Consider the following 121,896-nt stretch of genomic DNA (forward strand, 5'->3'; position numbering starts at 1 on the left):
TATTTTGCATTTCTTTTTGGTACTAAGTCTTTGCAATCTCATGTACATTACTGTGACAGCACATTTTAATTTATACTAGCCATATTACAAGTGCCCAATAGTCCTATGTGGCTAGTGGCTACCATATTGAATGGCACCTGGTTAGAGTTCTGAGGGCACAAGTAGCTGTAGGACTATTAGGCAATGGGGGTGTGCTAATCTGAAGAAGACAGCCATATTTCTGAGGGCTGTGGTACAGAAATTAAGAGTATAGAGATTCAGGTCCATTGCTCCTGGGGTAGCATTCTTGTTCCGGCACTTTTTAGCTCTATGGCCTTAAACAAATCACTTATTCACATATGAGCATTCATTTATTCATGCATAAAATGGAGATGTAAACATTATATTATATTCCAGAATGCACTTTCGTATATACCAGGTCACACTTCACTTTATTGCTCAAATTACAATAACATAGACCCAGAGTCCAATTTTTTAATATGTCCCTCTCTACTACATATCATCTCCTTCAATATATAGACCACCTTTTTTTAACCTACTGGTTCTTTACTACAGTGTCACCCTAAGGAAGACAAGGATTTTCCCACAATGCCCCACCGTAATACTAGAGTGCAACTTTTTAAGATATGGCCAAAGTGTTTATACAACAGAGAAGAGCTGCCACAGAAAGAATAATTTGAACTCCTGCTAAATATGTGTTCCTGGAAGAATCCCAAGTATATCTTATAGTGTTAGATTCCCTCCCTGCTACAGCTATTTGCCAAATTCTGAAAGTCCAGCTTATCTTCCCACATTTGGTGTCCCCTCTTCATTTTCCACCCACAGAAAGAAGAGAAAACTTCTTGCCTAAGTTTAAGACTTTCTTTTGAGTTCTCACTTCCTATCATAGAACTCACCCATCTCTTCTCAGGATGAATGATACTGGGGAAAATCCTTTTCCTTAGAGAAATCCCACATGCACTGTAATGAATATGGTATTTCTAATATCTGTTCTTCCCTTTGATTATAGTAATAGAACCTTCCTAATCAGCTTGACCCAAGGCCAGCCATAGTAAAGGCTACAGTTCCCAGACAAATTGGCCATTCTTCAATGCAGAGAAGCCAGAACTAGTCACCCTTGCAATTTGTTAATATTCTTGGTGAAAACATCTTGTTTTCTATTTTAAAGGCAAAGAAGGGCCTTTTTTAAGCTTTGGGAGCCCCATGGTGACCGCAAGTTCTCCCTTGGGATTCACAGCACATCCTAGTACACTCCCCAGACTCTGCCACTCCATGAGATTAGGAGTCACCCTGCCTCATCTAGTGCTGCCCCCAAACCCTACCATTCAAGGGCTGTGTGACTCTGCATTTTTTAACTTCTTAGAGACACTATTCAAACCCAGACTGATTAGATTAGAAGCCCATGAACACTCCACTAACTAGCACTGCTTCTATACTAGCACTGCACAGTGAACCATCAGTCAAGCAATCAATCCATCAATATACTGCTACCCTACCCCCAAACTATGTATGAAGCTGAATCTTTCCTACTTTTGCCAGTAGCAGGTTAATTCTACACAAAATGATAAATTATTCTCAAAATTGTGATAATAGTATTGGTAAAATTAGAAAACTGGATAAAGGCATAGTCAGAGAAGATGTAGGAATAGGGGAATCCTCAAATACTACTGCCTTTAGAAGTATGGCCAGGCCCTCTTTTTAGAGCACAATCTGCTACTACTTATTCAAATTCATTACACATTTATCTTATGACCTAAGAATTCTAGTCCTCAAGATACCCCAAAGATAGTCTTACCCAGGTCCTAAGAGGACATGTACTAAGTTGTTAGCTACAGCATTATTGCTATTGGCTGGCACTCTAAGGCAATCTGGGGAGCCACTGTGGAGTAATGGATCCATAAGATTATATGGATGCACAATTTAGAATACTACACATAAGTTAAGAGCAACGGATTCAACATACACAAAGCTATTATAGCTCTGAGTAAAAACAAAAAAGAAGAAAGACATTACTGTTTGTGTAAAATAAAAATGTATGTAGAAAGTACATATTTAAAAGAACATTTCAAAAAAGATATTTATTAAATTCATTAGATCAAAAGGGAGGGAAAATAGAATAGGGTATACAGTTTAAGAGAAATGAATGGGTAAACAAGAGATGGATCTTGCACTGACCAATAATGACTTTGTGTCATGAATGAAGGAAAGTAACTAATTCAATAGCTGAAATTTAAAAAAAAAATTGTGGAAGGGAGAGGGATGGATACCAAGGGACAGAGTAGCTGGCCCTGTGGCCCAGACCAGTTGGAAAGCTTTTGCCCTCTCTTGGCCCCAGTAAAATCTTGACAACACAGGCCAGAGAACACTCTCAATATGCCTCAAAAATTCAAAAAGGCCCAGCTAGCCAGCACATACGTGTACAGGAAGAACAGATTGTCTTTCTCTTTGGACCCTGGATCATGAGTCTGTAGCAACTATGCTAAAGCGGAAGACTCCATCATTTTCATGGAGTTTCTGCTGCATCCTTTGGTTTACATCGAGCTGGCAACTAGAGTACCAGCTACTTTCTCTTCACCAGGTCTGAGCCTCACTTTGCAGACCTGTGTGATCTTCTGTGAGCTAATAAGATTATCAAGCTTCCTGTGGATCCAAATTATGGAAAAAATTTAAGACAAGATAATGAGAGTGTATTGCAGTCTCTACTAGGTGGAAACAAACAGCTTAAAAACTACATGACTGGGAATCACTGATACTGTTGGCTGCTGCTCCCTCTCTCAAGTGAGTCTAGGAAAAGAAACCTTTTCTTAGCTTTTGAGTTTTTGAGCACAATCCCAGAAACTAACACATAATCATTACATAGTACCACTTGATGCTAATGGCTCTAGAAATTTTTTGCATCTATATCATATATCCAGGGGTTATCAATGATGCAGTCTACCTCTCAGGGAACCTAAGAACTGAAAATTGATGCTGGTGAACAAGATCAATGAACAGAAGCTCAAGTCAAAGGCAACCCAATAACTTAGTAAGTGCTCTATAACAATACCAAAGGGCATGAAAGAAAGGATAGCAACCTGGAGGAAGAACTATAGAGAAGCACTGTTAATAATGAGAACATTTAAGAGTGGTAGAGCGTTTTCTAGTGCCAGGTACATTACTGAGGGCTTTGAATGTATGATCTTATTCAGTTCTCACAACAACCCTATACATATGATACACGTAACACAACTGAGGTTTTAGTTAAACCGCTGAAGGTCACAGATCAGTTGTAGACCCAGGATTTGAATCACGTCTTTCTAATATCAGAGCCCTTATGTTTAGTTGCCAGGCTACCTTGACTCCCAGGGGCAACAGCTTTGGAGCATGTGCCCAGTCACAGTTCTATAATAAGGCATCTACATGGGTAACCTCACATCATACTTTTGGCAATGGCTTGGAAGAAGCTAAGGAAATCGTAATTATTACATATGCTGGTGACCCAATGCAAGGAGGGGAGGAGTGAATATGCTTTTATCCTAAAGGACTTCACAATCCTAAAGGACTTGACAGCTCCTGCGATTGCCAAATTTAAGTAACCTGGTTAGTTCACCCTTGGATTATTGCCATTACTTCTAGCCACCACATCGTAAAAGGAATTCAGGAGAGATGGAGTTAGGGTATAGAATAGGAGTCATGATAATGAAAGTGCTATAAATCTCCATAAGGAAACACACACACTCTTGATGTAAGTCATAAATTCAGTGATGATACCTCTCGGTGCTTTATTTAAGAAATGTGAAAGAAACAACAGTTCTACAATCAGTTTCCTCCCTTTACCAGGGCTGTTTCTGGAAGGAAAAGAAAAACAAAGTTCATTACATTGGAGTCCCCTTATAAACATGCTCATGGCAGACTTCCTAGCAAACTCATTAAACTATATTAAGTAGTACAGTCTTTATCTAGCAGCATGCACCTGCTTCATCTAGAATTGTTTCTGGTAAACAAAACTTGGAATCTATGGATTTATAGGCATGGCTCCTTGAAAAAAATGTCATGTATTTTCCATGCTATGTAATTTTCAGAGAATAAATTGGAGAAGTGCAGAAACAGTCCCATTTTTGTAAGTAATGTGCTCACACACAACTCTCAGACATCATTTAGAGATCTCTAATATTAAATCCAATCCGTAACTCATTCTAGTTTAGCAAGAAAGGCCCTGGGAAGCGGTGTGGACACTCCAGACTTGTGCATGTTTTACCTGTGCTTCATAATTGCTTGTATCCTTGAAATGATTACTGAAGTGTAATATGGGAAAGATCTCTGATTCCTGTGAATCTGATTTGAATCTAATCAATCTTGTGTTAATCTCAGGAAAGAAAGCAAATATTTCTGTGTGAATATGTTCATTGCAAAACTTTTCAAAAAAGATGTTTTTCCTACATGGAAATAGCTTAACTGACTTTTCCTCATTGTGATGTTACATATGGTCATTTTACAACATTCAGATGAAACATAAAATTATGAAAAATAAAAATTACAAATAAATTATCTTCCCAAAGATAAAGACTCTTAAAAATTTTGGTATATATCCTTCCAGATTATATATCAGACTAGATCATACTATATATATTTTCTCAAAATTTTCCTTTTACACTGATATATCACTGACAACTTTTTACGTTACAAATCCTCAATTATCACCATTGTTTAAAATTGCACAGAATTCTAATGTTTGTTATGTGCCATAAATGAGCAGATTTCCTATTGATGGACATTCTCTATCTTGGACAAAGTCTCTAAGATTTTCACATACTCATTATGAGTAATGCTCAGAAAGAAATACAGTACTTTCACCTTTGTGAACTTATCCATTTATTCCATGTGTGCTAATTCTGAGTCAAAGGGCAAGCATAGTTTTAGTTTTGTTTTGATTTATTTTGTTTAAGACATTGAATATTTACTGACAAACTGCTCTCCGAAATATATTGTATCAGTTTAAAATCACAGGACCAGTACACAGCAGCCCCTGTTTAGACAGTCTAACCAAACCTGTTTGCCCTGATGTAAGAGATTTCTGCTTTCTCACCGGCCCATTGCCCAACTTCTGATTTCATCTGAAGTCTAATTAAGGTTTCAGCTCCAGGCAGGTGACACGCAGCTCTGTCCCATCTGCCCCACTGCACTCTCCCCAGGCCTGTCCCCACCCTTCAGGCGTGAAGTTCTTGCCTCTGGCTTTTGCTGCTATCTTGTTCCTGGCTTCAGTAATCTTAAGTAATCTGGAATTCTCCATATTGAGAAGAGACTGAGAGAGGGGAGGGGAGACAGAAACATAGGCACTAGTTTTAAAAGGAAAGAAAAAAATTTTAATGCACATGTATAGGAGGGGGAGGAAAGCAAAGAGAAGAGGTTTAAAAAGCTACATTTCTCTGAATCTAGCCATATCCTGGTTTTGAAGATTCGACTTTGGAATTATTTAAATATTTTACCTAATCTAAGTAGGTAAAATGTGTATCAAATTGATGGCATAACCACAAATAAAAGAACTGTTTGAAGTAATGGGAAATAATTACTCCCATTTTGTTTGCCAAAGGAAAAAATTGGGAAAATAAAATACACAGCCATCAACAGGATTTAACCAAACCACTGCATATTCATATATATAAAGCCATGTAAAATTAGAAAAGAATAATGGATTTCTACAGTTTTAGATGTGAAAAGAGCTCTTGGACATTAAATTTTAAAAGGAAGCTAAAGAACAATATGTACAGAATGATACAATTATTTATTTTTTATGATTTGTTAACATCATATAGTAAATTTGGCTTTTTCCTTTCAGTGTACAGTTCTATGAATTTTAACATCTTTAGATTCATGTAACCACCACCACAAACAGAACATTAAATAGCTTCATCACCCTAAAAAGATACCCTTTTGTTTTCCAACTCTCATCCCACCATAATTCTTGGCAACAAATGATGTATTTTTCATCACTATAGTTTTGCCTTTTCTAAAAACTTCACATAAATGGAATGTTTGAGACTGGCTTCTCTCATTCAACATGTCTTTGAGATTCATTCAAGTTTCCATGGGTATCAAGAACACATTCCTTTTTACTGTTGAATAGTATTGTAGTCTAGGGATATAGTACAAGTGATTTACTCTTTCACTCACTGAAGGAATTTTGGCTTGTTTTCAGTTTTTTGGCTAACACAAATAAAGTTGCTATAAACCTTTGTTTACAGATTTTTGTGTGATCCTAAGTTTTTATTTCACTCGGGTAAATACACAGGTGTAAGGTTGGGGAACTTCATGTAAAATGGAGTCGGGAGGTCAGAAGGGGGAGATCTCACACTCTACCCCTCAGCGTATACTGTATTACCAACAGGAAGAGACGGTACCTTTGCATCTCCAACATGAAGAAGGTTAATACTTTACTACCCAGCAGGAGGAAGAAAGGACTTCTCCTTACCCAGCAATAACCCAGCCAATGAAAGACTATCACAACTCAGCCAATGAGAAGTCACTACATTTCAAGCTTCCAGTTTCCTCCCACAAACTCTTTGTGGGAGGCCCTCTCAGCCTCCCCTTCTCCTCTATAACAAAGCGTTTCCTCTCCTTGGTCTTCTGGACCTGTCTGTGGTTTGTCATAGTTTTACATGTCCTGAATTACAATTATTTGCTGTTACCGAGCAAACCCATTTTGCTGGTAAAATAATTGACTGTTTTATTGTCTTAGGTCAACCCAAGCAATGCATGAAATTTCCATTTGCTCCACATCTTTGCCAGCAATTGGTGTGGTAAGGAATCTTTATTTTAGTAATTCTCATCAGTGTGCAGTGATACAATTGCTTTTAAAATTCACAGAATTTTAAAAGTATATTATGTGCTATTTGTGTGATTAAAACAAAGCACAAATGCATTAAAGGAATATAAAAATAAGCAGGCAATTCAAGAAGCTATAAAAAGAACATCAAAATGAACTTTTTAAATTTAGGAGGCATATACATAATAAGAATAGTTTGCAACACCCTCAAATTCCTCCCTAAAGCAAACAGCAAGCAGGAAAGTGTAAGTGCAAATCAAACACAAATTTAAAATAAGATCTTTAATTCTCCCTGTTGGAAATAAGGCAAGAGACTTATCCCCTCCTCCTTTTTCTTAGAGTATTTTCTTTAGAAAACTTCTAAACTCTTACTCTCTCTCTTTAAAATGAATGTAAATCTTTCTATAATTTAAGTAGTCATCTTGATAGCTTTACAACCCAGGAATGTCTTTCTCAAAGACCTGGGAGCTGCCCCCTTGAGATGTAATTATCAAGAAGATGGCGCCTCTCACTCCCCTTTTCTGTAGGAAGGTAGGAGCCCAACTTCAGCAGGTTCTTTGGGCTCCTCACTCCAAATTGCAAAAGTGCCTCCTGGAACAAGGATATGAGAATTTTGTTTTTCCTTTGGATGAAGAGAATTAGCAAACACAGATGGCCACTCTAATTACCAGGTGAATCTAGGGTAAACTATGTGTGACAAATGATGCTTTCAGGTCCTCTAACTTCAGGGCTAGTTGCTGTTTATCTTGAGAACATGTACATAATGACTGCATCTGCCTGACTGCATAAATATGTATGATTTCTATCTTTGCCATCTTAGCAGACTGTCTGCCACACATTACATTCTGGCTTAATGCTTAGTGACAAAACTGTTTTCTTTCTCTTCTACCTTTGTGGAGAGGTTTTCTGGGATGAGAGGAGGTTTCATTTTTAATTATATTGTCCCCAACAACAGCAAACGCACACACACACACACAAACACACACACACACACACACACACACACACACACAGATAATATCACCAACATAACTAGGTGTGACAGAATTACTCTGATCCAGACCAGGAAAAAAAAAAACAGGAAAAAAAAAAGAGTAGAAAGAAATAAAAAGGGACTACAAGTACAATAAAAACACTAACACGTGCCTCAACAAGGAGACCATCTTGCCTTGAATGTCAGATAAAATCAGCTGTTTTCAAAGTGTGGTCACCAAAAAGGGTACCCTCTGTGCATTGTTGGTGGGAATGTAAATGGGTGCTGCCACTATGGGAAAACAGTATGGAGGTTCCTCAAAAAATTAAAAACAGAACTACCATATGATCCAGCAATTCCACTTCCAGGTATTCATTTGAAGAAAAAAAAATACTAACTCAAAAAGGTATCTGTAACACTATGTCCACTGCAGCATTATTTACAATAGCCAAGATATGGAAACAACCTAAGTACTCGCTGACAAATGAAAGGATAAAAAAATGTGGTGTGTATATATAAGATGGAATATTATTCATCCATTAAAAAAGAATGAAATCTTACCATTTGCAACAACATGGATGGAACTTCAGGGCTGAGTGAAATACGTCAGATAGAGAAAGACAAATACCACATTAGCTCACTTATATAAGGAATCTAACAAACAAAAAAACAAGCTCATAGATACAGAGAGAACAGACTGGTGGTTGTCAGAGGTGGGGTGGGGGTGCTGGGTGAAACGGGTAAAGGGAGTCAAAAGTTACAGAATTCTAGTTATAAAATAAATAAGCCAGAGGGGTGTAATGTACCACTTGGCAACTATAGTTAATAATACTGTAGTGCATATTTGAAAGTTGCTAAGAGAGTAAATCTTAAAAGTTCTCACCACAAGGAAAAAAAAATCCTTTAACTCTGTAGGCAATGGTTGTTAACTAGAGTATTGTGGTGATCATTTCAAAATGCAACCAAATCATGATGTTGTACTCCTGAAACTAATATAATGTTGTATTCAATTATACCTCAATTAAAAAAATTTAATGTAGCCTCTGTTGACCTGAAACAAAGAGACTATCAGATATTTCTTCCACAAAGAGGGATTTATTCAAGATCAGCAGAGAATTGCAAATCAGGGTCTGTAACTATGGTGAGTCACATGCAAGTCCCCCCACAACAAGGGAAGGAGACCACTTTTACAGAAGGAGAAAGGAAGTTGGGAGGGCTCTAGTAAACAAAGACTCCATGGCTTGTCATTGGCTGAGTCCTTGTCAGGAAAGAAGAGGAGTCTTTCTTCTTCCTGTCTGGCTCTGCTATCATCACAGGGTGTGAGAGCTCCCCTTTCTGGTCTCCCAACTCTGTTCAGTTGAGGTTTCTGTTTATTAACTTTTTACACCTCTGAACCATCAGCATCAACAGCACCTGGGAATGTTTTAGAAATGCAACTTCTCAGGCTTGGCCAAGACCCACTGAATCAGCAACCCTGGGGTTAGGGGCTCAGCAGTCTGTATTTTAACAGACCTTCTGGATGACTCCAATGCATGCCAGAGTTTGAGAACCACTGGGCTAGGCAAACAGATCTGAGAACCACCAGTAAAACCTGGAGGATCCTTACAGGTGACAGCATGTGGAAGTAGGTGGATAGGGAATTACTGCACTGAACTGATCACTCAAGAGTGTCTGAAATACGAAATAAAAAACTCCTTATAAAGACAGTACAGCAGAATGGCTGGTGGAAATCTTTAAAACAACCATTTAAAATCTCTGGGGGCAAATTTTTTAAACCAGTCTCTGGAAATTTACCTAAGGTATACAGCAAATCACAAAGCATTTACTCAAGAAAACCTACTAAATCTCACTGTGATAGAGTCTATGGCATTGGAGCCGGCACTTACTCTCAACACACACACACACACACACACACACACACACACACACACACACACACAGCAGGTCCAAGTACTCCTGGCAGGGACAGCTCAGAGGACAGTGACCCCCTTCCGCACCCCACCAAGCCACAGTCACAGGGTCATACAGTCATAGGGTCTCATCCCAGGTTTTACTCCAGCTCTGTTCAAGGCAAGCCCAGTCAAGAAGACTAAGCCTCCCCTCCCCAACCTAACTCCCATCCCTAGGATGGAGGTTCTACCCCAGGAGTGCCAGGTTGAACACTTGAACTGCGATCATCCTCCATCCCCAGCTCCCAATCATAGGCAGAGATTCCAAGAGGGGCAAGCCAAGAAGACAAACGCTGCCATTCTCCCAACCCAAGCTCTGGGTAGGGCAGTGGTGTCACTCCAGGAGAAGCTGATTCACTCCAGGTTCCACCTAAGGGGAGGGAAAAGACAGGAGTATGGGCAGCTCTGCATCTCTGCTTAGGGGGCTGTCTTTATTTGGAAGAGAGTATGGGAATTCATGCCGTAAGGTGTTATTGGGAACAATAAAGATCCTAGTGGCAAACAATAAAAAAGAAGGGTAATTGCTCTGGAAAACTAGTAGCAACAAAGAAACAGCAGGGCAGCCAGTAGTTTCAATGAGAGGCAGAGCTTGGAAGGGCCCTACCAGAATCGCCTTCACTGAGGGAGCCTGGAACGCTGTGCACATGCATTGGCTGAACCCACTCAAGAGCAACCAGAGCAACCACCTGAGAGCCACTAGTGCTTGGATGAACATGGAATAAACTTAATATATAATTGGAATATATTGTGGAATAAATTAAAGAATCCTCAGCTAAAATCAGAGTCAGGACAGGTTCACAGGAGGAGCTTTCACATTCTGCCATGTTATCATCAATTACTCAAAACAGAGACACATGCCTGCATCTCCAACAGGAAGGTGCTGCCTCCTTCGCTATCCAGCAGGCCCAATGGACAGCCTAGTTAATCAGAGACAGTAGCAACCCAACCAATGAGAAACCTCCATACTTTGGACTCCCAGATCCTTCCAATGGACTCTTGTTACTACAGTCCCTCCCAACTCCTCCCTTTTCCCTATAAAAGCAAGTTCCCCTTCCTTGTTCTCTGTGTTTGTTTATGGGCTACCATAGTTGGCATATCCTGAACTGCAATTCCTTTGGCTATTCCTGAATAAACTTGCTTTTGCTGGTGAAATAACTGGCTATTATATTATTAAAGTTGAATATATGTAGTTGATATTGTTGAATATATATATATATATAAAGTTGATATATATATCACATCTTCCTTATACACTCATCTTGTTAAAAAATAAGACAACAGACTTAAAATGGAGTCACTTGTGCTAAGCCACATACCACTAAACCAAGACTTGATTTAATTACAGTTTCAACTTCTCCAGAAATGAAACCTTAAACCAGGCAATCAGGAATCACCTGGTCACCTAGCAAGGTAATCTGCCTGATATCTTCCTGCCATCCCATAAAGGAAAGTGATCTTGCCGCAATCAATTCACTTATTGCTCGTATAACTTCCTTGTTCCCACTAGATTCTGCCTATAAAAGTGTTTCATTTTGCACAGCTCTTCAGAGTTCCTTTCTGTCTGCTAGATGGGATGCTGCCAGATTCAAGAAGAACTGAATAAAGCCAATAAGATCTTTAAAATTTACTCAGCTGAATTTTGTTTTTTAACAATCTATTGATGAACACTTAGGTGGTTTCCATATTTTGGCTATTGTAAGTAACTGCAATGAACACAGGAGTGCAGATATCTCTTTGAGATAATGATTTCACTTCCTTTGAATATATATCCAGAAGTGGTACTGTTGGAACATAAGGTGGTTTTATTTTTAATTTTTTCTGGAACTTCCATACTGTTTTCCATAGTAACTGCACCAATTCACATTCCTACCAACAGAAAGACACATTTTTTAATAACACGAAATAAAAGTCATGGAGGATAGCAATAGGAAATTTGAACATATCCATTATCTAGAGCTGCGTAACAAACCATCTCAAAACTTTGTGGCTTAAAATAACAATGACCTATTATTTTTCACATTCTGTGTATTCTTTAGTGAATTTCACCTGTACTTACTCATACAGCTACATTCAATTGTCCTGGGCTAACAGGTCCAAGATGGCTTCATCCATAGGTCTGAAGCATTGGATTTGGCTGATGGACAGTCTGCTTCCAATAGGCCTCTCATCCACCAGTAGGAAAGGCCACTTTATTTGCATGGAAACTGAGTTCCAAGAGGGCAAAGTACAGTGCACAAATGCTTCTCAAGCCTCTTTCTGAATCAGTTTCTCATTGGCCAGAGCAAATCAAGTAGCATAGCATAGTCAATGTTGGAGGGACAACACAAGGATGGGAACACTGGGAGACATGATTCAGCGGGGACTGTTAATGTAACTGTCTCTGTCTTCTAGGCTGTAATAATTCATATCCTTCTTACATGCAAAAAAAATGTACTCTCAAACTTGTATCACATTAGGACATCAAGCTTAGGTATGAAGACTAAGATCTCAACATCTAAGCTTTAGAGGTCCAAATATAGGTAAAAGTGCAGAAGACCTATGAACTAAAAAGATGAGTTATCTGAGCACTCTACACATACACCCAACTCAAAGTACAATGGAGACACAAGGATGGGATAGCTACAATTGACATTCCTGGTCAAAAGGAAGAGAGTGGTAGGATGAGATATATATAAGCAGTGACTGGTCCAAAGCAATTTTTAAAATTAATCAGGCACATACTGACAGTTCCCTACACTCTGAGAACAGGGAATGTTCTTGACTATTAAGTAGTTCTGTGCCCTAGGAATGATTCCCTAATCCATTTTTCACTTCTGCTCTTGGCTCTACCTTTTAGGCACTTGACTCCATACTGTGAGACACATATAAATATATGTCTCACATATATTTGAGATATATATATGTACATATACATATATATTTGTATGTATGTATATAAAAGAAGTGGACTGTTTGAACTAAGTAACTTGCTTATCCTGCTTCCTGCTTATATTTAGTTGGACTCCTAGAGGAATCCTTTAATTTTTAACTCTCAATTCTCTTTTACTCCTAGATGGTGGTATTTTTGCTTATAAGATTATGTTTAAATTTTGATGGATTTCTCATGAATCTAACTGGCATTGACATTATGACCCCTGTCTGTAAGACAGACCTCTCTTCTTTCTGAATAAAAAATTTTAGGTGTTGTATCTTATGTATAGCATAGGATTTGACTTGCTTTTATTATTCAAATGGAAAATTTTTTAAATCACAGATTTATGAGCTAAGTGAATGACTGTTGTTGTTTTAAGCCACTAGGCTAGTTTGTTATGCAGCAACAGATAACTGGAACAATAAGTAGCACTTAAAGTTTTTTTTCCTAAACCAGGTGCCCAGACCAAGCCAAAAAAAGTGGTTCCTAGTGTGCTAAATGGCATGCCAATGTCAACTATTCTACCTATTAATGTATGCAGGCAATTTATTATTCTAACTCAGTTAGTCAGCTGGTGTTGACTAAAACACAATATGATGTTTTGGTCAATGTACAGATGCCCCCTTGGCTGGCCAACAGAGTCAGAAGAATGGTACCCAGGCCAAGAAGCCCAGGCTGGGCTACTGTTTATCTAAGGACCAGGTGACTTCATTGGTGATTTTTTCTAGCGTGATTGACAGATTGCATACCACTGTTTTCGGCTTAACTGTCCACTCCCCATGAATAAGACCACATCTCATAACCAAGCAGCATCTATGAGGACTTCCCAGGACAGACCCCCTCCCACCATGCCCTCTGCTTTAGTTCCTCTAAAGTATCTACAATAACAGTATCTGATGCACATATCTTTATGACAGCTGCCAATGCCCTCAGCTAATAGTATCTTTATTGTTCTCTGCTTAGAGACACAGACACAGACACAGTAACTCTTGTGAGTTCTTTTAAATTCTAAAATTGTATTTCATGAAACAGCCTCAAAAACATCTAACTTCTCATGTTCACATGGGAGTGAAGAAATCTAAGGAAATGGAGGTACTGATTATGAGCTATAAAGACTGAGCACATTCAAAAGCAGACTGGGTAATTGTGCAGCCATTGTATGAAGACTGTATAGGCAAGAGTCATCAACGGTTGCTACATCTAGGGTGAAATTTTGATGATAAGCAGAGATTTGCATGGTCTTAACATGTGTTGCACAGACTGCTTACATGACAGTACATATAAAGTGGTGGGAAACTGGGCTTGTACCCTGACCAAGTCTTCAAAATTAGCATCACCTAGGAGGGACAGATGGAGATGGTGCACCTCCAGGTGTGATATCCTGAAAAGGACATGGTATCTCTGATGTCGAATTCTGACTAAGAATGCATAACCTCAATCCAATCACAAGGAAACATCAGACAAAAACAAATGAGGAATATTCTCCTAAAATGAAAATAAGAAGGACTGTATTACTCAAAAATTACAAAGTTATAAAAGACAAAGAAAACCATAGAAGTATCCAAATTAGAGGCTAAAGAGGTAAGACAAACTGAAATAAGTCTTACTGAGTGCCATAAACTGAGTATTTGTGTTCCCGCAAAATCCTGCAAATATACCCCCAATGTGACTGTATTTGGAGATGGGAGCCTCTAAGGAAGTAAGGTTAAATGAAGTTATAAGGATGGGGTCCTGATCTGATAGGATTAGTGTCCTCATGAGAAGAGACACCAGAGAGCTCGCTTGCTCTGTTTCTTTGCCAAGTACCAAGGAAAGGCCATACAAGGACATAGTGAGAAGACAGCTGTTTGAAGCTGGAAAGAGAGCTCTCCCCACAAAGCAGCCATAATGATACCTTAAACTCACACTTTCAGCCTCCAGAACTGTGAGAAAATTAATTTATGTGTTTTAAAAAAGAGAGAGAGCGCTTCCAAGTTGGTGAATACACAAAGATTCAGGGAGGGTTGTGTACTCAGAGAAATACAGAACTCTGCACCTCCTCCCACATACCTTGTCCCGTGCATCTCTTCCATCTGGCTGTTTCTGTTGGTGGTACTGGGACACACATTAGACTGGTGTCAGAATGGGGATTTGCAACAGTGACTGTAAAAAAAAAAAAAAAAAAAAAAAAAAACACAACATAAAAGCAGTGAGTCAAGTTATTCAGTGTCTTACTAAGGACTATAGCCTGGGAGACAGCCTCTCAGATAGCTCTGAGAAATTGCTCCAAAGAGGTAAGGATCAGTATACATGTAAAAGGTCAGTATACAGGTAAGAGTCAGTATATATATGATTCTGGCAAAGGAGGTACATGCAACCAAGCACACAGCTCAGTAAAAGGTTGCTGTTAGTCACAAAGGACAGATATTTTAGTTAATGGTTTTAATGCTTTTTCAAGTACGGGAAGACACAGGAATCCAGGTTTATAAGGTTTTCTCCTGAAAAGATGTGACTATCTGAAGACCTGTTCTACCCCTTTTCCCGGAGGATAGAGTGTTTCATTTCTGATCTGTACCCTGAACTCCTCTCAGAGTGTGTTGAAGATTAGCAACCACAGTGGCTAATGACTTAATTCTTGTAGGGTCAGATGACAAGTGACATTTTTTAGCTAGCAGCAAGAATAGCCTTAGCTCATGGAAACATGTGGTTTGAGAAGAACTGCACATGTCTCAGTCTTCTACTTCCAACCAGTCTGGGGGCTAGTGCTTATGTTTAGTGTATAGTCACCATCCTCTACCTGGGAGGGGAGACAGGGGTCTTAGATCCTGAAGAATAACTCAAAGACATGTGTCAAATTGTTCTGTATATCCCCTGAGAAGGACCTAGGACTCTTTTTATCACTCAACTATTGTCATTACCTTTCTTGCTTAACTACTTTTCCCTTGTTTCTGCATTCCCTCACCTCCCGAATTAGTAACTGCCTGTGCCTGCTCTATGGAACTCAGCAAAGGCCTAGGAGATGAAGGTCTTTTTTTTAACAAACCAAAAATGAGGGACAGAGGGCCCTGGGAGGGCCCCTCAGGGTCCTGCTTGGTTTCAATGAGAGTATTCATATTGAAACTCAAGCAAAATTGATTTTCCTACAGAAATATCTTCTCTTTATCCAATCATGAAAGTACATACAATCTTTCCCCCAAAACTCAGACATTACATAAAGACATATAAACAGACATTTCTTTACAAAGATTAAATCATATGAGATGTATACTTTATAGCTTATATTTTTACATTTTATGATCATTTTTACTGACTGCATAGTGTTCTAGTATATTCTACAGTCTATTGCACCCATGTTTCACCATCAGGTTGCTTTTGGTTTTCTGCTATGGCAAACAATGTTGAAATAAACCCCTCTGTATACTTGTTTAATTATTTCCATTAGACAAAAGTCCAAGGAATGGGGTTTCTGAGTCAAAAAGGCAGACTTTTTAAGACTTCTGATGCCAAATTGCTCTCCAAAAGCAAAATTCCCAGCAACAGTGCAAGAGAGCAGTAGTTTCCCACACCCTCACCAACACTGGCTAGAAGGCACAGTTTCAAAGACAGTGCTGTGGAGTGATGTTCTCTTCATTCTGCCTCTCTCCCTCCTGACAGCCTAGAATCCAAGGGCTCAGCAAATCAATCCAGGCTACAATCTAGTAGACATTCTGATCTAATCTGACCGTTCTGGATGTCAGAGAACTCTCCCTCTGGTTCACTGCCCAGGATCCTGGCATCATGTAGATCCTATAAAAGCTGTAGCTCCAAGCATATTACACAGAGGACCCTGACTCCATTAAATCACCACCTGCTCCCCAAGCTATCCCTTCAGCCATGAAGCTCCTGCTCCTGGTCTTTTCAGCCCTCGGATTCCTGGTGATTCCAGGTAAACTGGTTGGAGGAGGAGAGAGAAGGGACTGAGCACCACGAACCCTTGCAGACCTAGTGGCTCTGGTGACGGACAAGCCAGGTGGGAAGTAGGCAGGGCTCACCCCAATGAGTTTCAACCTAAAGTAAGGCCCTCCCAACATCCACCACTGGCCTCAGTACCCCCACACCTAGCCTCTACAACCCTGTACAAAAACCAGCCCAAAAAACTTTTTTCCTGTTCTAAAACAAGAGTCAGCCCCAGCCTGGTCCAAAATAGCCTCCTTTCACTTCAAGTGAGATCCCTAAGTCTAAGTTCCATAGATGTTGAGAAGCGGTCTCGCTTCACCATCTTCCTCCTCTGGGATCAGGTCCAGGTCTGTGCTCAGAGGAGAGGCTGAGCCCTGGGGGAAGACACTTAGGGACCCTGTCCTCATGCCCACCAGAGGGCTGGCGGAGAGGACGAGGAGATCTCTTAGAGGGCAAGTTCACATAGGATGGCAATAAGGTGCTCAGCTCAAACTCTGGGGTGAGGAGAGAACAAAGAGCCAGACAGAGAGAGAGAAATCAGATAACCAGGCAGGGAGTGTGAAGAAAGCCAGAGGAGGTGTCTGTTCAGATGCCTGTGCTGTGGGCCTGTGGCCGACACTGAGCACTGAGACAAAGCCCTCCCGGGGGAGGGAGGGGTATAGCGTGTGCTTAGTACGCACGAGGTCCTGGGTTCAATCCTAATCAGCACCTCCATTAAATCAGTACCTCCATTAAAATAAATAAATAAAGCTAATTACCTCCCCCACAAAATTTAAAAAAAAAAAAGCCTGCAGATTTGACCAGAAGATGGTCCTTGGTAACAACAGTGCACAATGCAAAAATACCTTGTGAGTAGCAAATGTTACTTTCCCTTTACTGCTTTTAGAGAATGATTTGACTTTTTTTTGCCCTAGGTTGACTGATATTTACAATTTTATGTTCCCTGAGAACAAATAAAGCAGAAACACCCTTAAAAGGAGTGGATACGGTCGGGGGAGATAGCTCAGTGGTAGAGTGTGTGCTTGGCATGCATGAGATCCTGGGTTCAATCCCCAGTGCCTATATTAAAGGGGGAGAAATGAAATACAGTTAAAAAAATTTTTTTTTAAAAAGAAGAGGATACGGGCTGAGTAAGAACAGCCCCAATTCCCCTTTCAATTGTTCAAGTTCCTCCTTGTCAATGAAGACCTGGCTCCCCACCCCCTATTTTCACTCATACTGTCTGTGCTACCAACTGTAGCAAAACTACAGGCCTGAACTAGCTGCAAAGATGCAGATGCCAGCAAAGACAAAGAGCTGTCGGAGTTGCCAGGGACCATCAAGCAAGAGAGAGTCTGTCTCCTCTTCAGAGTCCTTCTCAAGCCTCATTTGCATGATATCTCAAGCATACATCTGAGAATAAAAAGCCCCCAACCCTCGGCAGTCCTTCTGTTGTTTCTAACCTGGAATTCTCCATCTTTTCCTCTCCCTTGCAGCCAGTGGGGGTGGGACAATTTGTGGGCGTAAGGTCCCAGGACACTGCAGGCTCCACTGCGGCTCCCAGGAAAGAGCGATGTTCATGTGTGACAGGTACAAACAGTGCTGTGTCAAAGGCCACTTAATACCAGAGCCCATTGTGCCACCACCTGTCCATAAAGCTAAGAATCAATGCACAGAAAACTCAAGAAGCCAAAGCAAGCAGCAAGAAATCGCTACAATATAATCGCTCCGTGGATTCAAAGTACTATCACTTTCCTATAAATCGCTGGGGCTTCCTTCCTCTGGGGCTTCAGTTTATGACCAGCCTGAAAGCTCCTGTTTTCTCTATTACTCTGTCATCCACTCAATAAATAGTCTGGAGTTTGTATCTATCTTACAAGAACAACTGCCATGTGGACTCGTGGTTCTTCAACTTGGATCTTCCAAGAGCCAATGCCAAGACAGAATTAGACACAAAGAGTTACTGAGGGGAAACACTGGTGATGGAGGGAGGTGAGAGGGGGCAGGAGGAGGCAGGGAGAGCCTTCAGACCACAGTGCTGTAAAAGGAGAGATAGACAGACAGACAATTGGATAAGAGAAGCCTGAGGCTACAGATCTAAGAAAGTCTCAGCCAGGCCCAAGGAAAGACCCAAAACAAGAACTGCTCCTCAGAGGAGTCCCACCCAGGGCAGGGTCGGCCAGGCAGGCTCTCGGGTCCCACTGGGTTCAGTTATTGGCTGGGAGCAGCCTCCAAGGAACATGACATTGGGGTGAACACTACTGTAGATCTGGGAGTATGGCAGCTGGAGGCGCTCCGCCAACTACATCCTCAAAGCAGTTCTCCTGAAGGGAGAGCTGAGTGGTGTGCCCAGGGCTGCCACAGAGCATAAGGAGAGGGAGAAAGGGGCTGACCGGGTGGGTTTGGTCTGCCAGGGAGACCGACTGATGAGGTATTCATCTACTCATTTGGGTAATAAGATGGGTAATACTCTCTGAAAGCAAGGCTGCGATGAGACTGGTGACTCAGATGTGCCCACCCGTAGTATAAAACTGGCATAACCCTGTTGGGAAGCTGAGTGGAAACAAGAACAAAGAAAGAGAACTTCTATTTGTTCAATCCGTTAACACCACTTCTGGGAATCTAGCCACTGTTAAGTTATTCAAAAGAAGCAAAAAGCTTAGAGCACAAAGGTGTTCAATGCAAAGTTATTTCAAATGGCAAGAATTTATGGGTAGGAAAAAAATGTGATGGTGGGCTTTGCTTAAAATAATCCAGAAAAAAATGTTTGTGCAGGGCCAGTAAGGATGGGGGTAGTAGGTGAAACAATGTTGGCAAAATATTGTCTTATTCAACTCTGAGTGCTAGGTAATTGGGGGCTCATTATCCTATTCTATCTTTTTGTGCATACTTGATACTTTTCATAATAAAAGCAATAAAAACAAAAAAATGGCAAGAAAACAGGAAAATTCTAAATGATGAAATATTATACACTAATAACACGTATACATATGGACAAATGGAAATGTTTATAGAATAATAGTATATACTAATAATAGTATTCAAAATAGTGTTTATACTCTTGCCACTTGTCATTTGTTGCCATTATATCAAAATTGTCTCTTCAAGTCATACAATGAAAATAACTTTTTTATTTGGTTGGAAAGCAGGATCCTGCATAAATTTCCTCTTAAGAGTTTGATGTCTGTTAATTCCATCTGAGAAGAACAAGCCAGGATCCTCAGGCCAAAACAATTCAAAGCCATCCTGGAAATTAGCTAACCCTACCAAAAAACTGTAAATACCAATTCCCTATCTCCTCTCTTAGACCAAAATTAATTTCAGATGGTTTAAAAATGATAGTGTAAAAAAATAAAAGTATTAAAAGATCATAGGCAAATATTTATTTTGGGAGTGAGGAAGCGCTAAGTATGACAACAAAGGTGAAATTCATGTAAAAATAAACTGATTACATAGCAGAAAATATTAACCTGGATTTCAAAAAATGTCATTTTGAAATATATCTATATTGTTGCATGTATTAATAGTTCATTTCTTTTTATTTATGTACACTATTTCATTGTGTGACTATACCACAGCTTATTCATCCACTGATTTGTCAGTGAACACTTGGGTTGTTTCCAGCTTGGGGCTATGACGAATAAACCTGTGAACATCCATATACAAGTCTTTGCATAGATCTATGCTTTTTTTTTCTCTTAGGTAAATGCCTAGGAGTGGAATGGCTGGGTCCCATGGTAGGTGAATGTTTAACTTTTTCAGAAAATACCAAACTGTTTCCCAAGATGGTTATGTGGTTTTACATTCCCACCAGCAGCATATGAAAGTTTCAGTTATTCCTCATCCTCACCAACATCTGGTATGGTCAGTCTTTTTAAATTTAATCATTCTAACAGGTGTGTAGTGGTATATCAGGGTGGGTTTAGTTTGTATTTCTTTTAATAACTAATTACCTCAAAAAAGTGTATTCTGTATGATTCTATGTATACAAAATTCTAGAAAATTCAAAGAAAAGCTCTAAGGACAGAGAGCAGATCAGGGGTTGCCTGGGGATATGAGGGATGGGTGGGAAGGACTGGAGGGAAGGATCACAAAGGCGCATGGGGACACGTGGAGGGGTGACGAGTATTTCACTATCTTGGTTGTGGTGATGGCTTAGCGATGTCTACATGAGTCAAAACTTACCAAACAGTACACTTCCTATGTGTGCAGTTTATTGTATGTCAATTGTAACTCAAAAAAAAACTATAAAAATAAAATAAATCTCAAAATGAAAGAGAAAAATTAAAGTATCATAAATAGTTAAAAGATAAATGAGGGTGGGGGGTGGGAAGGGATAGCCTGGGATTTCAAAATTGTAGAATAGATAAACAAGATTACACTGTATAGCACAGGGAAATATACACAAAATGTTATGATAACTCACAGAGAAAAAAATGTGACAATGAGTGTGTATATGTCCATGAATGACTGAAAAATTGTGCTGAACCCTGGAATTTGACACATTGTAAAATGATTATAAATCAATAAAAAATGTTAAAAAAAAATAAAAATTAAAAAAAAAAAAAGATAAATGACAGGGCGGCAGGAATAGCTCAGCGGTAAAGCACGTGCTTACCATGCATGAGGTCCTGGGTTCAATCCCTGGGTCCCCCATTTAAAAAATAAGTAAACAATTAAATAAATAATAAACAAACCAAATTACCTCCCCCTCCAAAAAAAGATAAATGACAAACTGAAACATATATGATGAAGTGTTGATACCCTTAAAATAGAACAAGTTAACATAAAGTCACACGGAAAACATGAAATCCCTTAAAGAAAATGGGTAAGTAACATGAACAAGCAACTTAACGGCTAGAATAGCCCAAAAATATGGGAGGAAAAAAAAATCCATCTTACTTGTAACCAAATAGATGCAAATTCAAAGTACAATGAGATCTCATTTTTTTATCAGTTGGTCAGAGATTCAAAAGATTTGCAAACCCAAGTCTAACAAAGTATAAACAGAAACAAGTCTTATCATCAGACATTCCTATTTAGGGCTAAATGGTCACATTCTGGAGGACATTTAGCTATTCAAAACCTTACAAACATTCATGTTCTTTGGCTCAGAGATTCTAATTTCAGGAATATATTCTGAGGAAATAACCAGAATTCATATTTTAAAATAATAATGTATGTACAAGCATAAACCTAGCAGCATAGTTTAAAATAATGAAAAGCTGGAAGCTGCCTAAATAGCCAGGAATGAGGGACTTGTTAAATTAAGTAGCTCTATATTCATAATGTGGAATGCTATGCATCCCCTAAAAAGGATAAACTTAGAGTTTTCTTCAGTCGTAGAGAAGGAATCCAAACGTGTTGTTAATTCAAAGAGTAATTTAAAAATCATATATATAAGTTGATCCCCATTTATAACAAAAATACACACACAAAAACAGGCACTTAAATGCTGGGGTCTTATCAATAGCTACACTTTTTGCTCCACACTCTACTCAAAGATGAAGTAGAATACCTCCCAAAATAGATTTCACTCCACAATGCAGTCATGAGGAATAAATGTTTTACTGAAGACTGCACAGGGAGCTGTGGGAGGCATTCTGCACCACCACTATTCAGCAGATCTTCATAACAATTCCATTTAAACTTTCTGGGGTTTTTTTCAATTTCCTTTTCAGCCACTGATGCCTCAGCCCAAGGGCCCAGGGTCTCAAAGTCACTCTACTCCTCCACTCAGTCCCCCTCAACCCACCTCTGATTCTCCCCCTCTTTTTGCCATTTCAAGGATGCAGCCTTGAGAGAGCAATGGGTTGTGGAGACCACCTAGACTGTGAACCCCATAAGGGCCTCGCTCCAAATTCTTCAGATTTTGGTGGGTGTGGAAATCTATTCATCTTGCAGCCACCCAAGATAAGCCTTCTATGTAAATTCCCTTGCTTATTAAACCTGTCACCTACCAATTTGGAGTGGCTGCTTCATTCTTAGGTCTCTCCCTGCCTTCCGTGTTGGGAGCCAGGTTCAGATTTCACCCAGGAAATCCCCAAATTTGCAAACAAGCACATATGAATTTTAAGGGGACACAAAAGTCTAAAACATTCAGTTTTAGAATTTCAATACTTAATTTTACAATTGGCAAAAAGAAAAATACCTATTGCTGAATAGTTGTAAATGTAATTGTTTTAAGAAAGTGATCACAGATATGCTTCAATTCGTTTACAATGGTGTATTGATTACTTAATGTAAAAAGTTTTTAAAGTACAAACACGGCATATTTTATTCTGGTTTTTTTAAAATAGCTTTTTACGCTAAAGCAAAACTGCCTATAAACATTTTAATTCCCTTTGCCTTTCCATAAAGCATTAGACTTTTCGTTACCTAAAATGACATTCAAGGATATGTAAATGTTAATGGAAACATGGGTTTTGCGGTTGGCAAAATTCTAACATTGCCCCCACCCTCAAGATTCCTGTCCCCTGATTATTCAATCAAACACTTACCTAAGTACTGTTATGGAGGGATTGTGCAGGCATAATTAAAGTCCCAAGTAAGTTGGCCTTAATATACAGATTAGCCACGTCAGTTTGATTTAATCAGGTGAATCCTTAAAAGGACTTTTCTCTGACTGGTAGCAGGAGTCAGAGAGATTTGAAGCATGACAAATATTACACATCCCTGCCTGCCTGAATGGTGGATGACAAGGAAGGTGGGGACCTGAAAGCAGTCCCCAGGTAGCAGCCAGAAAGGAAACAAGGAGAAAGGAACTTCAACAACTCTTTCTGAGAGCCCCGAGGCAAGAGGCCAGCCCAGCCTATACTCTGATGTCAGACTTGTGATACCCTAAGCACAGAACTCATTCAAGCCCACTTGGACTTCTGACCCACAGAACTGTAAGTTAATAAATATGCACGGTGCTTTGAGTTGCCAAGTCTATGGTGATTTGTTCTATAGCAACAGCAAACAAAAACAGATTTCCAATTAATATTATTTGCATTGAGATGTTATATTTTCTGCTATTTTTAAATGCCTTTTGAGGCTTTAATGCAATACAATAAGTACCTGCGTATATCTAAAGATGTTTTTAAATTGGAATTTAATTCCAAAGTCATCAAATTATAAAAAGTTAAAAGAAAAAGATACGCTGTCATCCCATGTCTCTGGGTAAGCTTTATCAGTACATATAGTCTAAATATAAACACATTTTCTAAAATACAAAGTGAAATTGTGCATTGTAGGTATTATCTTAATAATACACTTACTTCAGATTCAATTGTTTTTAATTAAGATTGTTTTTAAGTTTTAAATAATGTTACAACTTAAACATATTCTTTGATATGACAATAATAAATAATATTAAGATCAGATGTTAATAGGATGTTAAACTAAGATTTAAAATAGTAATAGGAGTTGTAAGTGAGAGGAAGAATGAGAAAAATCAGAAAAGAGGAAAATAACTAACTGAAAAGCTTTAATATTTGGACTTTTTAAAATTGTAAACAGTGGTCTCAGTAGTCATTTTTTTCAAGGAAAAAGATGACAAGCCTTTTGCATGGGGTAACTACAGCCACCTGCAGCCTCAGACCATATGAAATACCAACTCCATATCTGTTTCTCCAGTTACCGCTTTGGTCCAGGGAAACCGAATGTGGGATTACAGCCCCTAGAGCAAAAAGAACACACTGACTCTTTCCCTGCTAAAGAAATGACCATTACCTTTTTCCACAGGAAGTGACAAAACAAGGCTAGCTGTTCATCAAAACTATTTTCTTTCCTTCCTGGGTACACCCCTAGACTACACCTCACAAAGGACTTTGCAGTTAAGAGGGTCATGTGACTGAGTTCTGGCCAGGAGAATGTAAGTGGAAGGGAGTTATCCCACTACTTGGTGACCTAGAAAGTCCTCCTATGTAAAATCTGACTTTCTTTAACGGAATATCCTTCAGAAGGATGGTGATACCCAGGGTGACCTCGGTAACCACTTGCTAAAGATGGCAGTGGCTCCATCCTTGCGGGTCCAAGTGGAAGAATAACTGCATAGAGGAACAAACCACCCTTCACCTTGCGAATGAGGATATATGTGGGGAGTAAGTTATTAGGTTAAGATGCTGGATTTCCAAATTTGTTTGTTATATGATCTGATGTTACTACAACCAATACCAAAAAATAAGACAAGAAATAGAGACAAAATACTTACAGTACTAATCTCTCTTCTGTCAAAGAAGAAAGCCTTCACACAGGGAACTATATTCAGTATCTTATAGTAACTTACAATGAAAAAGAATATGAAAACGAATGTATGTATATGTATGACTGAAACATTATATTGTACACTAGAAATTAACACATTATAAATGACTATACTTCAATTTAAAAAAAAAAAGGTTCATCTAGGAAAAAAGAAAAGAAGAAAGCCTTCAAATAAATTACTAAGATCCTGACATTAGAAAAAAAGTTACCCTGATAATCACCAGTTTAATCTTCCTAGGTTATTATCTAGGTAGATTCTGTGGGTCTAAACTTGAAGGCAAAAGAGTACTGGCCACGGAAGTTTTTTTTAAATTTTTGATCACTACAAAAAGAAGGGATTTTTATTTAATGATGTACTTACTTGCAAAAATTACGAAGACTTAAGTCAGAACTCCTTACTCTTTTTTTTCCATGCCATTTGTCATCTTTTTTTTCTTTTTCTTTTTTTTTTTTTAGGGAGACATTTCTATTTATAGTCAAGGACCAAGAAACAAAGTCTGCAAATGCTCCCTACAAGAGCTGAGGAGACAGGAGAGGGGCGGGAGGAGACACATAATACACAGCGTTCTTCTGAGGCGCCCCAGCTCTTCATTCTAACACTTGAACCACGGAGAGACAGCCATCCCTTTTCACCCAGGCTGCGGAAGGATGGAAGCTTCGCCCAGTAGCTCAGCTCCTAAAGGGCAGGCAGAGTAAGAGCCCCGGGGTCTGCGGGGAGCCCCCAGGCCCCGCTGAAGGAGGTCCACGCTGCTGCCGGTGGCCGGTCCCGGCTCCCGGGGTCCTGGCTTCTCTTGATTCTCAGCGGCAAGTTGTCAGTCGAATACATTGGTCAATGTGGACCTGTCGGCGTATTACTCCAAGGTCTCCTCTGGCTTTATTCACTAGGGCTTGTGTTTCTCTGAAGGCATCTCTCATCCTCCTGATGGCGTAAGGTCGCTTCAGCGTCTCCACAAGCTTGGGTCCACGCCAGCGCGGAAACTGCTCCTCCTCCGTCTATAGCTGTAGGCGCTGAAGTCTTGCTCTCCCTCAGCATCAACCCGGACACGTCCCGCAGCTGTGTGCGGCCACAGGCTGCCATCTTGGAAAGAAAAGTACCCCCGGGGCGCCTCTTCGCCCAGGTTTCGTGAAACTTCGGCCGCTGGGGGAAGCGCCCACGAGACGTCCACGCGGGGCTCCGCCCAGGTCGCCGCCCGCGCCCCGCCCAGGCCCTCCTGCCACGCGCGGCGGCGCAGTTCGCCGGCTGTCACCTTCTTTTTTCAAAGATCACTTTATTGAGGTACAACTGACATACAGAAAGCTGTAGCTGTTTAGTGTGTATACAACTTGATGAATTAAGTGTACACCTGTGAAACCATCACCACAATCAAGGCCGCAGGTTTCTCCATCGCATTACCTTCCAATATGGCACAGAATTTACTTCCTTGTGATGTTTGTCATTGATTCTCTACCTCCCCTTACTGAATAATCAAGCTTCACAAGGGCAGGAATCTTTGTCTGTTTTCTTTACAGATACAGCTTAAGAGCCTAGAACAAGGCCTTGCAAATAGTAAATGTTTGCTGAGTGAATGAATACCTTCTTCCACCTGTAGCATCTATATACAAAAGCCTTAACGTTTCTAAATATTGGATCTTCTCTCACTTGCCTCATAAAACTGAGGGATACATCCTCAGAATGACAGTACCTGCTATCTGAGATAATAGGAATAATTAAACAGTCAGAGATACACATTATAGGGGACATTCTGAAGATGATACCAACCAAAATTCTCCAGCAAAATAGCTTACATCCATCCAAATACACCAGGGAAAAGTTAGGATCCATATCTAGGGCCAGTAGATAATCAGGAAGACAAGGAAAAATTACATAAAGTATATTATTAATAATGGTAATAAACTATCCAATAATGCTGCTCGCAATAAACCAGTCCAACCAAGCTGGTCTCCTGGATGCTCCTGGAAGGTACCCAGACACGCTCCTGCACTTGCAGTTCCTGTGACTGAGGTGACCTTTCCAAGGATCCACGTGGCTCCTCATCTCTCTTCCTTTAGGTCATTGATCAAATGTCACATGGTGAGGCCTTCCCTGACTGCCCTATTTACAATCGAATACCCTCACCCTAGGAATTCCCTATTTCCTTTTCCTGTCATATTTTTCTCCATAACCCTCTAACATGTTAAAGATTTTACATATTTGTTTTGTCTATTTTTCATTCCCCCTCCACACTAGAATGTAAACCTCATAAAGGTTGACTTTTTACAATCTATTTTTATATATAGTGGCTAACATTTGCAAATCTCAAACTCCCAAATTTATCACTTCCCACCCCCTTTAAGATTGTTTACTATGTCTGCGAGTCTGTTTCTGTTTTATAGATGAGTTCATAGTGTCCTTTTTCCCTTTTTTTTTTTTTTTTTTAGATTCCACGTATGAGTGATACATGGTATTTTTCTATCTCTTTCTGGCTTACTTCACTTAGAATGACAATCTCTAGGTCCATTCATGCTGCTGCAAATGGCATTATTTTATTCTTTTTTATGCCTGAGTAGTAGCCCATTGTATAAATATGCCACAATTTCTTTATCCAGTCATCTGTCAATGGTCATCTAGGTTGCTTCCATATCTTGGCTATTGTATATAGTGCTGCTATGAACATTGGGTTGCATGTAAGGGTGGATCGTTTTATCTCTTCTATTAACTGCTGAAATCTCAGGGCCTAGAAAAATAACTGGCACATAGTAGTGCTCAAAGAGTATTTGTTGAATGAACAGATAAATGATCAAATAAAAAAAATTTAAATTATGTAGCTAAAAATTACAAGTCTTTTTTTTCTTTTGTCTTTTTGTTCTGGACAGGGAGGAGGTAATTAGGCTTATTTATTTATTTTTTAATGGAGGGACTGGGGATTGAATCCAAGACCTTGTGCATCCTAAGCACACACTGTTACCACTGAGCTATACCCTCTCCCCCTACAATTCTCTATTTTTTTTTAATTGAAGTATAGTCAGTTTACAATGTTGTGTTAATTTCTGAGATACAGCTAGAGCTTTTGTTTATGTGGGTTATGTCTATCAATAATGACCACATTTGAAGTTAAACTAAAATTTTTAACATTTCTGTATTGATTGATTTTTAAATAGCTATTATAAACTCATCACATGCTAACATAAATATAGCATGAAAAAATAAGCATATTTTGAAATATTTGAAGGAGAAAATGACTTCTTTTCATTTCTACAAATTTCTTTCTGAGATTTAATAGAAGACACCAGTATTTTCATATTTGTTTCTGTATTCATTCTGCTGCCTATGTCAATCTGGTTGAAATACATGTAGTTGGAAAAGGGAAGAGTATTTTAATAGCTTTTTAAGATATTTGTGGCTAGTCTTCTTTGCTATTACATCCAAACCCAAACAGCTGGTAGTTTCTTAAAGGTTAGTTGCCACATGGAGCCTGAAATCATATCAAAGAAATTTCTTGTACTCTGTTGCATTAAATGTGTTGGTCTGTTTTGTTCTTTAAATGGATCTGTTACCCATGCAAGATTTGGTCACTTCATGCATTGGTCATTTGGAAAAGACTGGTTCAATGAGTTATGCAGCTCTTCCACATTTGACATGTTTCATTATACAATATCATGATATATTGGTTAAGATCAGCACTTACAGAGAAGTCGTTAAGACCTGAGAAACTTCAGGCTCATAATGGTGGATATAGTTTGAATTTTGTCAAAGCCAACAAACACTATCAGTCATTGTCCCTGAAGTGACTGGCTCACTTGAATCATCTGTTTAAAAAAAAAAAAATCTAGCAAATACCGAAGTCCAGATAGCCAGAGTTTGTCTGCAAGTCCTTCATCCGCGTGGAAACGATGTTTCATGGACAGAGTGTCTAGGCCAGCTCACCAATAGCACAAGTGAGACAACCATTATATTTCAAAATTGCTTTTGATGTACCTCCCATGTCATCATACAGAATACTAAAAAGATGTGTACTCGAGGGATGAATTGAGAAAAATTATCAGTTTCATCAAAGACATTCTTAAGTAAAACTAGTTTCGGGGGTTTGTTCGGGTGTTTTGCTTGCTCATTTGTTTTTATTGGGAAGGAAGGTGATGAGAATACAAATGAGTACCACCACCTTGATTCATGCGATGGTGCCAGCAGTTTTTTGTTTGTTTGGTTGTTTTGTTTTTTCCTTTTTTGGAGGGGAGGTAATTAGGTCTATTTATTTAATTACTTTTTAAATGGAGGTACTGGGATTGAACCCAGGACCTTGTGCATGCTAAGCATGCGCTCTACCACTTGAGCTATACCCTCCCCTGCAGTTTTAAATTCACTATTGCTTCTGCACCACGAGTACAAATGTCAACACTGCAAAAAAGGCAAATCATGCCTTTGTGTCATTATGAAAATAGTTTGGTCCCTCTGAGGACCACCTTAAGGGGTTTGGCGGGTCCTCAGGAGTCTACTGCCCACACTTTGAGGACAGCTAGGAAAGCATATGCTGCAGTAACAACAACCTTGAAATCTCAATGGTATTAAAGAAAAAGGTTTCTTTCTTGCTCAGGTTATAATGTCCAACACATGTCAACAGGGTGCTCTGCTCCTCACTGTCCTGAGGACCCAGGATGTAGTTAGTTGTTGTAAACTTCTTAGTGTCAGAATCTTTTGTTCTTGTAGCTGTCCACATAGGTCAGATCACGATGTTCCTGCAAACTTCCAATAAGACAAGTGTTATTCTCTGTTCTGCAACTTTTTAGGAACAGAATGGAAACTCTATATGAGTGAAAACTCTGTATGAATGGGAAAGTATCATACTCTTAAAGGTCAGAGTCTTCAGAATGGGCTAGCCTATATATTTCAGGCTATAGGCAACATCCTTTTACAAAAAGTGCAGAACCAGGATGACTAAGCACAGAAAACAGAGCACAGGATTAGAGCTAAAGGAACAGATCTAACATGGAGTCAGGTTTGCTCTTCCCTATTACAATAAGAAAATGTTGGAGGAAATAATTCTGGTATTAAATAATGGCTTTGAAGAGGCTAACCACTTGTGAGGTTTTTTCACTCATGGGTATATTTTCCTTTCAGGTCAAAAGGAGTTTGAAGGTCTCCTAAGACACTTACAGTTCTTTCCTTCTGCCTCCTGGGCAGGCGTCTTTGATCACTGCCCCCTACAGAACCTTGTTTAATTTGAAGATGTCATGGGTTCCGAAAACAACACTGTGAAGGAGGAGAGGATGCTTGGGAGGCCCCTCATGTATCTTATAGCTGGAAAGAACTGTTTCCCCACCTGGCATTCAAACTCCTCCAGGTTCTATCATTGATGCCATTTTTCCTTAGACAAGGGTCCCTCTAAGAAGCATCCAACTGTGACCTCTGAACAAAGCATCTCCCTCTTGATATTTTTAGCAAAAGCTTTGGGCCTGATTTTTGCATCTAAAACTCTTTGGGCATGCCAGTAAATAATTTTTAAAATTTAGCATGAACGTGAAAAGCTGAGTTCACTAGAGCAATGCAAACCAAAAGCGAATGCTCCAGCAGTCATCCAAGCTCTTCTTCCATAGGATCATTTATCAGTCAAACAAGATGATGAAAGAAGTGAAAGATGGCCTTGCTCGATGGTCCAGCCCTTAATCATCATCCAGGGTGTTCAGAGGCTATGAAACACAACACAGAAATGCATTCATTTTCATAGGATCAGATGGGAGACGTGCAGGCTGGTGGCATAAATCTGATGAAGAATGCATTGAGCTGCTTCTGCAAATCAAAACATGAGGGGATTTCAAGAAAATGAGATTCAACTTCTTGGATTCCAGTCAGTACAAGACACATAATTCACAGGGCCTGCACAAAAGAAAAAATGTGGGGCCTTTTTTCTAAAATTATGAAGAATTTCAAGACAGCTATAGCAGACTATTAAACCAAGCAGAGAGTTCTTTTGAGCATGGGGACCTGTGTGACAGCACAGGTCACACACCTATGAAGCCAGCCCTGGCTCCCATGGAGAACAAGGTAATTATTTTTACTGATGTGACAAAACATCAGAATAATCTGAACTTGACGCTGCTGGACAGGTGAGAACTGTTCATTTCTTCACAGGAGTGCCGACATTGCCACTGAGCTAGGCATGTCAATTAAGCAAATGGAAACATTTAGGGACTCCATTTATCTCCCATGGCTGAGCCGCCCTGACCTTGCTGGAATGGGAACCTAGCCCCGTAATAGAGTAGGCATGCAGCATTGGTGGGATTACTCACAGAATGTCGTAGCCGTGAAGCTGCACTTCCAGAATTCACTCATGTGTTCTGACGAGTAAGAATGCTTCTTTCAGTTTATGCATCTTTTTTTGCTAAGAATGCAAACCTTAGAAAGTGTTGTGTGACAGATGACTGCATAAAGATGTGATATATATATATATATATATTGTTCAGCCATAAAAAAAAAAAGAATGAAATAATGCCATTTGCAGCAACATGGATTAAATTAGGAGTTGGGGATTAACAGACACTTTACTATATATAAGAGATAAAAAACAAGGACCTACTGTATACACAGGGAACTATATTCAATTTCTTATAATACCATACAATGGAAAAGAAAATATATATGTGTATGTATAGGTATAACTGAATCACTTTGCTGTACACCTGAAACTAACATTGTAAATCAACTACACTTCAAAAAAAATTTTTTTAGAAAAAAAACCAAAACACAGTGATGTGATGGAAAGAACTACCTTAGAAAAATGGTCGTCAGGCAAGACCGACCCTGGGAACAGCATTCAGAGCACTGCACCAGCCAGTGCAAAGGCTGAGCAGGAAACGAGCTTGTTTGACAGGAAGAAGAAAGGCTCGGGATGGGAAACAGGGACGGGAGAACAAATGGTGAGAGATGAGGCTGGAGGCCCGCTCCCGTCAGCAGGGAGCAGACAATAGCAATGGGCGCATAACAAAAGCCTCCCACTCGCCACACTAACGACCAAAATCTCCAACTGAGAAGGCTACAATAAAACGCGCCATGGGCGATTTAGAAGCTGGTATCCCTTCCCTTGGGGCCCGTCCTTCAGGCCGTTGACAGGTTCATTTTATTGGCCCTTTACCGCCATCTGTTGGAGATATTCGGTATCCCACGCCGTGGTCAACACCCCGCCTTAATGCAGGCATATACCGGACACTCCGGGTGGGACGCCGCAGTTCAAGGCCTTACCAAAGCCCTCCGAATTCCTACTGGTGACCTAAACCAGATTCAGATCAAGGCTCACAATGCACTTTACAAGGTACACAGAGAGATGGGCCTTAGAACAGGACACTTCCATTTATCCGACGGGCTGGCCTCACTGAATGCCAGAACAGGCTTTTCTTACAGCCCCTACTAAAATTTAAAAAATAGTGCCTGGTCGTCGAATAGCGCCTGGGTCATGCCTGCCCACAATCCCTCCCATGCTCAGTTCTCCCCCTTCCGGGCACCTGCACCTTAGCAAAACGCTCTGGAGACACTCCTGTTGCCTGTTCTTGCCATCAAAGGTAACACCTAGGCCTGATTTCCCCTCCTCCGGACCCCCCTACACCTATTCCCTCTCACTCCTGCCGCCTTCCAGTACTCCAATCAAGATGGTGGACAGAAGACAGATAATAGGGTGGGATTCTTTCGTTATCGAATGCTTCTCCTTCCCTCCACCGCCCCAAGTGTGCTGATTTGGATTCCTGATGATCCTAACCCGCTACTCCATTCCCCACCCCACCCGGACCCCAAGTTCATAAACTGCAAGAGCCTTCTGTTGGGGGCTCCCCCAGCGCTGAGACCATCCCAGGTGCTGATCCACCTGCCCGATGGTGCTGTTCCAGGGGGAAAATCCAAGGGGTAGATGTCAGCGCTTCTTCAGTTTAGCCTCTTGCTTCTACTATCCAAGCTTGACTGTTACTGCAATTTGGACTTCTCTTAACTGGCTCCTCTGACACCTGGTGGCTCCGCCCTCTCTCCAGCCCAGCTGAGCTCCTGACGGGACAGTGGTTAAGAGTGAACTTACAAATTTTACTTACAAACCAGAAACAGGCACACGGACATAGAAAACAAACTGTGGTTACCAGGGGGAAACAGGTAGAGAGAGATAGATTAAGAATTTGGCGTTAATATGTACACATTACTATATATAAAATAGATAAACAACAAGGACCTACTGTATAGCACGGGGTGGGGGAAAGGCACACATAGTAAAAGGGTTAATGGGATTTATCTGATTTTTTTTAATTATATTTGGTTAAAGTAATAGTATCATTATATATATTTATATATCATTAAACAGTATCACTAATAGTATTAATAGTATCATGATATATATATATATATATATATATATATATATATATATAGATAGATATATATATATATATATATATATATATATATATATGCTAGTCCAGTCACAGTGAATGTTAAGACTTTGGCTGAAAATTCTGGGGCAGAGACACATTCTTTCCAGCAGGACATGAACAAGGAATCCAAACAGCACAGGAGATGCTGGCAGTCACACTGGGACCACAAGGAGCAAGAAAAAACACTTTGGAGAACAAAGTAGAGAAACAGAAACTAGGTCCTTGGTGTCATCACTTGATTCTGGACGAAGCCTTACCCCGCCTACAATATTTATTTACCTGAGCCCTTTATTGTGTAGGCCAATTTCAGTTGGGTGTTTTGTTACCTGTCACCAGTCTCCTAACACACAGAGTGGATCTGAGAGGGACCAAAAGCTCTGGGTGGCAGCCGGGGTCCCCAGGGAAGCCCACTCGGAGACAGACTGTAGGGTGCAGGACATTTACTAATGATTGCCCCTGGGGTCGACGGAGGAAGGAGGAGAAGCAAGCAGGCAGGGCCGGGCAGGCCCAGGGGCAGCTTCAGCCAACCCCACAGGGACTTCTGCAGCCAGAGTGGCCTCTGGGGTTTGCACGCCAAGCAGTCCTTGGAGGAGGGAAGGGGCCTGGCTTTGGAGAAGGTGGCTCTCCGCAGCTCAGGCACACCCAGAAGGGACTGACCACGGGAGGACACCTGCCAATGGCCCTCCGACCCTGTAACTGAAGCCACGAGCCCCTGTGTGAAGGGGGCCCAGGCGGCACACCTCTAAGTCCCCCACAGAAGAGTACGTGGCAGGGGATGGGGTCAGCTAGGCCCTGAGGATGAGTTTGTGCTCACGTCCACACACAGTGTGGGTAAAGGCCATGAAGCTGTGGAAAGACAGGCAGACAGCTGGACTGGAAGAGAGATGGCCAGCAGCAATGAAGGCCCAGCAAGTTCCCAGGGGGATCAAACCCAAGGAATCTCCCCACCATCCCAGCACCAGCCTCAATGGGTCTGGGCACCAATCAGAAGGGAAAGCTGGGCCCCACTGCACCAGGGATGGGGGCGGCTGGGGACTCAGGAGACTCAGGCAGGGGGGTCACTCCAGCGTTTCCCGAGAAGCGTGGAGCCCCAGATGCCATCAGCACAGTTGCCCACCCCTGATCTTAAGACAAAGTCCATTCCTACCTCTGCTTCTCAAGGCCTCGCTGGGAACCCCCCAAGCACTGGCAGAGAACAAATGCAAATCAAGGTTTATTGGTAAATAGGACTTGACTAGGAATTCCTACCTCGCCCAAGTAGCAGCACCAACCAGAAAGGAGGGAGGGAGGGAGGGAAGGAGGAACTGCAGATCAGGAGCTGAATGGGGGCGTGGTCTTGGAAGGAGAGAACTCAAGACTCCAGGTTGGGGAAGAAACCGGGGGAAAGGGTGGCCCAAGGCCCCAGCATCTAGAAGGGCAGCGGCTCTTCCACAGGGATGTTGAGGATAACGTCCATGTCCGGGGTGCACCTGGTGGCAAAGAGCAAAGAGGGGTGTGAGAGGCCAAGCAGGGGAGCCCTGCTTTTTAGAACATTGGTGCTGGGAGGGAGGGGTACAGCTCAGGGGTGGAGCGCATGCTTGGCGTGCACCAGGTCCTGGGTTCAATCCCCAGTGCCTCTGTTAAGGGAAAAAAAAAAGTAGAACATATACTCAACTGGGGAGCCCCATTCCAAAGCAGAACCTGTGACCATGCAGCGCCAACACACACACACACCAAAATGAAAAAGGAATTGGTTCAGCAGGACCCGTGTTCCCCGACAGAGGTCTGAGGTCAAGAGGGAGCAGGAAGTCAGCTCTGAAATACGAGGGGCCCCTCAGGACAAGCACTTTCTGGAGTCAGAATCACAGCTCCTCCTCTCTGAGCCTCCCTCCTCCCACTGGCACCTATGTAACAAGCATTCACTATGTGACAGACCCCAAGCCAGCCTCTGTGTCCTCATCTGTCAAATGGGGGAGTAATTTCAACCTCTGTCCTCAATAAAAGGATTAAAGGAGATGGTGCTGGCAGGTAACATGGACTCAGTAAATGACAGGTGTTAGTCTGTCCATCAAAGTAGCAAGAGCAATGGGTCCCCATCTGCGCTATTTTCCCATCTCAGTGATCAGCATGAACATTTATGAGGCTCCAGGACATCCTCTCTCTCCTCTCTCTCTCTCTCAATCTTTTCATTTGGGGGAGAAATCATTTTTTTACTTTATTACTTTGGGGGGGTAATTAGGTTTATTTATATTTATTTATTTTAACAGAAGTACTGGGGATTGAACCCAGGACCTCATGCATGCTAAGCACGCACTCCACTCCTGAGCTAGATCCTCCCCCATCCCTTTCAGTCTTATTCCAAAGTGTTCAGAGCTCAGACAGGGACCCTGGCTGCCTACTTACCACACCCCTGAGACACCAGCCTCAAAATGCTATTCCTTCAGTTCCCCACTGAGCCCCCTTTGCCTAGTGAACTCCTACACATCTTCAGACCTCAATTCAGAAATGTCCCATTCTCAGGGACACCTTCTTTGATGGCACCTCACCATCCAGATATGCTCTCCCAGGGCCATATCCATCCCTCTCCCTCAGTGGCTCTGGGCTCAGCTGCGACGTGATATGTCTGTGGCTCGTTATCAGTTAATGTCTGGTCCCCTCCTTGGCTCCACAGTGGCAGAGCCAAGGGTCATTTGCACTCACAGTGCCTGACTCTGTAGGCACATCATAAATTACACAGTACTTTTTAAGGAAAAGAAGAGGAGAATGAAGAGGAGGAGGCAGCGGAGGAGGAAGGAAAGGAAGAAGAAGAGACAGACACAGAAGCTAAGAAGAAGAAAAATAATCTGCAAATGGCAGGCCATCTGGAGAGGCGCGGCCTGGGGGGACCCCCAGCTCAGACCCGGAGAGCAGAGAACTGGTTCTGGAAGGAAGGAAGTTCTTCTTTGGGGCCCTGGATTCTGCCCCACAAAGAAAACATCTTTTTCACCTTGCAATGTGTCTTCCAGACTGTTCTTCCCTGGAGCCAACCACCCCACTCAACTCCATCTTCCTAAACAACCCAGGAGCTTAGGGGTGCACCCACTTGGTTGAAACATGGAATCTAGGAACTGGAAGGGTTCAGAGAGATTCCCTAACTCAGCCTTCTGGGCACAGATGGGACACCCGCAGCCCAGAGATGGAAAAGGGCACATCCGCCACACGGTCAGTGGCAGGGCTGAGGCACAATCCCAGGTCTCCTGCCTCCCTGCACAGGGTGCTGCCTTCCCTGAGAACAACGAGCTTCTTCAAGCCCAGAGCCTGGCTGGTTTAAGAGGCAGCTGCAAAAGGATCACGTACTTGGCTCTCCGAAGCAGAACGTCCGCAAATACGATCTCTCGGGGTTCCCAAATCTGAGCCTGGAGCTGTTCCATCTCGGCCCGTAAGATGGGTATTTCCTTCTCAAACTGGTCCATAAACTGAGGAGAGCAGGGGAGGGTGAGAAGTCCCCAGCCAAAGGGAGAAAAGTGCAAATTAGATGAGCAATAAAGACGTCGAAGGAAATGTCCTGGGCTTTGGCACTGGGACTCCTGGACTCCAGGGACGGGCCCCTCTGTGCAAGACAAGGCCGGCTCATGATTACTGACTATGTTCGATGGTGCTGGAAAGGGTGAGGGGACCGTGGAGCACAGAGACAGGTTGTAAAGGGGTGGCAGTGCTTCCTAATGAGAATGAATGCGGCTGGTGGAGATGACAGAGGCCATTCACCCAGAAGACAGATGAAGGTGCAAGACAATGAAAATGATGGCGAGAGGGTGGTGATGGCGGAGTTTGCTAGCACTGGTCATGAGTGATGGTCAATGAAAAGAATTCAGAGGTGAAAACAGGGGATGCGGTGACAGTAGTGATGGTCGTGTGAGTGATGCTTGGTGATGTTGCTGATGGGTCATGACCAGTGGTGGTGGTGAATGAGCCAAGGCCTAGGCCAGCACTAATCCCCCTCTCAGATGAATGACAAGGGACATTAATGGCACTGCCAAGATGGAAGGCTAACACCAGAGTTAGAGACCTCGTGGGTGCCAGATCAGAACCAGCCTGATCCAGGGGTCCTGGGGACCCCCCACCCTCCTGCTCTCTCCCAGAGGGGACCACCACCTTCATGCTCACTCACTTCTCTGAACTTGCCCATGCACTTCAGTATGGCCTGGCTGTTCCAAGTCTTGTACAGGAGAGCCTCCTGGTTAGCATGCTGGATTTTCTGTGGAGGAAGGAGAGGTCTGGCCCCCAGTCTCTACCATGCACTGGGTGCCAAGGTGAGGGTGTGGGGGGCCTGAAGGCAGAGGCCAAGGAAAAAAGCAGGGCTGGGAGCAGGACCGACCACAGTAGCTGGCTACCCACCACCACCAGAGACCTCAGCAGTTTTTTCTTCTTCTTCTGAATCTGGTTGGACATGGACGCCAAGACCATCCTGCACACCTCTCTCAGGTCCTCCAGCTCATCCTGGGGGTCAGCAAGGGAGTGTTGGGCACCAGCCCTGTCTCCCACATGATCGGGCGAGGCCAGGCCAGGGGCCGACCTACCTGCTGGCTCTCCTTCATCTGCTGCAGCTGGTGCCCAAGGTCGGCAACCTGGACCGACTTGATGGGATACTCACGGTCCTTGTAAGTGCTCACGAAGCTCAGCTCCTCGTGGGTCTTCTCGATCTTGGCATTCAGCTGCTCCACCTGCTGCTCCAGGTCTGCAAGGTCAGGAGGGACAGAAGGCAGGTGCGTCCCTCAAGGACCACTCGAGGGAGACCCGAGAGGCAGAGCTCTCCTTGACCAACAGACTGGGGTCTGGGCTGAAGTGAGCTCACGCAAGGCTAGGAGGTGGTGAACAGTTAAGCTCTTTACCTTCGCAGAAGAGGCAACACTGGGTTGGAAAGAAAGTATCCCAGTGCAGGATCCCTAGACCAGCCCCAGCTCTGCCACTGACTCACCACATGACCCTCCCTCTCTGGGCCTCCGTCTCCTCATACAAATGCTCCCAAGTCAACAAGCCCAGGGAGATGGCGCGACACTGGCTCCTGAGACATGACCAGGGCAGGATTAAGACAAGTCTATCCTGCCGTCCTCCATGGAAGGGATCCCCAGTGTCTGAGGCAGCCTGACACACTGCCCCTCCCCTCAGGAGGCTTCTGGTCTGCTTGGGAGAAAGAGACCACAGGTTCAGCAGGTCTGAGGCCAGTGACCTGTCCCAGCCACTGACTCCCAGAGGGACCTTGGCAAGAAAGAGGTGGACTGGGGTTGGATTCTGGGTCCTAGCTGTCTAACCTTCCATGGACTACTTCACTTCCCTTAGCCTCAGTTTCTTCATCTGTAAAATGGGAGAAGGGTCCAAGTCTCACAGGTAGTTGTAATGATGGAGAGCAGGCCCATAGAGACAAGGCACAGAGGGCCTGCGAGTGCTAAGTGCTGGATAAGTAAGCCGGTAGCCCTGCACCTTCACAATTCCACCTGCCTCAGAAGGGAGGTGACGGGCCTGATGGTTCCCGAAAGGGAGGTGCCTCCAGAATGCCCAGCCACTGACCCCCCAACAGGACTAGGGGAGCATCAAGGTGCTGGCCCCAGGGATTCTTACTGTGTATTTTGGATTCCTCCTTCTCCTCCCACTCCTGAAGCTCACACTTCATCTGCTGCAGCTTCTTCTGGTTGGAGCACTCCAAGATGTTGATGATGGTCTGTGGGCGGGGGGTGGGGGGGTGGTCAGCTCACCCTGAGCCTCTGCTGGCATTGCCAGAGCATGGGCTGTCCGGGGACTCAGCACTTCCTCAGGGGAGTTCCCAAACCCAACCCCACTCCCAGGCCCAGGAACCTGACTAGAGGTCAGAAAGCCTTCATCTGCTGCCCCCCCTGCACCCCAAACTCTCCCGCTTCCTGCCACCCGCCTCAGCAGACGGCCCCACCATACACTCAAGCACCAGGCATTGGTCCCTCCTCCCTCTTCTCACCCAAAACGTGCCAAGTAGAACAGGTTTACTCCCCAAACAGCCCGCGCAGCCATGCCCCTCTCTCCACCCCCAGCGCCACTGTCTCATTCAAGTTCTCTTCACCTTCTGTCTGAAACAGCACAACGGCTTCTCCTAACTCGTCCTCCTCTGACCTCTTCCCCACATGGCAGTCAGAGTGCTCTTTCTTGAAAAAACAAACAGCCGGCCACATCCTTCCCCTATTTAAAGCCCTCCAAGGGCCCCCCTCTGCCCTGTAAATGAGGTCCAAATTACTTACCCTGGCTGACAAGGAGCCCCCCGACCCAGCCCGGGCTGACCTCCCCTCTCTCTCTGACCCCTTCCTCACACCTGACTGTCCAGCCACACGGAGCGCCATGTGGCTCCTTGAGCCAGCCATGTGCCTCTCCCCTCAGGCCTCGTGGACCCCCAGCCTCTGCCTGGGACCAGCGCTGCTCTCCACCAGTCAACACTGACTTCTGCAAGTTTCAACTCAATCATCACTTCCTGATCCTCCATGTCTGTGTTACAAGGCCTCTCCTACCTCCCCAGGTCCCCATCCCCATCACAGTCCACACAAAAGGCTTTCTAACTGCCTGTCACCCCACTTGAATGAAAGCTTGATGTGGACCAGGTGTCTCACTGGGTCCTGTTTCCCAAGGGCCCACAAGAATCAATCCAGATGAGCAAGACATAAAACAATGGAGGAATATCAGACAATAACTTTGTCGAGGTTTGGAGAACATGTTTGGTCTCTGTTATAGATAGAATTGTGTCCCTCCCCAAATTCATGTGTTAAAGGGCCAATCCCTTCCCCCACAGTCCTGTATTTGGAGAGAGGACCTTTAGAGAGGTAATTAGGTCAAAAGGGTGGGGCTCTACTCCGGAAACTAGTGTCCTTCTAAGAAGAGGATGAGGCACCCAGGGCTCTTGCTCTCTCTCGCCCTCTCCCCCCCAACACACACACACATACAGAGGAAAGGCCAGATGGGGACAGAGCAATAAGGAAGCCATCTGCACCCCAAGGAAGGACACCAGACACCAACCCCGCCAGCACCTCAACCTTGGACTTCCAGCCTCCAGAACTGTGAAAAAATAAGCTTCTATCATTTAAGCCACCCGGTCTGTGGCATTTTGTTGCGGCAGCCCAAGCAAACCAATGAAGACCCCAAGATGTCGGAATTTCTCTTCGTCTCAGAGGCTCCAGGTAAATTCAACTCCTCTCCCCGCCAGGCAGACTGCAGTCAGAGGGTAACTGCTTCTCCATTAAACCATTTTCTCTGACTCTTCTCCAGCCAGAATCCCTGATCCCCTGTGAACTTTCAGCCCTCCCATGGAAGTCTCACCAACCTCTCCCAGAGAAGGCTGTGGATACTGGGCTCTCTGCAAATCACTCTTACCCACAGGCCACGAGCGCCACCACTGGGTGAGGGTGATAATCCTAGCATTGTGGAAGGAGCACAGATCCGGGTGTCAGACTGCCTTGGTTCTGATAACAATCATGCCCACCCCACACGGCTGTTGTAAGGGTTGTGTGAATACACACATAGTATTACTCCGTGTTAGTATCTGCTAACGGTGCTGGTGGTAGCAGCTAATTTCTCTTACACCCCTACTGTGTGCCAAGTACAATGCCTCTTTGGAGTGGGTGCTACTGTGCCCCACTTTACAGAGCTCAGAGGTTAACTCAAAGTCTTCCAGCTAATAAGTGTTGGTTGGGATGAGCTCCCCACCCCCCCGCATCCCAGTCTGATTCCAAAGCCCAGGTAGGTTGGGGCGGGGGTTGGGGGCAAGGTGTTAAGATTTATGTTCCAGATGGAGGAAGCAGGAAGCAGCTTATGCTACAGGCCGGGAGAGGCGGGGAGAAGGCAGGAGAGGGCGCCCGAGCGCTCAGGAGGGCGGCGGCGCAGAGGGCAGAGGCGGGGCTGCCGGGCCACGATGGAGGGTCTCACCGAGAAGACGTCCTGCTGCTGCAGCATCACCCGCACTTTCATGGCCGAGCTCTCCTCCATGTCCTGGATGGCCTTCATCAGCTCCACAGTGAGCTTGGAGAGGAAGTCTTCGTGGTTGCAGAGCTCCTGGTGTGAGATTCGCCGGTTCCTGAGCATCGTCTGCGGGCAGAAGGACAGAGAAGGGAGGCTGTGCTGCGCGGGGCCGGCGGGAGCCTCCCGGAGCCTAGGGACCAGTTCCCTCCCGACGGACATCCGCCGCCTTGTGGCCTCAACTAGTAAATGCCACCCAAGTTGGGCGGCGGTTCCCCATTGTCTGCAGGTCAGAGCACCTTTAACTATTTCATCCATTCTGAAACGCCAATTTCCCCATAATTTTACATCTCTACAATGGGGATATGTCTTACAGTTGGTGGTGTGTCACAATGTAATCGATAAATATTTCATTAGCGGGTAATTAAGATAAAGGTGTGCCTTATTGTCTATGGCTTCTTATAATCAATGAAATATAGCAGTGGTAACAGTTATAGAAAATGCCCAAGTGGGAAAAGAAGGTGGCCCAGGAGATGAGCCATGTCTGGAGAAGAAGCAGGAGAGGCAGAATGGATGATAATCACTACCATTTCTCATCAGGCAGCTGAGCTGAGGGAGGACTTGCATTTCATACAACACCGCTGGGGATAAGCATCTAAGGGATTAAGTGACTTGCCCAAGGTCACCCCCAGCAGGTACACATAACCTACAATAACAGTAACAATGGTTGAGAGTGTGGCCTCACTCAGCCCATGGCACACAGTATCAGTTCACCCTCCAACAACCCTTTGCTTACAAACTCTATTGTACTAACAAGGGGAAGTTCAGCTAGGTTAGATGACTGCCCTAAAGTCACACAGCCAGAAAGCAGTGGCACTGAAATTCAAAAGGCAGACTGCTGACTCCCACTGCCTGTCTTTCTGCTACACTAAGACAAGGAATTGAGTGGGCCTAAGGCTATAAGGCGTGGCCGGACCTCACCATGATCAAGACTTGGACTTTAGGCCTCTACACACCTTGCTTCAAATCCCAGCTCTGCCACTTACCAGCTAGCTAAGGGAACCTGGGCAAGTTAGTTCACCTCCCAGAACCCCATTATCCTCATTCTGTAGGTTAGGAAACCAAAACCCACTTCAGAGAGCTGCCATAAAAAATAAATGAGGTTAGGTTCACGATTAAGCCGCTTAGTGGCAGTGCCTCGCACACCCGGCACACATGCAGTCACCTGTCATCATTCTTCTTTATTCCTTCCGTTCTTCCTCACTTGTCTGTCCTTTGCTAGAAACTACCCCTTTCTAGCCCTCAGCTCCCATATTCCTCACACAATAAAGAGAGTAAGAGGATGAACGCACAGAGGACTTATGAGCTGGAAACTGTGCTAAGCACTTAGCGCGCGCTCCCTCATTTGGAGCTACCATTAGCCCCACTTTAGAGAGGCAGAACTTGAGGGTCAGAGAGATTTGGGACCTTTCCAAGGTCACACATAGCACGGCTGTTGTCCTGGAAGTCTGGGCTCCTGGCCACTCCACTATCTTGCCTTCACATCTCCAGACCAAAACATCTCCAAATATGGCCCACTGGGAACAGAAGCATCTTGTGAAAAACACCAGTCTCCAAGCCTTGGGCCCAATGAGCCCTACTCCCAGGTGATTCTGATAAAGTGTAGACCTCGGCTGGAGAAATGGCTCTTCCCTGACTCCTAGAATCTAGTGTAGAAGCCTGCTTTGTGTCCCCCCCAACCCTTACCCCAATTTGTAATTACAGAATTACAGTTTGAAATTATCTCCCCCTTTCCCAATTTCTTTTTCTCCTAGGACTTATCACCACCCAACATAACCTATTTTCTTATTACCTTGTTTCTTATCTGTCCCCGAACTCGAATTTCACAGCCAGGAGGGCTCTGAAATTCTCTGGGCTTTGGCTGTTTGGTCACAGCTGCATCTCCAGCACACAGGACAATGCCTGGAGCTCCGTAAGTATGGGCTGTATAAACTGCTGGGTAACTATTCTTTGGAGTTTTTAAAATTCATTGGTTATGTGTCTTCCCACTAAAGTATAAGCTCCATCACAGCACAGATTCTGAATGCCGTGTTCATGGCCGTGTCCCCAGCATCGAGCACAGTGCCTTGGACGTCATGGGTACGCTCTCAGGAGTTGTTGATCGACTAAATAACTGACCTGAGGCTAAGGGGCAGAGTCAGGATTCTACTCCATCTCCAAGAGGACAAACCAGCTGGGTAGTTTCTACTTCCTTGCTCTGTCTCCCCCTCATTCCCGCAGTCCAGTCTGGCCTGAGCAGCAACCAAGACTCCTGTGAAAACCTAAGTCAGATCACAGCCCTGCTCTACTCAGAACCCTCCAGGGTCTTCCTGCCTTACTCAGTATAAAAACACAAAGCCACATCATGGACTACAGGGCTGTATACAAGCTAACCCTTTCCCGCCACAACCCACTATCTTTCCTCCTCATCACCAGCTCCACCACACTGACTTTGCCAACCTCAGGGCCTTTGCATTTCCAGTTCCTCTACCTATACCACTCCTCCCTCAGATGTCCCCACCTTAGTGGCCTCCTTTGATCACTCTCCTAAAAGTCATAGTTACTCCCTCCTCTGTGCCTCCCTAGTTCCCTAACCTTAACCCTTCTACTTCTTCATAGCTCTTATCCTCACTACACATATTATATTTTTATTCGCCTTGTTTATTGTCTGTCCCCCCCAACAGAATGTGAGCTCCCCAAGGTCACAGGTCACATTGCAGGTGAATCCTCACACTCAGAACAGGGCCTGGCACATAGTAGGTGCTCAATAAATATTTGTTGACTCAGCAAATGAATGATTACAAGAGACAGTGTTAGGAACTGGTAAGGAGCACAGGTTTTAGAGTCAATTGTCCCAGTTCACACTGTGTATCAAACAAAAACACATCAACCTGGCTAAAGTCAGGATAAAAATAACATTGGAAATTTGAGTTACTCCTTTAAGAAGGCTGAGCTGCCTCTAAACCATTTTTGAAAAATTGAAGCTTAACGGGAAAAAAGGTTTCAAAGCAAATACATTTTTTCCTAGTTCTTTATATAGTAATCATTGTTCATTGAGCTATTAAAAACTTGCTTGGGGGGAGGGTATAGCTCAGTGGTAGAGTTTGTACCTAGCAACAAGGTCCTGGGTTCAATCCCCAGTACCTCCATTAAAAATAAATAAGTACATAAATAAAAGACAAATTACCTCCCCCCAAAAAAAAATAAAAAAAAACTTTCTTGCAGAAGAATTCTTCTATAGAATATATGTATATATATATATGTATGACAAACATGCTGTACACCAGGAATTGACACAATAGTGTAAGCTGACTATACTACAATAAATTTTTTAAAAAGTATTCTTCTATAGTATTTTGTAGTATTTATTGTTTTTATTATTTTACTTTCTGCTATGGACATTAAAGACCCCTCTTCTTTTCAAATACTTCCAAACAATGTTCAGAAGCCATTAAAAACAATGAATGGTGAGAAAAATCAATTATCAAAAGTTCTGTCAGTCACTGTCACAAATTGAACAGGAAGCTCCTAAGCCTTGCTTCAAGGTGCACTGTATTCCATAAAAGGTTAATTTCCTGGAAATTTTTTAAATGAACAAGCCACCAGGACTGTGCTCCTCATACAGTACGATCAGAAGTGATTCTGATCGTTTTCCTGAGTCTTAAACACAACAGCCAACACTTCGGTTAACTGGCTGTGACTCCTGGTACTGCATTTTCTAGCTGTGTGATCTGGTGCAAGTCATTTAGCTCCCTGCACCTTGGTTTCCCCATCTGTAAAATAGGGATGATGCATGCCCATGGAGTTGCTGTGAGGAAAAAAAGAGTCAAGTCAGGGGGAGGAGTATAGCTCAGTGGCAGAGTTCAATCCCCAGTACCTCCATTTAAAAATAATAATAATTTTAAAAAAAAGAGTCAAGTCGGGCACCCATGAGCAACTCAGTGCATGTTTGTTATCACATTTCCCCCCCCTCCCAGCTGCCTGCTGCCAGGCCCTGTTGCCTGTGGGAGGATGTTCCCCATACTCTAATTAGCTGGATTTTGGTCTGTGTCTTCCCAGGGTCCAACTTCCCTCTGCACGGTCCTAGTGGAGTCCTCAGCTGGCTTGTCATCCACAAGGTGGGCTTGGACTGCAAGCCTAGGGCATGGGAAAGGGCAGAGAGAGAGTGAGGGTAGAGCAGGTCTGGGATTAGGTCCCAGGAAATGCACCAGCCATGACAGATAGCCCGGCCCCAGCCCCATCCACTCCCAGCCTTATAATGCATGACAGTCAGACAGAGGATGAAACTCACATCCATCCATAAGCTCCCCAGCCCCACTGTGGGCCTGGTTAAGGGATGGAGAAGCCACGGGACTTTCATGTACCACAGTGTCTGTGGGTATGAACAGAGGGGAGGAGAGGGGTACAACAGACACCCCCAGTCTCTCCCACCAAGCTGGCCGGTGGCAAGGTCAGAAGGTGCAGGGGTTAAGAGCAATAACTAATGAGCCAGAAAGCCTGGGTTTGAATCTGGGTTCTGCAGTCTCCTAGCTATGCGGCCTTGGGCAGATCACATGACCTTCTGTCCCTCAGCTTCTCCGTCTGTATAGGAATAATCATCATGCCTACTTCAGAGGGTGGTCGTGAAGATTAAATAAGAAGTTACTACACTTTAAGTGTTTGGAATAGTGCCTAACACATATCCAGTGCTAAATATAAATTACTATTGTCACTGTTACTACTAATGACCTGAGAACTGGGATCAGGACCACAGCATCAGATAAAGGCCCAGGAGCCATGCAACATGCCAACTCGCTGTCCCTGAAATATGTGTAAAAGCTGTGGTCCTGCCAGATACGAAGTATACAAAGATAATTCAGATCAGAATAAGGCATTTGGAGGGCACATTCTTAGAATCCCTGCTTCTCTCGGCATGCCCGGCACCAGCATGAGATAAATCCCCCAAAGCATCACAAGGGCTGCCACTGCCTTCTCAGCCCCCACCAAAATCCCTGTTGGAGGTGCAAGCCAGTTCATTTCTGAAAAATATTATTTCCTTTATAGATCAATTCCCTTAACCCTGGAAAATTTTTGTATTATGAATTGAAGTGATGAAGTAAATTTAAATAATTTTGTATTAAAATTATGAATTGTCTGTACATATCTGGCATTGAATGGTATTGCTTGAGAGATGGAGTGACTAATAGACTAATTTGTGGGAGAAGGGTATAGCTCAGTGGCAGGGTGCGTACCCAGCATGCACAAGGTCCTGGGTTCAATCCCCAGTACTTCCATTAAAAATGAATAAATAAATAAACCTTATTACCCCCCCAAAAAATAGATTAATTTTACAATTCTAATTTAAAATGTGTCAGTGAGATTTTGATTTAGATTTGTTTGAAGCTGGAAGGTTTAAACACCCTTATTAAATGTGTATAAATTACCAAAACTTTTAAGAGAACAAAAGAGTACCCATATTTAGATGTTTATTTATTAGATGTACAAAGAATTACTTAAATGCCAGGTTTTGTTAATTAGAACAAGTGAAATATGTGAAAATGAAAATGAATATATTAAATTTTTAAACATGGCTTAAACAATTTAGGGGAATTTAATTAACCACGTTCCAAAACCCTCTTTACAAGTGTTTATAAAATTATAAGATTTGTAAATGGAACTTAAATACTTAGGAAGATTTGTAGCTTTAATAATGAGTATTTCTTTTCATTAGTGGTGGTAGCCCTGGTTTATCTTTTTTTTTTAATTAAACTTTTTATTTTGAGATAAGTTCAGGTTACATGCAGTTTCAAGAAATAATACAGAAAAATCCTATGTTCCCTTAATTCAGTTTCTCCCATTGGTGGCATCTTGGAAAACGAAGTACAATACCACAACCAGGACACTGACGTTAAGATGGGCAAGATAGAGGACATCTCCACAACCACAAGGATCGCTTCTGTTGTCTTTTATTGTCACTCCCTCCCCCTACCATCCTCCCCCAACCTCTGTCCCTAATCCCTGATAATCACTAATTCTCCATTCTACAATTCCATCATTTCCAGAATGGTATGCAAATGGAATCATACAGTATGTAACTTCTGAGATTGACTTTTTTCACTCAGCATCTCTGGAGATTCATCCAAGTCATTGAATATATCGAAAGTTATTTCCTTTTTATCGCTGAAAGGAATTGCACAGGATGGAATGGATGTACCATTGTCTGTTTAACTCACTCACCTGTTAAAGGACATATGGCTTGTTTCCAGTTTGGGGGTATGATGAACAAGGCTGCTATGAAACATTCATGCACTGGTTCTGAAGTGACCGTAAGTTTTCACTTCTCTGGAATAAATGCCCAAGAGTGCAACTGTTGGATTGTTATAGGAAATGTGTGTTTAGTTTCATTAGAAATGGTCATATTCTTTTCCAGCGGGGCTACACCATTTCACATTCCCCTAAGCAGTGTACGCAGGACCCAGTTTCTCCTCTTCACCAACATTTGGTGTTATTACTATTTTCCATTTTAGCCATTCTGATGGGTGTGCAGTGACACTCATTGTGGTTTAACTTGCATCACCCTAATGGATAAGGATGTTGAACACCTTCTCACGTGCTTATTTAGCACCTGTACGTCTTCTTCAGTCAAGTGTCTCTTTGTGTCTTTTGCCCATTTTCTAAGTGAATTGTTTTTCTGTTGAGTTTTGAGGGTTCCCAGTATGTTCTACAAAGCAGTCCTTTATCAGATATGGTTTGCAAATATTTTCTCCATGTCTGTAGCTTGCCCTTTCATACTTTTAACAGTCTTTCGCAGAACGAAAGTCTTAAATTTTGATGAAGTCCAAGTTATCCATTTATTTCATTTTTCTTTTACAGATCCAGCTGCTGGTGTGAACTCTTCATCTGGCCACCAGTCCCAAAGATTTTTCTCACCTATGTTTTTTCTGTAAGTTTTACTGTTTTACATTTGATTTTGATTTCAGTTTAAATCCACATTTTGAGTCAATTTTTGTGTAAATTGTGTGACTTAAACTGACATTCTTTTTTTCACCTATGGATGTCCACTTGCTCCAGTACCACTTGTGGAAGAGGCTTTCTTTCCTCAACTCAATTGTTTCTGCACCTGTGTCAAAATCACCTGGGTAAGTTTGTGTGGCTCTATTTCTGGTTTCTCTGTTCTGTTCCATTGATCTATATGCCAATCCCTCTGCCAATACTATGCTGTCTTGATTACTATAACTATATGGTACACATTAGTATCAGGTAAGATGATTCTTCCCATGTTATTCTTCTTTTTAAGTTGTCATCTATTTTAGGGCCTTGCTTTTCTATATGAATTTTAGAATAAACCTGTCCATGTCTACAAAAAGCCTTGCGGGGATTTTGATAGGAGTTGCATTAAAAACATGGATCAATTTGAGAACTGACACCTTTACTATGTTGAGTCTTTCAATCCATGAACATATAGTACAGTTTCTCCATGGATTTAGGTCTTCTTTGATTTCTTATATCAGCATTATATAAATTTCAGTGTACAGATCCTGTACATGTTTTTTAAAGTTAATGCCTAAATATTTCATTTTCTTTGAAGTGACTGTAAATGTGTTTTTAATTTTGGTTTCCACATATTTATTGTTAGCATATAGAAATGTGATTGATTTTTGTGTGTTGTGCTTGTATCCATTAACCTTGATAAACTCACTTATTACTTCTACTTTCTTTTAGATTTAGTAGATTCCTTAAGCTTTTCTACAGAGACAGTCATGTCATCTGTGAGAAAGATTACCTCCTCCCCACAAGATCCACAAAAGTACTTTGACATAAATGAGAAATAAGCTTCTGTATTAATACTTGAAATCTGGGATTGTTTGCTGTAGTAGTTGGCCTACCCTGATATAAATGTTGCCACCAAGGGCCAAGAGCATCCACTCTATCCTGTCCCCAACTCCCACTCCAGCGCCCAAGTGCCTCTGCCCACCTGGCTGGACGGTTGGCAAAGTCTTCATTTTGCTTTTCTTAGTGTCAACCGTTTGTAGGATTGGAGGCAGAGTAGATGGCTTGGATTTCTGCTTGGACCGCTGCCGTGGAACATAATCCTACCAGACATAACACAATCAGTCACACAGCCTGGTGGGTTCAGATCCCAGCTTCACCCCTTATAGATATCTGCAACCTTGACTAGGTGGTTTTATCTCTCTGAGCCTCAATTTTCTCATCTGTAAACTGGACCTAATTATAAAACCTACCTCCATAGGTTAGTATGAAAATTCCAAGAGACGACATTTGTGAAGTATGTGGTAAGTGCTCCATAAATGTTAGCTATCACTTTTTTATCAGCCAGCCAGAATTTACAAAGCACATCCAGGCTAGGAGGTACAAAGAACTGTGAGAAACAGGAGGCATGGAAAAGACCCAATAGGAAAGCAGAATAGCAATCAGAGATAAATAAGAGAGCAACAGAATATACCCTTACATCCTGATAAGGTGGTGAGAAAAGTGAGGTCAGAGGCACACTCCGGGTCCCACAGCAAATGTGTGACAGAGCCTGGCCTGGAATTCAGGTCTCTGGATTCTATCGCCCGGGACAGTCACGCCGTGGGGGTTGAGGGCAGGCGGACTGCAAGCCCATGGTCAGCGAGCCCCCCACACCTGCCCTAGCCCTCCTGGACTTACCAGAACCTGGAACTGGTGGGCTGTGGAGTAAATCCCAGCGTGGCTCTGTCTGGAAAGAGTTGGAAAGAACTCCCATCATTCCCAGCCCATGGGGCTGCAAGCGGCAAACGTTTGCAGCGGAAACAGGCGATGGGTCTCAAATCCGAAAGCGCAGTTACTATGGACACAAGCCCACCCGGAGCGGAAGAACGCGAGGAAAAAGCAGTCTAGAGAGAAATGGGCAGGGAGAGGGCGGGGCCAAGACCGCGGGAGGCCACCTGGCGAGGACCAGCCGGGGCAAGGTTGGGGACACGCATGCGCACGCCAACAGCCCGCGCTACTCCTTTCACCTACTTTGGGAAGACGCGCGCCATTGAGGAAAATGGAAGAAGAGTCCTCAATCCTTGGGGCCTTGATCTTTGGGGATGCCTATTTATTCGGCTTCACCAACTTTCTTGTCTCAACGTGGGTCGCGCGGCAACCAGGGCCACTCAAACATTGCAGGGAGACCTGACGCTCCCTCTCCCGTCTCCGTCTCCAAGGAAACGGACGCAGACTACTGAGCGCCTTGAGGGACTAACATCGCATGACAAAATGTAGCCGTCTCCGCGTTCTTTTCAACGCGGTTTCAAATTCCCTTCAGCTGGCCCCGCCTGTCATGCTGAAGAATTATGCCATATTTCTCCTGTCATCAAACCACCATCATTTCCTTCTCCATCGTTACTCTTGCCTGATAACGTTGCTTCCTATTTCACTAGGAAAATCGTGGAGCTCAGTAAACTCACAAGTTCACATCACTTCATTTACCCACCTACACACCTCCCTCCTGTAACTATGTATAAACTACCTACTGACACCGAATCCTACAGTTGTGGACTGAATCCTGTCCTCTCGCATATTCTCTAAAATATCCCCCCAACAATTCTCCCCACTTCTCCATCATCCTCTCCTCTGTATTATCCTCAACGCTTTAGCAACATATTTTAATTTGTTCTGTTTTTTTAAAGTGACCAGTTCCCATCCAGCTACCCTCTCATTTCTATTTCACTTCACAGCAAAACTTCTAGAAAGGTTTGTTTCCCATTCCTTTCCACCTCTCCAACCAGGATTTCACTCTCCACCTCTCCACCTAAACTGCCCTTGTCAGGGCTGCCAGTGGCCTCCACTTTGCTAGACCCCGTGGTCACCTCTCAACGTTCATCTTTCTTGGTCCGCCTGCAGCGTTTGACATAACAAATCACTCCCTTCTTGACACACTTTCTAAACGTGGTGTCCAGGAAACCACTCTCTTGGATTGCTTTCTACCTCCTTCGCTTTTCCTTTACTGGTTCCTCCTGGTCTCCCTTTATTCCTGGGTTGCCCTAGGACTGAGACCCAGCCCTCTCTGTGTCTCTATCCATACTTTATCAGTCCACTCATGCTCCCTTGCAGTCTTGTGACTTCAGATGCCACCTCTACCCAGGTGCCTCCCAGAGTCACATCTCCAGCCTTTCCACTGAATTCCAGCCACATACAACCAGCTGCCTACTCAACATCTCCACCTGGGCACCTAATAGGCAACTCTGACACTCGACCTTTCCCCAGAAACATTTTCTCCTAACTCATAATGGCAACTCTCTTCCTGGAGTGACCATTAACTCATCTTTTGACTCATCTCACATCCCACCTCCAAATCTGTCAGCAATACCTTCAAAGTATGTCTGGAATCAGACGACTTATCACTACCACCACCAGTACAAACATACACCCCACTTTCCTTTCACCCCTGGACTATAGTCCCTGCTGCCATCCTTGCCCCACTCCAGTTCTCTCTCCACACCCCACATTTGCCAGATAGAGCATAGATTTAAAAGTGCATTCCAGGGGGGAGGGTGTAGCTCAAGTGGTAGAGCGCTTATGCACAAGGTCCTAGGTTCAGTCCCCAGAATCTCCTCCAAAAATAAGTAGGTAAAGAAATAAACTTAATTGCCTCCCCTATCCCCCACAAAAAAAAGTGGTAATGTCTAGGTCTCCAAAACCTGCTTCTCCTTTCAAAGTCCATATCAAATCATACCTCCTCCACAGGCTCCTAACTAGCCTTTTAATGCTAGGGTCATAAGTGGGGAGACTCATTATTATAACATGGCAATGCTGTATAAATGCAATGCAAGTCTAATTAAAATCCCCAAAAGTGGTTTCCTGGAACTCAGCAGGCTGGTTCTAAAATTTATACGGAGGATCCAAATATAGCTGAGACAATCTTGAAGAAGAAGGAGAAGGAAGAATGTTTCCCATTAAAAAAAAGAAACCAGAGTTCAGACTTCTCTTTAAAAACAGGAAGATCTGGCCACAGTGGGAGCAGTAATCAGCTGGAGTTGACTAGTAACTGCCCCTTGAGATAAGTTCCCCCAGCACATTTCCTTATTTAAGGCACTTCCCTGACCCTTGTAGATATTTGATTGTGTGCTGGTTAGCTGAGGTGGAGAGTTAGGGTAAGAGGAATAAAAGAGATTATTTAAAACGCACAGGTTGTTTTGTTATGTAAATATCCTCCTCAATGAAAGAGTGGAATGTGTGAATCTGACCTTGTTTCTGGTTAACGATCTGAGTACTATCGATCTATCGTGGGCATGTGTGGTAGAGAAGTGATGGAGGAAAGCCCCTGAGGGGTTATGAAGTGAGGGAACTGGAAGGTTCAAGCAGCACAAGAATTGGAGATGCTGAGACCAAAACTGGAATTGGGGTAAAGGGAAACATCTTAAGAAGTCACAGGGACTCCCAAACTAAGTAGAACTGCAAAAGAAATAGGAAGGAATCCAACACAGGCAGAAAGGAAGAATAACCTTTTCTAGAAATCCATTGTGGACCAAGATCTTTGACACATGTTATCTCCTTGAATACCCACATTAGTCCTCTGCAAGTAGATTTTAATATCCCTTTGTTATGGATGAGCAAATTGAGCTATGAAAACTGAGGTCATTGCCTCCCCCACCACCTGTTATCAAGCTGAGATCTGAAGCAGTCAGATTAAAACTAGGGTCTCCCTGACTCCACAATCCATCTTTTCTTTCACTAAAGCTCACTGGAGCACCCTGAAATCCACGCAGGAATGGTAAAGAAAGCAGGATGACAAAAGGTGATGTTAACCCCATCCCCTCAATCACCCAAGTTTTATCTGTCTTGCTGAAGCACCAGTTCAGACAGATGAGGGAGGAGCAGAGAGTCCAGTGCTAACTTTAGTTCGGGAACCTGTGTCTTTATGAGGTTTCCTGTAAAGTCTGATCAAAACAGTCCTTGATCCACAATATCAGAAGCAAAGACGGAGAATAAATACAAGCCACCTACGCATAGGGCTGCCTATTAACTCCGCCACTTGGCCAAGTGATTTAAACCCTATCTCCAAGCCCCTGCTTCCCGTGAAATGGGTATAATTACAGCATTGTTTTGGAAGATTCCACGTTATAAAGCTTGCAACATGCTTAGAACCGTACTGGGCACATAGCGCTCAACAGAATTGTCATCATGAATATGATGGAGGTCTTGTTTAAAAATAACGCCATATGACTCACTTGGAAACTTGGAAACGTATCAAAAACTAAGGACTGATGGATAGAAGTGTAGTATGATAAAGTACAGTAAAATGTTAATGATAGAAAATTAAAAGTTAAAAAGTTAAAGGTAAAATATTCACTGCAAAATTCTTTCAACTTCCTGTATGTTTGAACATGCCCATAATCCAACGTTGTTAAAATAATGCATTGTGATCTGCTTTGGAAGGAGGGAAAGCCAGGTTTGTCTTTCTTTTTTTTAATTGAAAAACTACAAAAATGAAAACAAAATGGGCGAAATCTTCCTCAGTTCTGTCCCGCCTTCGGGCTGTGGGCCGTTAGTAAAGCTGCTTGAATGAAATCATCGAAGACCGCTTGCGAAATACCAAATCCTCGAGAGCGAGGCCCAAGGCTGCCAAACCCTCGCAAGGGACAGGGACCCGCTCCAAGCTCCCCGTCCAGCTTCGGTGCGTAGGTGTGGCTGGAGCGAGCAGTGGCGGAAACGCAGCCGGGCCGTTGTCAGGGGGCTCCCGGCCGGCGCTGGCCTCAAGTAAATACCTTCGGCGGGGCGGGGGAGAGAAGCATCGAATTTCAAAAAAAAAAAAAAAAAAAAAAAAAAGCCCAAACCCCCACAGCTCCGGGCGGGCGGGCGCGCGCGATGGGCGCCCTTTGGCTGCGGGAGCGAGTGGAGGATGCTGGGAAGGAGGTAAAATGGCCACCGGCGGCGGCGCGGAGGAGGAGAGGAAGAGGGGGCGGCCGCAGCTCCTGCCCCCCGCGCGCCCAGCAGATCGGGCCGAGGAGGCCGAGGGCGGCCGCGAGAAGATGGGCTGGGCCCAGGTGGTGAAGAACCTGGCCGAGAAAAAGGGCGAGTTCCGCGAGTCCCGGCCGCCGCGGCGGGAGGAAGAAAGCGGCAGCGGCGCAGGCAGCGGCGCGGGCAGCGGGCTCGGCGCCTCCGCGGGCCTGGCGCCGCCGGGCCTCGGTGACTTCCCCCCGGCCGGCCGCGGGGACACGAAGGGCCGCCGGAGAGACCCGCCCGGCGAGGCGGCGGACGTCCGTAAGAAGAAGGGCTCAGCCGAGACGGGTAGGAGGAAGAAGGCGGAGGGGGCGGCCATGGCGGCCCCCGCCAGGCCCGGCGCGGCCGAGGACGCGACCGAGCGGCTCCCCCAGGACGAGCAGGCGGCGGCAACGGGCCCCGCGGTGGGCCCGGGCAAGGGCCGCTTTCTCGTGCGCATCTGTTTCCAGGGAGACGAGGGCGCCTGCCCGACCCGGGACTTCGTGGTGGGCGCGCTCATCCTGCGCTCCATAGGCATGGACCCGAGCGACATCTACGCGGTCATCCAGATCCCTGGCAGCCGCGAGTTCGACGTGAGCTTCCGCTCGGCGGAGAAGCTGGCCCTGTTCCTACGCGTCTACGAGGAGAAGCGCGAACAGGAGGACTGCTGGGAGAACTTTGTGGTGCTGGGGCGGAGCAAGTCCAGCTTGAAGACGCTCTTCATCCTCTTCCGGAACGAGACGGTGGACGTGGAGGACATCGTGACCTGGCTCAAGCGCCACTGCGATGTCCTGGCCGTGCCGGTGAAAGTGACCGACAGGTTTGGGATCTGGACCGGGGAGTACAAGTGCGAGATCGAGCTGCGCCAGGGGGAGGGCGGGGTCAGGCACCTGCCCGGGGCCTTCTTCCTGGGGGCCGAGAGGGGCTACAGCTGGTACAAGGGGCAGCCCAAGACGTGCTTTAAATGTGGTTCCCGGACCCACATGAGCGGCAGCTGCACACAGGACAGGTGCTTCAGGTGCGGGGAAGAGGGGCACCTCAGCCCTTACTGCCGGAAGGGCATCGTGTGCAACCTCTGTGGCAAACGAGGACACGCCTTTGCCCAGTGTCCCAAAGCAGTTCACAATTCCGTGGCAGCTCAGCTAACCGGCGTGGCCGGGCACTGAACACCCGCTTGCCTGCCACGGTGAACACAGAGCCAGCTTACCCCTTCTTAAGTGCCAAAACTTTTTTAAAACATTTTTTAATCGTTTTTGAAGGAGATTTTCCTAAACCTACAAGAGACATCTCGCTCTGCCTTCCTAAACCGAGTTTACTCCACGTCAGCCTTTCCTGAATTTGGTGACTCTGTCATCAGTAACACTACCGAGAACTGTCGTGTGCAGATATGTCACCCCTTCCTTTTTTATATTTTGTTTTTATATTTGTATTGGGGGATTTTTTTTCTGGTACCTTTTACTCCCCACGCCTTGTCGTCTTCCCATATTTTCACCTTGTGGGCTGCCATGTTCGCCCTTACGCCCCAGCGCTAGTGCGCTGCATTAGGGCCCAGCACATGGTAGGCACGCCACCATTGTTTGTTGAATTGAGAACATTGTTGACTGTGGCTTCTGTCAGGGTGTCTATCTTTTGCAACTCGTCCCTTCCCCTTTTAATTTGCTGCTTCTAATCTATGTGGTCTGAGAATTTGTGAAACCAGTGTTGTTAGAAGTGTATGTAATCTGAGTCAATAAGCTCTGAATGGTGGCCAAGGGCCTCTCTTACGGCATTAAAATGCTTGGATTTTGTGACAGCGCTTTTTGTGGCTCAGAAGCCATTCTTCACAGAATCATGGAATCTAGAATTTTCCTGCTGAAAAAGATGGAAAAATTGATTTTGACCAATCTCTGGTTTTCCAACCGATGAAACAGATCCAGAGAGGTTAAATGAATATGTCAAAATCACACCGCTGTCTGGTGCCAGAGCTAGCCTAGAGTAGAGTTCCCTGCCCCCAAGCCTGGTGCTCATTTCACTACCTCTCACACTTCACAACATTTTCCTCAACACTTGAGGGTCCAGAAAGTCTGTTCTCCAGAATAATGAGCCCAGAAGAATGCTAAGAAATCAACTGGGGGAGAAAGCAGAAGATTTAGCTGGGGCTTTTGAATTCTTAGGAGATACGGAAGGGACAAAGGAACATAATCCAGGATGTGCTCCTTGCTCCTTGGGGTACCATATCTGGATTAAGGTGGGCCAGGTCCTCTGTGGCCTAACCCTTCCCCACTCATTGGCATCAATGAGAAATAGAGGTGCTTCTGAGTAAGGAAACCTACCAAAGGTTTACATTTGCACCTTAGCCTCAGTAGCTATAAACCCCAGAGAAGCAGCTCACTGGAGCTCATCTGCAACCTCCTGACTCTAAAGAGAAAGGCAGTTTTAACCGGAATTATTGTAAGTGAGCTGTTAACTCTAAAATGTACTTGTGAACTAGGCAAGCAAAAGGGCATTGGGCCAACTAAGTGTTACAAGTTAAAGTAGAAAAGACAGTATGCTGCTTTTTCTTTTAGTTTTTTGTCTTTCCTCTGCTTTATGTTTTGCTATTTCCTTGTGGCTTAGAACGTAAAATCGATTGTTAAAAGTTTTGTTCTGAATAAATATTTATCTTTTGTATTACTAACACTGCTGCACTATTTCTTTTCCCATTGTTAGATGCATAGGTACACAGACTCTGGTTTCAACCCAGGCTTCCTACACACCATTTGTTTACCCTGCAAATACGTACCCAGCCCCTGCAGGCAACACTTAACACCTACTATGTTGTCCCAGGCCCTAGGAAGTTGTTATCTAGCCCTGTGCATCACAGTCACTTAGCACACTGCTAAGCCCTAACTCAGCTCCCAGGAATCAGAATCACCGGAGTGAGTGAAAATATTTCTAGTAAGCACCCCCAAGCAATTCTGATGGGCAGCCAGGTTTGAGACCACAGTTCTGCATGGTACTAACATGAGTGAGAGGAACTGTGCCCTGGAGATTACAAACCAGTGAGAAAGACCCCAGGTAAGATGTCACTTCAGCATCTTAAAATTATTGTGTTCTGGAATTGGATACACAGTATTCATAGGCTTAAAAAAAATGCCATCTCTTCCTGCTATAAGGGAGGAAGAAAGAAAGAGTCCAGGAAACTTCCAATAGAGCTGAGTCCCTCCTCCAAGCTAGCGCTAGAAACCGCAGACACAACCGTCTGACAGATTTTCTAGCTCTGAGATGATAGGATGATCTGATCGTAAGAATTAGTGTCCTCAGTGTATTGATTCTCTGACCCAGTGATTTGAGGATGTTTCCAGAGTTGACCTGGTGTGGTTGAGGTCTGGTTGGCTCTTGGAAATCCTGCCTTTCAGAGCCAGCTCAGCCCTTCTTCCTGTTTCCCAAGGCAAACACGCTCTTTCCTTCCCAATTCCCCCTCCTGTCCTCTCTCTCCCCCTCATCTTTCCCGTCTCTGCCACAGGTTACCCTCCCTCACAGGGCTGGAGGCTGGGAGAAAGCCTGCATTCATCATCGTCCCTGCCCCCTTCCTCTGAGCAGGCACTGTGCCAGTGAGCCTCCTTGGAAGGAATCTTCCCTCTCTCTGCCCCTCCCCCCAACCAACTGGAGAGTGCAGAGGAAGAAATGGTTTCCCTACCCATCCTCCCCCCCCCCCCCCCCAGGATCTGCTCCAGGGCCTCCTGCCTGCTCTGGGGATTGAGCCACTGGCTGGAGCGGAACAAACCTCCCCCAGCTTCCTCTCCTGATCTCACAGCCCCCAAATTACAGTCTCCCACTGTTCATGGGCCCCTAGTGGGGGAAGTGTCAAGATTCCCCAGACTGAGTTTGGCTGATTTAGCTGACATTCATTCATTCAGCTTTCAACAATCCTGAAGGCTATGAGAGCCAGGCCCCATGCAAGATTCTCTGCATTCACCCATGAATAAGATGGTGTGCTCTTGCAGAGTGAGATACAGATAAGTAATAAGCAGTTTTTCAAATAATATTAAGTATGTTTAAATGTTCTGGAAGAAGACTATAGAATTGTCTCAAGCATAGGTCTCCTAGAAGAGATGATGATGTCTTGACTGAAACCTGCAAGATGAAGACGAGTCAAGAGAAGAGGGAAGACATATCCAAGCAACAGATAGCAGCCTGTGCAAAGACCTGGAGGCTAAAGCACAGGGCATGTTCAGGCTGGCTAGAGAGTCACAGGAAGATATGTTTGGGAAAAGTCCAAGAGAAGGTGACACAGGGCTTATCAGTGTTACAAGAGGCTTGATTTTGTCCTAACACCCTCCTCTCTAGCCGCCTCCATTCCATTCATTCATTTAACACACTGTGTTTTAAATGCACCATCTCTTTTAAGGCAATGGAATACAGCAAAATAGTCAAGTCCCCTGTGTCTCAAAGTCTAGAGTCACACAAATACATAGTTATAATCTATGATAATGCATTGAAAGAAACAGATGGAGTGATACGTTTAACAAGGAAAACTGATCTGGTCTTGGGGGATCGGGGATAACTTCCCAGACAAAATGTTTGAACTGAGATCAAGAGTATATAAAGAGTTAATTGAGAGACGAGGTGGGGGTTTAGTGGTGGCCATGGTATTAGCCTACATTTGCCTACGGGGTAACAAATATAACAACCCTATAGTGGGAGGAGGCATGGCCAATTCTAGAAAACAAAAGTAGTCCAGTGCTCAGAAACAGAAACCATTCTAGGTATTGAAGAAAGTGATGGTCTCTAGGCTGGAATGACTCCCAGAACACCACAGAACTGACCTACCAGTGGAGATACCACCGCTTTCATAGTCAGAAAGGAGCCAGGAGGCCATCACTGGAAAGGCTGAGTTTGAGGACATACTGCGGAAACTGCCACCAAGGACAGGATGCCACTGCCAGTGTTACTGCTAGAACAGTGAAATGCCAATTCCTTGAAGTCAGAGACCATATTCTAGTGTCTCCACAATCTTACCTACAAGCAAAAACAACTAAAATTGTTTGACTTCTGCCTACTTCCACCTTTCAAACCTCATGCAAGTACACCTAATTGCTGGAACCTTAGCTGCAAGGGAGTCAGGAATTATTTTTGCTTTTCAGCATGTGAGGCACAGAAGACACATAAAAAGTGGGACTGGAAGCAATCCGCCAACTGATCACATCTGATACAGCCACTGTGGCTACAGTGCAGAGACGGGGAGGGAGATAATGCTACAAAGTAAGGCTGGAGATCTTGAGGGTGCTAGGCAGCCTGGTTTAGAATTTGAGTCTAAGAATGACGAGGTGCCACTGAAAGATTTTTAAGCAAGGAAGTGATAGATCAGGATAATATTCTTAAAAGCCCATTCATAATACTTTGTAGAGAATGGGTCGGAGGGAAGCCCAAGTAGGAAGCAGTCCAGTTTACCAAGGTGACAGTTGAGGGTACCTTGGACCTGGATGATGGAGATTAAGAAAAGCAGGCAGGGTCAAGAGATTTTTAGGAGTTTAAATCAATAAGATTCAGACACAGGCTGGAGGAAAGGTTAAGTACCAAGGATGACACCCAGGTTTCCAGCTTCTGCAATTGGGTAGATGGTGGGGCCATTCCCTAAGTTGCAAAACAAAGGAGAAAATCCAAGTTTGGAACAAAGGTCTTGAGTTTAATTTTGGCTGTGTTGAGTTTGAGGTATCTATAGAGGATGTCTAAGAGAAGGTGTGGAATGGATGTTTCAATATCCATAGGTCTTAGGTTCTAAGGAGGGTTCTGGGCTTGAGAAATAAACATGGATGTCTTATAGCAATGGTTTTCAAACTGTTTAACTGCATCGCACAAGTAAGATATACATTTTACATTGCAGCCATCAGACACATACATGTGTATACTTATATATAAAGCAGTAAGTTTATATACATAAAGAAATAGAATTATCCCTGTGGATGGTATGCTCTGATATTTTTTATTCTATTGCTTCATTCTTTTATAAATGCTTATATGACCCACTAAATTGATTTTACAATCTCCTAATAGGTCATGAGAAAAAGAGTAGGAGAGAAAGATTATATCAGCTTAGATCATATCTTACACAACTCTGACATGGGACAGTTTTCCCTGATGGAAAAGGAGATCGTGACAAACTAATAAAGGACAGCCAGAAAGGGAAAAGGAAAACAGGAGCGTAGAGACACATGAACCAAGGGAGACTAGCTACAAGCGGCAGGGATTAACAACTCTCAAGTGATGCAAGAGGTCAAGGAAAATTGGCCTTCACAAATGTCAAGATTTGGAAGTCAGGATTGAAGACTGCCCACTGGATTGAATAATGTGGAGGTCATTGGTGAAGGCTGTTTTGAGTGTTGGAAGAAAGAAGCAGACTAAGGAACAAATAATCTTCCTAAAATGCCACCTAGCACTCTGACTCTTTTACTCCCTCTAGGGCTCCCTAATTGCTCTGGAGAGACAGCCTAGTGTACAACTTTTACAAGAGGCTTCAGGGATCCTTTGGGACCTTATTTTCCACCAGAGTGCCCATTACATCGCTTCAAGTCAACTCCAGATATGGCCAACAAAGAGCAACCAGGAGGAAGTCAGTATGGTGGAGGCTGGGGTGGTACAGGAGGAAGCTGAGGGAGAGCAGGAGTCAGATCATACCAAGTTTAAGGTGGAATCCCACAAGAGTGTCACCAGACCTGGACAAAGCCAGTGGCTCCATACAGCATGACTTGCTGGCTAGTCAATATGGCAAAGAATATTTGGGGAAGGACGTGTTTCATGAAAATAAACAGATACATTATGGAGGAGAATGCAAACTTTGCAGACTTAAAACATGGACCAACATCTTTGGAAAGCAGTTTGTTTGGCACTTTCTCTTCAAATTTTAAATTCACATAATCTTTAACACAGCAATCATTTATAGGAAATGAATCTATAGCTGAAGTTGGACACATGCACAAAGATGTATGTTTCAAGATGTTCACTGTAGCATTACTTGCAGCACCAAGGACTGGAAACAACCTGGTTATCTATCAATTATCTATCAATAATAGTTATATAGGCTGTAAATAGTGTAACTATTTATATGCATCTGTTAAAAAGAACAGCTATTAAAAGAATATGTGTATTAATATGAAACAATCTTTAAGACATTATATTTATTTATTAATTTTTTATTGAGGTATGGTTGATTTACAACATTGTATTAGTTTCAGGTGTACAGCAAAGTGATTAACATATTCTTTTTCAGATCTTTTTCCATTATAGATTATTATAAGATATTAAATATAGTTCCCTGTGTTATATGGTAGGTCCTTGTTGTTTATGTATTTTGTATATAGTGGTTTGTATCTGTTAATCCCAAATTCCTAATTTATCCTTCCCCCCTTCCCCTTTTGTACTCATAAGTTTATTTTCTATGTCTGTGAGTCTGTTTCTGTTTTGTAAATAAGTTCATTTGTATACTTTTTTTTAGATTCCCACATATAAGGGATATCATATATTTGTCTATCTCTGACTTACTTCACTTAGTATGATAATCTCTACATCCATCCATGTTGCTGTAAATGGCATTATTTCATTATTTTTTATGGCTGAGTAGTATTCCATTATATATATATACCACATCTTCTTTATCCAATCATTTGTTGATGGACCCTTAGGTTGCTTCCATGTTTGGGCTATTGTAAATAGCGCTGCTGTGAATATTGGGATGCATGTATCTTTTCAAATTAGAGTTTTTGTCTTGCTCAATCATGTGGTAACTCTATTTTTAGTTTTTTAAGGAGCTGCCATACTGTTTTTCATAATGGCTGCACCAATTTACATTCCCACCAACAGTGTAGGAGGGTTCACTTTCTCCACACCCTCTCCAGCATTTATTTTTGGTAGACTTCTTGATGATGGCCATTCTGACTGGTGTGAGATGATACTTCATTGTAGTTTTGATTTGCATTTCTCTAATAATTAGCAATGTTGAGCATCTTTTCATGTGCCTATTGGCTATCTGTATGTCTTTGGAGAATGTCTATTTAGGTCTTCTGCCCACTTTTTGATTGGGTTGGTTGTTCTTTTGATATTGAGCTGTTTGTATATTTTGGAAATTAAGTCCCAGTCAGTTGCATTGTTTGCAAAATTTTCTCCCATTCCATTGGTTGTCTTTTCGTTTTGCTTATGGTTTCCTTTGCTGTGCAAAAGCTTGTAAGTTTGATCATGTCCCATTTGTTTATTTTTGCTTTTATTTTTTTTGCCTTGGGAGGCTGACCTAAGAAAACATTGCTACAATTTATGTCAGAGAATATTTTGCCTATGTTCTCTTTTAGGAGTTTTATGGTATCATGTCTTATATTTAAGGTTAAGATATTTTAAAGTGAACAAAGCAGGAAATGGTATGCTACTCTTTACATTTTAATTTTATTTTTTTTTCAGCTTTATTGAGTAAAACTGACAAATAATATTATAAGATATTTAAAATGTACAATGTGATGATTTGACATACATATTACACTTTAAAATGATGAAATAAATATATCCGTATGTTCATTTATGTATAGAATAACTCTGAAAGGATATTAGTGAAATTGGTCACTGCTGTAGCTTCTGAGAAGAACTAGCTCTTTGGGATTTGGGATGGAAAGAAAACTTATTTTCCAGGGTGTACCCCTGGGGCAGGGTGGAGCAGGGAGGCTTTTGTTTTTAACCATTTCATGTATTATCTCTGACCCCCCAAGAAATGTTTTTAACAATAAAAATAAGTGCAAAACACAAGACTTCAAAGAAATTCCTGTGGACTCTGCAGAAACAGGAGTCCATTTCCTCCCTCTTTAAAAATAAGAAATTTTGATGGGAAAGTTCAAGACTCCAGAGCAGCCGACTCACTGATCTCCCTGCTTCCAAACTTGGCCTCCTTCAACCCAGGAAAATTGTCCCCAAAATGAAATTTGATCACATTAAGCCCCAGCTTAAAGACCTTCAAAGACTTTGTGTCCTCCCTGGAGCCCTCCAGGCCGGCCTGGCCCAGCCTCCTCTGGGCCTCACCCCCTCGCCCCTGCTGGGCTCCTGCTAGTCATTCCAGGAATTCACCCTCCCAGACCCGTGGTTAACCCTTACCTCCCCTGGCGCTCAGCTCTAATGTCATTTCCTGACAGCAGCCTTCCCTAATCTTCTAGACCAGACATCTCTTACACTCTTCCCTCCTTTTAGCAGCCACTGCAGGTATAATGATGTGTTTATGTACTGTGTACGCCATGGTTTGATTAATATCTGCCTCTTTGTCTCAATTTTGAGCCCCCAGAGGGCAGAGACATGACTGTTTTGCCCTTTGTTGTAGCTCCAACATTCAGCTTGGCATATAGTAAAATCGCAATAAATATTTATTGCATGAATGATCTAGAAATTATTTGGCTGAAGTTACGTATCAGGATATGTGCCTACCTGTCCTTTTAAAATGATACACAAAGTATTCCTTAGCACACCTGTCACTGACTCTCTATTGAATAAGGGCTTATTTATTCATCTTCAAAAAGTAAATTCACTCCTTTGGTCTTCTCACCTTTGATAAAGATTTACTTCAGCCTGGAGGTCAGGCCCATCTTCCTGCACTTCTCTGGGGGCATATCACTGAAACTTAGCCTGCCTGTCCCCTGGCACTGTAAGCATACAGAGAGAGTGCCAGCTCCTGGATTGTGAAGGCCTGGCTTCAACACACTCCCTTATCCCTGCCAAGAGTAGCTCCAGCCCTGAGCCCTGCCCCTCCCCAGGAGGTGGAGTGGGACTCTGTAGGCACTAGAGGAACTGCCCACCCAGAGTCTGTTGCCCTCCTGTTCTAGAACATTCTCTGAAACCCCAAAATTCCCTTCCAAAATATCCCAAAGTTCATTTAGAGCCTTTGTGGGCCTCAACCCTGGGTCCGTCTCAGCTACGGGCCTGATGCACACCTTACAGACCTGAGACTTAGGTCTCAAAGTAGGTCTCTGCAAGAGACAGCTCGGTGTGGGGGCTGGGGTGTCCACTCATGCATTCCACGTCCCTCGCTGATGGGATGGGAGGTAGCTGGACAAGGATTGGATGAAGGACCCAGGGGGTTGCCCTCCTTGGGCCAACACATTCTGACACAGAATTTCAAGGGCACTGGAATTCTAATTTGAACCTGGCTTTTGAGGTTATTGAAAGGTAGACCCATGAAGGAGAATAGGACATATTTTATTTAACACATTAGACTGATGAATCACTTCTAACTGGAGAGACATGTTATCTGGACCTCCAATTGCACTCTTGTCCTGGATACCACAAATGCCCCTGTTTGGTTGTGTCATTTCTTAGCTCAGACAAGCCATATAATCTCTCTGGGCCTGTTTCCTTGTTAGAAAAATGGGTTTAAGGATAACTGTCTGATCAAGGCTGGTGAGAAAATGAAATAAAAATTCATGTGGAGGACTTGGCAGAGTGCCAGGCCCTCAGTAAACAGTAGCTGTTCTCATTATCTTTTCCTTTTTGCCCTCTGGCTCTCACCTCCCATGATCTATATGACATCCAAACTGGTCTCTTTTGTAGGAGTTCCAGCCTGCTCCTCCCTCCTCCCTCCTTACCCAAACCCATAACGATAATCCCCTACTCTCTCCATCTCATCAAATCCTACTCCTTCAGTTATGATAATAGCAGCTAGTGACTGCAGTTGACTGTTTCAGGCATTGTATTAAGAACTTGACATGCATGATCTCAACTCAGTTCTGACACCAACTCATTGAAATGGGTACTGTTTGTTTATCAGTCCCCACACACAAAGACGCTGGGAACTGGAGAGTTGAAGCACTGGCTTCTGGTAAGCGGCAGAGATCGCGGGGCTATGAACCCGGGGGTCCTACTGCAGAGACAGGTCTCCCAAATGCCGCCCCCTCCTTCCTTCCAGTGCGCCTGCGACCCATCTCTCCTTCAAGACCCCATACCCAAGTCTGTCATCCCCCCTCAGGGCCGTCTGTGAACTTCTGGCCCCACATGGCGGGCACTTTGTCTCACGCCACGTTGTCCACATCATGGATCCTCCCTCCCTCTCTCCTTCTCTTCCTTCTTCCTTTCCTCTCTTTCTCCCTCCCACTAAGCATCGCGTTCCTACTCTGTGCCAGACTTTGTGTTCGTTCACAGGCAAAATGTTACCAATGGAGAAGTCAAGGGAGGATGAAATTATAGGGCATTTTTCTATCTTCTTTACGGCTTTCTGTTTGTCTGATTTTTTTCCAGTGCGCACACAGGCCAGATTCCTCGAACCCGGTTCAAGTGTTGCTTTGCTGGGTTGGTTTGGTCAGAAGAAAGCCCTGTCCCCTTAACTCCCAGCCCCCACGCCTCCTCCACCAGCCTGCAAATCCAGGCCGCCCATCCCCCTCCGGAAGGGGGGAGTTAGGAGCGAATGCCGAAATCTGAGTGGCTCTTTCAAGCCTCGGTTGCCGTAGAAACCAGCTGCACAGGCCTTGGCGGTCCATTACACCATCCTCCAGCGACGCAGCCAATGGGCTGCCAGCTCCATCCCAGCTGCCCGGCAGCCCACCAATGGGCAAGTCCCTTGTCTTTGAGTCCTGCCCTCCGTCCTGAGATACCACCAATGAGCTTCGACCCTGCTCTTCTTCTAGATTCAATGTAGCAACAAGATTCGATTTTTCAAAAAAAGGAATTCTCCAAATTAGAAGGAACTAGCAGTAACGCCTCTGTCAGTTGCAGCCTGAATAATCTTTGGCTGGTATTTTATTTAAGAACAAAACTGCTCCAATTACACAATAAAATATATGTCATTTTATACTAAAACAACTTTAGGCAATGAAACTTTAGGCAGTGGGGTTGATATCTGCTCTATGTGGATTTCTTTCATTATAGGTATTTTCATCTAATTTAAAATTATCGAGGAACTAGTATCTTTACTTGTTTGTATTTCAAATAAATACAAGTTAAAGACGCTAAATTTTTGATGCTGAGTTCATGAGACATTGACCTAAGTAATTGGTAGCCTACTTTTATTAGACAATTTAATTCCCAGATTCAAAACATTTTAAAGCTGTAGGATAAATGAATATTTCTTACTTCATTGAAGAAATTCCATTTTTAAGGCAGGTTGTGTTTAACACTCTAAAATCTAAATAAACTAAATGTGTTCTTAAAACCCTGTGCCGTCTTTTTAAAAATAAACTTTATTTTTTAAAACAGTTTTAGATTTACAGAAAAATTGCAGAGATAATACAGAGTTCCTACATTCCCTACCCACTCTGTTTTCTCTATTATCAATATTTTACAGTAATATGGTGCATTTGTTACAATTAATAAATGAATATTGATACATTATTATTAACTAAAAGTTCATAGTTTATTCATATTCCCTCAGTTTTTACCTAATACCCCTTTTCCATCCCAGGATCCCATCCAGGATGCCACGTTGCATTTATTTCATGTCTCCTTAGGTTCTTCGTGGCTGGGGCAGTTTCTCAGACATCAACAGGACTTTTCATTATTAATGTTGATCTTGATCAACTGGCTGAGGTACTGTTTGTCATATTTCTCCACTGTAAAGTTACTCTTCTTTCACTCCCTTTCATGGTTTCCTCTTTGGAAGGGAGTGGCTGTGCTTAGCCCACACTTGAGTAGGGAGACATGTTCTATCCCCTTGAAGGTGTGGTATCTGCGTAAGTTATTTGGAATTTTTCTGTACTGAGGATACGTTTCTTTTCCTCTATTTATTTACATCAGTGGACTCATAAATACCTATTTCATAGTTTAGGTTATAATCCAGTAGTACTTAATTTTGTTGCTCAAATTGCTCCAGATTTGGCTCGTGGGAGCTCTTTTATTTAGTTGGCTCCTCTGTCCCTTTGACATACCTTTTTGTTGCTGTTCTGGAGCCTTCCTTACTTTATGATGTCCCAGACTCATCTTGTATATTCCCTGCATCAGTCCTAGAATCAGCTGTTTCTCAAAAGCCCTGATTCCTCCTACTGGTGAATGGTATTAAAAACCAAGATCTTGGTGCTAACTGTGCTCATTGCTACTGGGGTGTTGTTTCTTTTAAGCCTTCTCAACTAACAGAATAGAGAAATGTAGATGTGTATACTAACCTATGCATATAGGCATATCTATGAATATTTCTATGTGTAACCATCTGTATATATATTAATCTAAACATAAGATCCTATTTATATTTTCAACTCTAATCCATTACCACATGACTCATTCTAGCCTCCTCCCCTTGCTTATCTGTAAATTCCCACTCCAGCAGTAAGAAACCTGGCTCCCACCATCCACCATCCACCCACTTAATTGTTGAATTCCAGTATATATAAATCAGAATCAGCATTGTTCACCCAAACCCCTGTGGGAAACTATCAACTGGAGCAGTAGTTCTGTATACTTTCTTTTGTTTTTAGTTTTACAGACTCCACTCATTTCTAAAGTTACTTAAGTCAACACCCTTTCCCCCACCCCCTTCAGTGAGGTTGTTTCATATATTTGTAACACAATTTGATTGGTTTGTCACATCCCACATTTCATTTTTGGATTCTCCCAGTGTTCTAAATGATTTTTTAAAATTTTCGTGCATTAAGGTTCACTTTTTCTGTTGTACAGTTTTATGGATTTTGACAAATGCATAAATAAGGTCCTGTATCCACTATTATAGTATCATACAGAAGAGTTTCACCACCCTAAAAAGTCCCCTTTGCTTCACCTATTCAACGCACTCCCCCTAAACCCTGGCAATCATAGATCCTTTTGCTGTCTCTATAGTTTTTGTGCCTTTTTTTTTTTTTTTAAAAAAGAGAAGATACATAATAGAGTATTTTTGTTGATGCTTTTGTTATAGCTACCATTCATTGAAACTTTACCATGTCCCATGTCCTGAACTAATTACTCTCCCATGTTGCAGATGAGGAAACTGAGGCAAATAAGTCAAAGTAACTCCCTAAAGACTAACATTGAACAAAGTTTGACTTCAAATCCCAGACACTTTGATTGCTTATTGCTTAAAGCCCCAGTATTTCTATGCTTGACTTCTCAGTCATCTATGGGAGTCCACTATATTTAGCCAATAAGATGAGGATGACTTCCTTCCGAGTTTACCCAGGCAGTCTCAGTTTATTTCTGTTCTTCCAGCATAATTATTAATAGTGTCCCCTTTCATGATAAATTATATGATCATCCCCAAAGGAAAAAGTCTAGTGAATTTTAGAGTCAGGTTGTGGGGGTAAGGATTATACTCCAGGAGGAAATGTGGCGATGTACCAGTGGGGTGTGATCTGAGTCACCAGATGGAACCTACTATCCAGATAAAATCCCCTCTTCCATCTAGTCACCTTCCCCTTCCCTCTCCCAATCTGATTATTCCCCAATTCCATCAGTTCTGCTGGTGCTGCTAAAATGACTGATGCTGTCCAGTCTTCTCCCCGTGAACATGTCCCAGTTGGTCTCTCCTCTCTGCCTTGTGTTTCTCTGAGTCTCAAACTGCATCTCATGGATTGGCAACCCGGAATTCCATCAAGATCTTTAAGACTTTGGGATTTCACAGAGAAGTTAAAAAAAAAATCCTCCCTCCTCTAAAAAAACCATGCATTTAAAAAGTTGGAGGTGGGAAAAAGATTGCCAGCTTTTAATTTTGCCAAGTAAAGATGAGAAAGCCCTCCATCTTCTATATTAGTACCATCCATTAGAAATATAATGCAAGCCATGTGTGTTATTTTAAATTTTCCAGAAGCCAAAAGGTACAAAATAAATAAATAAAAGAAACAAAGGAAATTGATTTTAACTTGCTTTATTTAACCCAATATGTCCAAAATGTTACAATTTCAACATATAATCGATAGAAAAATATTACTGCAATATTTTACATTTTTTATGCTAAGTATTTGAAAACCAGTGAGAATTTTGCACTACAGCACATTTCAATTTGCACTAGCCATACTTAAGTGCTCCAGAGCCATATGTGCAGTTCTATATTGTTACTCAGTAAGAGCCCTATAATGTATATACACATATGCACTCAATGTATATACACATACACATACACTAATGTGTATGATCATACACATGATCATAATCTCTGTATTTTTTAAAGAAGACACTTAGATGAATCAAAAACCAAATTACCTTGTTCATATTGTTTTCTCTATTATGAACATCTTTGAGGACCATGCCAGTTCAGAGTCTGATGTTTTGGAGCTAGGTACAGCTGGGGTGGGTAGAGTTGCATGATGGTGTCTGGACAGCCACGCCCAAACCTGAGCTGGCTCCTTCCTCATTGAACAGATACTGAGATGTGTTGCACCAAGATCTGCTAGGTGCTGGGGAGAGTGGAGATCAGGTGGGTCCTCTGATCTCATGGAACTGCTGCTCTGCCCTGGTGTTCCAAGTGAAGCTCTGCAGGCAATGAGAGGGTGTACTGTCTGCAGAGAATTTGAAAACAATAAAACTCGTTGAAAGTCAGTCTGCATTTTATTATTACCACGTGCCCTCAATTCTAAACTATGTCAGGGATAAAACCACCTCCCTGAAAATCAAGTTGTTGGTCTCCCTTGAGTCTTAATGATCTATCTGTAAACTTCAAATCAGCATATTTGAATTACTTGCACACTAAAAAAAATCATAGCCTACAAGGAAGGTAATTCAGTTACTCCCAATTACACATTCAGCCCTAACGCACACCAAGTCAGACATAGCTGTACGCGTTAGTTTTGAGAATAAGTTTATAACAGTCCGGAATTGTTCAAGCTCACTTCCGGAGTACTTGTGTCTCTGGCCCCTTTGGTACAACATATGGCTGTGTTTAAACAATAGATTCAAAATAAACAATGACAGCACAGTGATTAAGAAGCTGAAGCACAAGAACTTGATTTGCTTCAATTCTGTCATTCTATGTGACCACTTGAAGCTTTCTTTTTTGAAGCTTTTGTATTTAAAATTTAAAACAGTGAAACAAAGAGTGAACTGCACAGAGTGTGGTTACTGCAAATTTTCTTATTTAGTAAAACAGTATATCATATTAGTATTATTGCCCAATTATATTTTACCGAATTTGAATCACATTTATTATTAAAACTGATTCTTATTTCTGAAGTGTTTTGTTGTTTTTAAACTGTAATGGAATTAATGCAATGTAACATAATTATTATTGCAATGGACCACTATGTAGGTATTTTTTTTCTTTTTGTTTTCAGAGAAATATATTAATTGAAAAGTATTGATCCAGTACTCTTTTCCTTTTTTTGGACTGTAATATTTCTTTTTACTGACATTACATATACAAAGTTCAATAAAAGAATATGTTCACCATCTGCATTTCCTTTCCGGCTGTGATCATTAGTATTTATCCATTGTATTTCATGATTGTTATAGAAAATAATGTTACTTAAAGGAGGTGGGTGTTAAAAACTTTTCTGTCCCAAGTGTCAAATAAGCTAGGGAGGCCACTGGTGCTCTGAAGAAAGGGAACACGTAGTTAGTTGAGCTATAAGGAAGCAACGGAGGCGGGAGAGCTGGAAAGGGTGAGGGAACACCCCGCTTGGGGAGGCAGCTTGGCTTGTTCCACAAACTGAAACAAGACCTACGTGACTAGAAACTGGCTCGAGCCTGCGAAATCAGGAGAGGAGGTCAGATAGGTGAGCAGGACTCACGGGTCAGGAGAAAGTCTGGTGTTTCTCTTGAGAGTACTGGGGAAACCACTCAAGGGTTTTTAAAAGGGGAAGAGACATAATCAGACTTGTGCCTGAGAAAAACACCGTATAACTCTGGCTTCAGGGAGGAGAATGGAATGGAAGGAGACCTGGTGGGTACAGGGACCAGAAAGGAGGCTGGGCAGGTACCCAGATAAGAGAAGATGGTGGCCTGGACAGTGGGGGCATTGGTGGTTAGCTTCGCTCCAAGAACCTCACCATCTTAATTACCGTAGTTTGAACTGAACAACTTGGTGATAAGCCCAGCCTTGAACTCCTGTGGCCTGCAAGGTAGACTCTGAGGCACCCATTTAAAAGGACTCAGGGCAGTCTGTGTGTGGTGATAACCACATCTCAGTGGCAGACTGGAGTTTTGGGGGTTTCCAAAATTTTACTCCCTTCGCTGGGCTCCCACAGGAATTTGAATGTACTCATGATAGAGCACTGACTTCGATTCATTTAACAAGTATTAATTGAGCACCTACTGTGTGCCAGGCACTCTCCAAGGGATGAAGCAGTAAACAAAACAGACAAAAATCTCTGCCCTGTTGGAGCTGACATTCCAGTGGAGAGGACACGGGCAAAAAACAAGTGAACAAATAAAATAATTCCAGAATGTGGTAAGTGCTATGAAGAAAATAGAAAGAGTGATGAGTTAGAACAATGCAAGGAAAAATTAAGTTGTCTAACAGTACCAAACTTTGGACAGGATGTGGATGAGGGCAATCTCTTCTATTTTGCTGATGGAAAAGTAAACTCAGAAGTTTGACATCACTTTGTCAAAGATAGCATTTACACATCCTCATATGCAGCCACCACACGTTCCATAAGACACCTGGGAGAGCTTCCTGCACTTGAGCACCAGGAATACATTTAGGATTGTTAATAGGAACACTGTTCATAAGAGCAAAAACCTGGCAATAACCACAGTGTCCATGGACATGACACCAGGTAGAAAAACTGTGGTATATTCTTGCAGTGGAAAGTGGACAAACTCCATATAGGTGCAATAATTTAGATAAATCTTAGCACTGTAATATTGAGTAAGAAAGTAAATACGAGAGTATTACATACAGCTTGCTAGCCTTTTGATAAAGCTAAAAGCAAGAGAATATATTTTAAGAAAACATATTTTTAAAAATAAGAGAAAGGAGAAATTGGAACCCTCATACACTGCTGATGGGAAAGTCAAATGGTGCAGCAAATCTATTGAGACAGAAAGTAGATTTATGGTTGTCTAGATTTAGGGGTTACAGCAAAGGCAGTAGAGCTGGAGATGGAGGTAGAGGAGCTGAAGGAGTTAATGAGCACAGAGTTTCTTTGGGGGATGATGAAAATATCCTAAAATCGATCATACTGTTGGATGTGCAACTCCATTAATTTGCCATTGAATTGTATACTTTAAATGAGTGGATAGTATGGTATGTGAATTATATTTCAATAAAGCTGCTAAGCTAAAAAAAAAGTTTAACATTTTTAAAAAATGTAAGGGAAAACTCAGGATAGACATTACATCAGATGAAGGAAAGCAGGGAATGGGATGGGGACAGGGGAAGGTAGGTTATTATCAATGTTGCTGATTTCACTGGTTTTTATTATATGTAAATAAATACATATAAACATAAAGTGAGCCAATCATGGACAATGATTTAAAAAAAAAGTCACAGAGCAGCAATTCTGTGTACCTGAGATGCATGGGAATGGGTGGGGAACAGCAGAGCGTGGTCGTCAGGGCAGGCCTCTCTGGAGAGTGAGCTGGGGCTAGAATGAGATGGACTAGCGATGCGGGAATGGGGGTTGAAGAGTTTTCCTGGCTGAGGAGACAGCATGTGCAAAGGCCCTGAGGTGGGCCCAAGCCTTCAGTGTTTGAGGAATATCCAGGAGGCCAGGACTTGAAATTTTAACAGCAGCAAAAACAACAGCAACAACAACAACAACAACAACAACGCAGCAGCTGCAGGGCCAGAGCAAGACCTTTCGGAGGCCCTAAGCACTGAAAAGATGGCAGTGCCCACCCTATGCCATTCAAGATAAGTATTAGGCGGGGAGGGTAAACAAATAAATAAATATTAAGTGAGAGAAGTGTAAGAATGTTAGAAAATTTAAAAAAAGCTTTTATTTTCCCCAGGATCACTACTTTGATACCTTTTCTGAAACGTTAAATCCATCCCCGCCCCTGCCTATTTTTCTTCTTATTAAGTTGATGTCTCTAGGCTGGTGGTGGCCTGAGTCCTTGAATAAGTAATATTTACTGAGCACTTACTAGGTGTCAGGGATGGGTTTACATCCATTATCCCATTTAATTTATAAAACAACCATATGAGGAAGAAACTGCTTTTTCAAACTATTTTAACGATAAGCAAAAGGAGGCACCAGGATATGAACACAGAAATTCTGACTCTATCGAGATGGAATCGTCCAGGATACCGTTGTGAGGGTTCAAACCCGTGGATCTCCAGATCTCAGCGTCCAATAAGTCGCCGGAGGAACCATGTAGTCAGGGGAGCAGGGCCCTCTCCTTACGAGCGCCCTGTGCCTTTAAGAATCGTCCCCTCCAGCAGGCTAAGCTCCAATTTCCCTCCCGGACCCTCAAAGCATCAGCCCGCCCCCCGCTTCTGCGGAGCTACACCTCGGCCCTTCCTCCCCCATCCCATACCCTCGGGCTAGGCTCTCACCTTCGGCTCGCCCAGAGGTGGGTAAGGTCGACGGCTTGAGACAAGTACCTCCCGACCCGGTCACTGCCCACTATGCCCCAACGGAATGCTACCTTAGAGACCCTCATCCCGACCTCTCCCAGCTCCTGATTCCTCGGTGGGATGCTTCAGCGCCCCCTCCCATCGCCCAGGCTCAAGACGCGGTGAAGGTGACCTCCCCAAGGGGCAGCACCCGCCCCGCAGTGCCTGAGCGGGCTCACACGTGGTGAGCTGGGAGCGCGCAGCCCCTCCCCGCCACGCGCCTCGAGCGTGCGTCCCAGACACGCCCCTGGGTCTGGCTCCGCCCCCGTGCCCGCGCTCGCTTCTCCAGACTCGGGAGGGGCATCGCGCCCTAACCTGGCACCAGGCTGGCTGCGGTGTGGGGTGGGACCTGGGAAAGGGGCACCCATTCATCCTCGAGCCTCTCACGAGTACTGTTGAAGGCGGGAAGTCCGCCCTGCTCCAGACCCTTGGCCCGGTCCCTTGGTGCGCTGAGAGAAGAAAGAGCTGGGACCACTAGCCTAGGATTTGAGCCCTAGTCTACAAATCTTTGGTTTTTCGTACCTGGAAGTGGGCGTCATATTCCCTTCTTTCTCAGGACTTTCGTGGAGCCTCAAACGAGAAAAAAAAATATTTAAGAGATTCGGTTCGTTGGGCTCAAAAGCATTTCTTGAGACCCTACGTGGCTAGACCCTGTGTGTACTAGGCAGGGGCTTCATCGATGACACGATAAATCTGTCTCCTTGAGGAGCTTTCCTGAGCCTGCGCCCCCCACTTTCTGTTCTGGGGCTGTCCAAAAAGACGCCCCCGAAAGAGAAGAAAGCGGAGGTCCTACCTGGCTGCAGGTGTCACTGAGTAAGCTAAAATTTCAAAGGCTGCGCGGGGCGGAGACAAGCTTTCGGAGCCAGATAGGGAAGCACGCTCGGCGTCTCCCCACCCTCCCGCTCTTCCTAAGCCTAAGAAAAGAAACCGACCTCATCCGACACCCCCAATCCCAGCCGCGAGACCGCCCAGCCCCGCAGCCCGAGCCCCGCCCCGCTTCGGCAGGCAGCGATTGGGAGATGCAAATACCAGGTTCTCTGCCCAGCAACGGGTGACGCGCGGCCCGAGCGCGAGGCGTGGCCCGGCCGCAGCCCTAGCGGGCACCTCGGTGTTTACACGGGGCGGCCCCGCGCGCGCCGCAGCGGCCCGCAGACGGCGAGGGGGAGGGGTGGCGCGCGCGCCGGCGGGGCCGCGCGGGGAGAAAGAGACTGGAAGACGGCGGGGCGGGGAGCGGCGCGCGCCGGCCGCGGCCGAGCAGAAGGCTGCGAGAAGAGCCCGCGGGGGCCCGGGGGTGCAATTCCTCTGCCCCCGCAAAACAATGTGTGGCGTGCAGCAGGGCGCAACTTGCCGGAGGCGGCGGGGGCGCGCCGAGCCCGCCTGAGACCGCGCCGCTGACCTTCTCCCCCCGCCGTCCGTTGGGCCCAAGCACCCAGCTCCTCGCTCCCCATCTCGCGGGGGCCGGGCCGAGCTGCGGGGCGGGGCCGCCCCTCCGTCGCTGCTGCCTCCTCCCCCACCCCCAGCCGCGGAGGATGCGGACGGCCCCCGGCGGCGTCTAGCGGCCCCGGGCCCAGGCACGATGGTGCAGCAGCGGGGCGCGAGGGCCAAGCGGGACGGCGGGCCGCCGCCCCCGGGGCCCGGGCCGGCTGAGGAGGGGGCGCGTGAGCCCGGCTGGTGCAAGACCCCGAGCGGCCACATTAAGAGACCGATGAACGCGTTCATGGTGTGGTCGCAGCACGAACGGCGGAAGATCATGGACCAGTGGCCCGACATGCACAACGCCGAGATCTCCAAGCGCCTGGGCCGCCGCTGGCAGCTGCTGCAGGACTCGGAGAAGATCCCGTTCGTGCGGGAGGCGGAGCGGCTGCGCCTCAAGCACATGGCGGATTACCCGGACTACAAGTACCGGCCGCGCAAAAAGAGCAAGGGGGCGCCCGCCAAGGCGCGGCCCCGCCCCCCCGGCAGCGGCAGCAGTGGCAGTGGCGGCAGCCGGCTCAAGCCCGGGCCGCAGCTGCCTGGTCGCGGGGGCCGCCGAGCGGCGGGAGGGCCTTTGGGGGGCGGCGCGGCGGCGCCAGAGGACGACGACGAGGACGACGAGGAGGAGCTGCTGGAAGTGCGCCTGGTCGAGACCCCCGGGCGAGAGCTGTGGAGGATGGTCCCGGCAGGGCGGGCCGCCAGGGGACCAGCGGAGCGTGCCCAGGGGCCGTCGGGCGAGGGGCCGGCTGTCACCGCCGCCTCCCCGACTCCGTCGGAGGACGAGGAGCTGGAGGAAGAGGAGGAGGAGGTAGCGGCAGCGGAGGAAGGCGAAGAGGAGACGGTGGCGTCGGGGGAGGAGTCGCTGGGCTTTCTGTCCAGAATGCCCCCTGGCCCCGCCGGCCTGGACTGCAGCGCCCTGGACCGCGACCCGGACCTGCCACCCGCCTCGGGCACTTCGCACTTCGAGTTCCCGGACTACTGCACCCCTGAGGTTACCGAGATGATCGCAGGGGACTGGCGCCCGTCTAGCATCGCCGACCTGGTTTTCACCTACTGAGCCCACCGTCAGCGGGGCGCGCACGCCCCCAAACCAGCTGTTTACATACAGGAATCAGGTATTGGGGCCCCTCGGAGGCCGAGGCTGGCACCCCATCTCCCGCGCAGCCTCCCCCCTCCTAGACGTGCCCATCCCCCCAAATGCAGACATGCCCCTCCCCCGCAGACACACCCCAAGGCAGCCCAACCCCCATCCTTTCCCCGACATCCAAGCTCCTCCCCATCTTGCCCCCTCCCGCACAGCCACCAGCAGCCAGCCCCCCTCCGATACACCTCATGTCCTCTTCTAGAGACCTGTACCCCTCCCCCATTTTGCACACGCCCCTCCTCGTGGCCGGAGGACACGCCCCTGCCCTTGCTCCGGACTCCCTCCGCCTCCGCCTAGCCGGCCTCTTCCCTTGTTTAGAGGGGCGCTGCAGCTGGGCGGCCCCGCGCCCTCCTCCCATGCCCCTCCCTCTCGGGGAGGGGGAGGGGCACGCTCCTTTTTCCCCCTGGAGCGCTGGGACCCGCCCCCTTCTCGCGCATGCTTAATGCTTCTTGGGAGGAGGGGGCTGGTCCGGGACGAACCGCACGCCTCTGTCAGTCGCTCCGGGAAGAAGAGGGGCGGATATAGAGCGATCCTGAGAAATCTTTTGATCCAGGAGCCACGGCTTCCTTTCAGCCCGACGGGGCGTCACTGCCTTAATGGGAGGAGCACTCGGAAGGGGGAGAAAGAGACAAGCCGGCCCGAAAGGGTTGGTTTGGAGCTTGGAACTCTCCCAAGTGGCATAGCCCCTTTTACCTTACGGGGTCTCCCAGACCCACGTGCACCCCCACCCCCACACACCGACTGCTTGACTGCCTCTACAGCCTATCTTGGTTCCCAGAAACGTCCCTTTCTTTCCCTCACCTGGGAATTGGGGTCTTTCTTGGGAAAACCCTTCACGAGAGGAAAAGAAAACTCAGAACTGGGACATGTAGCAGTTCGTTTGGGGACAGGGTCCTTTTGCTCCCCACCCCCCGGAAGTGCCGTATCGTATCAGGGCACATTCCCCACTTGGGCTTCTTCCCCAAGCCCCTTACTTTCACCCAGGTCCCTCTGCCTCCAGTGACAGTATTCAGTGGGAGAATCTGAGACACAATGGTACTGTGGGGTTGAGACTGAGGTATGATAGCCGATGGAGTAACAAGACGAGCCCCACTTTAAAGCACCCGGCTTGAGAGAGACCATCGACTGGGCCAGTGAGACTGAAGGGAGTGTCAGAGTAGTGGTGGGCCATTTGCGCCTAGCGCTGCTATAGGAGGAAGATATGTCCAGTTCGGGGTGCTCTCCGAAACCCTGCCCCTGATGCTGTTACCCCTCATACTCCAGCTCCCTGTTAAAGCCCTGCCCCTCCGGCCTCCCCACGCCCCCTTTGCCCTCACTACCTGTATCTCACCGGCGTGTGTCCACCCTCCCGGGTGTGCACACACTCTCATTCACACACACACAAATCTCAGGAACAAACGGTCCCAGAGTCCTCCGGGACCCCTGCCCAGGGTCTCTGCAGGTCTCTGCCCCACGCGTTCCCGTCGCTGACAAAGCCACCAGCTGCCTCCTTTAAGCTTGGTGCTCCGGCTCTGGGCCTTTTCGCGCGCACGCGCGCGCGCTCTCTTTCTCTCTCTCTTTTTTTTTTTTTTTAAGAAAAACAAAAAAGACAATGAAAAATCCCAGAAAACGTCATGTGAGTGAAAAGATGTCACTGTCTGTGGTCTTGGAGAACTAGTCTTGTAGCTGAGGGGAGGGGTCCCTCTGATCTGGGGCACTGGCCCCACAGCAGGACTTCTGCCAGGACTGAATAAAGTGTATTTGCCCCATCTCGCCCTGTGGTTCTACATGTCTGTGCCTTTCCTCAACCCTCCCCAGACAGTTTGGCAGATTCAAGTCCGTGTGATTTAAAATCATGCAGAAAGACCTGGGGGTTCCAGGGCAAGAAGGCACCCGCCCCTCTAGGCCTCTCTGTACCCTCTATCTTAGGATTCCCTGGCCTTCGCTAAGGTTGGCTGACTCATCCCCACAGAGGCCAGGCAGGTAACAGAAATGAATGAGAGAGCCTGGGTAGACATTGTCTTCATGAGCCACTTACAGGGGAGCAGCTGCTCACCTGCCAGTTGTGACCCTGTGGGAATGTGACACTGAGACCAGGGGGCTAGATTTTTCAAGAGAAGGTGGAAACCTGGATGTTTCTGTGAATGTCTCAATTTCAAAATGAAAGCTGACTCAAATATTGTTACATCCTTGTGGACCAAATGAAACAATTGTGCAGGCACACCTGGTACAAGGGGGCCAGTTTGACCCTGCCCTAAAGGAGGATTAAGAAGCAGGGTTAGGCCACAATATCTGGGCTCAAAGCCTGGCTCCACCACTGAGCACCTGTGTGACCGTGAGCAAGTTAACTTGACCCTGACTCTTCTTTCCATATGTGTTAACATGGGGATGATAATATCTGCTTCACAGAGTAAAATGATGTGTGAGATGAGAAGTACCTAACATGTGCTTCATAAATTGTATTGCTCCATTTTTTTTCAGAGGAGGAAACTTGTAAAGGGCCTCCAAAGAACCAAGGTCAGAGATAGGGCCCTAAAGTTTGGTTGTGTCTCCTGGTGAAGTGTGACTTCAGGGTGCTGCCTCTCCCTCCCTGTTTGGGTCTACAGATCATGCTAGGCTGTCTGCTCAGAGTCTGGCGTAATGGGGTTAGTCCCAGTGCCTGGCACATAACTACCCCCGGTATAGATGGTGTGGAGCAGCAGAAGCCACAGCGATTCCTGTCCTTGAGATTCTTACCACTGTATTTTGGAAATTTGAGGCCAAGGCATTTCCAAACTTCTTAACCCCTGACCCCTGTACCCCTAATTTTTCTACCAGACAGATCTGGTGAATTCCTAAGGTTGGACAAAGCCTGTTTCCCCAGTAAGAATCAAGGCCAAGTGTGAAGACCTCATTCAAAGAGGGTTTGGGGGACTGGGACACCCATAGATGCTTTAAAAGAGGACCAGAGCAGGTTTGGGAGGACTGGGCACCTATAGAAAGAGGCCCTGGGGCTGCAGGAATGACTGTGAGTGCTTCCTCTTAGCCTCTGTGATTGGAAGCAAGATGGCCACAAACAAAATGAAACCTGTAAGAAAGAGTTGAGAAAGTGTGGAAGAGAGCTGCTTCTCCCAGGGCACCCTGCATCTGGAGTCTGAGTGAGAACAGGCAGAAAAGCCTGCCGCTTTAGTTCAAGGTTGCATTACACAGTCAGGGGCAGTAGGGGCACCCCCCCCCCAATACACCAGGGCCCTCCCAGGATGGCTGAGGCTTTGCCAGGCCAGCAGCGCAGTTTGACTTCCTGTACCCAGTCCTGCTGCGCCCCTCTTCTTTTCACAGGTGTTTATCCCTAATAAATATCTTGCACCCCAAACTCAGTCTCAGTGTCTGCTTGTGGAGAACCTAGTCGGCGGCGGAGGGTGGAAGGGGCTGGACAAAGGGCAGGGGGTCACTGGCCAAGCAGCCACAGCGAAGCACCTCTGAATCCCTCGCCTTCAGGAGGGGTCTCTTCTCCATCCATACGGTCAGCCCCAACCTCCGGGCTGCGCCCTTTCCACCCTTTCCACCCTTTCCAGTCGGCATCAATCAGAAACTCCAGCCTTAGCCCATGAGTCACGCCCGAGCTCTCTGCCATTGTCATTCTCATTCGCAGTCGCTCCCCGGGCCTCAGCTGGAGAGAAGGAGGCTCAAGGCCCGTGTCCTTCAGAATGCCCTCGGAGGGGGTAAGGCGGGGTAAAAGGCCTGGCCGGAGACGGTGCTAGAGCACTGCAGGTCTTGGGCAAAGCTCCTCCCCTTTGCAGGCCTTAGTTTCCCCCAGGTGACGTGGGGGAGGGGAAATGGGACTCGAAAGACCGTTTACTGTTACTTTGGTTCCTCCCATCTCAGAAGGAAATGGATTCTGACCTGCGAAAGGTGGGGAGAGACCTGCTTAAGTGGACTCTGGGGACCCCTAGCGGCTGAAAGGGGTAGGAAGTATGGCAGAGCGGGCGGGGGCTAGGGTGGTGGCACGGGGGTGCAGGGTGTGTCCCACTCCAATCCCCCTCCATTCGTGCGCTGTGATTCATCTCTGGGTCAGGCCCCTGGTCTGCGCTATTTGAGCCATCTTGGTTCCAGGGTTTTAAAAACACCTATACGCTCATGTATTGGTTGTCTATTCCTTTGTAACATACTGCCGCCCACTTAATGGCTGAAAACATGCATTTACGATTTCACAGTCTCCCTGGGCCCGGAGTCCAAGTGTGCCTCACCTGGGTTCTCCGCCCAGGGTCTCTCAACGCTACAGTCAAGGTGTTGGCTGGGCCGTGTTCCTTTCTGGAGCTCAGTGTCCGCTGCCATAATCACGTGATGGCGGGCAGAACCCAGTTCCCTGTGGTTAAAGGACGGAGGCCCCTGTTTTCTTCCTGGCTGTCAGCTGGTGCCACTCTTGGTTCCTAAAAGCCACCTGCGGTTTCTTTCTTCACAGGCCCTCTCTCAGCGTGGCACGTCTTGTGTCAAGGCCGGCAGGGGGACTCAGCAGCTTCAAGTCACTTGGCTCAAAGAAGGCTCTCTTTTAAAGGGCTCATCCAGGGAAATCTCCCTATCGATGAACTAAAAACCAACTAATCTAATCACATTTACCTTGATCATGTTTACAGAATCCCTTCACCTTTGCCAATAGTGTCGTATAATCACAAGAGTGAAGTCCATGGACTCCCCGGTCTCACCCACATGCAGAGGAGAAAGTTATGTTGGGTAAACTTGCCAGGGAGTGGGAATCTTGGGGGCCATCTTAGAATTTGCTTATTGTAGCTGTGGATTCTCGAACTGATACCTCCATCTTGACATTGCCAGACCCGTTATGTCTAGCTGTCTTCTTGTCATCTCCACTGGGATAACTAACTTGCACCTGAAACTTGGCATGTCTAAAAATGAAGTCTGGTTTCCACAGTCCTCCCAAGCCTGCTCCCCGACCTTCATCTTCGCATCTCAGGTTACTCAAAGGCCAACAACCTCGGGGTCATCTTTGACTCCTTTTTTCCTCATAGCTTCATAGTCCTTATCTCCTCTTGGTTCTAACTTCAAAATGCGTCCTGTGTCCTATCAGCTCACACCTTTTCCATGGCCACCCCCCTGGTCCTGGACCCCATCATCTCTTGCCTGGTACCCTGTACCAGCCACCTCACTGAAATATTTGCCTTTTCCTTTGCCCCAATCAATCTTGTGGTCCACATAGCAGCCAAAGGGATCTGTTTAAACTATAAATCAGACCATGTCCCGCCTTTGTTCAAAACTCTCCAATGGCCTCCATCTCATTCAAATTGCAGCCCCGGGGATCCTTTGAAAATACAAATCTAATCACAGCTGAAAACCTTTCAGTGGTTCCCCATCACCTTCAGGATAAAGGCGAAAGCTCTTGGCCTGGCATTCAAGGCCCTTTGCAGTTGACTTCTTTACTCCTTTTACAAAGTTTTCTTCAGTGACCAGTCCTCCCCTAAAACTCTGCCTCAGTCATGACAGGCCACTCCCCAGTGACAGTGCCCTCCCAGGCCATTTGTCTTTCCTCTCCTTGAGAAACTGGAGGAACTTTGGGTTCATTGCCTTGCCTTTTGAGGCCTCAGTTCTGCCATCTGTACAGTTAAGTGGTTGAACTAGGAGTCTTTAAGGCATATCCAGCCTGGCATCCCAGGAGCCTACGAAACCTGTCTGCCTAGCTTCCTCCAGGTTGCCTAGCAATGGACACCAACTCTCTCCCCCATCTTCAGAGGTTTCTTAGCAACCCAGTTTCTCACCCTCAGTGGTTTTCAGGGTTTGACTAAATGAATTTCAAGTTCTGCTTTTTCTCCTCCCCAAAATTCTAAGACCAAGGATCTTTTTTGGAGACTTGGATACAAACCCCGAATAGAAAGAGGCCTAGGTTTGAGGTCAGTGGAGGATTTGCTGTGAGACTTAAAGATGTTAATGACCTCACTGACTTTTATTTCAGATTATAAATACCTGTCAGGTGCTCCTTAGGGCTTTCCCTATTCTCTACTGTGTGTTTGATTCAACTGCTAAATTTATTCAGCTCCAGGACTTCCTTTTCTCCTTCTCTCTCTCTCTCTCTCTCCCTCTCTCTGTCTGTCACTCACACACACACACACACACACACACACACACACACACAGAATTAAATGGGTAAGCATTACACACAAAGCACTTAGAGAGCCCTTTGCACACAACGAGTATCATCACATATTTGCTATTATTAGTCTGTGTTTAGTAAGTGTTTACTGAGCTGCCTACTCAGTGCCAAGCGCCATGTGAGGCATGGGGATAAAATAGTGAATGAAAAGGATGTGGCTCCACCTTGCAGTGTTCATTCATCCCAGTGTCCCCAGCCCCCAGCCCAAGGAGAGACAGAATGGACACAAGGCATGAAAGCATGTGGGTGCAATGGTGCCAGAAGAAGCTCAGAGAGGTGCGGTGACACCCGAGACCACATAGCAAATGTGGGACAAGGAATGAAGTCAACTCGGCTGCCTGGCAAGGGCTGGCTCTCCAGGGAGCTGGGCCATGGGACGCATTGCCCAGGGAAGAACTAGGTTGGGAGAGAGAAGGGAGGTTCCTTGCAGAAGGGAAAGGACGTGTCTCTCCCCTCACCTCCTCCCCAACCCCAGCTCTGTTCTCAAGATCGGGGAGGGCACCGATCCTTAGCAAGGGATATGGGCTCAAGGAGGGAGAGAATCGAGAGAATGGAGGGGCTCAGTGAGAAGGTGAGGACTTCAGTATGATTAGGGGCTCTGGATTCAAGCAGGAGGAGACTTCCTGGTAGGGATGCAGTGGGAGAGGTGGGGGCTCAGAGAGAGAGACGGGCGGGCGTCTGTGAAGAGGATGGGGCTCAGCCAGGAGATGAGCGTTTGTATACTTGGGTAAGGGCTCCATGAGGGGGATGGAGGCCCAGACTCTGTAGACTTTTTTTTGATGGGGGGGTTGGGTAATTAGATTTATTCATTATTCTTAGAGGAGGTACTGGAGATTGAAGATGGAGGCCCAGAGAGGAGACTTGAGGATACTGCGAGGAAATGAAAGCTCAGTGAAGGCAAGTGTCTTCAGTCAGAGGGTAGGGAGATTAAGGAAGTGGTGGGACAGTCAGGAGAGGAGTTACAGGGACTGTATGAAGGTGTGGGGTCCCCGTGAGGGGCCTGGGATCTCAGGGAGAGGAAAGAACTCTTGGAAGGGGATAGGGGCTCGCGATCCTGCAGGGGTCCGTAATCTGCAGAGCCAGCCCTTGGGGCGGGCTGCCCCCCCAACACCCCGTGTCACCCCCCCCGCCCCCCAGCTGCGGCGCAGGCGCCGACCCAACCCGCTTTGGCTCTGCTAGCGTTCCGGCTCCCATCAGCGGAGACGGCAGACGGAGAGGTGAGCTCAGCCCTGTTTCAGGCGCGGCCCGACCCTCCCCCTAGCCTCCCCCCGCCTCCTCCTGCCGCACCCCCAGCCCAGGCCGTGTCCGGTCTGGGGCAGGACGGCAGCGCCCCAGCCCGGGCGTGCCTCCGGCTTTGGGAAGGGCAGGGGGTCCCAGGGAAGTAGCAGAGGGTGGAGGTCTCACCAGTCCCAACGCCAAGAGACACCTCAGGGTTGATAGGCTGGACAGAGTTCTCAGAGGACGAGACCCCACCCACCTCTCTGCTGAAAACCCATCCCCATTCCTCTCTGCCTAGGTTTCCCTCGAGGGGAAAGGATGCACTTAATCTGGACCAGGGAACCGGCGGTCGGGTCAGAAACTGTGTGCGGTGCAGGGCGGGAGGAATTGGCCTGATTTCCCTGGCCTAGCCTCCCAGAACGGCGCCCCTTCCCCCGGCCTGAGCAACGCCAGGCGCTGGAGTGGGAGGGTCTAGGGGTCTGGGAAGGAAAAATCAGGGAGGCTCCATAAAGGCATCCATCTTCTGGCCCTCGCGCCTGTCATCTTCCTGTGCGCCTCCCTCCACTCGCCTCCTCGCCGCAGCCTCCACCCCTTAGACCCTGTAGCCCCCTCCTCTTCCTGCTCCCTTCTCACCGAGCTCCTCCCTCATCCCGCCTAAGGACAGCTCCCCAGAGGTTCCTATGGCAACCCTGGTCCCCGGTCCTCAGCATCCTCTCCCTCCCTCGCCCTAACCGCCAGACCGCCTCCCTGCAACCCTAAGGGAGGCGTACGAGCCAGGCCGAGGGGGAGGCAGTGTCAAGGTCACCTTCCAGCTCCATCGCCAGCAGTATTGAGTGATTCTGTATATTTGGAGAAGGGAAATGTTAAATTACAAGGGAGAAGCTAACCTAGGCCTACTATCCCTGAGCACCCTGTCCTCCCCCTCCCCTAATGGTCGATACCCAGACGCTGACCGCCCCGCTCACCCCCTTTCATTCTCCTCACCCGGGCCTCCTCCTGGGGTGGTTCCCACTCTGGTCACACCCTCTGCAAAGCCCCGCCCCCTGGGTAGAGCCTCTCTCTCCCCAGACCTCTGGCCTCTTCTTTCTCTTTCTCTTTTGGTCTCTGCCTTTTCCCATTGTCTGTCAGTTCTGAAGGAAATCTTAGAGGGGAGGAGGAGTCTTCAACAGCCTTTCCCTTTCCCCCCTGCGTTTTGGGTGAGGGCTGTGGAGAGCGGCGATTTATAGACTGCCTTTAACAGCAGCAATTCTGAGCACTTGTGCTGATCCATGGGGGCTCCAAGAATTACCTCAGCACATACTGTGGCTGTGCCTCTGTGTGTGTGTGTGTGTGTGTGTGTGTGTGTGTGGTGTGTGTCTGGATGTATGTGTCTCTACGTGGTACACGTGTGCCTGTCTGTGTCTCTTTGTGGTGTTTGTGTGTCTGTGTTGACTTGTGTGTCTGTGCATCGATCTGTGTATGTGTCTGGTTTGTGTGTTTCTCTGTGCCGTGTGTGTACGTATGCTGGCGAGTCTCTTCACACCGGGATTGGAGGGCCACATCTGATTGGAAACTAGAGGTGGCTAGAAATTTGTCTCACCCTTCAGTGTAGACACATTACTTCATTTGGTTTGAAGCTGCTCAGAGGGGCTGAGGGCCACCATGGGGTGGGGGTGAGTCCAGCCCTTCCCCAGCTTCCCTGACCCCCAACAGTTTTAGTCCTAAGGGTGTGTGGGTATACAGGTACCTGCCACTCCCTAGGCCTCAGTGCTTCCATTTGTGACAAAATAGAAAGGTCCTTAGACAGCTTTCTCTAGAAATCTAACAGCCCTTGAGACTAAGAGCCCTGCAGCCCGAGGGCCCCTGACTTTCACCTCCTGTGGAGTCAAGATTCTCTGTGACTTGGAGACTGTTGCCTCCTGAGGGCAGCCCTTCTGAGGGGTCTTACAGGGCCTTGCAGCTTGGGGAGCTCTATCTGATTGGATAAGTTAGTGTCCAATAGCCATGTGTCCAACAGCCATGGCAGTTACCCCCCAGAGTACCTTGAAAGGCAGGGAGATTAAGGAGATATGTTAGGAGATGGGGGTGAGGATCTCTCACTCCAGACACAGGGCTCAAAAAGTTCATGATAAAAATAATAATGAAGAAGTTAAAGTAATAATTATCACAAAAGCTACCATTTTTTGGCATGGGACACAATAACTGTATGAAGCCCATATGATTATTGGCTCTGTTTTACATGTGAGGAAACTGAGGCCTAGAGCCATCAAAGCACGTGTCTAACATCCCGTAGCCAGGAAGGGGGGTATCCTGGATTCCAGACCAGGCAGTCAGGCTCCAGACCCACAGTCCCAGGCGCTGGGTGGCCTCCAGAGTAAACATGCACATTTATTGCCACCTATAAATTGCCAGGCCCTGCGCTAAGCACTCAGTGCATGGGCTCAATCTCAGTGTACCTAGGGAAAGACAGGCCGAGATTCCAGAAGGCCAGGTTGTGTGTGCTATGAGTGTTGGGTGCCTGAAATGGGTGGAGAGATGAGTGAGGCACAGAGATTCATGGGGCCTGGAGAGTCACCGTGGGCAACTCTCACTGACCCCTCCCTCTGTCCATGAACCTTGCCTACCCGACAGAGACCCATGATGCCTAGCTGCGACCATCCCTGCGGCTGTAGCCGAGGCCCCAGTGTGGAAGACGGCAAGTGGTATGGGGTCCGCTCCTATCTGCACCTCTTCTATGAGGACTGTGCAGGGACCGCCCTCAGTGATGACCCTGAGGGGCGTCCCGTCCTATGCCCTCGCCGACACTGGCCCTCACTGTGCTGGAAGGTAAAGTGGGAGGAGGAACAATTCCTGTGATTTCCTGTGGTTTCAGGGAGGAGGTGGGATCAGTGGAGAGAAAGGGGCTGAGAAGCAGCAAGGAGTCTTGCATATTCAAAGAACAGAAAACCCAACTTAAATGAATTTCAACAATAAAAGGAAAATATTGCTCATTTTATAGAATTAGAGGTTGGGTGCCTTCAGGCAGAGTTTGATCCAGCAGTTCATCACACTGAGGACTCGAGATTTCCTTCAGTCTCCCTATAATACCTCCACCCATGCAGTCTATTAGCTTCAGACTCTCCGCATATGTTCTCCAAATGATTGCTCCCATGCTGACCCTCAGTCTTTCACTCCCCACCAACGAGGAATATCAGAATTTCCTCCAGTATTTCCTTCAGAAAAGAAGCAACACCCTTCATTTCCAGAAGTCCTGACTAGTATTGCTTTGGCTCTGGTTGGGTCACTTGCCCAGCCCTGAGCTAGTTACTGTGGCCAGGGGGAATGGTAGATGGTATATGCTGACTGGCAGGAAGGGGGTTCACCCCGCTTAAATCTTCCTGTGGCTTCCCAGTGATATACTGGGGGACTGTTGCCAGGGCAGCAGAAGGCATGAGAGAAACAGTCGATGTCCGTACCAGCCACGGAGACTGGTCACTAAGGAAGCACAATGTGGGTAAAGAAAGGTATGGAGGTGGCAGTGAGCTGGGTCCCAACAATGCTTTTTGGTGAATACTGTGGGAAGACTGAAGCAGAGGGCCCCTCACCTCTGCTTTCAAAAGGCTTCAGTCTAGTGGGGAGATGAGGTGCCAGCCTGTGCGGTGAAGGCAGAATCTCAGGCCAGGTGTACAGAAGATGTCTGGAGGGGAAAGGCTATCAGTGCTGGGGTGATCAGGGAAGACTTCCAAGAGAAAGTCAGTGTGTATTATAAGTTTCTGAGCATCTTCTTATTGCCAGGTAGTGTGTGCTAGGCTCTTGGGGACATAGAATTTAAGACAATGTGTTTCTTGTCCTGGAGGAGCTCCTAGCTGTGATTCACTTAGTCATTCTGCAAACACTCAGCTACTGCTCTGTCCCAGCACCGTACTAGGCATGGAAGATACCTAGTGAGCCCAAAAGACATAGTCTCTGCTCTCATGGCATCCCTGGCTCTCAATCCAGTGGAGCAGGCAGACAAGACTTATACAGTAACCAAAGTACATGTTCAAATGTGCACCAAGGTGAATGAACTGAAGAATGAATGGGTGCAGTGTTTGCATACATGCAGAGCAGGGGACTTGACCGAGTCCAGGGGTGTCCTGGAAGGCTTCCCGGAGGAGGTGAGGTTTGATATGCGATCTAAGGGATGTGTAGGAGTTAACCCGACAGAGGGATAGAGATGGAAGGTAGATGGAGCAGGATGTAAGATAGGATCCAAATAATGATGGAAGGAGAATCAAGGTTGGCAGAAACCAACTTCTAGGTGGGAGGTGAGAAGGAAATTACTCTGGAGACCTCAAGAATCCAAACAGAACATGAGTTTTTGCCCCTTGTCAGTCAGAGCCCAGCAGGTGTGTCTGTGATCCCATCTCTACAGGCTGGACTAAGGGATTCCCTTCAAGTCCAGTTGAGATCCTTCTCCTGGGACCCCAGCAGACCCTGACTGCCTCCAAATCTGTCTGCCTCTCTCCAGATCAGCTTGTCCTTAGGGACCCTGCTTCTGCTGCTGGGTGTGGCAGCCCTGACCACTGGCTATGCAGTGCCCCCCAAGCTGGAGGGCATTGGAGGGGGTGAGTTCCTCGTGTTGGATCAGCGGGCAGCCGATTACAACCAGGCCTTGAGCACCTGCCGCCTGGCAGGCACAGCGCTCTGCATGGCGGCTGGGATCCTGCTGGCCATCTGCCTGTTCTGGGCCATGACCGGCTGGCTGAGCCCGGACACCAAGGCAGAACCCTTGGACACTGATGCCGATGGCCACGTGGAAGTCTTCGGGGATGAACAAGAGCAGCATTTGTCCCCCATCTTCTGTGATGCCAGCCACTTTGGGCAATCCTCTGCGCAGACCATCCAGCCCAAGCGGGACTTCTGAGCTGCCCACACAGCCAGAGGAAGAGCCAGATCTGGGATCTGGACTCTTCCTTCTCCCACCACACCCCACCCTCCCACTGTCTCCCTAACTTCTCCCTTTTAGTGGACCCTTTCCATCTAAGTCCCCAGAAGGCCCCATTCCAGGTAAGAAAGTCTGGAGCTCACATCCCTGTGTCCCTTCCCAGGGGCGGGGCACTAACTCATCTAAGATGCCAACCTTACCAGAGTCCTCCCAAAACCTCCTACCCCCACCTCCCTCCCAAGGCCATTCAGAGGCAGAAAACATCTCTCTCAACCTATCCCCACTCTTTCCTCTGTGTGACCTTGGGCAAGCTCCTTACCCTCTCAGACCACTGGTTCCTGCCTCTGTACTCTGAAGGGTTTGGACTAGATTCTAGAGTTCCAGGGCTTTCTTTTTCTCCCCAGAATATAAGTATTACCCTCCACAGGCAAAGAGGGGGAGGGGGAGAAGGGTCATTCTCTGCCCCCTCCCTCTGTCAGCTGTGTCAGGATGCCTTAGGATGCATCATTGATACTCTCTTGGACCAGGATGATGTGAACACATTTACCCTCTCCAGCATGTTTTCTACATGCATTTGGGTGTCAGTCCACCCCATCATGAGCTATTACAGGCCCCAGGTTACAGATGAGTGGAGGAGGGAGGCGGTCAGCCTGCAGGAACTTCGACCCACATCTTCAGATTCCTCCTGAGCCAGCTCTTCAGCTGGAGCAGAACCCCACACCTTCCTGGCTTCCAGAGGACCCCCAGGGATGGGACATGTTTGGCACAGAGAGACTAACTGATGTCTAATGGTCCCAGGTGACTCAGAAGATACTTTGGACATGTACGTAAATGGTCTCTAAGAACCAAGGGGCAGGAGAAGTGGGATGCCTTTGTCCCTCAAAGTCCACCCACCTAGAAACCATCATCCACAGATCCTGACCTCACCTGGTAACAAATGTGCTCTCCTGGAAGCACGGGTCCTTCCATCCTGCAGTCTTCCCGGCCAGATGCAGCATCTCTATTCTACCACTAGGGGGAGCGCCAAGACAGCTGGAAAGAGGCGCCCGGGACACAGCTTCTACCCTCCCGCCTCAATCTCACCACCAGCGTAGAGGGGCCTCCTGGGAGGGTCCTCAGTCCTCCCCTACTAGACAGGCCCTACTGCCTTTGTGCCCCCACGACCCCTCCCCAACCTGCACCTTTCCATCCCACCTTCCCCTTCAATAAACAGCTAGGATGGGTACTGACTTCGCTTTTCTTCTCCCTGATCGCTGGGGTGGGGGAGGGAGGAAAGAGCAGGCAGGTACTGTGTGCCCGGCACATTGCTCCGTTTTTTGTTTTGTTTTGAGAAAAAGGATGATTCTCTTCATTTTACCGATGAGATGAGAAATATCTCAGCCATTTTGACAGACTTCTGCCGCATCCCCAAGAGGGATGTGAGGAGGGGGCTCTGAGAACCAGAGCTGGAGCCAAAGGTGGGATATTTTCCAGGACAATAAGAACAGGTAACCTCCCCCCACCCCCGCCGCACTCACTAGAGGCCAGGCCCTGTTCTCAGGGCCTTATAGACAGGATGTCATTTAACCTTCATTAACAACAGCCTACGGATGGGAGAACAATTATTCCCAAACCTCACTCAACTGTCCCAAACTCTCCCCCGCCAGCCCCCACCAGACTCTGCCTCAACTCTGTTGCCCACCTCTCAGAGCATGGTGGCTCCAGCCAAAGCCTTGGGGTCATACTTGACGCCTCTCTTTCCTCACAGCCTGAATTCAATCCATGGGCAAGTCCTGTCACCTTCAGACTTCTAGCCTCCTGAACCGTGAGACAATAAGTTTTTGTTATTTTAAGCTACCTAGTTTGCAGTACCTTGTCCAGAAGCCCTAGGAAACTAATATGGGGTGTAAACTGGTGCAGCCTACAAGGGAGGCAGCTTGGCAACATTAAAAACAGAAGTACGTGCCTTTTGACCCTTCTGTCTTGTGTGGGTATATCTGTAGGTTAAATTCTACATGTTGGAACACTGCAGCCTTGTAACAGAGAACATTTGGAAACAACCCAAGTGCTTATTGCTAGGGCATCAGTTAATAAATCATGGAAATTTTACACCGTGGGACACTGTGTAAAAGAACAAGAAAGTGCTTTTCATGTTCATCTGAACTGATCTCTAAGTTATATTGTTAGGTGAAAAGGTGCAAGGAGCAAAACACTATGATGACTTTTAAATCGTTTGTGTAAAAAGAAGAATAGTTATGGACGTCGCTGGTATAGGTGTAAAATCTTGGCTTTGGTTGCCTTTGGGGGAGGCACTGGGGACTGGCTGGCTGGATAGGGGTGCGAGGGCCTCTGGCACCTCATGCTCTTTTGCCTATTTTAAATTTTGAACCATGTGAATGTATTACATTTTTTAAAATAATTAACAAAAAATTGTTGTAATAATAATAATAGGTATAATATAATTATATAATAATTGATGGAATATACTTAAATAAATGGGGGAGAAGGGACAAATTGTCCTTGCAGAAGAATTTTTAATTAATAAATACAGAAGGATTGAGAGACTTAGAAAAATGGCCCTGAGCCCACTAGAATAATAATTGCTGCAGGCGAAACCCACCTATGAATGCAAAAACGAGTGGCTGAAACTTTAAGGTGAAACTGGATTTGCATAGTCTCAAAGTATCTCCTCTCCAAATGTTGATTACCTTCTGTTGGGGGTTAACATGTGTCCACAGGTTCCTGGCTGTTTCACCCTCCAGAGAGGGAAGCTTAATTCCCCTTTCCTTGAGTGTGAGCTGGATTTGGCAACTTGCTTTCTGACAAATAGAATGTGGATAGGGAAAAATAGCAGTTTCACAGTGGAGAAATCGGTCAGGCACCAGCTTTAGTAAATGCTCAAGATGAACATTGCCAGGAACAAGTTTTGCTGCTTTTTGGACCCCTGAAAAGATGTGCTGAGAAGTGCACTTCGCCTGCATGGTATTCTTCCCCAGATCCATAACTTCAGCCCAATTACGGGAAAAGCCAAATTGAAGGACATGCTACAAAACATCTGACAAGCACTCTTCAAAAATGCCAAGGTCCTAAAAGACAAGAAAGACAAAGACAGTGTCACCGATTGCAGGAGAGTGAGGAAATAGAGCTAAAGGCTATGTAGAAACTCTCTGTACTGTCTCTGCAACTCTTCTATTATTCTACAACTATTTGTTTTTAAGTTAAAAAAATACAATCGTTTTGGTCAAGATGAAGTAACAGGAATCAGGTTATCCTCCCACCTGGAAGAACCAAAGAATGGACTGGGAAATAAATCAATGAGCAGAGTCCTACAATTGCCTTAGTTGACTGCCCTGAGAGAGTTTCCAGGCCATGGCATAGATGTCTATACTGTGTTCTAAAAGTGATGAAACAGGTAGACAGAAAATCAGTAACGGTATGGAAGGTTTGAACAACACTATCAACCAAGTTGACCTAACTGAAATTTATAAGGCATTCCACCCAACAACACCGGAATATACAAGGTCTTAGTGGCTCCTGGAGACCCGAGGGGCACAGGGCGGCACTAAATAGACACAGAGCCCATAGCTGCCTCAAGGGTGCCCTCAGGTGTTCCTCCAAGGTGATGGCAGCTCAAACTCGGGTAGAGGGAAGCCGTTTCCACCAACCTGCATTCCCTTTCCTACCAGAGGCAGGGAGACCTGGGAAAGGGAGGGGGGCTAATGGGCAAGGTCCACCCCTTTTTATCCCGGAGCCTGAGCGCCCAACCCATCACCACCCAGAGGCTGTCCCTCCCTCCTGCTGTCTTGCATCCCCTCCCCCATCTCCGCTGACCTCGGGTCTAGGTTATCCTCAAGCCCAGTTTTAGATGAGCCCCTCCACTTCGCCCCCAGCTGGATCGAAGAAGGGGTGACCTGGGGACCCGGCCTACCTCTGGGGGCGCTGTGCCAGGGCAGGGAGCTGAGACGCCCAGGATGAGAGAGAGTAACAAAAGGATATTCATATCGACGCGGCGGTGTCAGTGGAGGTGGAGCCAGAGAGAGTCCACTGTGGGGAGCCCATGAGCCGAGGGTTCAGCAACATTTGTGCCCTAAACCCTTGGTCAGTTCTGCTCACTGTGTGATCCAGGGCATTTTCTTAACCTCGAGGCTCAGTTTCTTTGTCTGTAAACTGGAGACAACAAGGAGACCAATCTCTCAAGATTGTTTGAAGACTTAAGGAGCTCACTGCTGTACCTGGCACCCAAGAAATTCTAGCTGTTGTCAGGAAAGAGGAGCGATGTGCAGGTTCTAATTAGGGAGGACTGCGACATAGTCCTGCCCTCCGGGGACCCACACTCTAGAGGACAGGATAATCCTGTAGACAGACAATGGCAGAATAATGGAGCCAGTGCTGTAAGTGAAGGAAAGGGTCATGTCATATTTCAGAGAGCAGCACACATCGCACCCGTCTGTGCCCGGCTCTGCACTCACCACCTCACATAAACTAGCTCCTTTGGTCCTCAGACCGCCATAAGGTGGTTGCCATTATCTCCAATTCCCAGAAAAGGAACCTAGGCCCAGAAAGTTGCAGCATCTTGCCCCAAGGTTGCATGGGTGAGATTTGAACCCAGCTTCAGAATGCCCCGTAACACTGGCATCCGCAGATGCAGAAATGACCCAATCCCACAGATTCTACCAGCTAATCAACCTGATAAGGGAAGAGGTTGTACTCATAACCCCTCACAGGTCCACACAGACACAGGTAAGCATCTGCACGTCTACCCAGATCAATGCCAATTCCTGGCATGACGAGCACTCAGAAAATCCTCTGGAAAACCACCCCTAGAACGGCGTGCATTGTTGGAGAAAACAGTCAGCCCAAGTGACCTCACAGACACATGCATCCATACTGGTGGACCCACACACAAATCCGTGAATAAGCACGTTACGTGAGTGGGTGCACGCTGATATTTACAGGCATGTAGGTTACTGTGATGACATTCTGCAGACATACTGACACACTCAGTGTGTACTTGCATTGACTCTGCCAATGATGTTTTTAGCTGCCACATCTATCGAGCATCTACTATGTGTAAGTAAGTAAAGATAAGGCTCAGAGAAGTGATGTGGCTTGTCCAAAGTCACACAACTAGTAAATAGCTGGGATTCACACCCTGGTCTTGTGATACTAGGCAGTGAGTCTATTTCTACTGTTGTGCAGTTGTGTTCAGGAGTGAACAGATTCCCACACTGACATTCCCTGTGACCTTGGACACATCACATTCTGTTCCGGGCCACGTCCTCACATGTCTGTTCACAGGTGTGCTCCATGAGTGTGTGCAGTGATGCGACAGTGACTCCAGTCCAGCGCCAAGTCCCAGCCTGGGTTGGTATCAACTGAGGGCTGTGAGCTTCCTGTCTCCGCCTCGCCAAGCCCCAGAGCACATGACTGAAAGCCAAACTCTGGGCATTAGGCCATCAGGAGCCTGGTGATGGAAGAACTCAGGGTTTCATAAGCATCTGGCCTAGGACATGTGGTCAGGGCAGGGAGGAAGAGGGAGGAAAACAGGATGTCCACTGGGTGTGCACCAGGCAGGGTCCAGGACTGGGTTTGGCAGGAGAAGAGCTGCCAGGACTTAGAATCTCTTGGGTACTTTGCAGATGCATGCTGTGTGTGTTGGAGGGGAGAGGGCAGGAGCAGCACTGCACCATCCTGGAGTCCCTGAGTGAGTGAGTGAATGAGTGAGTGAAGGAGGAAAGGGAAGGGTAGAGGGATAAATTGGGAGTTCGGGATTGGCAGATCCTAACTACTATACGTAAAATAGATAAACAAGGTCCCACTATATAGCACAGGAAACTATATTCAATACCTTGTAATAGCTTATAATGAAAAATAATATGAAAAAGACTATATATATATACATATATATATGTAACTGAACCACTGTGCTGTACACCAGAAATTAACACAACATTGTAAATCAACTATACTCCAATTTAAAATAGAAGTAAAGAGTAACAAATTAAAGATGGAAAGAGGAAGGGAGTGAATTTATCATCCCCATAAAACTTGAGTGCCTCCTCTGGGCTTGCCCTGGGCTGGGTACTGGGGATGCCTGGTGAACAGGGTGGACACAGTCCTGCTTTGCACAGCTGAGCACTCACATGAGGTCAGTCAGGCCAGGGAACTGGGAGGACCCTTGATGTGCAGAGTGGCTCAGCCAGTGTGAGCAGTCCTCAACATGCTGGGGGAGTAAGAAGGGTGTGTGTGTGTGTGTGTGTCCGTGTCCGTGCACGCACACATCAACGTGGCACAGCCTCCTCCTTCTTCCCTTCCCAGGCCTCCACCTAGCCCTGTCCTGCCTGACATCAAAGCTGCTCCTTCCAATCAGCCCGTATCCTGGACCCCAGGGCTAAAGACCTCCCAGCAGAGAGACCTCCTGGTGGCCCTCAGCGCGGACCTCTCCACCAGGAGCCCTGGAGGAACACATGCAGCCCAGAGCCACCTCCCCAGTGCCCTGTGTGAGAGGTGAGCCCAGGCACGTGCCCTGCATCCCAGGCACTAGAAACACACCAGGGAGGCCTGGACAGGTGTGCAAATGATCCTTGGGCACTGAGTCCCCACTCTGGGCACAGGCACTATGCCAAGTGCTTAGGTGGCCTTAGGCATGTCAGCATCTCTGAGCCTCCATTTCTAACCTAAAAACAAGGGTGATAATAACCACTTCTAGTCTTGTTGTTAGAATAACTTAATGCATCATGATCTTAATACGTGACTATTTTTCCTTGGTCCTTGTCTTCCCAGCAAGTCGTCCATTCCTCAGCACCATCCACTGGGTCTCACATCCCTGCATCACACGGAACTCAAATAAATACTCGATGTAAGAATTGCTGAGCAGAGTTATTTATTCTTTATAAATAATAATGACAGGCCCTACCTAGCATTTATATAATAAAATAACCAGCAATTTTGAGCTTTTATTTCATGCCAGGCATTATGCTGAGCGCTTTGCATTCATCATCCAGCAATTATTAACTGAACACCTAGTAGGTGCCCGGCTGTGTGCTAGACATGAGGGTGCAGCATCCCCACTCTCAGGTTCTTCCTTTCCAATAGGGGCAGGAAGGACAGACAATAGCAATTTAATACACAGAGATCATTTCAAACCTTGACAAGTGCTATGAATAAAGCAAGACAGAGTCATGGCTTAGAGGTAGACTGCAGGGGCAAGGGAGGGGCACCATGCTTCATGAGTAGTCAGGGAGGGCCTCACTGAGGAGGTGACATTTGATCTGAGACGGAAGGAGGAGGAGTAGCCTGGGGAAAATGTTGGTAAAGTTTGTGGCAGATGGAACAGCCAAGGTGAAGGCCCTGAGGCAGGAAAAATTTTGGTTTGTTCAAGGACTAGGAAAAAGGGATTGGGGCTGGAGCAGAGGGGGGCCCGAGACCCTGTGCTCGCAGAGGGCAAGTGACTCGCCCGACATCACACAGCTCCTCAGAGGCTGAGCAGGGATTCCAGCCCAGGTCTGTCCGGGCTACCACAGAGACACATGCATGCCATGTATGCCAACGTGTGCCCATCGGCACACACTCGCTCTGCGCTCTTAACCACCAGGACGGGTGTGGGCTTGACCGTCAGTAAGTGCCAGACTGATGGAGATAGCCTAAGATTCTACCATTTTCCCTGGTGTCATGAGGGGCCAGGTCGGAGGACTGGATGTCACCGTAGCCCAGCCCTCCAGAAGCTCTGGGCCAAGGAAAGCTTAAATGGCAGGCAGAGGGAAATGGCTCCCTAAGGAAGAGGGTGGAAACTCTGGCGTGGCCTGTGGGGGTGCAAAGATGGGAGGGATGAGAGACCCCAAGGGGCACATGTGGAAGGAGGCAGGGAGCTGAGACCAGAGGAAGCAGAGGAAGTTGAAACTGTTCTCAGAAGCACAGCCCCTGCCAGACCAACCAGCTGGCTTCCTCTTACTTCCCCTGAGTCAACTCCTGTGAAGGGGCGCTCACTGCCCACCAAGACAGCCAGGGTCACACCAACCTTGAGAAGTTCTTCTTCCACATCTGCTGCCTCCTTGGCTGTGAAAACGTGGCAAGTCATCCCTCAGAAGAAGAGAAACATGAAAGCTGCATGAAGACACTTTTGTTTTTCCAAATCGGACTGGTAAAGATCAAAAGCTTCGATAACACCCTGGGGTGTCCAAGTTCTGGGGAAACAGGCTCTCACATGCTCTGCAGCCAGAGGTAGCTTGGTACAATCTTGGTGGAGGATCGTCCAGAAATTTCCATTAAAAGCACAAATGCACCAACTTTTGACTTAGCAATTCTGCTTCTAGGAAATTAGCTCAGAGTTTCTCTCCACTTCCCTGTGTACGAACATCACAGCATTGTTTGTTACAGCAAAAGACTGGAAGTAATAAAATGTTCATCCACAAAGGATGGTTTCAATAAGCCAGTCCATCCCCACAATGGAATATTACAAAGCTGTAAAAAAAAAAATCAGGAAGATCTCTCTGAACTGACGTGGAATAATCCTCAAAACAAATTGTTAAATGGGAAGGAAAAAAGCCACCTGAGGGTCTGCCCCATCTGAGTAAAAGGGGAAAATAGTTACAACTTACATCTTAAAGGAAACATAAGAAAATTGGTTGCCTCCTTAAAGACGAACTAGGGGCCTGGAAACAGGAATGGGAGGGAGACTTTTCAAGTATGACTCCCTGCACCTTTTGAATTTTGAGCCAAAATATAAATAAATAAAAATATTTTCAAATCTGCCTTCTAGAAAATGCCATGTTCTCACACATCTCCTGCTCCTGCTTAAATTCTGTCCCCCTGGACAGAACATCCTGGAAGAGAAAAAAACCTGCCTGCCAAGATAAGAGGTCCAGGTATGAATCCTGGCTCCATTCCTGACCCACTGGGTGACCTCAGGCAAGACACTTACCCTCTCTGGTTTGTACCAGGTGTCACCCAGACAATGCCCACAGCTCTGGCATTCCAGGTCCTCCTGCTAGACCCAGCACCTGGATGCTAGGCATCATGCCTTCCTGCTCTCAATTCATTCAATTCACTTAAACTGAGTAGCTACCAAGTGCCAGATTCTGGGTTCTCCGTTTCTTTCCCTCCACTCCGCAGCCCAGTGCCTGGCATGGGAGTTGGTACCCTGTAGGCATTCAGCTTGTGAATGAAGAATGGATGCTTGGGTAGCCTATAATGAAGAAGAATATGAAAAGGAATATATGCATATATGTGTAACTGAATCACTATGCTATGCACCAGAGATTAACACAACACCGTAAACCAACTATACTTCAATTTAAATATTTTTTAATTAAAAAAGAAACAGATGTTTGGGCAGATGCACAGTAATGGTGGATGGACAGGTAGATGGTAGATGGTGGTTGGATGGATTCATAGATGAAAGGTAGATGGATGGATCTTTAAGACAAAAGCCTTCATTGAATCCTTCAAGCCTCCCAGTTACCATCCTTTTTTTTTTTTTTTTTACTCCTCTTTGAAAAAACTGTCTTATTCACTGTCTCTAATTCCTCTCCTCTCTTACTATTTTGATCATTCTTCTACCTGCCCACCTCACTACACTCCCATTGAAACCGCTCTGGTCAGGGTCACCAAGTTGCCAAATCCAATGCTCAATTCTCAGTCTTCATCTTCTTAACTGATCAACAGCTTTTGACACAGTTGAACACTCTCTGCTCTTGATACACCTTCTCTCTTCACTTGGCATCCAGGCCTCGATGCTCTCCTGGCTGTCCTCCTCCTCAGGGGTCACTCCTTTGCTTCTCCCTGTTGGAGTGATCCAAGACCCAGTCCCTGCTGCTCTCATCCAGTCTCAAGCCAGGACTCCAGATCTATACCTTCAGCCCAGCCCACTCCACTGAACTCCAGTGCATCCATCCAATTGTCAACCCAGTGTCTCTTCTACAATGTCTAAAAGATACCTCAGAGTCATCACAACCAAAGCGGACCTCTGGTCTTCCCTCAAACACCTTGCTCATCTCACTGGATGGCAGCTCCATACTGGTAGTTGTCAAGGTCAAGAAAGCTTGGAGGCATCCTTGAATCCCTCTTCCCCTCACACTCCACATCTGAACCATCAGCAAGCCTGTTGGTTCCACCTTTAAAATAAACTCAAAGTCCAATCACATCTCACCACCTGCAGAGCCACTGCCCTGCTCTGAGCCACTGGAGTTTCTCAACAGAATTATTTCAACATCGGCTGCTTTCTCCTCAGTCTTTTCAAAGGCCTCCAAAGCTCTAGATGGTCTGAACCCCTATTTACCTCTCTAAACTCATAAACCACCTCCTTCCCTCCCTTGCTCCCCTCCAGCCCACCTCCTTCGCCAGCACACCAGTCAGGTTTCCCCTAGGAGCCTCTGTACAAGTCGTTCCCCTGGGCTGAACAATGTGCCCTCCAGAGGGTCTCCTGGCATCCACTGGACCACCCTACCCACTGCCTGCCTCCACCCTGCCCTCCTGATCCTCTTGCCCCATTCTTTTACTTTTCACCCTTGACCATGCCCTATACTTTAAGTATTTCTTATGTTAATTATTTCTCACATATTTTCTTTCTACTAGGCTGTAAGCACTGCTTTTGTCATGACATCATCTGCTACAGCAGATATATATGTGTTATTTTCACATCAGTAGGCCCAGCCTTTAGAACTGTGCCTGGCAAGTAATAGCTACTCAGTAAATATTTGTTGAAGGAATGAATAAATACATAAATGGTTTGATTGATGCTTAGAAAGATAGATATGTGCTGGATGGAGGGATGGATGATGGTTGAATAGGGGGCAGATGGAAGAACATAGAGATGGCAGGAGAAAGTTGAATGGAGAGATGGTGGGGAATGAGTTACAAGTGAATGGTAAACGGATGGATAAGGGATGAATAAATAGGTGGAGGGATTTAATTCATTCAGCTACTATTTCCTGAGCATTTACTCTGTGCCAGGCACTATACCAGGTGCTGAAGATACTCTGGTGAGTCAAACCAGCAGATGCCTGCCCTAAGGGAGCTTACAGCTTAGTGGAGGATAGATACATAATTATATATTAATAGTAATAATTAATTATATATCAGTATTAATAATTAATATTTTATATTATCACTATGTAATAATTATATGTAATTAAATGCATATGTAATTCCAAATTATAATACACATTATGGAGGAAAGGACAGGATGCTCTGAGAGAGAATAATATGAATGAGTGATGGAAAAATAGGCAATAAATGGGGAGAATGAAGGCAGACAGGACTTGAGCTGGGCTGCTTTATCTTAATGGTCCTGGCCGGCCACATGCACCATCCATGGCCAGACTCAGGGCCTCCCTACCCCATCCATATCTCTAACTTCAGAGACACTGTCCTCTCTCCCCACACTGACTCAGCACCTGCCCCGGCCCATCACCAGTGGCTCTGGCCTGACTCCACATCCAGCCCCATCCTGCTGAGTCACAGTCTTGGGCTAATCAGAGGGCAGTTCCACAGGGCCCCCAGTTCAATGTAGCTCCTTTAACCATCCTCAACCTGGGAGTGGGGAACGACCAGAAGGGAGGCCAGCAGGTGCCAGCTCTTGATGCCTGGGCCTGGGCACGAGTCTCTTGATTCTCAGAAGAGTGTCTCTGACCAGGCTTGAGTTGAGAGTTGAGGCTTCTCTGGGTGTTGGGGTCAAGGGTAATGGATTAGAGCTAAGTCTGTCTGCAGGACTAAACTCAGTCGGGAGCTGGAATTGGAATTTAGGTCAGGAGTCAGGATTGGAGAAAGCGGGAGCCCAGTCAGTGACCAAGTCGCTCAGCGTGGGACAATGGTCAGAATTTGGCCATGGCTGGGGGGCAGCGATCAGGGCTCAGGCTACATCTAAGGTTTCAGGTCAAGGTTCAGTAGAGTCCAGAGTCAGGGAATAGGCTCAGTCACTGTCCTGGGCACCGGCTTAGTCTCTGCTTTCTCCAGGGAGAGGGTGGGTGTGTTGGCCTGAACTGGTTCAGGAGCATCTTCCAGCCTAACATGCTATCAGTTCTATCACCCAGACAGATGAGCAGTGCCTGCCCCAAATCCTCCCCTCCATCCTCTGGCCCTGCCCAGGTCACGCCCCTGGGGCCGGGCCTGGCCCCAACAAGGCCTAAACATCCTCACTCTGGCACCCTAGGACTCAGGGTGGGAGTGGAGTGCAATGGGGGTAGGGCCACGGGGCAGAGCTCTGAGCCCGACCCAGGAGGATGCCTTGCGCAAGGCCTTCTGATGCAACTGGTTGCTGGCTGAATACCTCGGCACCCTCCATCCCACACCCTGCAAGTTTTTCTCAGAAAGGGAAGGGCCAGGCAGTGGCCTGGATTGAACACACATAATCCCTTTCCTTCCTAGGCCCTGGTGGCTTCAGGACCGGCAGGAGGCAGGCCAGAAGGAAGGCGGGCAGGGACCAGATGACTCAGCAACTCAGCAGTGAGTCGGGTATTAAGAGGGAAGGTCTGGAGCTCCCTCCTTACTGCCCTCCACTGGAAGGTGAAGGAGAGGCTCGGGATCCCTGGAAGTTCAGAGGCCCCACCCCCAACACACACAGAACAGCAATTGTCCGGCTGAGCCAGGACGGGAACTGGTGGCTGCCCAAGGTCATACAACTGTCAGAGGCAAGGTTAGAGCCAGAAATCAGCTTTTTTACTGGGTCTCCAGCTCCTCCCACCACAGGTTAGGATTGGGACCCCTTACACTTGAGCAAGGCATGGGGTTTCCCCAGGAACTTTGGATCAGTCTTGCTGAGGCTCCTGAAATAGTGAACAGACATGGGCTTGGGAAGCCATACAGACCTGGGTTCAACCCCACCTGGCTCACTGTATGATCCTGGGCAGGTTACTTCCCTCTCTGACACTTGCTTCTCTCACTTATAAAATGAGCATAAATTCACTCTTAGCTTACATGGTTGAGGTCAGGATTACATGGGAAAACAGATGGAGGGCATGGCCCAGGCACGGCACATGGATGATGCTCAGAAAATGTCCCCACCTCTCCTTCAACTCTTGGGATGGGTGTTAAGAGGCAGGAGTGGCAGCCTGGGCCCCATGGGAATAATATTAGTCACTTATCATCAAGTGCTTACCATGTGCCAGGGAATCTTCTCAGCTCTTTACTTGTAATTAACTCATGGAACCTCTCATTTAACGATTATGCCAATAACAATAAGCAGTTCAATAGCCCTATCAGGAGGATACTATTCTCAATTCCATTTATAGATGAGGGCTCGGGGTCTCAGAGTAGCTAAGTGTCATCCAACAAGGACAGTCTAGGGAGGCCATGTAAGGCAGTGGACAAAGACCATCCGGGCTTCCAGCCAGACTTGGCTCAAATCTCACTGCTCCTCTGCCCCGCCTTAGACCAGTGATGTCACCTTTCTAAGCCCCAATTTCCTCATCTGCCTCCAGGGATGAAAACAGCAACTTGGTAGGGAAGTTTGTGGAGGCAGTAAGATGATGTAAGAGAAGCACCCACACAGGTCCCTGCTGGGTCCATGGGCACAAGATCACATTCTTTGTGAAGAAAACCCAGGCCCACAGGGCAGAACTGGATCACCCAGCATGGTCATGGCTGCCACTGGGCCACCAATGGGCTGATGCTGTGGCCAGGCATTGGCCTTCCTCCCTGTCCTAGGGCCCAGCCTGAGCCACGTTGGGATGCTGAGGGATTTCTGCAAAGCCTCCGGGAAACCCCAAAGAAGGGGGAGGTGCCCAGTGTCTAATAAACGCTCCCCAAGAAGAGCACAGGCCCGGAGTTGCAACTCTTGAATCACTCATCGCCTTTCCCAAATTGATTGGCCCAGATCCATTTACCCACCTGTATTATTATATTCCATAATGTTTTTCTTTCAATTAGCTCATTTTTAAAAATGTTGTAGACCCAACAGGCTCTTCCCTTCTTTGCTATAATCCCAGGACCCTGTGCCAGGGATTCTTGGTCTGAGGCAGTGCTGCTCAGTATGGTAGCCATTTCTGCAGGGGGCTACTGACCACTTGATAGGGTGACTGAAGAAGTGAATTTTCACTTTATCGAATTTTAATTTTAGCAGGGGAAACATTTTCTCCATTAATCGCAACTTCATTGTTTTGTTAGGACATTTTACTTCAACCACTGACAATTTAGCCTTCATGCTATTTTGTGTCCAAATTAAGTGTAAAATATATGCCAGATTTTGCAGACATTAGTATGAGAAACAATTTAGGTTATCTCGTTAACAATTTTTTTACTCTCTGTTGAAATGATAATATGCTAGATACATTGGATTAAATAGAATATATTATTAAAATTAATTTCACCTGTTTCTTTTTATTTTTCTTTAATGCATAACTAGAAGTTTTAAACTACATATTTGGCTCACGCCATGTTCTACTGAAAAGTGCTGGCCTGGAGAATTGGGATTTGATACCCCTAACTGCGATAATGTCCCAAAACCTGGGGTACATGCCTCAGATGAATTTCCAGTGACTGTACCCACAAGAGTCCTGGAAGAGGCTGCTGGGTTGCAAAAATTGTGAAATGTACAATGTGGGTGCTGGAGTCTGCTGTCCCAGGCTCATATCTGAAATCTGCCTCTTGTAACAAGCCGAGTGGTCTTAGGTAAGCCCCTCACCTTGACTCATCTATAGAATAGAAGTGACATTGCCAATTTCACAGTCCCTTAAGTGCCCCAACACCTTTGCACTTACTTTCCCCTCTGTCTCCCCTCACAACTTTGTCCTTCTCAACCCTCCTCTTCCTTAAGTTCTTATTTTAAATATCACCTTCCTGATATGCCCTGCTGAAAATAGCCACCCTTCAGTCATATCTAATAGAGAACAAGTCTATGCTATGTATTCAAGAGAATACATAAACAGACTCATAGACATAGAATACAAACTTGTGGTTGCCAGGGAGGAGGTGGGAAGGGATAGACTGGGAGTTCAAAATGTGTAGATACTGACAGGCATATGTAGAATAGATAAACCAGATTGTACGATATAGCACAGGGAAATATATACAAGATCTTTTGGTAGCTCACAGCGGAAAAAAAAGTGACTATGAATATATGTATGTTCATGTATAACTGAAAAATTGTGCTGTACACTGGAATTTGACACAACATTGTAAAATGACTGTAACTCAATAAAAAAGATTTAAAAAAATAAAATAAAAAATTTTGATCTATGGTTTAAAAAAAAGAAAATACATGACACTTATAATCTGTTTTAAATGATCCTGGCTTATTGATTTTCTTTTCTTTAAAAAAATTTTTTTTGTTTTTTTTTGGGGGGGCGTTATTAGGTTTATTTATTTATTTATTTGACGGAGGTACTGGGAATCAAACCCAGGACGTCATGCATGCTAAGCATGTGCTCTACCACTGAGCTCTACTGTCCCTCTGAGTTTCTTTTTTTTTTTTTTTTTGATTTTATTTTCTTGATAATGGTTTGTCTTTCCACTGATTCATAAAGTCCATGAGGGCCAGAATGAGTCACTCTTGTAACCGCGGAGTACCCAGCATTTAGAACAGGGTCTGACACAGCATGGAACAAAGTTAGGAATGTATGAGCAAACCCAGCACAGTCTGGCTTCAGAGCGGTGCTGAGAAAACAGCATCCCTGACTTTCCTTGCCCCTTACAGTCTATCTAGGTCCTGGTGTAGTAAATGAGTTCATTCATCCCTCCCCAGAAGGGAAGTCTCCAGGGTTAAATAAGATCCTAGAATCCCCTGGTGTGCCCTGAAGGCTCTGAGATGCAGGTGATCTAGTCCCTGAGGTTCTGCAACCGGGGAAACAAAGGTGACACCACCTCCCTCCCATCAACCTCTGCCTGGAGGAGTTATTTTTTGACACTGGTGAATTCAAACACCAAGGCCTAAAAGGGATTGGACCCCTGGGACTGCACAGGGATGTTTCACCAGGGCCTCCCAGGCCTGGGGCCGCAAGTCGTGTTACAGTCGCTCTCTGAGCCTCCATTTTTTCCACTCTATTTACTGAGTATCTATGATGTGCCACACAGTCCTAAGTATTTAAGGTGTGTTAGCTTATTTAATTTATTTCCTGAAGTAGCACAGTGGGTCTGGACACTGTGGGTCTGGGCAGAGTTAGGGTCAGGGCACTTTTAGGTAGGCTGGTTCCTAGGTGATTGCTCTTAACTACCAGGCTGCACTGCCTCTATCTAATGAATGCTGTGAAGCCCACCAGACCCCAGGCCTCCCCAGGGCACCACAATGGTTCTATTGAGCCCAGAGTCATCTCCTAGGTCTGTGGTCTTTGAAAAGCTCCTGGTTACTTTCCCACAGCTGGGCCTCGGGCTGCCCCTTTGTACAATAGGCAGAATGGAGCTTCCTGCCTGCCCAGGGTTCTCCTAAAGGTTTAATAAAGTAATAGTAGGAGAAAGTGCTTTATAAACGGGGAAGCACCCAGGAAACTGTCACGGTTCGCTTTTTCTCCCTAGCGCCCTCCTGAGAAAGAATTAACGTTCTTCTGTTTCACAGATGGGAAAACTGAGGCTCAGAAAAGCAAAATGCTTTTTCTAAGGTGATAGTGAAAGCCAGTGGCTTGTGTCTGCATTCAATCTTCGGGCGCGAGGCGGGAGGGGGACCAGACACACCTAGAGGGCGGGTGAGGCAAGGGGTGCCGGAGCAGCGCGCGGACCGCACAGGAGGGGCGGGGCGCGCTCGGGCGGTGACCCCGAGGGGCGGGGCGCAGGGATGGTGCAATCCCCGGCCTGAGGGCATCAGGCGGCGGCTGATTAGCTCACGTTTACATCACCCGGGCCGGAGCTGGAGCCCGGCGCCCGGCATTCCCGAGACACTCGTGGCGGAAGCGGCGACGGCTCCGCGCGCGTCCGGCTGCTGGGATCCTGGGCCAGAGCTACCCCCGGAGCCGCGTTCAGCCGCGGCGGAGCGGCCCGGGCCACCTGAGGGTGACCAGCGACTCTGAACTCGGGCGGCGTCAGGAGCCCGCCGTGCGCGGGGCAAGGTATCCGGCGGGGGCGGGAGGCGGCAGGGCGGCCGGGAGCCTCCGGGCGGCTGTGGTTGCTGCGTATCTCTCTCCCCCACCCCCCCACCCCGCCACCCCCCTCTCTCTCTCTCTCACACACACACCCCTTTTAACAAAACTCGCCGTCTGGGGAGCGACCTGGGTTGAGTGTTCCCTCCCGACGTGTCCAGGTGACGCGGCCAGGCAGGGCATGGGGTAGCCGAGTGTGGCCGACTCTGGCGGGCGCGAGGGTGCCCACCAGCGGGGCGTAGCAGCGTGTCCCTGGGGCAGAGGAAGCGGGGACTGCCTGGACAGGGTGTGCGGTGTCCGCGTTGGTGTGAGTGTGGGGCGGGCCGGGGAGTAGTTTAGCTGGGTGCGGGGAGGTCTGAGGGGGAACTGAGGGCTTGGGGCTTTGTCTGTGCGGATCTTCGGGGACCTGCGTGGATCACTGGGGTCCGGATGGAGCTATGTCTCCGGGTACCGTGCGAGCTGTGCGGAGGACTGGGCACCGGGCGGCAGGTGCTGGCCGTGCGGGGACGCGGCAGGGACAGGCTGGGTGCCCGCGGGCCCGGCAGGTGCGGGGTCAGGGGCAGCTGGGAAGCCGGAGCGAGGCCGCTGGCAGGTGTATGCTGGGCCCGTCGGCCACCGGTTCCCACGCTATAGGGGGCTCGCATCTTCTGTTCCTGCAGACTATGTGCGTGGTACCTGCTGACTCTGGGGTGTGGGGCCGAGGTCCCAGGTCAGCCCCTTCCCAGTACCCGCCCCTCGCCCCCGCCTTCCCTATGTTTCCACTAAACCTTCTGCCCGGGGATTCCGCGCCCACGGGAGAAGCTGTCTTGCTGTTACTGAGGGCGGGGCGGGGCCGCCCACTGCCTTCGCGGTTGCGGGTTGCGGGGTCAGACGTAGCGTGTGGCTTTGTTGCTATCCGTCCTGCAGTTCTGAGTATAACCGTTGGGAGAGCTCTGTGTGTGTGTGCGTGTGCGTGCACGCTTGCTAGCGGAAGGCAGAGGTGTGTGTCGCTTAATAATATGTGTGCCCCTCTCTGCCCTGCCTGTGTGCCTTGGCTGGCTATCTTGGACAGAGTGTATCTGAGGGGTGTGTGTACACCTGTCTGCCCTGGGTTGTGAGAGTAGGTGTGTTTGGTATGACCCGCCCTTATTCCTCGGGGAGTGTCGGGGAACGGATATTAGGGGCTGCCTCCATCCTACCACAGTGACTAGTTCTGCAGTGTGGCCTGCAAATTCCCTTGCTAATCTATAGACTCCATTACCCCATCCGTCCAGTGGAGCTTATCCCAGGCCCCACCAGACTCTGAGCTCTGGATAGGGCCAAAGCATCCTGGGGTGCTGATGTGGCCATGTGGTCCAGCGAGTCTCGGGACTTTGCAGGGTACAAAGCACCCATACAGCCAGGGATCGTCTTGCTGTACTCTCAGAACAGCCAGTGCGGTAAGGAGTATCATCCTAGCTTCATCCCTGGGAGGTTTCTGAGACTTCAGCTGTGTAGAAGAAGAAGAAAGAGGAGGAGGAGGAGGAGTAACGGACCAACAGCAGTGACTATTTCCTGACACCTACCCTGCAACAGGGCCATGTTACTTCATTTGTATTTTAATTTCATTATCCCAAAAAATCCTATGGGCTTTGCATCATTTACAGATGAGGGAATTGAGGCTCAGGAATTTTGAAGAACTTGCCTAGGACTATCCAGCCAGGAAGGTCTGAGCCAGGATTAGATCCCGGGAATATCTGACTACAGCCCCCCTCTACTGCATTCTTACCAAGATGGGGCTATGGCCTTTCACTCTCAGTGGGGGCTCCCTCCCTCCTAAGGCAGCCCATGCATTTGAAAGCAGCGTGATTGGGGAGGTGGGCCTTAGTCTGAGAACTGATTCTGAGTGATATTTCCCCTTAATCCTGCCAGGGACTGTCAGGAAGTTCTTTAATTATGCTGAAGTCTGTCTCCCTCTTAACACCTCATACCTGAGCCTCCTTGTCCCTCATCTGGAGCCTGGATGGGTGGGCAGATGGGTCCCAGAGAGACCTATGAAAGGGAGGGAAGGAGGGAGAGGAGTACGGATGATGAAGGATGATGAGTGAATGAAGTGTATATTGAATGTACACACAAATGTATGTTCTGGAATGAATATATGTACTGTCAAGTGAACAAAGCAAGCTACTGAACAATATACCCAAGATGATCTCTTTTATGTAAAAAACCCCACCAACGTGTAATATGATGTTATCTCCACGTCTGTATCTATAGGTGTGTAAGTGCACAGGAAGAGGTCTGGAAGGACCCAGACTAAATTGTCCACAGTAGCTTCTGGCCTCCTGGGACACTCCAAGAAGGTAGGCATTTGGCAGGGAGGCAAGGGAATTTTCAATTTCAATAATTTAAAATAAAGATTCTACATTCATGTATTGAGTATTTCAAAACAGATAAAGTGTATTTCTTTTTTCATAGGTAATAGCTGCTGATACTACAGCACTCAGCAGATATAGTGCAAAATCACTCCTCCTCCCTCTCACCAATCATCAAGTCCCTTTCTGCACTTTACTTTTTTTTTTGGTCATTTAACAGTTCACTCTGGAGATCTTTCCAATTAGCACATAAAGAATTTTCTCTTTTAATCTTTCAAATGGCTACAACTGTTCTATGTATAGATGAAATAGAGTGTATCTAACCAGTTCACTCATGATGGACCTTCAACTGTTTCTATCATACGGGCTGCAGGGATAACCTTGTAATCTACATCATTGCATCAGTACGTAGAGAGTTTCCTGGTCTTTTTTCAGAGATGCATAGTATTCCACTGTGTGGCTCACTGTGATAGGTTTTTTTGTTTGTTTTGTTTTGTCTTTTTTGGGGGGGGTAATTAGGTTTATTTATTTATTTTAACGGAGGCACTGGGGATTGAACCCAGGACCTCGTGCATGCTAAGTACACACTCTACCACTGAGCTATATACCCTCCCCCCTCTACCATGGTGTTTTAAGCAGCCTCTTACTGCTGGACATTTGGGGGTATTTCCTGCTTTTTACTGTTAGACAGAAGGCTTTGATAAACAGCCTTTCACGTATTTAATTTTTTGACGAGCATTTTAGTTGAAATGGGAAACCCAGTCAAGGGTATGTGTGTTTGTCCATTCAATGCACACCACGAACTCACCCTTCATAAAGGCTGTGCAGTGTATCTTCCCACCAGCAGAGGAAGAGAGGGGTCACCAAGCAGCTTGACTTTAGTGCCTCTCTCCCCTTCTTTCTAGATGCGAGCCACCCCTCTGGCTGTTCCTAAGGGTGTCCCCTCCCGGAAGAAGCAGCTGGACTCGGATGATGACCTAGACACTGAGCGTCCCACCCGGAAGCAAGCCCTAAGTGGGCCCCAGCCCAGGCTGCCGCCCTGCCCCCTGCCCCCGAGCCCACCCCGTGCTCCAGTCTGTGCCCCTGCTGTGACTGCTGCCTCTAGGCTTGGACCCTATGTTCTTCTGGAGCCTGAGGAGGGCAGCCGGACCTACCGGGCCCTGCACTGCCCCACCAGCACTGAGTACATTTGCAAGGTACGTGCCCCAGGGGCCACTGTCCCCAAGCACCACAGGGAGCTGGGGAAGGGCCTTGGCTCCATAGGATTGCCAGGGCTAAAGGGTCCTTATATTAATTCAGTTCTGTTTTTATTGGGCAAGTGGCCAATGAGTCCCCAGCTCTCTGTCAAGCCCCAGGCCAGGCTGAAACCAGAGAGATAAACCAGATGGTCCCAACCCTGGGAGAATCCACAGCTTAGGCCCACAGTGTGAGAGATGTTGCTAGGGTTGATTTTAGGGGCCATGAGAGCACAGAGAAGCCTCTATTATATTGGAAGGCAGAGTCGGAAAAGGCTGAGTAGGAGTTAGCCAGGAAGAAGGGGGAGAAGGGAATTCCAGCAGGCGAAGCAGCTGCGCAGAGGCCTAGAGGAGTGAGAATGCAACCCTTCAGAGAATTAAAAGGACTTCATCATGGCCAGAGTGGACAGAGTGTGCAGACAGGGCCAGAAGATGAGTGCTGGCAGCCACTGGTGGTGAAAGCGTTAGGAAGGAGCCCCTCGCTGGGCTAGGGGAGCCCCTGAAGATATTTGCACAAGGGAAGGATGCGATATGGTAGACATCAGAACTCCTAGGACCCCGGAGGTCATTGGCCCACTGGTGGCCATTTTACAGATGGGAAGACTGAGGGAGAGGAGAAGGGCCAGGCATGAAGCCGCATGGCACTGGGCCTGGATCCTAGGGCAAGGTCCAGTGTTCCTGACAGAAATCAGGGTTCTTGGCCAAATCCAGGAAACAGGAAAGGCCAAGTGACCCATTCAGGACACCACCAGGTCACAGCCCACAAGGACAGAGATGAGAAAGCGTAATAGTTGGTATTTGCATGTAGTACCATTGCATTGATTGTTTGGTCTGCATAATCTCCTCTAATTTTCACACAATCTTTGAGGCAGTGATTCTCATTGGGCCCATTTTTTAGCTAGAGGACAGGCGCTGAGGCTCTGAGGCTCCGAAAGCTGTGGCTACTCTCCGCGTCACAGAGCCAGGAGGTGTCAGAGCTGAGACTGCGCTTGGGCAGGTTGGGCCCAGAGCCACATGCCACGTGCTATGACAGGTGGTTCAGACACAGGCAGGGCAGGCTGGCTCTGGTGGGCAGGGGGAAGGCAGATGGGGGAGACCCAGGTACATAGGGAGGAGCAGAAGTGGGGCTGGGTCTCCTTGGAAATGCATCAGCCCCTTCTGATGGGGGAGCAGTGGGCAGGGGGACAGCTCTGGACACCAGATTTACCTGGCCCCGGGCTGCCTGACACAGGTCCCCAGGGCTACTCCAGGTGCTCAAAGGAAACCCCAAACTCTGGGTCCCCTTCCTATAGCATCACAGGTTTTCTCTGTTTCCCCTGGGGAAGGAAGTCCATGCTGAGAGGAATGACGGAAGCAAGTGGGGCCAGAAACGCCACGCTTCCACATGGCCCCAGTTATTCAGGATCATTTAGGAAAATCTACTGGGATGTGCTTGTGCCTCCGCCCAGAATGAACTGTGGGGGTTGACCTGCCATTTCCACATTGTCTAGGCTTCTCAGTGCATAGAAAGATCAGCATCCTGTCTTTATAGACTATTGTCTTATTCATTAACTCAACCAATCTTCAGCAAGCCCCTGTACGTGCCATGCACCATGCTGTGCCTCAAAAGTAGACCAAGTTCTGCCCCCACAGTTCACTCTGGGCGTGAATAAGCCAAATATATGTCAGGTGATCCTAACTGCTATGGAGAAAAACCTAGAAGCTGGGAGCGAGGGGATTGGGGAGGGGAGGTGGTGCAGGTGATCTTAGTTGGAGGTCCAGAAAGAACTTTGTGAGAAGGTGACTTTGAAAAGTGACTTGAATCAGGGGAGCCAGCCCTGTGGGTACCTAGAGGAGAGCATGCAGGTGGCAGGAAAAGCAAGTGCAGATTCTCAGAGGCAGGAACGTGCTTGCCCTGACTTTTTTGAAAGTCTCTGTTTTTGGATTATTTCCTCCAAGCCACCCCAACTGTTGTTTTGTTTTAAGACATATGCTTATTTTTTTTTTTCACGGATTAAATATGTATATGCTTTATTTATCTGTTTTTATTTTCTGTATGATTGAGATTTGTTTTTATTCTTTGTGCGCAAAGGGTTTAAAGGCAGATAAACCAAAGAGAGTAGACCAGCTCTGCCACTGATGAGCTATGTGGCTTCCAAGTCACCTTCCTCTGAACATCCTTTCAGGACTATGGTGAAGTTTCCATCTAATGTCAGTAAAGCCCCAGCACCATTCATTCTAAAGGACTTACTGCCCACCCACCCTTTCCTTCATTCCTCAAGCAGGCATTGAATGCTGGCCTATGCCAGCCACTGGGGAACTAACTTGACTGACAGCCATGGTCCCTGCCCTCCTGGTGCCCACAGTCAAATGCATGAGACAGTGAAAGGCCAAAAAACTAGATATTTACAAATTCTGATAAGCATTGCAAAGAAATTAAGAAGGATGCTGAAATATAGAATATTTTGGAAGGGGGCACCCATTTTAGGAAGTGTAGCCCAGAAGGGACTCCAGGGAAGTGACCTGAATGATTGAGATGGCCAAGGGATAAGTTTTCCAGGTGGGAGGCACAGGCAGTGCAAAGGCCCTGAGGCGGGAAAGAACCCGAGATGCTATGGAAACGCAGCTAAAGTTCAGTATGGCTGGAATAGGAGGTGGGGGAGGAAGGAAGGTGGGTCCCATGGTGAGAGTGGTGAGGTTGTCAGGAAAGATGCTGGGCTTGGGTTACCTGCTATTTTTGAATCAGCTGAAGTTTAAAGCCATAGAAGGTAACAGTTAAGAGCACAGATGATGGAGAGCACGGATTCAGGTCCCAGCTCTGCCACATGTTCGCGGCATGGTCCTCCAGCTTCCTCAGCATTGAGACATGGGACTGAAGCGCTTGGCCCAGGGTGCGGCACACAGGAGTGTGTGCAGGATTGGCCGTGACCGTCTCCAAGGCCGGCCTGGGCCCCACGGGGTACCCCCCTCCTCCCCCAGCTCACACCGTGTTCTGCCCACAGGTGTACCCAGCCTGCGAGGCCCTGGCGGTGCTGGAGCCCTACTCGCGGCTGCCCCGCCACGGGCACGTGGCCCGGCCGGCGGAGGTCCTGGTGGGCCCGCAGCACCTGTACGCCTTCTTCCCGCGGCCGCACGGGGACATGCACAGCCTGGTGCGCCGGCGCCGCCGCCTGCCCGAGCCCGAGGCAGCCGCGCTCTTCCGCCAGATGGCCGCCACCCTGGCGCACTGCCACCAGCACGGGCTCGTCCTGCGGGACCTCAAGCTCCAGCGCTTCGTCTTTACTGACCGTGAGAGGTGAGCGTGGCCGCCGGGAAGTCCCCTTGATTTGGACCCAATGGATGTCTTTGTCCCGGTTAGATTGGGGTTACGCATTTTGGGCCGAAAAACCTTAGAAGCGATAGGGCCTTCTCAGCGCATCCTATCAGGAGATACAGGATACTGATACCTGCTATTGTGAAGTTAACCTCAGTTTTTGGTAAAGGTGGCCTGGGCCAAGTTTCTCCACTGGAAGTTTCCTAATTTACCCTTTGTAATGAATAATTACCTTGAGCAATACTTTGTAATTAGTAAGTACCATGAGGTGCTTTGAGGCTATGCATGTTAATATCCTGTTTCTCCTCAAACTTTTACCCACTAATTTCAGCCACCATCCATTTTGCCTGTAGCAGTTATTCCAGTGATGTTTGCCTGAGGGTGGTTTTCTCTTTCCTTCTACAGTTTATACCAAAACGAATACCCTTTCAGTAAGTAGAATATAAATTTTACAATGATTTTTAAGCTAATACACAGCTTCAAATCATTTTGAACTTTGGGTGAGTCCAACACCTCCAGACCTCCCAGAAGTGAGAAAAGTGCATGCTTCTCTTTTCAAGGCTGTGATTTGAGAAGCACCATCGGTAGAGGAGGGAGGGTGGAGTCAGGCAGACCTGAGTTCAAATTCTGATTCTACCTTTTAACTTGCTCTTTGGCCTCGAGCAATGGCTTCACCTGCCTGAGCCTTGATTTTTTTATCTGGGAAATGGGCCATTAATGCTGACACCTCCACCCACTCCCTGCGCTGTGATTCTCAAGACTGGTCAGAGTTTTCAGACAGGCACCCAGGAAGTGGTGCCATTGGAATAAATAAGATTACTAGCAATGGGAAGGTAAGGTGATCCAGAGCGCCCTGGCAATTATTTAAAGCAGATGTTGCAGGTGGTGGTCTCTACCCTTTTTTTCCCCCTCACATACCTGTTCATTTGTTTTTAATTGAAATCAGTTGCCAACTTTTTTTAAACTGGGATTTTTTTTCATTAAAACATGATTTCTGGCTTCTCCTGTGGAAGAATGGGAAGTACATGAGTGGTTCACAGCGCTGGCTCTGGGCGGGGGAGAGCCAGGGTGCACATCCCAGCCCTGTGCCCTGGCTACACAGTCTTCCTCCTCATAAGTTGTGTGAGAATGAAATGAGATGCCCTAGGTACAGCTTAGCTCAGGGTCAGGTACACAGTGGATGCTCCAAGTATTGACTGTAATGTAGTTAGTGGTGCCCTTTTAAGGCAGGATTTGTGCTGGGATGTTTGGGACAGTCCCCACTTCTTAGGAATTTCTCTCATTTTGTTGCCTGCCTAGACTCTAAGTTTGCATCGAGTTTAAAAGAGGCTTGATGCCCTCAGCCCCCTCAGCAACCCCCTTCCCTGCCCCAGAGATTGTTGGGAAATGTATTCCTCTCAGAGTCCTAGTTCAAACTGAATGGCTCTGTGTCCTTGAGAAATGACTTAACCTTTCTGAGCTAGACTTCCTCATCTGTAAAATGGGCTCAATCATCCAGCCTCATAGGGCTGGCTCATGTCTGCCAAATACCAGCAGCCTCTTGGGAACTGGATGCCATGAAGGGCAACAGTGTGGGGTGGTGGTGTTGGGGTCACCACTAGCTGACCCCTCTGTCCCTTCCCGTGCTGCAGGACAAAGGTGGTGCTGGAGAACCTGGAGGACGCCTGTGTGCTGACCGGGTCTGACGACTCCCTGTGCGACAAGCACGCGTGCCCAGCCTACGTGGGCCCTGAGATCCTCAGCTCCCGGGCTTCCTACTCCGGCAAGGCGGCGGATGTCTGGAGCCTGGGCGTGGCGCTCTTCACCATGCTGGCCGGCCACTACCCCTTCCAGGACTCTGAGCCCATCTTGCTCTTTGGCAAGATCCGCCGAGGGGCCTTTGCCCTGCCTGAGGGCCTCTCGGCCCCCGCCCGCTGCCTGGTCCGCTGCCTCCTCCGACGGGAGCCCACTGAGCGGCTCACGGCCTCGGGCATCCTGCTGCACCCCTGGCTGCGGGAGAATGTGATCCCCCCAGCCCCAACGCGATCCCACCTCTGGGAGGCTGACCAGGTGGTCCCGGAGGGGCCAGGACTGGAGGAGGTGGAGGAGGAGGGAGAAAGAGACGTAGGTCTCTATGGCTAACCCGCCCTGCTAGAGTTTCAACTGCAAATAGTGGGTTGAGTTTGGGGTATCTCCAAGCTCTCTCCTGCCTCTTTGAACCTTAAGTGCCTTCTGGGAGGGAGAAAAGAGGAGGCATGTGTGGAGCACACTGGATGCACACCTGGTGGTTCTGCCCACCCGTGCACGTGAACTCATGCTTTGCCAAGTCCTTGTCAGGTGCTCACTGGGCCAACCCCCGTGCCGGGTGCTGGGAACACCACAGTGAATGACAGAGACAAAACTCCTGCTCACAGGTTGACAACCCCTTTCCACGCACACAGGTCCATGTCCACCCCAGGCACAGGCGGTGCAGGTGTTGGCATCCATTCTTGCAGAAGCCTGGGCACGTCTGACATGGGACAGTCCCTTTCACAAACAATCCAGCTGCCTTTGTATCTTGCACCTTTTCAGAGAAATGGAAGCATCCCTGTGCCAAAGGCTCCAGGCCTCTTTCTTGTAACTCAGGACCCCAGCACCCAGACTGTGCTGGGAACTGTGCTCCCACTAGCTCTGTCCTCCTGTTCAAGGGATGCCTATCCAGGCCTGAGCCAAGGACTTGGGCTGGAAGATCAAGAGAGTAGACTGTGAGGCTGGTCCTCATCTAACTCAGAGTGGTTTGGAATGAGGGGCCAGTGACCCCCTGACCCAAGCACCAGAGTTGGGGGATGGGATTAGGCAGGGTCTGTCCCTTGGCCTCCTGGATAGTTCCAGGCCCTGTCCTGGGCACACTTGGGGTCCAGGACCCTACATCAACACTACGGGTTTTAGATGTTAAGAGTATATATTTTTACCTTGTGCCTAATAAAGGAATTCTGAAATACTTTCATCTCTCCTGGATGTTTCATGCAGTTTCTCCTCCCCATCTCTTATCAGTTTTCTCTGCCTCCAAAAACGAGCCCCAGGGTGAAAGTTGGAAGCCTTATTTCTCAACCTCAAATGAGTGGTTCATAAGAACCCTCTTCCCTCTGTTCTTCTGGATATATTGGTGTCTCAGGGTACTTTTTGGCTGTAAGTAACTGAAACCCTGAGTCATAGTGGCCTGAAAAAGAAGAAAATGTATTTCACACAAAGCAAGACATTGACAGCAGGGTGGAGTTGCAGGGTTGGTTGATTCAGCACTCAGAGCTGTTAGCAAGGACCCTGGCCCTAGGCTCATTCTGTCTCTTTGCGCTGTTGTCCCAGGTAACTGCTGGCACAGTGGCTACAGCAGTCCCAGGTGCTGCTTTAAAGATATCCATGACCAGAGGAAGAAGGAGGTGGCATGCTAGTCCTTCGGAATGCAGAGCTGTGGAGTCAGGCTGCCTGGAATGAAATCCTGGCTCCAACATTCACTAGCATTTGATTCGGTGTGTTTCTTAACCACTGTATGCCTCAGAATCTTCATCTGTAAAGTGAGAGCTAACTCATGAGCATTGAATGAGTTGTTTTACCTAAAGCACTTAGAATAAGCAGTGCCTGGCATAACAAGCCCTCCATCAGAGGTGGTTGCTGTTGTTCCCTCCATAGCTCTTTCCCGGGATGGGGAAAGCTTTCCCAGGAGCACTCCTAACAGACTTTCCCACATACCTCATTGGCCAGAACTGGGCCCCATGCCCTTTCCTGACCAATCACCAACAAGGGAAATGCAGTTACATTAATTAATCATGCCAATTCTCCAGCTGTAGGTGGGGGCAGCCTCCCTGAGGCTCATGTAGGGGGTTTGGGAGTGGTGGGAGAGAGATACCTGAACAGAATCAAATTCTGAGAGGAAGGAGGCAGTGGGAGAAGGCAGAAGGAAGACAACTGAGGTACCCCAGTCAACAGCCTGCTAACTGCAGAAAGGTGAGGGAGGCCATCCTAGATCACCCAGCCACCAGTTGACCTCCCAGCTTACTACAAAGGCTGACCCAGACCAGAATTCCCCACAGAATCATGGGCTAAATAAAATGATCATTGTTCTAAGCCATTAAATTTGGGGGTGTTTTGTTACACAGCAAATGCTAACTGATACAGACAAGGACAAGTCAGCTTCATCTCTATGCACCCAGTATCATTCCCCCACTACCCCCAACCCCCTGTGCATCACCCAGAACAGGGACCAGCTGTATCTAGGATCTTATGGAGAAGCCCCCAAGTTCTTACCCTTCCTCCCCAGCCTCCAACAGACCCTGCCCCAGCTTGCTTGCAAGCTGTGTCCTCTCCAGTGCCTGTGGAGCAAGGGCAAGGGGGATCAGCCCATATAAAATGGGAGCTGCCAAGTGGCAGGTCTTTATCTACATTACACACAGAGTTTCATCCATGCCTTACAACAATCCCATGAGGCAGATGGTCTTGTCATTTCACAGATAAGAAAAATAAGATTTGGAGACAGCAGATTAGTCCAAAATCACACAGTAGAGAGAAAAACTCACCTGGTTTTATCTTGAAGCAGGAACTTTTTATGGGGCCACTGCAAAGCCGCCACATGAAAACTGTCTCATAAAAATTTGAGTCCACTCTCACCAAGCAATGCATGTAGCCACACCCCTGGCTACAATTAGTGGGGACTTTCATGTTTTATTTGTAGTCATTGAATGATCACCATATAAGAGCTTTACAATATCAGAAGTAATATACATTACTGAGTGAGAGGGACTGTTAGAAATTTAATTGGGGATTTTCTCTGAAACTGGGATTAAATACAACCGATCGCACTGTGACCTGTTAGTGTATTCGTTCACTTAGCAATTCAACAACGATTACAAATGCAACTGTAGGGCAGGCTCCATGCTACATAGAGGCAATGTGGTCCCTTACCCTCAAGGATTCAGTCTCATAGAGGAGAGAGATGTTAAAAAGACAAGCACATGAATGAGGAAATTAATTATACCTGTGTATGTGCTTTCTGGCAAAGATGGGCGTCACCAACCTGTCCTATGATCCCCTACCTGTCCTAGCCTCCCTTACAGTCACATGACTAGTTCTGACCAATGGTGTGTGTGTGTAGAAGTAACAAAGAGGTTGCCACTTCTGGGGTGAAGCGATGGAGAGCTGGTGGGCCCCCATCTTGTTTTCCCTTCCACTGATACCTGAGGCCCTGCATTCCCTAAGCTACAAGAGAGGGAAGGACCACCAAATCCACCCTGGATTTTACTGAGCAAGAAACGAAGCTTCCTGTGTTAAGTCTGCGCAATTTGGAGTGTGTCTGTTGGGCAGTTAGTGTTAATTACATTGACAATGGAAAACTTGCCACGACAGAAGGAAGGACAGTTCTCTCCCCTACTAACGAGGCTGAATCAGAATTTGTTGTATTACACAACCCAAAACGTAGTGGTTTTGGATTCTCTGGGTCAGCAGTTTGGGCTGGGCTCAGCTAGGTCACTCATGGGGTTGCAGGCAGGGGGCGGCTCAACAGGGCAGCTGCCACCTTATCCACTCGTCTGTCTGCCGTCTGCCATCTGCCATCTGCCATCTGCAGATTGGCAGGCTTAGGGAGCCTTGGCTGGGATGGCTCATCTCTGCTCCACGTGGTCTCAGCCTCCAATAGGCTGAGGCCAGCTCCTTCACTGGTGGTCTTTGGAGTTTCAAAAAGGAACAAAGGAATGCAGGGTGTAGCTCAAGTGATAGGAGTATAGGCTTTGCATGTAAAAGGTCGTGGGTTCAATCCCTAGTACCTCCTCTAAAAATAAATATATGTATATAAATAAATAAGCCTAGCTACCCTCCCCTTGAAAAAAGGGAAAAAAGAAGATTCATATCAGCATGACATGGACAGATCCAGGAGATGGGGAAATAAATTCTCTCTCTCTCTTTTGTTTAGTAAACTCCCTCTCTTGATGGGAGGAACTGAAAATAATTTTTGGCCTTTTTTCCCCCTTCAATATACAGCAGGAGATATACTTGATTAAATCAACTGACCCCTGTATACCTAAAACTACTCTGCAGGTTGTGTGTCTGTGGGCCAAATGCTTGGTGTCTCTGGGCCTCAGCCTGTTCCCCTTTTCTTTTGAGGCTACGCCCTGCCCATCCCTTGAGGCACAACCAGGAGCCTCTTCTGACCCTGTCAGAGCCGGCCTGCCCTCCCCTGCACACTGAAGCCCTCAGAACAGGGTTCTCAGAGGTCATTGGTCAGTCTCCTAGGGTGCTTGTTTAAAATGCAGATCCCTGGATACTCCCCAAACCTGGTGAGGCAGAAGCCCTGATGTTCTGCATCTTAACCATCTCCCTGGGCCATGCTGTTGAGCATCCAAATTGGAGAAACTCTCTGTTTGGAGAAATCCTGCCACCTTGGGGACTTGGAGATCACGTTAGCTCCTCTCTGGGTCTGTTTGTAAAATGGGTGTATACTGGGCATGAATTCTATCTGCCTGTGCTGTTAGGACAAGCTCCTAGATGTGGGAGGGTTTTGTCAGAGGTCAAAATCTAAGCCGCCACCACCGCTGGACCAGCTTCCTGGGGAAGCCTTCATTCCTTCCTCATTCCCTCTCTTCTTGCCTGGCTTTGTGGTTCTTCACAGCAATTAGCCCCACCTGGCAGGACACTCTATCCGTTTGTTTGTGTGAGTTTCATAAATCCAGGGACCATGTTTTGTTTATAGCTGTCTCCCTGGCTCCAAGAATGATGCCTGCCACATAGAGCTGCTCAATAAATGGTTTTTTGTTTGTTTGTTTCCCTTAAATTTTTTTCTTTTTGTTTCTTTTTTTAAATTAAAAAATAATTTTTGATGGGGGGGGTGAGGGGAGGTAATTAGGTTTATTTATTTATTTTCGGAGAATGTACTGGGAATTGAACCCAGGACCTTGTCCAGGCTAATCATGGGCTCTACTGCTTGAGCTATAACCTCCCCACTAAAATTTTTTAATGGGAGAGGTAATTTTAGGTTTATTTGTTACTTTTGTGTAACACAGGTACTGGGAATTGAACCCAGGACCTCCTTCATGCTAGGCATGCACTCCAGCACTGAGCTATCCCATCCCTGACTGTTTGTTGAATGACTGAATGAAAGTGGTTGCCAGGCAGATCCTACATACCTAGAGCAGAGTCAGGACACTTACTAGGGATGGTTAATGTTTCCTGAGCACATACTATATGCCAGGCATGGTTCTAAGTGCTTTATATGCATTGCCTCCTTTGACATGTGAGAGCCAGCTTCTAAGATGGCCCTCAATGATCCTCAACACGTGGTTTCTGTGCTTTTGTGTAGTTCCCTCCTACCCTGAGCTGGGTTGACAGTGTAGTAGGATACTGTGAAAATAAAGGAGTATGACTTTAGGACTAGGCCATAGAATATTATGGTTTCTGTCTTGCTCTTCTGGATCGTCTGTTCTAGGGAAAGCCAGCTGTCATGTTGCTAGGACACTTGGGTACCCTATGGAGACATACATATGGTGAGGAATTTAAGTATCCTGCAGAAAACCAGCACCAGCCAGGGATATGAGTGAGAGTTCTCGAAAGTCAACCCTCCAGCCCCAATCAGGCCTTCAGATAACTAAAGCCCCAGCCACCATCTTAATTACAGCTCTGAGAGACCTTGAGCCAAAACTACCTAAGAAGCTGTTTCTGAATTCCTAATCCATAGAAACTCTGTAAGCTCTACATGTTTATTGTTATTACTACTACTATTATTATTATTATTTATAAATAACAGAAATTTATTTTTCATTGTACCAGAGGCTAGGAAGTCTAAGGTCAGGGTATTGGCAGATTCAGTGTCTGAAGAGGGCTGGCTTCTTGGTTCATAGAAGGCCACCTTCTTTTTTTCTAATTGAAGTACGGCTGATTGACAATATTGTGTTAGTTTTGGGTGTAGAGCAAAGTGATTTAATTTTATATATATATAAATAAAATATATAAAATATATATATATATATAAAATATATTCTTTTTCAGATTCTTTTCTATTATAGGTTACTACAAGGAATCTAATATAGTTCCCTGTGTCTTCATGTTTATTATTGTTTGAATCTGCTAAGTTTGAGGACAATTTGCTATGTATCAATAACCAATAACTGATGCAGATTCTCAAAACAGCCCTATGAGGGAGGGGCAATCATGAAGGCTGTTGTACAGAGGGGGAAATTGAGCCCAGAGAAGGGAAATCTCTTGTCCAAGGTCACACAGATAGTGAACTGTGGGACTGAAGCCAGGTCTGAGTGACTACAGAGTCTACCCACTGGGATGAAGGATGTCCAAAGCAATGCCAGGCTTTGCCCTTAAAGGAACAAAGCTAAGCCAGAACACCTGAAAGAATATATCTGCCTCTAATATAAATTTGTGCAGGCGACCTCAGGGCTGAAGAGAAGTGACCATCATAAACTGGCAGGCTCAGCAGAAGAAAACAAGGTAATAGGGGTGAAAACCAGCAGAAACAGACACTCAGAGTTCAGACAGCAATATTATCAGACACAGACTATAAGACAGAAATGTTTAGTGGACTTAAATAACTAAATAAATAACAAACTTGAAACTATGGCCAAAGTATAGAAAATTATGTCAAGTAACATAATGGATTTGAAAATCTAGTAGAACTTCTCAAATGAAAAATAAAATAACTAAAAAATTCCACAGATGGATTAAACCACAGATTAGATGTGGCTAAAAGGGAACGAGTGAGACAAAAAGTAATGTCAACCTCAGATTCAAGAGACTCCATAAATTTTCATACATAGACAACATCATAGTAAAAATGCAAAACACCAAAAACAAAGAAAAAAATCTTAAAAGCACTCAGAGGGGGGAAAAAACAGAGATTACTTTCAAAAGAACAGCAGTACATGATGAACCTCAAAAACGTTATGCTAAGTGGAAGAAACCAGTTGCAAAGAAACACATATTGTAAGATTTAATTTATATGAAATGTCCAGATTAGGAAAATCTATAGAGGCCAAAAGTAGACTAGCTCTGGGGAGTTGAAGAGTAGGAGACTGGGAGTGTCTGCTAATGGGTACAGGGTTTCTTCTCCAGGGGTGATAGAAATGTTCTAAAGTTAGGTTATGGTGCCGAGGAGGGCATAGCTCAGTGGTAGATTGTGTGCTTGGCATGCACAAGGTCTTGGGTTCAGTGTCCAGTACCTCTGTTAAAATAAATGAATAAATAAAAAATAAATAAACAAACCTAATTCCCCCGACAAACAAACAAAATTAATTTAAAAAAGTTTGATTGTGGTGATAGTTGCACAATTCTATACTAGAAGCCATTAAATGTACACTTTTAAATGGGTGGATCTTACAGTATATAATTTATATCTCAGTAAAGCTATTTAAAGAAAGAACAGCAGTTAGACTGACAGATAAGGATGTCTCAACAGCAACCATGGAAACCAGAAGACAATGGAATGCTGTCTTCAAGGTGATGAAATGTGAGCTAGAATTCCATATCCGGCAAAAATCCCTATCAAGAATGAGGTCTACTGGGGGAGGGTATAGCGCAAGTGGTAGAGTGCATGCCTAGCACGCACGGAAGTCCTGGGTTCAATCCCCAGTACCTCCATGAAAGAAATAAAATAAGTAAACCTAATTTACCCCACTCCCTTCCCACCAAAAAAAAAAAAAAAAAAAAGAAGTAAAAAGAAAGAAAAGAATGAGGTCTAAAGAAAGACTCTTCAAACAAAACCCAAGAAAGTCTGTCACCAGAAGACGTACCCTACAGGGAATTCTCAAATAGCGGTTCTCAAACTTGGCTTCCCATTACACTCA

At 46.3% G+C, this 121,896-nt stretch overlaps 5 protein-coding genes across 10 annotated transcripts; 4 read left to right on the forward strand and 1 right to left on the reverse strand.

The window, feature by feature from the left end:
- Positions 1–34,146: 34,146 nt before the first annotated feature.
- Positions 34,147–50,593, reverse strand: C18H20orf96 (chromosome 18 C20orf96 homolog). 4 transcript variants are annotated; one of them, XM_010993877.3, is made up of 11 exons: positions 50,097–50,589; positions 49,764–49,812; positions 49,069–49,186; positions 45,139–45,251; positions 41,046–41,204; positions 38,727–38,826; positions 37,688–37,845; positions 37,506–37,607; positions 37,279–37,365; positions 36,468–36,586; positions 34,147–34,621 (listed from the first exon to the last, which is right to left on the reverse strand). In XM_010993877.3, the coding sequence occupies exons 1-11, from the start codon at positions 50,114–50,116 to the stop codon at positions 34,561–34,563; spliced, it is 1,086 nt and encodes a 361-aa protein (XP_010992179.1). In that variant the 5' UTR covers positions 50,117–50,589; the 3' UTR covers positions 34,147–34,560. The 4 variants fall into 4 exon arrangements, with proteins under 4 accessions (XP_010992179.1, XP_010992181.1, XP_010992180.1 ...); XM_064475799.1 differs by lacking the exon at positions 34,147–34,621 and having other exon boundaries at positions 36,483–36,586; positions 37,519–37,607; positions 50,097–50,593; XM_010993879.3 differs by lacking the exons at positions 45,139–45,251; positions 49,069–49,186 and having other exon boundaries at positions 34,148–34,621; positions 50,097–50,587.
- A 3,133-nt stretch (positions 50,594–53,726) lies between these two features.
- On the forward strand, positions 53,727–56,697 carry ZCCHC3 (zinc finger CCHC-type containing 3). The gene has a single exon (XM_010993876.3). The coding sequence runs from the start codon at positions 53,981–53,983 to the stop codon at positions 55,205–55,207; it is 1,227 nt and encodes a 408-aa protein (XP_010992178.2). The 5' UTR covers positions 53,727–53,980; the 3' UTR covers positions 55,208–56,697.
- Positions 56,698–74,613: 17,916 nt separating this feature from the next.
- On the forward strand, positions 74,614–77,796 carry SOX12 (SRY-box transcription factor 12). The gene has a single exon (XM_031434028.2). The coding sequence runs from the start codon at positions 75,008–75,010 to the stop codon at positions 75,959–75,961; it is 954 nt and encodes a 317-aa protein (XP_031289888.2). The 5' UTR covers positions 74,614–75,007; the 3' UTR covers positions 75,962–77,796.
- A 5,536-nt stretch (positions 77,797–83,332) lies between these two features.
- NRSN2 (neurensin 2) lies at positions 83,333–89,486 on the forward strand. Of its 2 annotated transcripts, XR_004130953.2 has the most exons (4): positions 83,333–83,383; positions 85,995–86,189; positions 87,853–89,092; positions 89,184–89,486. XR_004130953.2 is itself a non-coding variant. In XM_031434029.2 (3 exons), exons 2-3 carry the CDS (start codon positions 86,001–86,003, stop codon positions 88,246–88,248), a joined length of 585 nt encoding a protein of 194 aa, XP_031289889.1. In that variant the 5' UTR covers positions 83,333–83,383; positions 85,995–86,000; the 3' UTR covers positions 88,249–89,486. The 2 variants fall into 2 exon arrangements, 1 of the variants encoding a protein (XP_031289889.1); XM_031434029.2 differs by having other exon boundaries at positions 87,853–89,486.
- Positions 89,487–104,948: 15,462 nt separating this feature from the next.
- TRIB3 (tribbles pseudokinase 3) lies at positions 104,949–115,064 on the forward strand. 2 transcript variants are annotated; one of them, XM_031434030.2, is made up of 5 exons: positions 104,949–105,218; positions 107,481–107,566; positions 108,484–108,774; positions 111,795–112,087; positions 113,737–115,064. In XM_031434030.2, exons 3-5 carry the CDS (start codon positions 108,484–108,486, stop codon positions 114,224–114,226), a joined length of 1,074 nt encoding a protein of 357 aa, XP_031289890.1. In that variant the 5' UTR covers positions 104,949–105,218; positions 107,481–107,566; the 3' UTR covers positions 114,227–115,064. The 2 variants fall into 2 exon arrangements, with proteins under 2 accessions (XP_031289890.1, XP_064331870.1); XM_064475800.1 differs by lacking the exon at positions 104,949–105,218 and having other exon boundaries at positions 107,197–107,566.
- Positions 115,065–121,896: the final 6,832 nt, after the last annotated feature.

This window comes from Camelus dromedarius, chromosome 18 (genome assembly GCF_036321535.1).
Source record: "Camelus dromedarius isolate mCamDro1 chromosome 18, mCamDro1.pat, whole genome shotgun sequence".
In the NCBI taxonomy this organism is placed as follows: domain Eukaryota; kingdom Metazoa; phylum Chordata; class Mammalia; order Artiodactyla; family Camelidae; genus Camelus; species Camelus dromedarius.

Coding starts and splice junctions, on each gene's coding strand:
- C18H20orf96 (XM_010993877.3), bottom strand. CDS start 50,116: ATGGCGCGCGTCTTCCCAAA. Junction 45,252..49,068: donor TTTGCCAACCGTCCAGCCAG/GTGGGCAGAGGC, acceptor CCCATGCCCTAG/GCTTGCAGTCCAAGCCCACC. Junction 37,366..37,505: donor TGCTGAGGTCTCTGGTGGTG/GTGGGTAGCCAG, acceptor CTTCCTCCACAG/AAAATCCAGCATGCTAACCA.
- ZCCHC3 (XM_010993876.3), top strand. CDS start 53,981: ATGGCCACCGGCGGCGGCGCGGAGGAGGAGAGGAAGAGGGGGCGGCCG.
- SOX12 (XM_031434028.2), top strand. CDS start 75,008: ATGGTGCAGCAGCGGGGCGCGAGGGCCAAGCGGGACGGCGGGCCGCCG.
- NRSN2 (XM_031434029.2), top strand. CDS start 86,001: ATGATGCCTAGCTGCGACCATCCCTGCGGCTGTAGCCGAGGCCCCAGT. Junction 86,190..87,852: donor GGCCCTCACTGTGCTGGAAG/GTAAAGTGGGAG, acceptor GCCTCTCTCCAG/ATCAGCTTGTCCTTAGGGAC.
- TRIB3 (XM_031434030.2), top strand. CDS start 108,484: ATGCGAGCCACCCCTCTGGCTGTTCCTAAGGGTGTCCCCTCCCGGAAG. Junction 108,775..111,794: donor GCACTGAGTACATTTGCAAG/GTACGTGCCCCA, acceptor TTCTGCCCACAG/GTGTACCCAGCCTGCGAGGC. Junction 112,088..113,736: donor GTCTTTACTGACCGTGAGAG/GTGAGCGTGGCC, acceptor CCCGTGCTGCAG/GACAAAGGTGGTGCTGGAGA.